The sequence below is a fragment of the Dryobates pubescens genome, chromosome 1 (genome assembly GCF_014839835.1).
Source record: "Dryobates pubescens isolate bDryPub1 chromosome 1, bDryPub1.pri, whole genome shotgun sequence".
Taxonomy (NCBI): domain Eukaryota; kingdom Metazoa; phylum Chordata; class Aves; order Piciformes; family Picidae; genus Dryobates; species Dryobates pubescens.
In genome coordinates, this window is record NC_071612.1 from 233,127 (window position 1) to 348,409 (window position 115,283).

Here is a 115,283-nt window from a genome sequence, read left to right on the forward strand (position 1 = left end):
GGTGACGCTGTTCTTCAGCTCCTTGTAACATCTTCAGTGCCATTTGGAACGTCAAGTATCGGGATCTGATCCCACACAGGAGAGCTAAAGGTAGACCAGAAGTAATTGTTGGTGATGCCTACCTGCTTCTCAAGTAATGCAGTGGAATAGTCTTGCACAAATGTGGCTTACTGAGAAAAAAAGCTTTAAATATTGGGAAATCAACAGTGTTGAGCTCAGTGTAGACTTTGGGGTGGAAGCAGAGTGGAAAATCAGGATGTTCTTCCTAAGCATTCCCTAAACTAAATAGCTACTTAATTTAAAGTGATGCTGTTTCTAAAATTGGCCTAAATCCAGTTTTTTAAACTAAATAATAAATGTGAAAAGCTCATTTCAAGTCTCCTAACATTGAAATGGGTAGCACAAAATTACTCCTGCAACACAAAATTATCTGGCTTTGCTTTGTTTAGGTGGATCTAAACCAGCATTGTCCATGGTTTGCATTTTGTTCAGAGATGGGAAAAATCTGCACCTTAGCATTCCTCTTAACAAAACCTACATTCGTTATACTCAGACTGCTTATGGTAAACATTTTGATACAACCCAAATTTAATGAGTCTGTAGAGATGATGGCAGCTGTGTTTCCATGCCAAAGCCATGATTTTCCTGTGTTTGCAGACTCGCCCATCAAAACTGACAGCATGTTGAATTGTAAGAGCTGTAGCTGGCACCTTGTGGACATCCCTCCTTATCTGATTGTCTGTTAGTTGTCCCAGGCAGGCCGGTGATCTAACCCACTTTGTGGTGAACACTGCTGAAGAATCTGGCCCCTTGGTTCTGAGTGCCATGGAACAGCACCACTCTTGCACAGAGTGGGTGAACTGCAAAGAGCTGAGACAGGAAGAGTCAGAATTGCTTTGTGTTTGCACTTATTTAATGTTCTACACCACCTTGTCTAGATAGTGTCCAGGGCTCCCTGTCAGATGTCAAGCATTCCCATATGTGGGTGCTGTCTCCTGTAGCTCCTCTCATCTTCCGTCTCCCCTACAGATTTGTACAGCATCCAGATGCTGTCCTAAAGGCAGTGAGCAGAACGCTCTCAGCAGTGAATGGTTTGGCATTTTTTTGCAGGCCTGTTCTTGATGTCTTCAACAGCACCTGCTTCTTCAAGTGGCTTGCTTTGTGTCTTGACTGCTTTGGCTCTGAGAGCCTTTCATAAAGTCTTACTATATTTTTTGGTCTTGGCTTTTCTCTCTCCTCCTCCTCCTCTCTTTTTACAATCACTTCAGGAATCCCATGCATCAGTATCAGCTTTAGAATCAAGAGGAAACTCGATGATCTCCAGAGGTCCCTTCCAACCCTTAACATCCTCTGATTCTCTGGGAAAATTAGTTTAAACCATGGATCATATTCCAGGTAACCTCTTCAAAGCAGGTCACTCTCCCTAGTTTTCCCAGCCACAACTTCACATTTTCCCTACACCAGTCAGATATTTAAAGTGTCCACATTGCATCATAGCTGGGTTGTTAGAATATCCACTACAGGGAGAAGATGGCAATGATGTAACTTCCTTTGGTGGCTCCTGCTTTCACAGTCTCACAGTATAACCAAGGTTGGAAGAGACCCCAAGGACCATCGAGTCCAACCTGTCCCAACAGACCTCACCACTAGCCCATGGCACCAAGTGCCACGTCCAATCTCCCCTTGAACACCTCCAGGGACGGCGACTCCACCACCTCCCTGGGCAGCACATCCCAATGGCGAACAACTCTCTCTGTGAAGAACTTTCTCCTCACCTTGAGTCTAAACCTCCCCTGGCACAGCTTGAGACTGTGTCCCCTTGTTCTGGTGCTGGTTGCCTGGGAACACCCAGGCAACCTTCTTTCATTTTGCAGGAGTATTTGGCTCACGTGACCAAGTCTGGCTTCCCCTCTTTCCAGATCAGGAGCATGAGGCAGGCCCAGTGTGTGTTAGCTGTGAGGATGTGTTCCTGCAGCCACTGAGTGCTGCTTGTGCCAGGGTGTCTGTGAGATGCTGCTTACTTGCCTGGATCAGATCACAGGGGCTGGAATTGGTTCAAGACCTGTCTTTGTCTTTGGGCTAGGATCCTTACATTACGCTGGTGTCTGACATGCCTCATGTCTGTCAGGAGCCAGTGTCATGCTTCAGCACCCCAGTGTAATCTGTGATCTAATCAGAATTCAGTGCTTCTTTGCTGCCCTTCAGCCTCTGCTGCATCTCATGCAAGCAAACAAAGTAACTTGGCTCCTCACTGACTCCTGTCCTTTTCTTGGTTTCCTTCTTGGGACTTCTGCAGTGGTTTCATCAAGGAGAGCAAGCTACAGATGTCCTCACGCAGGTTTAAAAGTAGCCTCAAGGCAGGCAGATAACCCAGTTTTCTCAAGGAACTTGCCCATCTATTTTTATCAGAGGTCTCTCTGTTCAACCAGATTCCTTCCTGATTACCCTGCAGAAGTGAGGAGCTCCTGCTCCTTGCTGAAGAGGGAAGTGGAATTTCTGCACCCCAATACAGATAGTCCACATATCCATTCCCTAGAACCAGAAGGATTTCCCTGCCTGCAGTTTTCATGTGATGTCTCTGTACAGCACAGACCTCACCCAGGCTTGTCCCTCTGCAGCACTTCTCCACTTAACTGCTTTGGTGATGCCTCCTGACTGGTACTTGAACAGTGCCGCTGGCTGCTGAATGTGAACTGAGTTACCAGGCAAGCAGTGACTCTACTGTTTTCAAACTTCTCTGACTAAGGAATCATTAGAAGTAGTAATAAAAGGATTTGTTGCAGCCACGTCCCTTGGAAGCAGTGGGCCCATGCTAATTACAGTGGGTTTGCAAAAAGGTCAAATCTGGTAAGTGTGTGGGTGGGAGGCACAGAACAGTAAGAGGGGAGTTGAAAACAGCTGGCAAAACCAACTTCTGTAACTGGGGCAGTGCTGTCAGGCAGGGAGCAGGGAAGCAATCCTATTTCAAGGTAGCACTCAAGGCACTTGGTGTGTCTTGATGGTGGTGAAGAGGATGAATGTCAGTGGAAAACATTTGTTTAAAAAAACAGCATTCTAGCAAAATTCTGAGATACTGTGCCATCTCTTTGCACAGGAAGTGGTGAGAACAGCTGGAGGCACTCAGAAACTGCATTTACTGCAGAAATCAGTAACTCTGTGGTTTGGACCTGTGAACAGGAAATCAGACTTTTGGTTAAGTTCCCCGGGAGCGAGGTGAGAAGGCTGCTGTGGGCTTGATCCAGATTCATCATTTTGTGTGTCACACAGGTAGATTGAACCAGGGAATCTCTACATACAGATTGTCTTTCCACTTCAGTAGCAAACCAGTTTTATGCATAAACATGTGCTGACCACCAGCATGCAGGAAGGTCGTGCCTAGGAAAGCACTCTGATGTTGTTTATTTTTGTTCAGTTTGGGTTAGGTTTATGTTTTTCACTCCACAGCAGTGTGTGCGCAAGGAATAAGGACACCCAGAGCTGACTGATGACATTTATTGAATCATTCATAACAAATGAACACTTGTGTGGGTCTGACTGGGGAGAGGAGAGAAGTCAGAACTCCTTAGGGGAAAGAAGGGATGTCTGCTTGTTTGATTCTGGAACGTCCAAGGTGATGGGATGTGCACAGCTTGTGATGGAGATGCTCTAGGATCATAGAATCAGAGTGGGCTAGGTTGGAAGGGTTGGGCAGGGACAACTTCCACTAGACCAGGTTCCTCAAGGCCCCATCCAGCCTGGTTTTGAACACCTCCATGAACCCTTTGCATTAACCCTTTGCACTCTGTAGTTTCTTTGATGTAAAGGGGTTTTATGAGCCAGTTCCAAGTCAAGCTATGAAGTCAGTCATGTACCCTGCTGCAGCTGGAACAGCTCCTAGCTGGTTAGTGCTCACCCTGGATGGATTCAGGGCACAAGAGTTCAGCTCTCAATGGATCACTTAGAATTTAAACCTTAGCCCATTTCTGTTTGAAACAAGTGGCATGTGTTGTTTTCTCTCTGTTAATTTCCTGGTCTCACTGGTGTGAGAGGGAACCTCACAGTTACTGCACTTTAGCAGCATCAGGACAGATTAAAGAGTCTGTTTGTAAACAGCAGAGTGAACACATGCAGTGACATCATTCTGGGGCCTGGGCCGGTAAGGAGCATTCTTAACTCCCTAAAGTGGAGTAGGTGAAGACTTGCAGCACTTGCCTGCCCCATTCCACAGGGTCCTTTAGTTCCTTTAAGTGTGTGACAAAGCCATTGACTGAAATGGGAATGTGAATGCACTGAAAGGTAGGTGCAGAGGTCAGCAGCAGGAAGCCAGAGGGGAGCAAACAGCATTGTGTGGTGAGCTGGCAGTTTCCTCCACCAGATGCCAATGGTACACAATGATTTGCTCATTCCTCTGTTTCACTCTCCCGCGCTGATCTCTTTCCTGGGTGCTGATGTTTTTCTTCTCCCCTGTCTTTGCTAACACTTTCTACTAAATGAAGCAACAGGCTGCCTTTGCTACAGGTGAAGGGCTCCTGGAAGCTGCAGGGGCCTGCATCCTCAGGGCTGTCAGAATTCCAGGGGCTTTTGCCAGCATGCTGGCGTTCCTCACCATATTGCTTATTTACTTCTACCTCATCATTCCAGCCTCTTCTGCTAGGATGCTGCCACTTGGACATTAGATACCTCTTGCCCGGGTGCTGCCTTTTGGGTAGCTGATTGAAGTAGGTTGGTTGTGCAGCAGGGGTGTCAGCATCCTGGTCTGACAGCCACCTTCTGCCAGGGTGCTGTCGCTTTTTCAGCTCCAGATAGCTGTCCAGGTCATCTTGTGTCTCTCCTTTCCCTGGATACTGCCTCTTCTGAGCGTCTCCATAAGATGTGTCTTCCTCAGCATCTCTTTTTCCAGGATGTTGTCTCTTCACCAGGTCACTCAGGTACTTCTTCCCAGAGTGCTGTCTTTTGGAAAGCCATTCTGGCAGAAGGGCATTTGGTTCTGTGCAAGGAAAAGAAGGTGGTTAGTAAGCCCCCACAGCTCTCACTAAGTGACCTGAAAGAGAACTTGATGGAGTTCTGTGGGGCAGGATCATGAGCTGTTGTTCATTATGCCCATTTAATTGCACAGTTAACTGTATGGTCCTGGATTTGATGACTGAATGGCATCTGTCATAACAGTTCTGGCCTATTTTTATAGTATGGCTACATTAGGAACTAGCTGCAGCCAGATGGGAAGACACAACAACGAAGTCTGACGTGTTGATTCTGGTAAATGTGTCAGACTGAGGTAAAGGGAGGGGAGCAAAAGATGCTGAGCAGCTGGCAGAAATCAGCTGCAGAAGCTGGATATGGGGAAGAGCTGGACATCATCACGGTATGCAGAAAAGACAGGGGTGAGACACAGGTTGAAGTAGAGATATGGACATTTGAAAGCCAGCCCAGAATTTCCAGCTGCTAGCCACTGCTCGTTCTGAAGCTGTCTTTAGTGTGTCAGGTCTTGGATCAGCGTGACTGACCCTCAGCACTCCCCTGAGTGGAGAGGAAGGCTTTTGCTGTGGGTACATGGAGCCATCTCCTCTTTCCCCTCTGATAGGGCTCTGTGCTCCTTGGTGGTGGCAGCACCCCTGTGTGATCTTGAGTCTGATTTGCTTCCCCTGCAGTGAGAGCAGAGTGTCTGCAGGCCAGGAGGCAGGGGAGCTGCAGCATCCCTGCTTTCCCAGCTGCAGAGCCCAGGACTGCTGGGCTGGTGGAACTGGTGGGCTGAGGCAGTGGTGCTCCCCTTTTCAAGTGACAGCACGTACAGGGTCCACAGCTGGGAAATGTCTTCCACGGCTCCTCATAGAGCTTCCCTAGGGAAGTACTTGCCAGACAGGCAAGTCTTCTGTGACAGGCTTCTGCCTTGTTACTCTGCAGCAGCTGCTTGGCAAGGGCACAGCGCTGCTGCAGGCAGGTCTCAGCAGAAAGCACATTCGAGAGCTCTATGTCAGCATACAGCAGCAGACCTCCTGTCCTTCCCCTCCTCTTAGTGTGAGTAACAGGGCGTTAGAACCTGGGAAGGATACAGCGGCTGTAACCTCAGCCAGGTCCCATGCTCATGTCACCAGAGGCTGTCCCCAGGGTTATTGATACCTTTATTCATCTCTTCAGCGTTCTTGAGGGCAGACTTGAGGCGGCTTTCGGATCTCTGCAGGATGTCACCGAGGGGGGGTTTAACCATGTTCTCGCTTTCCTCTGGAAGGGGCTGCCCCCCGTTGAGGCAAACACCAGACAAGGTTAGACAGAGGAGAAGCAGTGGCAGCTGGATCGATGGCATTGTGGGACAGGGGTTCCTGCAGCCTCCATAGGAGAGAGAACAACAGGGAGGAAGATGGAGCTGACAAACCTAGCAGCCATAGCAATATTCCACACACTGCAGAAGGAATGTGGCACTACTGTAGGGACTGAAGCCTGTGAGGGTCCTTCCTCATTTCTGTTACTAACCTCCCAGTTAATTTTATACTCTTCAAAGGATCAGTAAGTTCTTCACCATCAAAACCAGGCACTTGTTTGTTTTTCCAGCACAATAAATATTCACATTTTCAACACCTAATTTCCTGATGCACAGATAGTCCTGGAAGCCAGGGACTGCTTTGCCTTTTGCCAAGAGGCAAAATAATTTTCCTCTTGAACTCTTGGCTCTCACAGGGCACACACACATCCACCTGCACTAACAGTCTCCACCAGGCAGTTCCCTTTGCTAAGGATCCATTTAAAAGCCACACTGGGATTTGCAGCACTTCGATTCCACCTCTAACACCAGTCAGTTTTTGCTGCCTCTTTCTGTACATTTCACTTAGCCTTCCCTTTGTGCACTTGTCAGTGTAGATGGCAATGCTCCCTCGGTCAGGGAGGTTTCTTGCCCTGGGGAAGCAGCTGGTATTTTTTCAGAGACATCATCATAATCCTGTCCTTACTGCCTCTTGCCCAGGTAACGTGCTTTTCTTCTGGCTAGCACTAACATGGATTTATTTTGCAGAAAGCAGAGTTCCCTCAGTAGAACGAAATCTGTCTTTGAGGCTGGTGTAGCAGTCACTGAGCTTCATTATCCTTTCAGAACACAAATGGTTTATCTTAAGCACAATTTTACAAAGTTCTGCACATTTTTAAAAAGAATTAATTTATGATCTCTCTCTTTGGCTTCTGTCACTTCTATCAAGTCCTCGGATAACAGCCCTAAGAATATCACTCAGGCTGCTTGGTTCAGAGCAATCTCTAGAAGGAAAGTTAGAATCAGCTGAAAGGAAAATATTTGGTACGTTACCTGGTTTGTAATTTCAGAGTTTTGCTTGGTGCCTCTGCCAAGGGCTTGTTCAGTCCTTTGAAGCTGTTTGCTCCTATGCTTGGAAGTTGCCCTTTGCCTGCTGCAGACACAGGCAGCATCGAGCAGAACTGCTGCTAAGTTCTCTCTGGATGGCTGGTGGCTCCCTACTTATACTGCTCTGCCTCTGGACCCTTCATGCAAATAGCTGTGAGGTAATGCAGGTGATGTCTTGGGGGGTTTGGTGGGGTGGGTTGGTCGGTGTGTTTTATTCTTGTTTGTTTATTGATGGCAGAGATCTGCATGTGGAATATATGTTAAAGCTCTGATGGTTGTTTGCTGACTTCTGTATATCCATGCTTGACTCCCAGAAATTGCTTTCTTCGTTGCCTGAAGAGATTAAGCTGAATTTTATGTAACACAGCATAGAGAAAAGGTGTTTTTTCTGTTGACAAACAGAAGCTTGTGTATTCTACTGAGCCAGCACTGTGGAGTAAATGCAGAGCCAGGCAGTTTATTAAGCTAAGGAAGAAAAGCAATGGGAAAAAATGTAATAGCTTGTATGGAAATAACGTGAGGGGCATTGTACAGCTTTCTGTGTGTTCCTGGCATAGGTTTCTGTCAGCAGTGGCTTCACAGCATTAGATAGTCAGACACATTGCTGCTGCGTGCTTCAAAGAGCAGCAGGCTGTTGTAGCTAGAAATGAGGCTCCCAGTCTTCAGCGGAGCCGTTGAAGCTGTTCCTTCGCTCAGTGCTGGGCAGAGCAGATCGTGCGGGGCCGAGCCAAAGAGCTGGTGCTTGGCTAATCCTGCTGAGCCTAAGCTAGGGGCTGAGCCTGGAGTGCCGGTGCGGCAACTCAATCCGTGTTACTACGTGAGGGTTTCAACCGCGTTCAGCCCATGTTGGTCTGTTTTCCCATTTCCTACCACTGTCAGCAATCAAACCCACCTTTGTTCATCCTTCTCATCGCTGCCATAACAGTGCTGAAGTGACAATTTGTCCTCAGCAGCAAGGAGCAACAAAACCCAACCACCTGTCGCCGTGCTTTGAGGAAGCCTGTCTTGGGAGGACACTGGCACTGTAGCAGCTCTCAATGGGTGTTGTGCCCCAGCCTGAGACAGGGCGTTTGGGGGATAATCTCTTGCTAAATGAAGATGCTCAGCTGCTGCTCTGAGCCCATGGCAGTGCTGTTTTCCTGAGCAGAACCAGAGAACTGCCCAGCAAATTCAGCCAGTGGACAACAGCTGGGCAACTGATAGTCCCTCGTCCAAAGCAAAGGTGCCTGTAAGGGCAGTGCCTCTGTGGGTTTAGTTTAAACAATGCCCTTGGGCCTTACCAGGACTCCTAAGAGTGCTGGGAAGTGTTAATACCAGAGTTGGTTGTTAATGGAGCAGTGGCTGTCTAGAGCTAGATTTGCCCTAATGAAATGCTAATAAAATTAGCCAGATTACCTTTTTAATTTCAGTGAGATGAGCCTTTGAACTCGTCTCTCTCTGACTTGAACATTGAACTGAATTTTTAAAACTCCTCTCACACTTTGTTTCAGCTGTTTAACCATCTCTCTTCTCATCTGTGTTTTTCAAGAGCCATGCTTCAATTTCCCCTACAAAATCCTGTCAGGCTATTAAAAATAGCCTCCCCTATGAATGTATTTCATCTCAGCACTGAGGGAGCGAGACGGATTTCGCTTGTGACACAGCAGGTGACGTACAGCGCCTCTCAGCTGCCCAGACATGACAGGATAGCAAAGACTTGGGCTTTGGAGCTTTGGGTGACTGCAATTTAATAAATCTGCTTTTGCCACAATGTGCAAATCCTCAATGTGTGTAATTATGAGCTGGAAATAACTCCTAGCATGCAGTTCTCCTTCTGGTCTGAAATTAATCCAGAGAGCATAGAAGAGCTGCCTGTGTGGCTCCAGCTCAGGGCAGCAGGAGCTGATGCCTCTTTCTGACTCCTGTCATGCTTGTGGCCAGATGCACAAGGCTGTGCAGCCAGTGCCAAGTCCATCACCCACCTCTTGGTTCCTTTCTTTCTAAGCCCTCCCAGCCATCTCAAACCAAGCTGTGGCCCCTGGTTTCTCTGCACAAGCTAACAAGTGTTCTTCTGCACTGTGCTGTTTCTAGTGCAGTCAGATAATGATGCCCTGGGTTTGGGATCTGCTGCTGCATCACTTACAGTGAACCTCACTGGGAATTACATTGGCTTCACACTAGCTGCTTGGTATTTCCTGGGTGCAGCTACTCCTCAAGATCTCTTTACAGTACAACACTTTACCAACAACCTGTAATTAGAGCGGGCATTGACGGAATGGGAACTGCATTTTGAAACGTGCCTTGGGAAGAGTGAAACACAGCAGAGTTAGTGAGGGTTCTGCAGCTGGCTGCCTGCAGTGCTTTCTTGATAAGCTGCTGAAGCCAAGCCTGCCTTCTACATTTAAAAAAAGCTATTTTCATCATGTGGTGGAAGGCCTCAGTAATTCTGAGCAGCTTCTTAATCTTGCTTTGTTACATTCTTCCGTTCAGTTAATCACATTTGCTCTATGGTTTTTTACACAAACTAGCTCGAAACTCGGGGGATTTTATTTTTTTTCCCCACCTAAAGTGTATTTAGAAAGTGTTTCAGTTCTGATAAAGCATTTTCTGTCAGAACCTTTTTTCTGGAGTACATCCCCAGTCAGCTCTTGTGGATGGGATCTTCTAACCAGACCGACCACAGGCAGGACTTTCAGCCCCATAAGCTCTGTGGCTCTGTTCTCATTAATTTTATAATCATAATTTCATAGAATAAATTATTTGACTGAAACTGAATGTCAAAAATTGTTCACAGAAGAGGTATCAGCCTGTTTTTGTTCTCATAAAAATCTGCTTCTTGACACCTTTGCTCTGAGGACTCGTTTTAGAGGACAGGGACAAATCCTTACAGCTGCTGCCCTGTGCAAAGCCTCTCTGTGCATGCAAAATCAGCTGCACAGTGCAATGGTCTGGACTCCCAGCCAAGCATCTGGCCCTCTGCTCAGACTCACTTTTGTCTTACCTTGGACTGGTTTAGTAGAGCTTTAATGCTTTAAGGAAAGAAAGTTTAATTTAAGCACCTCAAAGGGTCTTTTGTTTCACAAGCAATTCCTTATCTCACAGCTGCAAGTGTCTCTTCTTAAGATGCTGGCTTGCTTTTTAGCATCTTCTTTAGGGGGGGTTGGCCACATTTTTTCTGTCTCATTTTCCCTGCAGGTGACCTTTCTATTTAAGAGATTTCAAAGTGTTAATGTCCTTTCTTCCCACTCACTGCACAATTGCTTATGACCCTGTGAGCTCAGTTCATGGGTAAGAGGGAGAATCTCTTTTCTCAGACTCTGGAGACATATTCCAAGCTGTACATTTCTGCCTGCCACAAACCCACTGAGGCCCCTGACTTGCCCAGAGCCTGGGTGAGCACAGGGTTTGGCTCCTGGCACACATGTGTCTGTGGCTGGCTCTAGAAGGACGCAGAGATGTGCAGCTCTCACATTTCACATCTGAGTGCAGCATTTCAGTGCCATTCTGATCCTCAGCCCCTTTGTCCAGCGGCTGTCTTTTGTCACAGGTGCTTCGTGTCCCCTCGAGCTTCTGTATCAGCTCTGTTCGTGAACTTGGTTTTATTTTAAACGCTCTCAAGAGCACACCAGATTTGGAAAGGGCTTCTAAATGAAGGAACTGGGAGACAAACATCTTCAGACCCCTCAGAGGTTTGTGCTCCTCCTCTCTCCAGCCTGCTGGTTGCTTGGGGTATTGGCTTGGCTCGCTCCCCAGGTGTGTGCAGGACCCATGGTGAATGCTTGCCCAGCTCAGCATATTTGCTTATAGCAGTCTGGACCTTAGCTTTAGATGTGTCACTGTGCACACAACTGTTGGTCCCTAAAAAGATGTTGAAGGCAAGTATCAGCTGTTAACCTAAATCTGATCTCTGTTTTGAAGAGTATGAACTCTGATATTTTGTCTGAACAGTCCAGTGTGGCAGCCTGGAGTTAGGCACAAAGTTCTCCTTGGCAGATTTGTGCATCTTGACACCTTCCTTGGGACACCTTGCTCTGCTCACTGCCACAGAGGGGTAACTGAACTACCTTGGTCTGCTTTAGTATGGCATCATGGTTTAGGCCCAGGCCACCTGGCTTTGTTGTGATTGATCCAAAGCCAACTCCACTGAGGCTTTCCCTTCCTTCTCAGTAGGTCAGGAGGGCAGCTCTTCTAGCATGGATTCTATTTGTTCCAGTGTGGAGCCATAGCTGTGGTGCTTCTGCTTTTTCTTAGTACAAGCACCTGCCCTGGGAAATGCTTGCTCATGATTCAGTTCTGAGGCCTTCTGGGGCAGCTGCTGGTTAAAGCCAAGTGAATGAACTGGCCTAGAGAACCTGCAGAAGCTGCCCTGGCTAGTACTGGATGTTTCTTGAAGTGTGGCCTGAAAATGGTGAGGAACAGCAGTCAAGAGCCTCTTCTGAAGGCTTTGTGACTGTCAGCTGACACTCTCCTGCTCCTCTTCCTCAAACATTCCAGAAATGGCTATGACTGTAAGCCCCCAAGTTTTATAGCTCTGCAAACACTGAAGTGTTGAAGCTAAATCTTTTTAATTCCTTGAAACTAATAGAAACTCCTGTGAGGAAACTTAATATAGGGAGAGATGAGGTCTTCTGTTTTAAGTAATGGACAGGATGACTGTTGAATGAGATGAGAACATTAATTTCTGTGCAGGGAAGCTCTTACCAGCATTACTGAGTAAATTCCAGGTGGAACGCTCGTCTCCCCTCACCAATTTGGACCCATAAAGGTCAGGAGAGGGGAGGGGCAGTATCCCACACAGCACCCAAACCCTTGCCAAAGGACTCTAAATAATGTGCTGCTCCTGTCAGCTAAATGGTTTGATACTTCCACGAGGAAGCAAGCCCAAAGCATTGTGACATGAACCCCACATCCCTGACAGGCTTTTCAATATTAAACAGCGTGTGCTGGAGTCAGAACTTGAGGAGCTTAATTGTGTGCTTGAGAGTCAGCCTGCCTCGCGGTTTGTTCCATCCGGGGTGGTGGCACTTTGGAATGCAAGCTCTCAATGGAGCTGCTGTGATGTTTCTGTATTCTGCAATCATCTCTATTTATGCAGGGCCCTTGCTGTAGTTTTCCAGCCCAGAGAACCCTGTGGTTTTGCAGGAAGTGGCCATCCTCAGGAGTGTCCCTGTGCCCTGTCTCTCCTTTCAGCCAGAGTCCAGGGTTTTCCAAGCCAAGTAAATGTCACTTAATGAAACAAGCAGGACCCTGTGCCTCCAGGCACCAAAACCCCAGGTGCCCAGCCCATTGTGGTCATCACAGCTGTTAGTGACGGCACTCCCAAGATCCTTGTTTGCTTCCAACAGGGAGTTAGTCATTGGACAAAGCAAATGTACAGCTGGGTGTAGCTGCCAAAACACTTTTTTTTTAAGCTGGAGTGTGTTTCATGATGTGGCAAGAAGAGACTGAGGGAAACTGAGTGATTGCACATTGGAATGGGCTGCCTAGGGAGGTGGTGGAGTTGCCATCACTGAAGGTGTTCAGGAGGAGACTTGATGGGGTGCTTGGTGCCATGGGTTAGTTGTTTAGGTGGGTTGGATTGGTTGATGGGTTGGACGCGGTGATCTTGAAGGTCTCTTCCAACCTGGTTTATTCTATGTATTCTAAATCTGATATGTTATGATAGAGATGGTGGACGTCCAGCTCCCATTTAAGAAGTATGACTCACATTGTCAGGTAACTTGCAAAGCCAGCTGGAGGTTTGTAAATACCAGGTCACTGCTCCCCATGGCAATTAAAGGAGTAACATGCTAATTTGTCTTCTCTGTGCAGCCCCTCCACACTTGCTGCTAACACATCCTCATAACTATAGAGAAACCATTATGTGGGTGTGAAAGGGACCAGAGAATGTGAGTGAGGGAAGAGTTAATAGGAGATGTAACTACTGCATGAGAGGTGTAGTATTTTGAAAATGCTGGTCTGGATTTTAAAGTCACCAGTCCTCAGCTTGCAGCTGGTCCTGTCCAGTTCCCTGGGAGCCACCACCACACGTGCCAGCTCCTGTTTGTTCAGCTCTCAGAGATACAGAGCTTAGAGGCTCCTGCCCGGCGGTGAGAGACCAGAGTGGGAGCACAGATGAGGAGACAGTGAAAGCAGGAGGAATTTGAACAGGCACCTGGTGTTCCTAACAGAGTTGATCTCAGGTACCAGTCATAGCAGCTGACCTGGTCGAAACAGACTGCAGTTAGCTCAGGTGCTGCTCCTTGCCCCTCTGTTGTTTGTCTGTGCTGTAAGGATGCATCTGCATTGTGTGGCTTTTACTAAGGAAGTCCTCCTGACTCTTTTCTAGGGGCTTTATTGCTCTTAGTAGTTACTAAGTTATTTGCTTTGCTCATTTTGGGAGGGCTTAAATTTGCTCACCATGTGTTATTCTTCCTGCAGTGAGATGGGTCATTTTCAGGCTCCTGGGTCCTGAGAGTCCCGTGTCACAGCGAGAGTGGTCACTGGCCGTTAGAGTGGAGGTGCCTGTACATACATCTCCATGTGCACCTACACAGAGGTGTAGAGGTACCTGCACCTGCCATACATCTGTATGTACAGCTGCAGGTGTATGGAATGACTAAGCAAGTGAGGGCATGCAGTAATCACCTCACTTGTGTTGGGGATAAGTAGGACATTTCAGCAGGTTGGTAGCTGGGGATCATCATCAAGCTAACCTGGGCTAGCTTAGGGCTGGTTTGTAGGCTTTGCTGCAGCGTTTCAGAAGAGCTTGGCAGAAAGAAGACAATCATTTTATCCTGGCAAGGATTTACTTCTCATTGTAAGAACAGGCTTACAAGAAAGCTGGTCACTTGGTGTTAGCAGCAGGATGAAGACAACTGGAGCTGCTGCTCTTCAGTTCCAGCGCAGACCGTTCGAAGGTGCAGATGCAGTGCCTTAGTCCCACTGCCTGCAGAGCCCCTGGCAAAGAGAATAGTCAGAGGCTTTTCACGTCTCTTACTTACAGCCATTACCAATGGGACCAGCAAAACTGGAAGCTATTACTTAAAATCTAAGCCTTCACTCTACCAAAGGCATGGATCAGTGGCTAGAAACATTACAGCTTGTACTCAGCTAACCACAGAAGCTACCAGAGATCTAATGCAATGCTGAGATGTGCACATCACAGAGCACAATAGGTCAGCAAGTCCCTTCTTTGGAGGATTGAGTAAATTACTTGGTTAATTTGAGGGAAGTTCATAGAGTTAGATTTAGAACTGTTCCCCTGCCATCATTCATAGCCATTTAGGTAAATCTTGATGTGCAACAGAGAGGCTTGGGAGTGAGGAAGAAGATCCCCACAAGCAGTTGCTCAAGTAAGATGATTTTCCTATTGTACTAGGAGCTACATGATGACAAAGACCTTTGTGTAACTGTCATCTTTATGACTTCCATAGCCACGGCAATAATGAGTAGACTTCTCCACTGGTGCTTAATGTGTTTATTTACTAGCAAGCAGCATGAAGTGAGAATCAGGGGGTGTTCAGCTGCCACTTTGGGACAAAGATTCTAATTAAAGCTGTTCTGTAGGCCAGGTATTGGGCATGGTGCTTTGTGGGACAGTAAAAGCACATAGGTGACCACTGAGGTACATGCTGAGAGTCGTGTTGGCTTTTGAAAGTGGCTTCTGTGATCTTCTTGTAGCTTCCTCCTCACACTGCCCAGAAGGCAGGCTCTGTGCATCCCCGAGGAAGCTGGGTGAATGGACATGGAGCACTGGAGTTGTTTGATTCCCACTCTGCAGAGAAGGCTGCTTCTCAACTCCTCTGTCACACTTCTCCCCGCAGGGCCTTTTCAGCTGAGCCAGAGTGTGAAGGAAGATGCATTTAAAAGCAGTTAGAGTATGGTTTGCAGATGCAGGCTGTGGCAGCTGAGCAGGAGGTTGGTCATTTGGTCACAATGAAGCCTGAGAACTGGGACAGCTGTATTCTATTTCTGTCTCTCCCACTGAATTGCTCTGTGACTCTTCCTGGTGCACTAAGGCAGAAGTCTAGCTGTAGTTAAAATCATAGTCAGACATTCCACAGATGGTAACTGAAATTAGGCAGACCTTTAAATACCTGAATGTTGTGTTCCCCTGTCCACCAATAAGCCATAGTGACACAGCACAGTGACTTTTGAGGCTTGTGATGTGCTGTGAAAGTCTCAGCTCAGAAGTTAAAAGTGGTGTTAATAGTTGGGGTTGGTTATTTTAGGAAGCAGGTAGCATTCACAGAGCCCAGTGGGCCTGGAGTGCAAAGTGAAATCCAGGAAATGGTAAATAGAAAAGCTATGTTTGATGGGACTCCAGCTTCAGCTGGGCTGTTGGTGCTATGAACACTTTTCTTGGTCCATAAACAGCTATGCAGCATCCTCCTGAAGGAGCCATTTCACAGGATTCTTTCTACAGACTGCTGATGATTTTAGTAAACAGTTTTGGAGTGCTCAGCCTACATGGTATGATGGAATTCTGGAATGCACTCCTGGAATGGCCAGCAATGGCCTTCATGTCCTAGAGTGTAGGACATCAGTGCTTTGTAGCTCCTGCCATGAGACAATGCAGGGTTTAGAATCACTTCAAAGGGCTAGGTGGAAGGCCATTAATAAAAGCAGTCCTTTTGGTTACATTTGCTCTGTAATGTTCTACAGGACATTTAGAGAATTCTTATAGATATGGAAGGTGTCAAAAGTAAAGCAACTAGGAAAAGTTAAAAACTACATTCTTGAAGGTTTTTTCAGCTCTGCACTCCCGTGACTGACTTGGGGCCATCAGGGAAGAGGCAGGGTTAAGACTTGGGTACCGTGACCTTTTTGTAGCTATTGTGCAAAACTGTGACCCAACATTTTGACATTTCAAAGGGCTCATCAATAACAAGCAGTTGAGAGATGGGGTTTAAAATACATCCTGGGAGACTATTTCTGAGCCCATGCTGCCCACACTGAGTGAAGCTCAAGTCTTTCTGTGTGGAGAAATGATGGAAATGCCAAGGCTTGCCTGATAAACAGGCATTGATCACTGCCTGTGCTTTGTAAGCATGGCACCTTTGTCATTTGAGTAACAAACTGTTGCTAAGCCAGCACCAGAGTAAATCTTGCTGACCTTTTACCACTTCTGCTACTGTTATTGAAAACCGAGAACTCCATCTTCATTAGAATCCCTTTCAGTGCAGGGACAGGCAGCAGATGCTGAGTAGAGTGGCTATACAGACACATGGTGGCCCAAGAAGCAGGAACGGAGCAGTTTGCTGTGCTTGAATGTGCATAGCACTGCTCAGTGCAGCCTGCAATGGGAACTGAAAACCACTGCTGCATTGATGCTAAGATAAGGACACTCTCACGTCTGAGTGTGTAAACAAAGGTCAGCAGGAACTGAAGTATTTAATGGGATGTTTGTGTGGCGAGGGACCTAGAAAGGTCATCTGGTCTAACCCCTCTGCAGTCAGCAGGGTCATTGCAGCCAGAGCAGGTTGCTCAGAGCCCCAGACAGCCTAACCTGGAATGGTTCCAAATTAATGGCCATGAATTGGCAGTTACGTGATTACATTTTCAAAGGTTTATCTCTCCCATTGAGAGACAAAGGAAGCTGCAGGTTTGCTGAAGGAGGCTTTGTCTTGGGCACTTTGGGATTTTGAAGCTCTGACGGTGTATGTAACAGAGGCAGCCTGCAGGTGCCAGGTATGTCTGACCACTGTCCCCTCTTCTTGTAAGGGCAATGTCTGACCACTGTCCCCTCTTCTTGTAAGGGCAATGTCTGACCACTGTCCCCTCTTCTTGTAAGGGCAATGTCTGACCACTGTCCCCTCTTCTTGTAAGGGCAATGTCTGACCACTGTCCCCTCTTCTTGTAAGGGCAATGTCTGACCACTGTCCCCTCTTCTTGTAAGGGCAATGTCTGACCACTGTCCCCTCTTCCTGGGTGTGAGAGTGGATGCAGAGCTGTGGTAGGTTGAGAGAAGGCTTAGCTCTCCCTCCTCCACAGAGTAAGAAACCACAGCTAACCCAGTTGAAGAGCAAAGCTATATATTTACAAGCATATATGGAAAGCAGGTTATATATAACACAATATACACAGGTATTTACAATATATACACAGAAATATACAGCAAAGAGAAATAACACAACAAAAATCCCTCCCCCGGGAGGGATCCCCTCCCTGTAACCCCCTCTCTCCCCCCCTACCTCCCTTTTTTTCCCCAAAAAGGGGTCAGAGAGAAAGAAAGGCAAGTTATTAAGGGAAAGAGTTGTTAGTAAGCTTCAAAAGCCCATGCAGGATTAGTTTTTGCTTATCTGAAGGCCAACTCCAGCAGTTCGCAGAGAGAGCAGGCAGGGAGAACAGGCTGAAACCCACACTCCCCCAACTCCCAAACCAAACTGAACTGAGGGAAAAAAAAAAAATTCCAACTGCTCCACAATCTAAAGTTGCATTTTATCCATGCACCAATGAAATTCGTTTAGAATATCAGAATGTTTTGGTTCTAGACTGAAAACATTTAGCCAGAGTGTCCCAGCACTGTTTGTCTTAAAGGCACAGCCTCAAACGGTCACAAGAGCCCAACTACATACAGCATGTGAATCAGTGTTGGCCTTCAAAGGAGCACAGATCCAGAATGAGTCTGTGACTGCAGCAGAATTCAAGTGCTGGCTGCTGGAAACCCAAGGGAACAGCTCAAGTTAAATGAGTGATGTTGTGTCACCTTGTTTGATATTGCTGGAGGTTGCTAAAGGTCTTTGGTTAATGTTTCTCTGCTTCAGAAAACATGATAATGTCCTTGATGGCATCCATGCTTCAAAGGTGCTGAGATAAATGACTTGTGAAGTGACTGCCTGTTATTTTTGTTGTGATATAAGGGAGTAAAAACCAAATGAAGATGATATCTGGTCTCAAAAGAAAGTTTCTTCCTAGTGATGCTAAAAAATAGCAGGTGTGTGAAGCTTAGAAGGCTTTGGCATAAGTTTCCTCACAAAGACATCTGGCTTAGGCAGGTTCAGTGGGATACTGCAGCCACTGCTCTGTTCTAAACTGGCACCAGCAATGTTTGATTGCCCAGCAGGACCAGTTTTCTCCCTGTGAAAACTCCCCTGATTTCAGGTTCAAGACTGAATCAGGGTTGGGGTTTAGGTAATAATTTCAGTGGAGTTACACATGGATGAATTTACTTGACTTTAAAAGACACTAAATGGCATGAAGCTATCTGGAATCCAGAGGGCTTTGCTTATGACTAGAAAATAGTCTGATAATTGCTTCTGGTCTGGAGCAAATGTTTTCTCTGGAAGACAACAGCATCTCCTCTCTTCAGTGGCCTTTCTTTTCCAGGCTGTGGCATGCTGGCAGCTCTGTACTTGCCAGTGCTGCTGTTCAGAGCCCCTCGAAGCCAGCAAGAGCTATCCTCTGCCTCACCTTTAGCAGGCAGAAATTCATGCTGTCCTTCTATTATTAAATTGTCAGCATCCAGAAGATGCTGAACCTTTTCTATCCAGATGTCCTTTTCGTTCCTGGGGAGCTGTTCTGGTTTACTTTTTGTAAACTCTCCTCTATGCAAGACAAGCAAAAGCTGTATTTGAGGCTCCTTTTATAGCTATTTTGTCCTCCAAGACCAATACTTCGGCAATGTGGCTCTCTGCAACAGATTCAGCTCTCACAAACAAGCATGAGAGTTCAGGCTTGACTTGTTCAAATGCTGATCTTTTATTCTAGCAATACTGACTCCAGCCCTGTGGCCTGTTAGCAGCAGGGACAGAGCAGAAATAACAGCTTCTGCTTCTGAAGACTCACACATCCAACTAAGGAAAAACAATCAATGACCATTTAGAGGCTTCTGACTGAACAAGATGTCTTCAAATTAAGTCTCATTGCTTCTCATATGAGACTTGAAAATAAGGACACTCTTGACTTCCTAATTTAGTCACTAAACAGAAGAGAAAGAAGGTTGATTGCATCGTTTGGCAAGGTGACAGGCCTTAGACTTCCACCAGGGAAGCATTTTTCCTTTGGGTATCTGTCACAGTGAACAAACAACCTTAGGGGATCATAAGGACTGGTGAGAAAACTGAAATACTCAGTTGGTGACCTTGTAATTAAGCAGCAGTTGATGATAATTCTAAAATTATTGTCTTAGTTCAAGTAACTCAATCTTTTTATAACTAGTTGCCAGTGGAAGGGACAGAGCACAGTTGCACAGCTGGAGGCACAGAGAGGGTAGAATTAGGGCAGCTTGGTTTAAACCAGCGTTGACTGTGTCACTGTTGAGCATAATCAGATCCAACTGGAAGTACTCAGAAAGACAGCCCTTAGTCCTCTCCCTTACTCCTCTCTCTTCCTATCCACATCATGTTCTTGCCTTCATAAATTCTAAGGACCAGCCACATGTGATTTCATTCAGAGTACTGATCAGATGGATCAAGAAGGAGGGGCCCAGAACTGGACACAGTACTCGAGGTGCGGCCTAACCAGTGCAGTGTACAGGGGCACAATGACCTCCCTGCTCCTGCTGGCCACACTGTTCCTGATACAGGCCAGGATGCCATTGGCCCTCTTAGCTGCCTGGGCACACTGCAGGCTCATGTTCAGTCTACCGTCGACCAGCACCCCCAGGTCCCTCTCAGCCTGACTGCTCTCCAGCCACTCTGACCCCAGCCTGTAGCTCTGCATGGGGTTGCTGTGGCCAATGTGTAGAGCCTGGCACTTGGATGTGTTCAGTCTCCTGCCCTTGGACTCTGCCCATCTGCCCAGCCTGTCCAGGTCCCTCTGCAGAGCCTCTCTACCCTCCAGCAGATCAACTCCTGCGCCCAGCTTGGTGTCGTCAGCAAATTTACTGATGATGGACTCGATGCCCTTGTCCAGATCATCAATAAAGATGTTAAAGAGCATGGGGCCCAGCACTGATCCCTGGGGCACACCACTGGTGACTGGCTGCCAGCTGGATGTGGCACCATTCACCACCACTCTCTGGGCTCGGCCCTCCAGCCAGTTCCTAACCCATCGCAGTGTGCTCCCATCCAAGCCATGGGCTGACAGCTTGGCCAGGAGTTTGCTATGGGGAACGGTGTCAAAGGCCTTGCTGAGGTCCAGGCAGACTACATCCACAGGCCTCCCCACATCCACCAGGTGGGTCACCTGATCATAGAAGGAGTTCAGGTTGGTCAGGCAGGACCTGCCCTTCCTAAACCCATGCTGGCTGGGCCTGATCCCTTGGCCATCCTCTAAGTGTTGTGTGATTGCACTCAGGATGACCTGCTCCATAATCTTTCCTGGCACTGAGGTCAGGCTGACAGGCCTGGAATTCCCTGGCTCATCCAACTGGCCCTTCTTGTGGATGGGCACCACATTGGCCAGCTTCCAGTCAGCTGGGATCTCTCCAGTGAGCCAGGACTGATGAAAAATCATGGAAAGGTTTTTGCATAGTTTGTATCACACAGGAGCTCGACACAAGAATCCCCAAACAGGGTAGATCTCTACCAGAAGTTACTTCTCAAGAGTTACTGCTGTATCTCAACTGCTTCACACTGACAGCTCCAAAGAGCTGCTCTCAGAGATGTTCCTGGGCTTCCAGAGCCTGGTACAACACAAGGAATGGTCTTAGTGATGGATTCTGAGTGAATGAGTTGACTTTTAGCTGTTCCTAACATTGGCACAGCTCCCTGGCAGTCAACAGAGAGCTGCTGGAGGACACACGGTGTGGCCTGGAAATGATGCCATGTGCCACAGCAGCCACAGCAGTCTGCACAGGGCTGTACCAGCATGCAAACCAGCATCACTCAGAACAAATTAGCTCTAACACTTTATCCAGACTTCATTTCTCTCCCAGAGGTAGCTGTGATCTTTCTTTATGGCTAATTTCTTGTCTTAGCTGATCAGCTGCTGCTTCTTTGTCATGGCTCTTGGACACAGACAGGAAAATGTCAGCCTTGTGGTAACTTTGTTCTGTGAAAGACACCACTGAGCAATCAGCCTGCTTCCACTTGCTTCTGCAATGGGTCAGATGCTGCTTTTAATTAAATATTCCCTTATTAATCAAGTGCTCAGTGTGTGCTGCTGTTGATAATGGTTGAGCAGGGATGGTGGGCACAGGAACTCACTTGTGTGTAGGGAGATTACAAAACACTGCCAGCCATAGCTCCTCACAGCACGCCTTTGGCTGGGCAGTGCTGCCTGAGACCAGTGCTGTGCCTCCAGCATGGCACAGCAGCTGCTGCTGTGCTTCAGTTACGCTGCTGCATGAATGCTCCTCAGCAAAAAGGCATCCAGGAGGAACATGAAGCAGCCATGGTGGAGATGTGTGACAACAGACTTTTCCTTCCTGCGCAGGTGGAATTCTCTAGTCAGCAGACTGACTCAAGATCCTCTTTGTCACAGCACCCATCCTCCTGCCCTTTGGCTGCCCTTGAAGGGCTGTTGAAACAGCTGTGTCTGGGGCCCTATCAGCCAGATAAGCAGACTGTAGTCCCAAGCATATCTCAAAGGTGAAAATGCTGTGGCTATCCTGGCAGTTGGCTTCTTTCTTTCAGTCTTACCCTGTCAAGTATGGGAGTTGTAGCAAAGTAATAAGGGGAGAGAAGTGACTTCTTAACAGGAAATGGTGGAACTATCCACTATCCACTCACATTGTGTGGTTTGATTTTCAGCAGGACTTCATCCAGTCTTTTTGCTTGGGTGTCTCATAATAGCTGCTGGTTCTGACTCGAAATAGACCATATGCACTAGAACCCTGAGAAAAATCTCTTGGACCTGCTACTGATTTGAACATCAGATGGGAGCTGCCAAGTTACTCTCATAAATATCAAAAAGTTAAATCTGGTATGGAAATAAGACCCAGAGTGATTAAGAATTGATTTGCAAAGCAAGGATTACAAAGCAGTTTGTTTTCTCACACCTGCTCTCCACTCCAGCAGCACAATAAAGCAAGGCGTAGCTGATGCTCCTTTCCCCTGGCTGAGAAGGCACTCAAGGGAATAGGATCAGCTGAGGCTTTCAAGACCACGCCACCATTTGCCCAATTATACCTAATGATAACACATTGTTCCTGCAAAATGTATTCCTTGCTAGATGACATTTCCTTTCAGTACCTCAGGTAGAACAAACTTCTTTGTTGGCAAGTCTGACTTATGAGACCAGAAGAATCTTTTCTCTTCTTGACATCCCAAGCCAGTGAGAGAAAAACCTTGTATGGAGCATGACAAAGTTTAGCTATCTCTGAAACAAAGCAATAAACAGAATGTCTGTGCAGTTTGGGCTGCACAGGTAATTCATCTTCTGTGTGCACTGCTGCTTTGTGTGCTTGCTGCTGTGATGTCAGACAGCATCCTCGGCTGTGTGGAGAAGGTGCCTGCACTACACAGCACAGAGTAAATGACAGTTGTAGTCTTGGACTGGGAGTGGGAATACAGTGCCCTCACCCCACAAAGTGAGCTGTTTGCTGGGCACAGCTGCAGTGGCATTGAGCTCAAGCCATATTTACTTCATGGTTTTTTGGCCAGAGTGGAAAGGCTCAGCAAAAGCTGGTGAAATTAAATATCCCTAAACAAAACATCCCTGGGCAGTCATGACTACATGTACAGGCTGATGAATAAGGGCAGGGTTGGATTCTGATTGCTCTCACAGCTAGTGACACTCCTGCTGTATTCAGTAGTTCTTCCCAGAGCCTGCTATGCAGTAGGAGCATTCCTGTGTACCCAGGATGCTCCTCTGACCGTTTTCCCATCTCTCCCCATAGGGTAGCTGGAGCTGGTTCTAGTGGCTTGAGTGGTTTCATCAGCTCTCTTCTTCAATTAGATGAATTTCAAGACAACCTCACATCCAGCCACTAGCTCTGCCAGTCAGGTAAGGTATTTCCTAGAGCCCAGACTGGTAGAATTTGGATCAGTGTCTGACCTAGTGGGACTCAGGGTTGCTCAGAATGAGCTCTGGCAGGACTGGGTTTGGAGGAGTGAGTGGCAGTTCTGGCTGTGCCATGCATGATTTAATTCCTACCTATTTCACTTCCAGCAGCCCTGCACACATGCCACTTTATCAGGCTTTGAGCCTACCCTGCAGTGTAAGCTGGCACCTGCAAACATCTCACAAGCCTTGCTCAGAAGCTCAGTGACAGAGTGGATTCATGTCAAACAGCAGCCCCCCTCAGTCAGAATCCCTCTTTGCTACCTACACACTCAGCTGACAGAAAGCAACAAACTGAAGAAGAGTTATTTTGGCTAATCATAGAATCATAGAAGTGTTAGGGCTGGAAGGGACCTCAAGACTCAGCCAGTCCCAACCCCCTGCCATGGGCAGGGACACCTCACACCACAGCAGGTTGCTCACAGCCACCTCCAGCCTGGCTGCAAACACCTCCAGGGTTGAGGCTGCCACCACCTCCCTGGGCAGCCTGTACCAGGCTCTCACCACCCTCCTGGGGAACAACTTCTTCCTAACATTCAATGTGAATCTCCCCACTGCTAGTTTTGCTCCATCCCCCCCAGTCCTCTCACTCCCTGACCCCCTCAGAAGTCCCTCCCCAGCTTTCTTGTAGCCCCCTTCAGATACTGGAAGGCCACCAGAAGGTCTCCTGGGAGCCTTCTCTTCTCCAGACTGAACAGCCCCAACTCCCTCAGTCTGTCCTCACAGCAGAGCAGCTTCAGCCCTCTGCTCATCCTCGTGGGCCTTCTCTGGACACCTTCCAGCCCCTCCAGATCCTTCCTGGCACAGAGGCTCCAGAACTGGACCCAGAGCTCCAGCTGTGGTCTCAGCAGAGTGGAGCAGAGGGGCAGAATCCCCTCCCTGGCCCTGCTGGCCACACTTCTCTTGCTGCAGCCCAGGCTCTGCTTGGCTCTCTGGGCTGCCAGTGCTCACCGCTGGCTCCTGTTGAGCTTCTCCTCCCCCAGCACCCCCAGGTCCTTTTCTTCAGGGCTGCTCTCCAGCCAGTCCCTGCCCAGCCTGTATCAGTGCCTGGGATTGCCCTGACCCAGCTGCAGGACCTTGCACTTGGTCTTGTTGAACTTCATGAGGTTGTCATGGGCCCAGCTCTGCAGCCTGCCCAGGTCCCTCTGGATAGATCCCTTCCCTCCAGCCTGTCCAGGTCCCTCTGGATGGATCACTCCCTCCAGCTGTCTGCTGCACCACACAGCTTGGTGTCATCAGCAGACTTGCTGAGGGTGCACTCAGTGCCACTGTCCATGGCACCAACAAAGATGTTAAACAAGACTGGTCCCAGCACTGATCCCTGAGGCCATGGACCATTGGCAGCCACCCTTTGGGTGTGGCCATGGATGGAACCCATCCTGCACCAGCTTGGAGACCAGGATGTGGTGCAGGACAGTGTCGAAGGTTTGCTCAGGTGCAGGTCAATGACATCAGTTGTTTGGCCTTCATCTACTGATGTTGTGACCTTGTCACAGAAGGCCACCAGGTTTGTCAGGCAGGATTTGCCCTTGGTGAAGCCATGCTCATTGTACCAAATCACCTTTGTTATTCTTCTGCCTCAGCAGTGCCTCCAGGAGGATCTGCTCCTACGAGGAGAGGCTGAGGGAGCTGGGGTTGCTTAGCCTGGAGAAGAGGAGACTCAGGGGTGACCTTATCACTCTCTACAACTACCTGAAGGGAGGTTGTAGACAGACAGATGTTGGTCTCTTCTCCCAGGCGGCCAGTACCAGAACAAGAGGACACAGTCTCAGGCTGCGCCAGGGGAGGTTCAGGCTGGATGTTAGGAAAAAGTTCTATACAGAAAGAGTGATTGCACATTGGAATGGGCTGCCTGGGGAGGTGGTGGAGTCACCATCACTGGAGGTGTTCAGGAGGAGACTTGATGGGGTGCTTGGTGCCGTGGGTTAGTTGTTTAGGTGGTGTTGGATTGGTTGATGGGTTGGACGCAGTGATCTTGAAGGTCTCTTCCAACCTGGTTTATTCTATGTATTCTATGTATATGTATGTATTCTTATGAGGCACAGAGGTGACACTGACTGGGTCATCCCTCTTTCCCTTCTCGAAAATGGAGGTTATGTTTCCCCCTTTCCTGGTCCCTGGGGACCTCCCCAGACTGCCAGGACTTTTGGAATATGATGGAGAGCAGCCTAGCAACCTCCTCCCCAGCTCCCTCAGCACCTGTGGGTGTATCCCACCAGGTCCCATGGACTTGAACACTTTCAGGTTCTTCAGATGGTCTTGAACCTGATCTTCACTCACCACAGGCAGTTCCTTCTTGCAGTCCCTGCCATTATTTTAATGACATTTCATCTCCATTTCCTCTTTAAAATTTGCAGCCCCACCATTATTGTTGCACTTCCTTCCAGCATTTTTCCCAGCACAGTGGGATCCTTCTTGTAAGAAGGTTCTGATTGTGTTCTCACAAAGGTTCTTGCCAGTAAATGGAGCTGGAGGACTACCCATGGTCTTGGTACTTTCCTTCTGAAGCCTGAGGCTGGCAGAAATGCAATGGAGTACACAGAGCTTGCCTGTTTGAACCCATTTTGCCTCTCCATAGGCTTCATTTGCTGCTTGAAGCTCCAGAAAGGTGACCAACCTGGCAACCTTTACTTACACTGAACAATGGAAACATGGATTTTAATCCAAATGGATGAGAACTGGGAGCTGATCACAGATTGTCTAACTCAACGTGCCACCAAATCATTCCTCCCAAGCTGTCTGACTATTGATCCCTTGTTCCAAGTAAGCAAACCCTGTGGTTAATCATAGTTGTTCTGGGACATCTCATGCCAGGGACTGGATCAATAATGTCTTTTGTGGCCTCCTGCTGCATGTTCCCATCATGCATGGGCACCTCTGCACCATCTGCTCCTCATCAGGAGTGTGGTGCCAGGAATGCTGTCAGCCACTCCACACTCATTTAGAATAGAAGAGAATAAACCAGGTTGGAAGAGACCTTCAAGATCTTTGAGTCCAACCTATCATCCAGCACCATCTGATCAACTAAACCATGGCACCAAGCACCCTATCAAGTCTCCTCCAGAACACCTCCGGTGATGGTGACTCCACCACCTCCCTGGGCAGCACATCCCAATGGGCAATCACTCTCTCTGTGTAGAACTTCTTCCTCACCTCCAGCCTAAACCTCCCCTGGTACAGCCTGAGACTGTGTCCTCTTGTTCTGGTGCTGGTTGCCTGGGAGAAGAGACCAACCTCTGCCTGTCTACAACCTCCCTTCAGGTAGTTGTAGAGAGCAGTGAGGTCTCTCCTGAGCCTCCTCTTCTCCAGGCTAAGCAACCCCAGCTCCCTCAGCCTCTCCTACAGGGCTGTGCTCCAGAGCCCTCCCCAGCTTTGTTGTCCTTCTCTGGACATGTTTAATGCATGCATGTGGCATTGTCGGTCTCCTTAAAAGAGAGGCTCTTTTCCCCTTCCACCTCATGATCCCAAACACAACTGTACCTAGCTGCTTCTGGAACTCCTTAGAGAGGAGTGCTGTTTAGCTGCAGGAAATGGCAATACCAGCTAAGGAAATCGAGCACACAGGACCCCCTCAGCTGGGACCCAAGCAGCTGTTGCCCCCTGCGTGCATACATCTTCTCACAGCATTCCCAGGACTTTTTTACTCATGTGCTGGGTGTCCTGGCTTTCCCAGAGGCAAGCTTAGCTCAGAGAAGGCAGCAGACATAGCTGTCTGCAGGTAGAAGTGAGGTTTGCTGCACTTCAGGGCAGTTCAAAAGAAGCAGTTTGGTTTGCACTTCATTTTACCCAGAGACTACTTTTTATGACTAGCTCAAACCCTGTTCCACCATAGGGCAGGGGCAGAACTCAAGTTACAAAATGCCTCTGTGCTGTTCTGTGTTTTATTACATGAACAATTTTAACTACCTTTCCCTGCAGCTATTCCATACCTATGCTACAAATGTGGGGCAAAAGGTCCTTCTTTACATTCTGTAGTTGAATGTATAAGTCAAGTGGGATTGTTGTTCTTACTTCCTGCTTCAAACAGGTCACCTTCATCTAGGCTGCTGTGTCCATTCCAAGCTGACAGTTCTTGCACCTAGCACACAATGTAGGCTGCACGCAGTCATGCTGTTGCTCTAACAGCAGCGTGACAGCTTAGAGAGCTGTTGAGGCTCATGATTTTCTCTGCCTATGTGAGCTGGATCGCGTTCTATTCACCCAGAGAGGCTGCTCTCTTGCTGTTGCATTTCCACCCACTGTATTCATTCCCCAGTTGTCTTTCTATGCCAAAAAGGGTCACGTGGAAAGGAATTTGGGTGTAAACAGAAAGTGGATTGAGATCCAAAGAGGAAATGCAAGTACCTGAAAAGTGGGGGGAATACTACAGTAACAGGAAGTTTACTGGAGGAATGCAAGGTAATGTTGGGCTGCAAAGAGTGACAATGAAAAATAGCCTAGGCTGAGAGTCTTCTCTTTAGAAAAGCAAATGTTGTTGTTGCTATTTGGAAATACAGAAATTACGTTACAGCAGGGTCCTGGGGACTTCATTCCTAGCCACAGAATGTAGCTTTAATTCTGAATGCAAATATCTCCCCTTCACCTGTGTCCACCCAGATCTAAACTCTACATCCTGTATCCATCACAAGGTCCAGCATCAGCTGCTCGCCTCAGCCCACTTTTCAGTGCCCCATGCTCTACACTTAGGGCACACAGTGTGCCTAAAGCTCTTCTGATGCAAGTCTTACTGCCCTGCCCTCTCTTATATGCACAATTAAAATGGAAGACACAAGCAAAAGCAGAAAACGAGGAGCTCTGCATTCTTGCCTTTCTTGTTTTGCCAGCCTGATTTGTGCTTCTGGGCCAGTTGTGCCTATTCAGCTCACAGCGCAGCCACAGCAACCCAGCGCTCTGGAGAAGGAAGAATGTGAGGCTGTACTTCACAGTCTGTTCCCTGACCAGCTCCTGTGGCCTGAATTCCTCAAAGGCCTGCACTTCCCACACTGCAGCTGCATTCCAACTGGTAGCTGTCTTGTAGTGGATAAAAAGTTCTTAGGTGTCTCAGCTGACTGGGGAACAAATGATGCAGAAATGCATTTGTGACCTAAGAGCAGTCAGGTTTGTCTGCTGATTTCTAACTGACCTGAATCCGTGCTTCTTGAATACATCTTTGCACTGAATGGATGTGAATAAACCTCAGTGCTACCAGCTTAGGTCCCTCTACAGCCTTCAGGTGAAGCGAGAGGCAGGAGAGCCCTTCTGAAGGCGAGAGAGCCGCAGGCAGGCAGTGAAGTCCCTCTGGTGCCCGGTGAGGACGAGCACGGCCCCGGGCGGTGCGCGCGAGAGGCCAGACTCGTGAGTTGTGCCGCAACGTCGGATTAATGGCACCGGGGTCACGATGTAGCAGTGCCCGGCGCGGGCAGCGGCGGGGGGCCGGGCAGCGGCGGGGGGGCGGGGAGCGGCGGGGGCCCGGGTAGCGGCGGGGGGGCCGGGAGAAGCGGGGGCCCGGGTAGCGGCCGGGGGGGGGCTGGGAGCGGCGGGGGGCCCGGGTAGCGGCGGGGGAGCCGGGAGAAGCGGGGGCCCGGGTAGCGGCGGGGGAGCCGGGAGAAGCGGGGGCCCGGGTAGCGGCCGGGGGAGCCGGGAGAAGCGGGGGCCCGGGCAGCGGCCAGGGGGGGCTGGGAGCGGCGGGGGCCCGGGTAGCGGCCGGGGGGGCCGGGAGAAGCGGGGGCCCGGGCAGCGGCGGGGGCCCGGGCAGCGGCGGGGGGGCCGGGAGAAGCGGGGGCCCGGGCAGCGGCGGGGGGGCTGGGAGAAGCGGGGGCCCGGGTAGCGGCGGGGGGGCTGGGAGCGGCGGGGGGCCCGGGTAGCGGCCGGGGGGGCCGGGAGAAGCGGGGGCCCGGGCAGCGGCCGGGGGGGCCGGGAGAAGCGGGGGCCCGGGTAGCGGCCGGGGGGGCCGGGAGAAGCGGGGGCCCGGGCAGCGGCCAGGGGGGGCTGGGAGCGGCGGGGGCCCGGGCAGCGGCGGGGGGGCCGGGAGAGGCGGGGGGGGCTGGGAGCGGCGGGGGCCCGGGTAGCGGCGGGGGGGCTGGGAGCGGCGGGGGGGGGCCGGGAGAAGCGGGGGCCCGGGTAGCGGCGGGGGCCCGGGCAGCGGCCAGGGGGGGCTGGGAGCGGCGGGGGCCCGGGCAGCGGCGGGGGGGCCGGGAGAAGCGGGGGCCCGGGCAGCGGCCAGGGGGGGCTGGGAGCGGCGGGGGCCCGGGCAGCGGCCGGGGGGGCCGGGAGAAGCGGGGGCCCGGGTAGCGGCCAGCGGGGGCTGGGAGAAGCGGGGGCCCGGGCGCGGTGGGCGCTGCCGCCCTCTGCCGCCGAGAGGAGGTGTAGCAGCACGGGCGAAGCTGCCGGGGTAAGCGGAATTCTCCATGAGAATCGGAGCCCCGGGCGCCCGGCAGCGGCGCCTGCAGCGGGTGCGGTGTGGGTCGGGTACAGCTGCGCGCCTGGCGTGGGCACTGCTGCGTCCTGAGCTGGTGCAGGAGAGATGCACACCCACTGTGGGGTGCACATCCCTGGGAGAGGGGCGCACAGGGGTGCACACCCCTGGGTACTTCGCCAAGGCCTGGCGTTCCCGTGGGTATCACACTACCTGAGGACCACAGACTCGCTGCTGGCGCCTCTGTAGCGCCGGTACCGTGGACTCCAAGGCAGTGGCTGGTACCTGTGTGCCAGCCCCGGGCAGCAGGAGGGCAAGAGGGGCTGCTGGGGAGCTATGCCCCATGGCAGCCCTTGCCCCCCACCCCAGTGGATGTATGGGAGTTCTGGGAGGGATAAGTCTGTGGGTGTGTCTGCGTGCAGGACTCCAGGATGCTCAGAGATTCGTGGGGTGATGAGGGAGGACCCTTTGTAGGGTTGGCTGCAGCGAGGTGGCAGGAACAGGAGGTGGCACTGCTGGGGAAAGAGTGTGGGTGGCAGATACCTTCTGCAACAGCTCTGCCTCATCGTGGGGAGAAAGCCATCCAGGATTTCATTCTCGACGCACGGCAACCCCCTCAGGAGAGGCTTGCAGGCAAGCTGTGGTTCCAGGGGGCTGCAGTGCCCTGGCATGGTCCCTGCTGGGAGCCAGGACACTGAGCATCCTGCAGACTGAGCCTCTGGAAACTCTCCCTGCCTTGGCAGTGAGGTCATGGTGGGTGCATCAGCCTGAGAAGGGCTGCATCACTCTGAGCATCCTGCACTGATTCTGTAGAGTCTGAAGTTGGCTGGAGGAAAGGCCTTTGAGAAATGAGGGCATCCTGAAACAGTGAGAGATGCGTGGGGTCTGCTGCAGCACTGAGAGCAGGAACAAGGCTGGGGAGCAGGGCTGGGCAGCAGGGTGCCAGGTGCCCAGGGAGGCAAGCAGCACAAAGCTGTGAGGAGCGACTGATGGCCAGAGGGTCATTTTGCCATGAAGAGGGACCAGGCTGGCCCTCGGGCTGGCAGTGATCTAAGCCTCCCTGGCTGGCTGCTCCCCTCGGCTGCTCCAGGGGATGTATATGGGGGACGCTTTGCACACCAGGAGCCGCAGGCCCCAGAGTGTGTGGAAGGCTCAAGCTTCCCGCGGCTCAGCAGCGTTCGGTGCAGCAGCTCCATCTGCTGAGCACGTCCAGCTTATGAGCAATGCTCTCAGGCTGCCTGCTTGGAAATGCCACATGGAAAAGGCTGCAGTTTTACTGCCAGTTGCATTAATTAGCTGTAGTAACTTCTTCACTGGACTGGAGCAGTAACAAGAGAGCAAGTACCTTGCTTTTCATCATATTACTGAGTGACACCAGTATCTAGAAAGTGCAGTGCACCCCTCTTGTTCTAACAAGCTGTAGTTTCATTGAAGGCTCCCTAGGAACAAAGCTGCAGCAGTTTAGTCACAGGAGTCAGAGAATCAAATTAGAACCTCTTTAATACCCTCCTGGGGATATGCTCTTGCTCTGATATACCCCAGGCTGGATGAAGTGTTTCTGGTATGCTGAAACTGGATGGAATGTACCTTTTAAGGACTTCTCAAGCAATAGTAACCATTCAGAGCCAGCCTTGGCATCACTATCCTTTCCTACTTGGACATGGTGGGCAGAGCCAAGAGCCTGCTTAGCAATGAAAGGTGCATTTTTTCCTGCTCCTCAGGAGGCTGTGCTGTACTTTCTGAGCCATAAGGAAGAAAAGTGAAGGAGTGAGAAATGTTTTCTGCACCTGACGGTAGTTGCTGACTGCAAAAGCTGTGGAAGCAAGAAGCAAGCCACTTGCTGGCAGAGCTCAAGGGAAGTCTGCCTACAGCACAGAAAATGATTTAATTGCTCTGCAAGGAACACTTCACATTTTGCAGCACCCTTCTGCTTTCTTGCTAGAGCTGTAGCTGGGTGGATCTCACATTCATTCCCATCTCTGCTGTGCCACAGCTCCTGAGGCTCTCCTTCTGTTGTAAAGCAACATGCTTTCACTGGGCCTTTGTTCCACAGATGCCTTGCAGGGCTTCTTAATAACACTAATTGGGACTTTATCATGTGGGTATCACATGCTTCCTAGATGTTAGCCATTGCTAAACAGGGGAGGGGAAAGGGGAGATCTTTCTGTGCACAGTTTTGGAGCTCTCTATCTCCTCTCACCCTCTCTCTCCAGGTGTGCCCAGTTAACAGGTCTCATTTTGAGGTCCCCTGTATGTTTGTGAACATCCTCTTAGCAGACTCCTGACCCCTGTCCTGCTTTCTGTGCTTCCAGGCTGAGGCCTGTTTTCAGTTATGCCCAGCAGGGTAACTCTTTCTTCCCTCTTCCTCTTTTTCCAGCAGTGAGCTTTGCAGCTCAGCACTTTTTATTCCTGCCATGGCAGCAAAGGCAGGGTTGTTGTGGCTGCTGACATCTCTGTCAGACCATGTCAATGAAGGTTAGAAGGTATGCCAAAGCAGCTGCCTGCTTTGCAGGCAAGGCTCGAGGCTCTGCTGTGTTCTGCTGCAGTTTCTTCCTGCTCTTGGGCAACTGCTGGTGTGGCTGTCCCAGTGTGTGATGGATACTGCATGCTTTAGGCAGGAAATCTGCTGGAGGGGAAAGAAAATGTGTAGAGGGATACTACTTTCATGGCACTATCATATGATAGGCACATGAAGTGAGAGTGTGCCTGAGTGAAAGCTCATCTTCCAGAGCTTTGGATCTCGGCCCATAAGGATGGCACAATGCTCGTGCTCAAGAGAGGGTTGCAGCAAATTCTGTGATCAGTCCCTTACCTTCAGTTCCCCATGGTATTTCATATCTGTCTTCGTCTCTGTCTGGTTTCTTCCCAGCAACTCCCCATTGAAAGGGCAAAAATGACACAAAAACCCTCCATCTGCAGACACAGTGGTTCATATCTGCAAGTCTGGGGACTCCCACCTTCCTTAAGGGCCTGCCTAACAAACCCAAGGGTTGCATCCTAAGAACTGGCCATGAAGTGTAAATGAGGTCTTGAGGCAGGCATGGAAAGGTGAATCTCATCAGACCACAGGCTTGGTTCCCTCCACAGCAATCCAAAAGAATAACAGAAGCACAAAGAGACCTCCCCAGCCTCAGCCCAGTGAAAGCTATTTGCTGTAGTGTTTTAGCCCAGCTTTCATCCTCCAGCATTGTGTTTGGCCCCACAGGCTGTCACAAGACTGTGCTGAATGCCACCAGCTCAGAAAAATAACTGCTGTGCTGATTTTGCATTCACTTTGTATTGGCACAAGCCACGGTGTTGGACAGAGACCAGTGAGGCCCAAAAGGTTTCCTCCAGTGCAAGGACTGAACTGATTTTAAGCTGGCATATCGATCACCTGAAACTCTAGAGCTCTGCTGCAGCGATAGCTCAGGTAAGTGTCCAGAACAGTGCTGGCTCCCGTCCAGAGCTGCCTGGATGGTGCGGGCACGGAAACAAGCAGCTGCCCGGCTTTCAGAGACACTGAGCTCCTTTGGCTTCAGTTGTTCTGAACATACAGAGAAGGTGCTGCAAAGCTCTGACATCAAAGCCATTCCTTGAATATCTATTTTTAGGTTTGCAATGTTCCCCTCTTCGAATTAGTGAATGTAAAAGAAAAGAAGAAGTCACCCAGTCCAGGATCGAATCTGTACAAATACACCGCAGGGTCCCATGAGAAAGCATATAAAGAAGGGACATAAATAATAAGCCAAAACATTAGTACCTGGTGCCTGCCAGGAGGGGTGACTGCACTCTAAGTACTTCCTTGCCTACCTGCTTCATCACTCCTGTCTGTTATCTAAACCCACAGATTTCCTGGGAACTTTTAGATCTGAGGTTCTTAAAAATGTGGTAGTCATCAGACCGAGGTGTTTAAAGCCAAATCTAATGTCGAGTGGAGCTCTAACAGCAACAGCTTGTTCCTTACCTGGGTATTTGTTATTAATAAAGAAAAAAAATACTCAAATATTTTGAATATAAATGTCAGCATGTGTGCTGCTTGTTTGTTTTGTATGTGCCCTGAAGCTAGCCAGTGAAATTCAGCTGCTCAGGCTTGCTCCCTGCTTTTGGCCAGCCTCACCTTCTGCTTTCACGTGCTGACACAAAACCCTGGTGCATGGGTATTCAGTTTTGAAAAGGAGCAGAGGTGAGAAATGGTTTAAAGAGAAATTTCAGAAGATCTCTTACTAATTCTGCCAAATATGTTGTAGGAGATGGGGAAAGAACCAAGTGCTTGTCAGCTTTCAGTACGGTGCCTTTGTTTCCTGTGTCCGGCAGTTGTTTATGGAGGGACACCAGCCTCATCTGCCTCCTGGAGAAGGCAGGCAGTGAGGAGGGAGGCTGTTGGCAGAAGGCACATCCATCACCCCCCTCCCTCTCCAGCGGTGCTCTGGCTGTGCCAGTGGTGCAGATTCGCTTCAGTCGGCACAGATTCACCATCTCCTGTTTCTTGGCACATCAGCATCCGTGTCCTCTCTGCACCCCCTGTGACAGTAACTGCTAGTGGCAGTGCTTGCATGCAGCACACAGCTCTTGTCTCTGCACCCATCCCGCGGCAGCCAGGCTCTGCTCCAGTTGCAAGACACTCTGGAGTGTGACCTGGGGGAGGCACATGGGGAAAAAAAGAGCTGTGAGGGAGGGATTGGAGTGGGAAAGATATGGGCTAGTGTTCATTCATTCCTGAGCTTGATGTGAAAATATCTAAGCAATGAGTACTGGTACTGGTCAGGCTGATCTAGTGTGGGGTGTCCCTACCCATGGCAGGGGCATTGGAACTAGATGATCCTTGTGGTCCCTTCCAACCCTGACTAAGAGCAGTGATACTAAGAAATAAAGTCAAGTTGTATAAATTCCAACGTTGTGTGTGTGTGCATAATACATTAATTGCATCAGACAAATACAGATCAAGGCAAATTATCCCTCGAATCAGCTGCCAGAAAGGGTGCATCAGGCTAAAAATACCCACACATGGTCAGCCTAGATAACTGCTGCTGAGATGAAGAGAAATGCTCTGGGCAGCTAAGCAGTGTCTTTGAGATCCTGGGCTTTGGGGTCTTCTCAGAGCACTCCATCTGGCACACTGTTACATGGAAACGATGGTGGAGTAGGAGGCAGCTGACCAAAGGAGCCCTTCTGAAAGACATACACGACAGTTGGACTGCTCTAGAAGCCAGCACAACCCTAAACTCTGTTCTGGATGGCAAACTCTAAGTCACAACCCAGTCTGCTACACGCCATGACCCCTCCAAGAGCACGGCTGTGACACAGAGAATGGCAGCCTCCGCCGGCCATCGAGGGCGGCCAGCGGGAGCTGCACGGTCACGGCTGGGGCAGTGAGAGCTCCGCCTTACGAGAGCTGAGGCCGTGGGAGCTGCTGCTCAGCTGCTGCTGGAGCTCGGGCACGGCAAGGCTGTTCCGTGTGAGGCCTCCTCTGGCAGCGGGGCCTGCAGGGCTCTGCTCAGTTCTGTGTGAGGAGAAAGACAGTAGAGTAAAAAAGCACTGCAAGAAGTGCTGGGAGAGGAGGAGGGCGAGAGAGCTGCGTCTGCAGGTCTGGGTGCCGAGGAGTCGCTCAGATTAGTGCAAGTCAAGTATTCGCTAGCGCCACGGTGGTCTCCTTGACTGCCACCTCTGGTCCGCCGGCAGCCGGCCAGGCAGCCTCCCTCGGAGGCCGTGTCCGGTGGAGGAGACTCCCCAGGCCGGGGCTCCTGAATCCCCCTGAGAAGAATGGCCGCAGCACGATGGCTGAGCCAGAGCCGCCGGCTGACCCCGCGGCCGGGGCCGGGGCTCGGTGACGCAGTTACGCTAGGGATGGGCGTGCCCTCGTCCATCGCCCCGCCTCCGTGTGCTGACGTATGCGCGTGCCCCGCCTCTCGAGGCTGCGCCGTGACGTCGCGTGCGGCCGGGGCGAGAGGTCTGGCGGCGCGCGCGGGGATGGAGCAGCCGCCGGCGTCGAGCTCGGGGCGCCCCCGCTCGGCCGGTGAGTGACCCCCGGGGCTGGCTGTCGCGGCGGCTCTGGCGTCCCGGGCCGGGATCGGGGCTGGGGCTGAGCGAACCCGCGCGGGCGCGGTGGTCCCCGCTGCGCCCATCGCGGGCGGCCTCACCCGCTTCCAGACCGGTTGTTCGGCCGCGCTTTCCCGCCCCACTCCTGCCCCGTTTCTGCGGGGCCTCGCTCCCCCGTCGCCCCGATCCAGCCCGTTAGGGCCGCATTGCTGGGACCGGCGGGTCGGGGGCGCAGGTGCAGCCGGTAGGGATGTCCGCGGCGCGGGCGGAAGGCGGCCCGAGGTGGAGAGCGCCGCCTTCTCGGCGGCTCCGGTGCTCCCGCTGCCGGCGGCCTGCGCGGGGACGCTGCCTGCGCGGCTGGAAGCCTGAACGGCTGTCGCCGCCGCGTCCGGGAGCCAGCGGTGCGCGGTGCAGAAGGGGCCGCCGGTGCGTGGGCTCCTCGTTGCGGAGGAGGTGGCTGCGTCCGGCCCTGCTCGGTTTTCCGAGCATTCCTCATCTGCTCCTTGCCGCCTTAGCTCTGGGGGGGAGCAGCGCGGAGTGTCACGGTGCTGACCGGGAGCTCGCCTGACGCCGCTGTCGGAAGGGCTTTCCGGGGACAGGCCTGGGGAGAGTGTCAGCCATGCGGCCACGGCTGCCGAGCCTCACAGGCACTGGGAGCCCCGGGGCTCAGCACGGAGCCTGTTTGCCAGCTCCCCTCGTGTGGGCGACTGGCACCGGGTGTGCGCTGCTGGCAAACGTGGCCAGCAAAGCTCTCGGGGCGGGCAGAGCCGTCGCCTTCGCTGCAAGATTTGATCAGTGAGGAAAGTTCAGGAGGCTTCTTGGTGGGCAGGTGTAAGCAGATAGAACGAAGGTATGAAGATCTGGGTGGAAGTGTAGAGGAGGAAGAGAGTAATGTGACTACAGCTGCATGAGAAATCACACGCTGGCTACAAGCCTTCAGAGCAGATGTTTCTGCGAGGTGGAAGCTCTTGGTAGCACACATCTGGGCTACAGGTGTGGCTGCTGCAGGAGTGATGTCCTGAGCTGGAGCCACTGCAAGCGTCTGAGGAGCAGTGGCACTGTCCTTGCTGTTCTCTGTGGGGCCTGTCTTAAGCAAAATTAGTGTGGGTAGCTTTGTGTTTAGTCACCAGGACAGTGCTCCTCTCAGGGTACATTCTTTGTCCATCTGAAAGCGTCCAGAGATAAGGAAAGTTTGAGGTCTGTGGGCACCCAGTCTGCAGGAGTTGCACTGCTCTGTGACCTCCACAGCCTGCCAGGGTTCTCGTGCCAGATGGACAAGTTAACTGGAGCTTTGTGTCCATTGTGTCCAGTTCAGCTGCCTGAAAAATCCATTCAGCTGATCTGGAAGTCATTCAAAACGTGGAAGCAAACTGAGGCTGGAGGAAGATCTACTTTGTGTAGGTAGAAGCTGCGTTGGAGCTGAACTGGCGCGTCAGACCTTCAGGCCATTTTAGAAAGAGAAGCGTTTCCTGCCTGTGAAGAGTTTGAGGCTACCCCTGCTGTGAACCATAGAAAAGTTTCCAGGGTTGGGTTTTTAGGCAGGTCTCTGGCATGGTTCTGCTCTCTCACAACTTAATCAATCATAGCTAAAGATCCAATGATTAAAAGCTGCACCTAATTCAGATCCAAAGCAGGAGTCATCCCAAGACTTCACTCTCTTCCTGTGTTTGCAGATGTGCCTTTTGCAGGAGCTGGGCTCTCTCTAGCAAGTCAGCTCCCATTCTCTTTGGGTGAGTGGCTTGGTGCCTGCACTGAGCAGGCTGCTGCAGCTTGCTCTGGAGTCAGGCAAACCATGTGAGGTCTTTTCTGGTCTCTCAGAGAACTGGTTTTGAGCCATCCAGAAATGATTGGCATGATAATATCTTGGTTTCTAGGAAGTTTTACATAGAGACCTGGGGGAGGAGTCTGCTCTCTGCACTTGCTTCTCCAGGGTGTTTTCCTTGTGGGACGTCTTCACAGCTGGTTTCATAGCTATTGGCTTCTAATGACAGCCAGGCTTTGGGAACTGGAGTCACTGTTCTAGCTGTTGCTCAGGTGAGCTGGTCGAGTGGCTTCCCTTCAATGGACTCCTCTTGAAGTGTTCCTTGTTCCTAAAATACAGCTGATGATGCACTGTGAAAGCTGCCTCCTGCAGTGTGCTTGGGCACTGCCTGCTGGAGTGGTGCTTACAGAGGAGGCTGTGCCCTGGCGAGGGTCAGAGTTTCTTTAGCGCTGGCAGGGGACCTGGGTTAGCTCCAGGGCAAGGGAGAGGCTGAGACACAGACTTGTTCAAGTGGTTTGTGGGCAGCCAGCTGTGGGTGGCCCTGCTTAGGCAGGGGGTTGGACCAGATGACCTCCAGTGTCCCTGCCAACCTCAACCAGTCTGTGGTGGTGTGAGCTGGCACAGTGTTTAATGGTGAATTCAGTGGCACTTCAGAAAAAGTGAAGAAACATGAGTGAAATGCAGTGTGGAGGTGGCAGGCTAGACTGTCAGCACTACTAGAAACTGAGTAATCTGCTGTGATTTAAATACCTGCATTAAAATTCTGAAGCCCCCTCAGCAGCCAAGACACTGGGGGCTGTCACAGCACAGCAAGCTGGTTCTCTGAGCTGGGATGTGAGCTCCAAAGGCTTGAAATTGTTCCTTTGGCCAAGCATGCTCAGCTGCTTGCAGAAGGAAGCAACTCCAACTCGTCTGCAGTTGGAAGCCTTGTCCAGAAGGGGCTCTCTCCATGCTTTCAGAGGCACTTCTGGGGATGCAAGGCCAGCTGCCCCTCCTCACCTGCAGGGGAGAACTCTGCACCCAGAGTACAGAGCTTGTGTCACAGGAACGTGGAGCAGCTTCCCTTGGAGCCTTGGTCTGCCATGCTCTGAGATGCGAACACAGAACAGAAGGTCTCTGCCCCAGAGAGTTTACATTTCATTAACTGAAATCCACATTAGCTGAGTTCAGAAGCATGCCAGTGTTGGCTCCTAAATGTTCATGCCCTGCAGGCCCTCTCCCAGGCTGTGCCTGGTGTGCATGCTGGACTCCATCGCCCTTAGTGCTGGTCCTGGACAGCAGCTTTGCTGGTCACACCAGCACTCCTGTGTGCATCAAGGCATATAGGCAGCTGCTGCAGGGCACTCTGTGGTGTGCCACTGTGTTTTGTGCTCTCTTTATGATCAAACAGGATCTGAATGCTTAGAAAATTCTCCTTCTTCAGAGAAAGTGTTGGCTTAAAGCACTGGAAATACAAAACACTTCAGAGACAGCTTCTGATTCTGAATGTGGCAAAGCCAGCAGAAACCCAGCACTGCACCTGGGAGCTGGATCTTTTCTCTGCAGGAGACTCAGGCTCTGTGATGCTGTTTTGTTGCTTTGCAGATATTGATGGTGCTCCTCACTCTGCCCATTCATTTTGGCAGGTCTTTCTCCTCTACAAAGAAGCTTTGTTGCCAAGATTTACTCTGAAAACAACCTATGCTACTGACTGCAGATGTCTGCAAATGTAGAAGGTGATAAACCCTATCTCCTTCCTCCCCTGCCTCTCCTGTTCCCTGTGGAAGTATCTTTAAGGGGAGACCTCCCTTGAAGACATTTGGATTACAACTGTGAGCACATCTATGCAACGTGCTGAGCTGGCCTGAGGGCCCTTGAGGTAGGTGTGCCTGCTGTGACCTACAGCAGAGGGGAGAGAGGGCATCTGGCTGTAGGGTGGGGGGAACTCCAGACATGCATCCTCAGCTCGACCTGCATCATTACTCCTGGCTTTAGCACTGGGATATCCGCCTGCACAGTGAGGCTGCAGGAGCCAGAGCATCCAGCTGCCACACTGAGGAGGGTGATGTTGGCTGAACCTGCTGCAGGAATCCTCAAACGACTGGTTTCAGAAGGGCTTCTGTTGTATGATCTCAACCCTCACTATCTCCCTGCTCATTTCTTCAGTGCCATCTGGGCCTTTACAGAGGTTGTTTTCCCAGGCATTTGACAGACTTCAAGAAATGCACCTGGGAGGTGATGGTGGTTTCTGTTTGGTTACATTGAGTTTTAGAAGCTGGAAGATCCCTGCCTTGAGTTGGAAAGCATCTTCAGGGAAGCCTGCAAAAGATGTGTACCCTGCTTGTGCGCAGTGGTCTTTGCTCAGGGGGAGCAGCAGTCTGCCTGTTGTGTACAAGGCTAGCAGAGCTGTGTGGGCTTTGCTTTGGCTGTGCAGCTTTGTCCCACCCAGGGAGCAGAAGGCCTTAGCTGTTGAGAGAGCACAGAAATGCACAGGTTGCACAGCTGCATTTTACCTGAAGGCCTGTAGCTCTTTTAATTCTAAACCTGGAATGAGGAAATGGTGGAGCTCTCTCTGTACAGGCTCAGGGGGGGCTGGCACAGGCTGATACCATCTCTTGACTTTCAGAAGCTGCTGGCACAGGTTTTCTTTGTTGTGCTGTGTGTGCTCCTGCTCCAGGGTGGTGGTAGCCTTGCCACTTAGCTGTGGGTTATAGTGAGAGCAGCCAAGCATGTCTTTGCCTTCCAGAAGAGACTCAGCAGTCATCAGCCTTTTGGCTTTTCGAAAGGAAAACTGACATGCTGCAAGTAGAGGCCTGGCAGGGTGGTCGTGCATCCATGGCTGATTCTGCTCCTTGACCTCCAGTGGCTGAGACCACGCTGGAGGGACACAGCTCTTACCTGCCTGTCTGCTTAACTGCCTGGTGATGTGCCTGGGGACAAGGGGTGGTAGCTCCCTACCCTCTGCTCTGAGTGGGCAGAGCTCAGTGCAGATGGTGGATGAGAGGAGAGCAGTGGCTGCTGTCTGCTTTGGCTTGAGTGGGGCTTTCACCCCATCCCCCCAGTGTCCTCATGGGAGCCTGAGGCAGCATGGACTGGGTATATGGACACTGAGATGGACTAGAGAGAGTGCAGCCAGCTTCCCATCCACCTGCCCACATATTTAGCCCTCACTTCCTCAGTTTGTCTGTGAGGTTTGTGGTCAGTGTGACATGAAGTCGTGGTGGGGAACCCCAGGGGTTGATACTGGGTCTAGTACTGGTTCAACCTCTTCATTAATGGCCTAGGTGGTGGAGCCACAGTGTGCCAGGTGATTGTGCTGTCGTTCAGAGGGCTTGAGAAAGCTGTAGGCAGGAGCCTGGCAAAATTCAGCTATGGGAAATGCTAAGTCCTGTGCCTGGGGCAGAACTGCCCCTGTATGGGCCACCTACAGAGCCCTGTGGGCCCAGCCATCTGGAAAGCTGGGCTTCAGAAGGTGCCCTGGGAGTTCTGATGGACACCTAAGTTGAACAAGAGCTCTGCAGGATGCCATTAACATGGGTGCTGGTTCTGCTCTGGCTATAAGCCTGCACCTCCTCCGTGGCAGGTAGGCTCCAGCCTTGTTTCAGACAAATCTGCTCCTTCTTTATGCTGCTTTGGGTAACAATTTAGTGGATTTTTTTTTTTCATGTGGACTCTGCCATGAATGTGGGAGGAAACATTCTGCTGCTGGCTGGGGCTTGGAATGCATGACTGCTTGATTCCCATTGGCAAGCAAGCTGTCCAGCCCATTTCCTCATGCCCAGGTCACTGAAATAACTCTCTTTGTGCAGTTGGATGTGGAGGTGGATGTTGAAGAGCTGGCATTGTGTGTGGCTGCTTAGCTGTGCTGTGTCCTTTCTAAAAGGCACAGTTAGGCCTATTGGAAGAGAGGGACCACATGCAGGCAGGTACTTCTGTTGCTCTGGTGCAGGAGGTGTGTGTGGGCCTTCCCTCCTTGAAACCTTCTCAAGATTAGTCAGCTGAAGTTGAATGAAGCTCACCTTGCAGTGAGAGGTTTGTTGTGTCTGTTATGAGAGGTGCTTAAAGGGAAATGTGCAGAAGTGGTGCCAGGTGCCTGATAGTGCAGAGGCAGCACCGCGGGGCTGGGCCTGCTGGTGCCCAGGGAGCTGTGTCTGCAGCCAGTGTGGGCTCCCTTCCAGTGCCTGCTGCCCTGTGGCACTGAGGCGTTGTGGCTGCCCCAGGTTGCTTCCTCAGCAGCAGGGAAGAGGCTTGGCACCATAGCCCCATGCTGCAGGACTTGTGACTGCCTGGCCTTGTTCTGAGGCACAAGGGCTGGCTTGCTGCGGTGTCTCCACAGCAGGGCACATAGGGACCCCGTGGTCCTGCTCCTTGTCTCAAGCTGTGCTGGAGCTACCTGAGCCCTGGAGGAGTGGCTGTACTGAGTCCAGTTAAGGGCATTCTGCATTTCTGCAGGCAGCTGGCAGCACATTCTTCAGGAACAGGTGCCAGTGAGGAGCTGTGGGTAAGGTGGTCTTCTCCTGGGGGTAGGTCTTCCCAGCCTCTGCCAGGTGTTGTCTGAAGGAGTCCAAGCCACGTTTAATGGGCAAACTGAGCATCTCGTTTGTAGCACTGCTGGGAGGAATTTGCTAATGCTTAATTAGGAAAAAAACCAACATTTAAACAAAGCAGCCCCAAATTATGGCCATTACTGTTACTCTAATAGGATTTGCTAAGAGCTGCACTTAATGAAAAGCTCCCCACAGTCTCTCACCTGAATAAGGTCAGGAAAGACAAATTTCTGGAGAGCAAGAGTGAAGCTGTCATGTCATGAATGTGCAGGACAGTTTGGAAGAGGCAGGGCAGTGCTGGCAGTCCCTTGGTGAGTCCCATGAGCTTCTGATAAGGATCTGTCAGGTGCAGTGCTTCGAGCAGGTGTGTTAAGGCCTGGGTGCAGTGTGGGGATAGGCAGCAGTGTTTGGGGGTTGACTTTGTGCCATTTGGGGATTTGTCTTCGTGAGCTGTTTTAATTCAAGCTTCTGCTTTGTAGCTCATTTGATGGTAACTACCAGTAGAAGGCTTTGGTATATCTCATAGCCAGAGGCCTGACACAATGTCATTTTACCCAGCCAAAGGAACACTTCTTTTGATCTGTCTTTTAGACTCAGTAAGTTGAGTCAACGCTTCTGAAAGATCACAGAATTAATGCTGGTTTTGAGTCATCAGGGGGAGTATTTCACCACTGTGTGCCAGGTTAGCTCTACTTTCTTCTTTGAGGAGTCATTGTAAATAGGATGCTTTCCCAGCTGGGGGCTAGGAGCGTGTGTTAAAGCACACAGAGCGTGGGCTGCTGGCAGCTGGTAGCTTTTTTTCCACAAACCTGCTAATTTAACTTGCTTTATCTTACAACTCCAAGCCTGGAAAAAACCTTTCTTTTAGAACTAGAGGTGCTAAATCTTGCCACTTTCTGTGCTGGCATTGTCACAGATGAATCTGCTAGGAGCTAAAATGAGAGGCTATCTCTTCTCTTTTTCATGGCTAGCATGCTTAGGAGTCTCTGCAGTGCCTGAAATAGCTGCAGCATAACCTTTTGTCTTCCCCTGGAAAGGGACTGAAGATCCCTGTGCTGCTGCTTCCTGGTTCACTGGCTGCTGGCATTTGAGTGGGCTCTGACACGCTGAAAGCGACAGCATCTCCTGGGTGAGGCTAAGAGCAGCTTTGATCTCTTCCTCTCCCGAAGGTCCTGCCGGAGTGCTCGGCGTGGCCTGGTAACGCTGCACTCTTGCAGGGGTTGGAGCATGCAATGCAGGTAATGCAAATGTTTAGCAGTGTGGCTGACCACAGAAACATTTGGAATTAAATCTGTGCCAGTGAATTATTTCTTTGAAGAGGGGGAAGCTAACAGAAATGGAGTGACTCATTCAGCTCTGGAGGTGTTGAGTTCATGTGGTGTCTGAAGGGAGGCTTTTGCTGTCAGGGTGCTCTGAACAGGCTCAGGAGCAGGTCCTGCTGCTGACGGAAGGGCCTCCACAGCTGCTCTGAAGCAGCTGAATCAAACAGCTGCATCTGCTGGCCTGAAATTGGAACGTGCTTCTGCTGCTTTGCATCCCTGCAACGGGGAAAAGCCATGAAGCAGCTTCAGACGGTTGCTTAACAACTCTGGCTAGTTTTGACAAACAGGACTTGGCACTTGGAGCTGCATTTGACACACAGCAGACCCCCACGACCACCTCTTCTCTGTTCCTTATGCATTTTCCTCAGACACTGCCTACTGCAACTCATCTTCACACTCCTGCCATCCTCTGGGCTGTGGAGCTTTTAACTCCCATGTCAGTTTGCTCTGACCTCGTGAATGTTGCCTTCAGGATGGAGCTTTGCTTCTTGTAGCACAAAGCAGAGATGTTCCTGAGGAAATGCTTCAGGTTGGCTTTTCCTTCAGTTTGTTGATGGAGATGAGTAGGTGGGAATGTGGCTTTTCTGAAGCAGATCGCTGGATCCAGGGAGAGTGTGGGCTGTTGGCCACCTCTTGGCAAACTGCACAGCTGTAAATCGCAGCCTTGTATCACTTATCCTCCAACCTACACACCTGTGGACACAGTGTGAAAGGTCTCATTTTTAATCCATCTTTTTTTGGAAAGGAAGACTTGCTGGCAGCCAAGGTTCCCTTCTGTCTAGGAGAGCCTTGGTCTGCATAAGAATCCTTTGTATATACCCACACCCATCAGATTTGGTAACTTCTGGAGCACCTGCAGCTGCATTGCTAGTGTTGTCTGTGAACTTCTCAAGTACTTCACAAAATCATTTTGAGCAAGTGTGTGTGCTGGATGTAGTTGCAAGTGTTGCCAAACCAGAAGGTTAAATCTTTCTTTGGTCTTGCTTTATCTTGCTTGGAGCAGTGGTTGTATTAGCTGGCTGGAAAGCGGCCTGCATGCAGCCCGTCCCAGGGAAGGAGCTTTCCAAGTGGCTTTGGGAGGTGGCAGCCATGGCCCTGGACACTGAGCAGATCAGAAGGTGACAGCAGTGTGGAGTCCTTTAGCTATAGTGACTTTGGTCTGACAAGAGTAAGCTTTATGTAGTCTACCTGGACCTCAGCAAGGCCTTTGACACCGTTCCCCATAGCAAACTCCTGGCCAAGCTGTCAGCCCCTGGCTTGGATGGGAGCACACTGCGATGGGTTAGGAACTGGCTGGAGGGCCGAGCCCAGAGAGTGGTGGTGAATGGTGCCACATCCAGCTGGCAGCCAGTCACCAGTGGTGTGCCCCAGGGATCAGTACTGGGCCCCATGCTCTTTAACATCTTTATTGATGATCTGGACGAGGGCATCGAGTCCATCATCAGTAAATTTGCTGACGACACCAAGCTGGGGGCAGGAGTTGATCTGCTGGAGGGTAGAGAGGCTCTGCAGAGGGACCTCGACAGGCTGGGCAGATGGGCAGAGTCCAAGGGCATGAGATTTAACACATCCAAGTGCCGGGTTCTGCACATTGGCCACAGCAACCCCATGCAGAGCTACAGGCTGGGGTCAGAGTGGCTGGAGAGCAGTCAGGCTGAGAGGGACCTGGGGGTGCTGGTCGACGGTAGACTGAACATGAGCCTGCAGTGTGCCCAGGCAGCTAAGAGGGCCAATGGCATCCTGGCCTGCATCAGGAACAGTGTGGCCAGCAGGAGCAGGGAGGTCATTCTGCCCCTGTACACTGCACTGGTTAGGCCGCACCTCGAGTCCTGTGTCCAGTTCTGGGCCCCTCAGTTTAGGAAGGAGGTTGACTTGCTGGAACGAGTCCAGAGAATAGCAACAAAGTTGGTGAGGGGTTTGGAACATAAGCCCTGTGAGGAGAGGCTGAGGGAGCTGGGGTTGCTTAGCCTGGAGAAGAGGAGACTCAGGGGTGACCTTATTACTCTCTACAACTACCTGAAGGGAGGTTGTAGACAGACGGATGTTGGTCTCTTCTCCCAGGCAAGCAGTACCAGAACAAGAGGACACAGTCTCAGGCTGCGCCGGGGAGGTTCAGGCTAGATGTTAGGAAAAAGTTCTATACAGAGAGAGTGATTGCACATTGGAATGGGCTGCCGGGGGAGGTGGTGGGGTTGCCATCACTGGAGGTGTTCAGGGGAAGACTTGACGGGGTACTTGGTGCCGTGGGTTAGTTGTTTGGGCGGTGTTGGATTGGTTGATGGGTTGGACGCGATGATCTTGAAGGTCTCTTCCAACCTGGTTTATTCTATGTATTCTATTCTATGTTTGATCCTCTGTTCCAAAGGTCTTACATAACTTTAAGGCAGCTTCTTGACCTTTCATTGTTTCCTTTTTTCCATCTTAAAACTAAGGAAGTCAGTGAAGTGTAGAAGCACTGCAATGTGAACACCATGGATGTTCAGCCCTCAGGGTAATGTAAGTTCGTAGAACATTCCAGGTGGCTAAGAAGCTCTTCAAGGCGAGGGGAGGGCTTTGGAGATAGCCAGTGAGTGCTTTCTTGAAGGAAGGCCCAGGAGCTCTGCTAAACTGTGGAACTGGTAAGGTTGCCCTCCACAGTCAGACTATTATGGAATGCCAGCTCTAGAAGCAGCAGAACAGTTTTGAAAGTAGTCTAATAAATTGACAGGTTGCAAGCTATTCCTTTCAGGGAGCTGTGGAGAGCAATGAGGTCTCGCCTCAGCGTCTTCTCCAGACTGACCACCCTCAGCTCCCTCAGCTGCTCCCCACCAGCCCACTTCTCCAGACCCTTCCCCAGGTTTGGTGCCATTCTCTGGATCTGCTCCAGCCCCTCAGTGTCCCTGTGGTGAGGGGCTCAAGACTGAACCCAGTACTTGAGGTGTGAGAAAGGGATCTATGGCTCATGAAGAGTGTGTGGTATCTGCTCGTCTGTGACTTGAATGCAGTTTTATCTCCGGGGTTCATACTTGAGCTTTCAGGAACCAGAAACTGTCCTTGTTAGTTTTCTTGATCAGCAGTATTAAATATAAAGCTGTAGGAAGGAACTGTTTCAACAGGATGTGGATGGGAGAAGAGGCTGATGTTGAAGAAGTCTCCTCCTGGTTTGTCTTTGAGCGTGGTGCCCTTGCCCGGTCTGAGCACGTGAACCGTTAAGAGGTGCAGCGGTGGCACCGGCAGGTACGCTCCGGTGTGCCCGAGCACACAGTCTGCTGCTGCTCAGCCCTCTCAAATGGCCATTTGTTCATGTGCATGAGGAAAGTGTGGGAGAAGGGGGCTCTCCCTCCTTCCTTCAACACTCCTGCTCCAGGCAAGAGGAGCATGCTCTCTTCATGCTTAATGCCTTCTGAGTGACCTCAGGGATCAGCTCCCCCTCCTTTACTTGCTGCATACTTGCCCCTAACAAGTGATCTTGACTGTGCAGATCTACGCTAGGCTTGTGAGGCTTCCAGAACAGAGGTGGTGTGTCCTCATGTCTTATATGGGCTCAGACAGTGCCAGTTTGGTCCTTGAATCTTAAAAACCTCATGGTGGTGGGTGTGCAATTCATACATAAGCACTGTTCCATGAGAACGGTGTCCTGAAGTGAGTGCTTCGTTCCTTGACACTCTGCGGTTTGTTGCTATGTTTTGGGACTCCTGAATGAAGAATTCATTTCTAGTGCATGTGGCAGCTGACTGAGTCCTTTTGCCCAAAAGAATACAGTTGGCCACCTTCATGAAATTGAGCAGCTTGGGATTCTCGCTTTGAGTTATTCTTAGCTGGTACTGCACGCGTTCCTGCAAGGGAGTGAAGTTGCTCCATCATGAAGCTTCTTAAAGCACCTTCACTGGGGTTACCCTCGGTGTTCTTTCCCTTCAGCTAGCTGGCTCACTCATATTTTGCATAGAGGAAAGCATCAGGCACGGAGGTTGGCTTGCCCAGAACCTTCGTATTTGTGAGTTCTTCCTGTTCGCTGGCACCACTTCCCTCATTCTGGCATCCCCACCTGTGCTTCTGATAGACATTATCTCTGCTGTCTTCCAGGTGGGAATCTGGCATGCAATAAAATGGTCAAAATGCTTCAGTTGTGCAGGGTCTGGTAGGGCTCTTCTGAGTGCTGCTGTGTGCTGAAGCTTGTCCCAATGTCCAAGAACCAGCTGAGGACTCCGTGTGCCCTGGGCAGTCTGGGTGGCTTAGCTGTGCCCCAAAGCAGCACGTCTGGCCAGAGACACACAGGCTGCATCTGCTCAGCTCCTGTCTTCTTAGCCTCTTGTGGTGCTCTGTCAAGCCCTCTGGCCTTACCAGGGGCTTGTCACAGCGGAACTACTCTTGAAGTAGCCTCTTTCCTCCTTGAGGAGAGAGCAGAGCCAGGATGGTGTCCTGGGCTGTGCCTAGGCCAGACTCAGACCTTCAACTCCTTCAGGCCCACTCCATGAGGGTCGTGTCCCTGACCAGGTGGCTCTGGGTGCTGTGTGGGTGCTCTGCACCGTGGAAGGTGCTGTGCAGGGCTGGTGGCTGTGGGGGACAGGGGCTGGTGCTGTTGGCTTCCGGGCAGAGGTTGCAGCAGTTGAGCCAAGTTGGCAGAGGCTTCCTTGTGAAGTGAGCTGCAGGTGCTCATTTTTCCAGGTGCTTACAGTCCTCATCTCCTGCTGGGTGACCTCCACTTGAAGGAAAGGAAGTGCTTGATCCATGCCTGGAGCATCTGAGCAGGAGGAGAAAGTCAAACCTGTGCACTAGTGTGGCCTTGCAGGCTAGAGCTGCAGCTGTGCTTGCAGTGTGTGCTGGTGGCCATAAATCCTGAGGGAAAACATTCCTTCAGGAGAACTTCTTGACTGGTTAACACTGTAGGATTAGGATTCAGTTTCAAATCACTTGGGTTATTTGGAAGACTTTAAAGCAGCCCAGCTCCCAGAGGCACTGGCACTGAGATGGGGGGAAGGAGTCACCACGGTGGCATTGTTGTGTACATGTTTCCTGCCTTTTCCAGCAGCTGCAGCTCATACCCCATTTCTTTTGCAGTTTTGCTCAGTGGAGGGACTGCTGTCAGCCATGCCAAAGGGCACGTGATGGAGGCAAGTACTGCTTTACATATTCAGTTACCTAATGTTTTTTTTGCCAGCTTCTCCTTTTGAACCGTTTTGTCTCCCAGTGCTGCTGTGAAATAACTGCATAAATGTTAGCATGTCTGGGATGTAGACTGTTCTATGTCTGCTCAGTGTGACTGTATATGGAATTGTGAGGTTTGTTTCTGATCTATTGTATTCTACAAATAAGAAATGTATTTTCTTGAACTTCATGCTATAAAGTAATCCATTTTTCCCCCTCAAAGAGAATATAAAGGTGTTAGAAGTAGGGGGGGAAATGCACAAAGCTTGAATCCTAGTGCAAGTAACTGTGCTAATTAACTCTACTGATTCTCAGTTCTTCACATTTATGCTGGCTTTTCCCCCAAAGTAGGTGCTAAGACAAATAAGTAGCTTTAAGGACCTGCACACCCTCTGGGCAATCGGCAGAGCTTTTCAGGCTGGCAGGAGCCTCCTGAAGCCGGGAGTCAGTGTAGCGTCAGAAAGCAGTCGGAGTGCCCAGGGGCAGCGTGTTGGTGAGCTTGCTGTGGGCTGATGTGTTTCAGGCTGATTTGTAAATGGGCATGAGGCCAGTTTAGGCAGGTTAATGGTTTCCAGCAGACAGCCCCTGGATCTCCAGTGAGGTGACGAGCCATGCTGTAAGGTCAGCAGTTAAGCAGGCAGGAGATCAGACAGGTGCTCATCAGAGAGGGTACTGGGCATCTTTGGGGTGAACTGCAGCTCTGCAGTGAGTCCTGACTGAAAAATGAGCACTGAGGGAATGAACTAAAATGAAGAGGCAGTTGTGGGTCAGCTCTCAGGTTCGTATTTTATATGCCAAATAGTGTTGGGCCTCTCGCATTTTAGCCACTGATGTTTGCTCACTGCACCCTTGGGTCTCTTGGATCAAAGAGAATCTAGCTTTGCCTTTCTTGCCCCAAAACTTAAACTGAGCAGAGACCTGCAGTTCAGCTTTCTGGGAAGTCTGTTATATGAGAAAAAACACTAGGAGCAAGCAAGCTCCACAGTCAGAGCACAGTGCTGGCGGTCATACAGGCAGGTGAAGTCATCCAGGAAAATGTGAAATATGTGAAAATAAAGGGGCATTGCCCTCTTTTCATTCTGCTGTGCAGTTTCTGCATGACTATGGGTAAATGTTTTTCTGGGCTGTGGTTTATCACTTTGCATGTAATATGTTATTGATTAAACTGGCCAATATATCCAGGCTCAGTGCTTAGAACATGCCCCAAGTGCAGGGATGAGATCCTGTGCGATTCCAGTGCTTTGCTTTCTGTAAGTACCAAATTTCATCTTGCCTCCAGCTGATAGCAATGACATTTGAAAAAGGGTGTGAGGCAGCTCCTCTGATATTTTTGGATGCCAATTTGGAAAGCCTTTTGGAATGTCTCTTTAACCCACTGTGTCAGCTTTTAGATGCACAGCATTGAGCGCGCTCTGGCTGTAACCCGTGCATTGTTTCTGCAGCTGGTTGCAGATACAATGAGGGCTCTCAAATCCCAAACGTGTTGCGTTTCAAGTAAAATGGTTTGGGTTTTTTAAAGCTCAGGCTGCTTTCTGCCAAGATTGAGGTAGACCTCTCTGATCTGGTTTCTGTATTTATAGAAGCCTAATCAAAGCTTTCTCCTGCAAGAAAATGATCAGCTTCCGAGCATGCGATCTCGTGGTGCTGCTGAGACCCCTTCAGATTCAGTGTCCCTTCCCTTTCCTGTGTTGCCATGGGAGTGCTCAACTGCAGTGTAGCACCAGTAGCTTCCTGAGCCCAGCTGCTAGCTGAGGTTGAACTTTCTTGGAGAAAGTCTGTTTCCTCTGCTGGAGACCGAGCTACACAGGCGTGGTGCTGCTCCCTTCCAGACTGGTTGCTTAGTCTACTTTTTAAAAGGCATTTTTGTTTGAGAGCTATGGACAAGACTCTGCCAATTGAAACCATTTCACTTCCCTGTTCTTGCTTGAAGACAGATTTTTCCCATCTAGTCTCCAGTGCCATCAGTGGATGTTGGCAGCAGTAAGCTGTTTCTTGCCATTTGGAACTGTTCTGCTTTCTTGCATATACCAAGTACTGTGAAGTTGGGTATCCTACAGGAAAATCAGGGAAGCAGAGCAGGCATTACATTTGAAGCACAAAATACCTGATATTTGTCAAGGAACAAAATCAGATCTGCCACAAGACTTAACATACTCTCCAGAAGTTTAACCTCGTGGTAGATACTACTGTGGGCTTGTTCTTAGTAAATAAACCCCCACTGGCTTCTCCTCGCTTCTCCTCCTTTTGAGCAGCTTTTTTTACCCTCCTTGCTGTCCTGTACCCTTTGTGCTGGGCTTCTCCCCCTAGGCCATGGATGACTTGTCCCATACAAGCTTTGGCTTCTGCATAGGGCCTAGATGCAACTAATCCCACTGGAGGGGTGCTTGGAGAAGCGTAGGGTTTGTGTTGGTAATGGCATGTTTTGTGCATTGGATTTTTAACCCTCTCCTGCCTGCATGGATGTGTAACACTGACTCTTTTGTTTAACATTAGATAAGCATGAGGTCACCGTGGCACAGCTGCATGTGTAGTCACTCTTGAAGCAGTTGCACACCTAGCTGGCTGACAATCTTGGCATTTGAAAGGCGAGCCTTCTAAAGACAGGGAGTGTTTCTGCATGAGCAGTCACACAGCCCTGCCGGGTGTCACCAATGGAGCCCTCTGGCACCGAACAGTTGTGTGATGACCCTGATCCTGGAGGCAGATCCCAAGATCAAGAGACCAAAAAGCAACACGAGTCTGAGCAAAAATTGTCCAAAATAACCCACAATGCTTTGGAGAACATTAATGTGATTGGCCAAGGCTTGAAGCACCTTTTCCAGCACCAGCGCCGGAGGTCGTCCGTCTCTCCGCACGATGTTCAGCAAGCGCAGGCTGAGCTGGAGCCCGAGGTGGAGCTGGAAAGCCAGGGCGTCTGTGCTGACATTGATGGTGTCTCCACCCACCCCACAGCTCTGAACCGGGTGCTGCAGCAGATCAGAGTGCCACCCAAAATGAAGAGGGGCACGAGCCTGCACAGCAGGCGGGGCAAGGCAGAGGCCCCGAAGGGCAGCCCGCAGATCAACAGGAGGTCCGCCCAGGAGATCCAGGTGGGGCGGCCCAGGTCCTCATCCACTACTGATGCTCCCACAAACCTGTCTGTGATGGAGATTGCTGCTTCTGTCTATGTAGGTGGAGAGGAGGCCACGGCAGCAGCAGTAAGTTACTCAAGTTTACCTTTGGTCTTTATCATCTCCTTATGTTTTCTTAAGATATTTGAATCTTGTTTTTAACCCCAAGTTTCTTTCAGCAAACACTAATGCTGCTGTGTTCAAAAACTTCTCCAGTGGTGAAGCAAAGAGCTCCAAAGATGAAAGCCTCAGTCATTTGCTTGTGTGGCAGGTGACTCATTTCATATGCATTTGATCAGTGAAACTAGAGCTGCTTCTGGACACATGAGGTTGGATTGGGGTCACACCACAGGCAAACAAGCACTGATGGGAGGAGCAGCACCCAGAGCAGTCCTCCTTAGCAGCTGCTGTCTGTCTCCAACAAGACCTTGTGCCTATGCAGATGCCTTTTTTTCCCCCCTCTTGTTTTGTTGTGTATTTCACAAGTGAGGAACTCCAGTTTGAGTAAATGGTGCTGTTGACGTAGGCTGATGTAGGTCAGCCTGGCTGCTGATACGGGGTCACTGCTGTCTCTTTTGGTTTGGGTAGCTTGTGGGGGTCAAACCCTTTGATAAAGTTAGGAAATGCTCAGGGTCTGACCACGACTCCTGGTCCAAGAGAGTCTTCCTAGTGTTTGGTGTTGTTGGAATAGCATGGTCCTGAAGCTTGTGGGAACTTTTCCTTATCAAATTTTTTCTCATATACTACAGTGTCTTTCATGTTGGCTAGATGATGGTTTGGGGCCAAATAAGATCTCCTTTGTCATCCAGAGGCTGCCTCACCTTGCCTCTGCAGCAGGATTGTTCCCTTGTTGTACATTGGTTTCCTTCCTGAAAGCCTGCTTTGAAATACTCCAAGTGAAAACCTTCTCAGAGTATTCAGCACTGTAACATGTGATGCATTTCCCTGGTAGTCATCTGGACATTAGCATATCTTGCATTTATAGATGTTAATTATGAAGTATTAGCATAAATTACAATATCATTCTGAGGCACTGAGTAAAGTTTCCTCTTGGGAGAAGCACTGGAGGAGTCTGCCTGGAGCTGTACTGAGGGGTTTGTTTCCTGCCACAGCTGAAACATTAGAAGTAGTGATACAGTAGTTAGGAAAAGCATTCCTGCTCCTGGGATGGGTTGGCTCTGCAGCTGAGCCAGGAGGAGACCCCTTAACAGCTTCAGACTTACTTGCCTGCTGGCTTTCTTTCACTGGAGTGAACTCCTGATCTTTGCTTCCGGAGAATTTTGGAGAAAGTTGGTAGTTTTCCAAGTTTGTACCCAAATCCAGCAGCTGCAGTTGGTGGAGCAAGATGTGGTTTCTTGGTTTGAAGTGATAGTTCCTTTACGTGGTGTCTGAGAGGGAGCCTTAGCAGGCCTGAGCCTGCTGGGTGAGCAGTGTGTAGGGACAGGGGCGAAGAACTGAAGCAGCCATTCAGCTGGGCTGATGCAGTGTTGCCACCTTCCCTGCAACCAGGGGTCTCCAGGGTGGGATGTGTGTTCCTTGGAACATGGGAAGAAAACACTTCTGTACCATCAAAAAGTAAAATAATGGTTTGAAACAACGTTGGGCTTGTCTTTCTTTCGCTCTGTAGTTGCTGTTTTTGCACGTGGTTTCTATTGCATCGGTTCAGCAGTACAGGATGTAGTGTATCAATAAAGGCTATGCTCAGAGCTGCTGCACTGGGCAAGTGCACAACCAGAGCTTGGAAACCACAGGCCTGAATGAGTTGGATCACTTGGGAGGAGTGACTGAACATGAGAGCTATTAATCTGATGGTAACTGCATTCTGCTCCAGCATCTGCTGGGTGTGAGACCAAGAGCAGGAGTCAGGGTTTAGTAGATAATGGTCTTGGGTTACTGAGGAGCAGCACCTGCAGCTGCCTGGAGAAGCAGTCCTATGAATGGTGTCTCTGCTGCTGCCAAAACAAGTGGTCATCTTGGAGGTGGATGGGGCAGTGGCTCCTACTGCTGAGTGCTATGTCCTCAGCTGCTGCATCCTGTGAAAACTTCAGAAGGGTCTCTTCAGTCTTTCCTCTCCACGTTTGAGAGAGAGGCAACTGGCATCTGAAAGGGGAAACCGAAATGCATGTGAGGAAAGGCCACCTTTGGGGGGCTACTCCATCCAGAGACCTCCATCAACAGATGACCCTCTGACTTAGTGAATCTTCAGCTGCTTTTTAATACCTGCATATTGCAGCTCATTTCTGGCAGACAGTGAAGTGTTTGCTACAGGTCTGACGTGGCAGAAGTGAGGAAATGCTGCCTGGCTGTCTTGTCACACTTTGGGAACATAATCTGGAGTATCTGATTTGGGCATTTCGGTCTGGTGGAGAAGTGTTGTGCAGCATTTATAGTGGGCCTGAGCTGCCCTCGGATTTGGGCTTTGCCAAAGAGCTGCTGTGGTGAGAAACTGAGGGATGTAGCAGGGAGAAAAGACCAAGGGTGAGCCTGTTGGACCAGTCACCTCTGGGTTGCATCTGGAGCATAGCCCCTGAGCTGTGCCTGCAATACAGACTTTTGGACGAGCAGGCTCAGGAGTGGGTAAGGTTCCCGATGTACGTAGGCACAAGTGAATCTTGGAAGTCTTTGGAAGGTGAGGGTGGCACATCTGATACACTGGGTGTGCTGAAATGTAGCCAGCTTGTAACACAGCGGCGGCAGCAGCCTCAGCTCTTCGGGAGCAGGAGGGCGGCAGGCAGCTGCCCTGGGGATGCTCACCTGGTCCTCCCCAGTGGTACTGGTTGGTGTCTGCTGCACATGTGCGGGTGGAAGCCCTTTGTGGTGGGGCTGAGGGGAGCTGTGGTGACGAACTCTCACACTTCGGCACCGGTCCCCTCTTGGGTGGCCCAGAGCAGGCTGCGGGAGTGATGCCTCACCCTCTGTAACCTGAGCCTTCCAGCTCCTCTGTCCTTACAGGGAATTGCTTCCTGGTGCCCATCTGAAAACTATGGCTGCTAGAATCCAGATCAACACTTGTTGATGGGGATCTCAGGTTTCTGTTATTTACTTTTCCATCCTTGTTCTGTGTATTTCTTAAAATCTCACTTAGCTCTCTTTTAGATCACCTTAAAAACAAGAGAAGAATCCGATGAAAAATAGCTGCACAGAAATGACCAAAGTCATAAAATCTTGCTTGATGGTTGCTTCTGTAAAGGTTTTTGTTCCTGTAATGCAAAGGTGGAAGACTTGTGTCCAGGTTTGGTCACAACCATAACAGCTTGTCAGGGCTTCACTGCAGTCCTGGCTGTGCCTCAGTTACCGTGTGTGTGCTTTCTTTACTCGTGAACCTGCGACCACTTGTAGCGTGGATGGTTCTCAAACAAGGCTTCCAGGCTAACAAGACCCTGCTGGGGCAGAGGGAAGAGCTGTTCAGCAGCAGGCATCAACTGATAAAGATACAGAATAAATAATGCATTTCTTTAATGAGAGCAGCAGTGCTGGGGAGAGATTTAAGCCTTGATATCCTCTCTTCAAGTAGAGAGAGGTACTGCTTTTAGCAGCAAGAAAGGTAGCTATGAGCTGGGATGGCACTTGAGAAGGCTCTTTGAGTTGCAAAACCAAAGAGTCAGCAGGATTGCAAATTGCTCAGAAAAAGGAATGTGTATTGCATATAAATTCAATGCTTTATTGCAAGTATTGTTATTTGAAACGGTTCCTGTTGCTGAAGAAGTCAGAGTACCATAGAACAAAGCAACTTCAGCTATCACTCCAAGCTCTCTGATACCAGTTTGCTTGCAAGGAACGTTTTTATTTCCTTGAAGTATTTTGAGGGTGTGTAAAGTTCATCCATTCTTGACTGTGCTTAGTTTCAGTCTCACTCTTGCATGTTTTTGTTGGTGAGCAAAAAACATCACAGGATCACAGAATCAACCAGGCTGGAAAAGACCTCGGAGATCATCAAGTCCAACCTAATACCTAACACCGCCTGACAACCAAACCATGGCTCCAAGTGCCACATCCAAGCCTTTTTTGAACACCTCCAGGGATGGGGACTCCACCACCTCCCTGGGCAGCACATTCCAATGTGCTTTTTCTGGGAAGAACTTTCTCCTCACCTACAGCCTGAACCTCCTCTGGCACAGCTTGAGACTGTGTCCTCCTGTTCTGGTGCTAGGTGCCTGGGAGAAGAGACCAACCTCTGCCTGGCTGCAACCTCCCTTCAGGGAGTTGGGGAGAGCAAGAAGGTCTCCCCTGAGCCGCCTCTTCTCCAGGCTGAACAACCCCAGCTCCCTCAGCCTCTCCTCATAGGCCTTGTGGAAGCACAGAACGTTGTCTGGTTGTTGTCCTGTTTTATTTCTTAACAGAACCAAGTCAAAGATGTAGCTGAAGCAGCTCTTGGGTTGGTCCTTGGCCAGGGTTTCTGACACGGTTTGTCTGTTGCTTTAGCACGGCTCTGTTCTGTGTGCTTCTGCTGTTGAATCCTTACAGCCCTGCCCAGAGATCTGACAAGCCAGGAACTTCCTTGATTGTGCGTTAAGTGGGCTCAGGACCCTTGGCTGCCTCAGACTCCTCAGCTAAAGGAAAGCCTCGAGCTGAGTATGCTGCAGCTTGCCCCAGAGCTTTACCGAGCCGGGGCTGGTGCGGAGGCGGCACTGAGCCTGCCCAGGCTGACAGCTGCGCCATCGGAAGGGAACCACGGCCTGTGGTTGCCCAGCACTCAGTTCCAGGGGCAGCTGGATGGCCTGTTGCTTGCCTCACCCTGCACTCTGTAGTTGCACTCTCATGTGCTGTCACTTTTGCTTTCTGTTATGAACAAGACTGTTGGATTAAGTCATCTCCAATGCAGTCCACCCCCTGCAGTCCATCTTCACATGAGATGAGTGCCTGTGTCAATTGTAAATGTATCTCTAATCAGCTTCAGCTGTGATCAAAGTTGTGGAGTGTCTAAAGAACATCTGGTTCCTGCTGAAGGATGGTGATGTGAGCAGGTGCTCTTAATAACCAGGAGGATAAGGGGAAACAGTGCTGGGGATTCCAAACAGTGACTTTCTCTGGGCATAAACCAACAAAACAAGCAAGAAAGGGAGAAAACTCCTTTGAGAGCTGCTTTTAAGCCAAGACTCTTGCTCTCACCTGATCTGAGCCCAGACCTGTGGACTGACATCCCAGGTAAACCTTGGACCTGCTTCAATGCTGTGGACCCCTGTGGTGATCCAGACACTTTGCCAGACCCAGTGGCCAGCCTGGGACCTGGTATACTCACCTTGCCCAGGCAGAGAGGGAGCCCACTTGCAGCAAGAACTGGAGAATACAGATGCTGGTGTTTTATTCTTTCCCTAAGAAGGACAGAAGGTTGCCAGTTCCACACCCTGTGACAGGCACTCCCTGTTGCTGTACTCGGATACCTTCCAGTCACTCCTGTCTGGGACGTGCTGGCGCAGCCATGGCTGTGCCAGAGGGATCAGCCTTGCTGTGTTGGTTCTGCTTGAAGGTACAAATCACTGGTAGGCAGCACACAGGTTAAATACAGATGAGGGCACAGCTTTAAAGCACGTGTGATGGCTTTTAATGACTTTATGAAGATAAGTGTGGTTAAAAATCAGCTACAGGTAGATTTGGAGTCACTGATTCCAGTCGTAGAATCAATAAGGTTGGAAAAGACCTCAAAGATCATCAAGTCCAACCTGTCACCCAACACCTCATGACCACTAAACCATGGCTTCATTCCTAGCAGAACTCTTGGTTTATGATTCAGTGGAATCAGTGAAGCACAATGCAGCCATTTGTTAAATCAGTTTCATTGTGGCTAAATCTTTTAATGAAGCTTAAGAAATAGAAGTAATTTATTTAAAGTATCTGGCAGGTAACATTCACTGATCAGAGCTGAGAGTCCTTTGGACCCCTGGGTTCTACCTGAGCCTGTACCTGTCATGTGTACAGCAAAACCTTCACTGTTTGTTTCATATTTGCTGTCTCAAGGTTTGCCTGGTTTGCTGCTTCAGCTCTTCATAATCTTGTTTTTGGTGCCATTTTTTAACTAAACCAGGACAGATTTCACTTCTTTGATCTTGGTGTTTGATGTTGGTGAAGATGTGCTGACTCACCTTGCCTCAGCAGGGAGCTTTTCCTTAGAAATGCTTTAAGGATTCCATAAATCCAACTGTAATTGGAAAAATGTCACTGAGCTGCAGCCTTGATCCCTCTGTGATGAGCACAGGGGCTCTGCAAGCCTCAAGGTGCAGACTGGAGCAGCTGTGATTTGGTGATGACAAACCCTGTGCAGCTGGAGTTGTGCTCAGGCAATACTCATTTTCTGATTGATGTCTTCTTGTCACTGGTAGCTCTGCCGTCGTGGTGCAGCCTGGTTTTGGCTGCAGTAGATGTTTGTCAGCTGTCATGGAGCTCTTCTGCCTCCGCCAGATGCCTGGTGGTGAACTGTGTGAGGCTGCTTTGAGTCCCCCAGCGGCCCTGGCATGCATCTCCGCCAGCATTACTGGGACTGCTCTTGTGGCAGAAGCTGCTCTCTGCTTTCCCTCCCCGTGTCCAGGTTCCTGCTGCTGAGCAGAAGTGGTGGATGTGTTGCCTTCCCAGGGCTCGCTGCTCTCTGGCAGGCTGGGAGCAGGGGCCATGTGTTGCATTGGTGACGGTGCCTCACCTGCAGGGTGCCTGTGGCTGCTCAGGCTGAGCTTTGGCTGTGCCTGCAGCAGGTGTGGCTGTGTGCAGAGGTGGGGAGTCAGCAGGCTGGGATTGCTGACTGACTGTCATTCACTGCTGCTTTCTTAGAGGCTTGTAAAAGCCTTTGGGGGCTGCTGTGCAAGTCTCACGGGCACATCAGGGACATCACCTGCTGCAAGGCTATTTGTGAAGCCTGGAGGAGCAGGAGCCCACACAACTCTCTGGAGTTTACTGCTGAAGCTTCAGACCTGTGGAGCACATCTAGACTCTTCCATACCTGCCTTTTTTTGTGGAGTCAAGCCCTGAGCCTCACCTTTCTGCATAAGGGAAAGCTGCAGACTGATTTCAGCTTCCTCTCCGCTCTGCCCATGTAAATACTGCTCTGAGCTTAATTAATGTTTGGGGCTGATCTGCATGCTCAGTTGGTCCTGCTGGAAGCTGTTATGCTTGCTTTGAACACTGGGTGCTGTATCTGAGAGACACTCTGGAAAAGGAGATGCCCTTTATCAGCCTTGGCCACATTGATAAGGTAAATGGCAGAAGTGAAAGAGAAATTCTGTAATTAATTTCCTGGTATGCTGACAAACTGGAGTACACCATCAGGGTGCAGCTGTGGAAGGCCAGGGCTCCTCAGAGCTGGAAAGACCCTAAGCAGATCTTGGGAGCTGTGTTCTCCAGCCTGCTCAGCAGGTTCCCCATGGGGAAGATACTCCTTGTTGCCTGACGTGCAGCAGTGCTTGGTGCCAGTTCTTACCAGCACGGGAGGCTAAATGGATATAGTACTGATACCTTCTGCTCTCACCTCTGTCCTCTCTTTGCCTTTATATTTCTGGAAGCCCTCCTCTACTACCATGTCCCTATTTGATCATCATTAGTCTTCCCTCTGTCTCCCCAGTGTCTTTGTTCTGACTGTATGAGCCAGACTGAGTCATCTTTCTCGTGTGCTGGGCACAGCTCTGTCATTCATGCTGTGTTTTTAAAAATACCAACAGGCAGTGTCTGTCTTCCACTCCTCATCCAGTTTCTGGCATGCCACAGATTCCTCATTAGGCTTCATTCTTCCTTTTTCAGACACTTCCTCTTTCTCCAGCCTGCTTATTTCACAGGACAGGGTCAGTGTTCAGCTGAGTCCTGATTAGATCCACCTACACTTTCCTTTTCATGCTTACAACCCTGTGACATGCCCCACGCTAAGCTTGCTGCCAGGAAGCTTAAGAGGTTAATCTCCTCAGAATATTGTTGTTAACCCAAGGGGGTGGGTTGGTTCCTTGGTGTGTCTTAGGGCTTGTTCCCTCCCCCATGTTTTATGTGTGGGTGCTGCAGAGTGTCTTTCTGGTGTGTTCTGCAAAGCCTCATGAACAGGGTTGGGACTCAGGCAGCAAGTTCCCTGGGTGAGCCATGAGACCCTGGAGCGCTTAGTGGCTCATCACTGCTGCCTTCAGAGGCACTGGAGCTCCCTGCTTCATGTGCTCACAGAATTTAATTGCAGAGAGATTCCTTCCTGTGCAGACAGCAGTGCAGCACCACCTCTCTGGTGTCCTTGCAGCACTGGCTCACGTGAAGGCCAGGGGAGAGTCTGGGGCAGCTGTCAAAGGGCTGTGATAGTCCCTTTCGGGTCCAGAGCTGTGGTGCTGTTTTTGCCTTGCTTGCGAACAGGTTGATGTTGTAAGCACAAACTCACCTTTGTATGGCGAGTACTGGATGAGCCTGGTTCTGTGTGGTGCTGAGATCCTCTGCTCCCAGTGGGAATTAAGGACATCAAGGACTTTGTGGCGTAAGGGAGAGCAAATTCTTGATAATCCCCTGCACACAAAATATTTTTAGTTCACATTATTGTTCCCTTCTCTGTTCTCTCAATGTGTTGTTGAAATAGAAGGGCAAAATGTTATCCCAGAACCACAGATTGGATTTGTTCTAACACCTCATTTGCATCCATTTGCATGTGTAATAATCCTCCTGCATGTTGTCAGGCTTTGTATAGAAACTGAGAAATGAGATTGTCATAGCATGGAGAATAATGTAATAATTAAAGTCTTACCAAGACACTTCACTTGCTCTTGTACTCGAAGCAGTCTACATTTAAATATTTTTGCATAAATGTTTTCCTGCAGAGACAGCCCACTGGGCTGGGAAATGGGAGCGCAGTGCTCCTCGGCAAGTGATGGAGCCTGCTCGCGTCTCTGCCTGCTTCACTCGGGGGAGTGTTTGGGGTGATGAGTTCCACGGGAAGCCCTGGACAAAGAGAGCGATTCTCTGGTTCCTCTGGACTTTGGTAGGGGTTTATGCACAAAATACAAGCACAGTGTCACCGAAGTAGAAGTCGTTGTACAAGTGCAGCGCCTTGGGGCGTTTACCACCGAGTTCTTTGTGTGACCTGCTGTCGGCTGGGGTTGCGCTCCCAGCACGGCAGTGGCGACACTTCATTCACTCAGAGCTTCTGTAGGGAATGCTTTGGAGCACTTGGGGGAAGCCCTCGGCTGACATCTTCTGGCTCTGCTCAGAAGGCAGAGGGACCAACCTGAATTAGTTTAGTATCAGATTGTTCGGGGAATTGGCAGATTTTTGCCTCTCTAGGCCCAAATGTTTGCAGGTTGCTGTTTGTTTGCCTTCTCGAGGGATTTGGTGTTCTGCAGCAAGATTGCTGTGGGGCAACAATCTCCTCACTTCGCTTCTGCTGTGTCCTGATGGGGTTGCCTGTGTCCTCATCCTCTCTTCAGTTTTGATGCTCAGCTTTCATAAATATGTCAAATACCTTTGGATTTTGGTTTACAGTTGAAATCTATCTTCCATTACTGCCACGTTTTGACAAATGACTATGCTTTTGGCATGAAAGTGTCTAGTCTGCAGACTCCTCAGTATTTCCCAGTGATGATGCTGACCCCGTGAGCATCAAAAAGCTACCACCAGTAAGCCTGCTTTGCCCAGCGCTGCCCAGACACAGCTGCCGGTGAGGTCCTTGGTGTCCCTGCAGGGTCCTGCCACCCAAGCCCCGCCTGTGTCAGCAGAGGGCGCTGTGACACTGAAAGGGACGGAGAGGTTCTCTCGATCCCTCCTGAGACCGAGCGGTGGCGCTGCCTCACTGGCCTGAGAGCGCTGCCCTGGCCCAGCCGCCGGGCGGCGGCATGCGGAGCGATCCGTCGCCGCGTTGGAGCGCAGAGAAAACAGAGGGCAGGTCCTGAGGCTGTGCGCTCCACGGGGAGTTTGTATCTCTCAGACTTTCTGCAGGAAGTTTCTCTACTCTTGATTATTCCAACAGGTCCTTCTCTCAGAGGTCGTCAGTAAGACACTTACTATTCAAGCACAGCTGTCAGGTACTGATTTGACCTCCAGACTGCTTTGCATAGAGCCTCATCAGAGCCCTCTGACAAGAGCCAAACATGCCTGCTCCATATGCAGAAGCAGCACCTGATCACTTGCCTCTGTCAGCATGGTCACTGGTGTGGCTTCTCAGTCTAACTGAAATCTTTGGTTTCATCTTTTTAAAACATCTCAAAAGCGGAGTGGCTGCTGCATGAGAAGGGCTTGGCTGCTCCTCCGCATTCAGAGTGGCATCCTCTGCCGACAGAAGCATCGTGCTGCTGACCTGGCCACCGTCCGGCTTGACGGTCTCCTCATTCCAGCTCCCCTTGTGGTGCTTCTGTCGCAAGAGGAGCTTTTGGCCTGGCTGTGGGGTCCTGCTGCACACAGATCAGCAGAGGCACTGCCTTTCAGTGTGTGGATCAGTTCCCATTAAAGCAGTGTCACTGGCAGTGTTAGCTGCTAGCAGCAGCTCCTGTAGCCCCATGTCTGTGGAATATGACAGTTCTCTGGGTGCCAGCCCAGCCTGCGTGGGGACAGGTCCCCAGGACTGCTGAGGTGCAGTGGGGTTATTTCAACCAAGTGGAGCCTCCCACTGAGTGAAGGGAGCCCTGCAGGGGGCCCTGCCCTTGCCTCTGCTGGGGCTGGTTGCACAGCAGCCCTGATGTTTGTGGTGCCCTTGGCTGGAGATGTTGGCACAGCTCCTCAGAAGGCCCTGGCGTCCACTGCCAGCGTTTGGGACTTGCGTAAGACGGGGGGCAGTGCACACCCTCTTGCACAAGCCTCGATTGCATCATCTTTGTGGAACAGAGAAGTGCTGCTGCTGAAAACTTCGTGTTTCAGCAGTAAAATAGGCAGATGATCTTTAACAAACCCCTTCAGCTTATTGAAAAAAACAAACCAAAAGGTCAGAGAGAACATTTCTGTTTCTTCAGGAGGTTCTTGATGTTTTAGACCCATAAAGACAGTTCTTTGGGTGGAAATAGATTAGAACTCTGGAATTACCAGGTGTGGACATTATGTGGATGAGTGACACTGGAGTGTTTGTATCAAGAGCATAAACATGCAACATTTCCTGACTATTTTCCTTCTCTTTCTTCCCTTCGGTTCACACAACAGAGTCTTTGCTGTTTGCAACCACATTTTATACTGGTTTGCACTGGAAGGTTTTGTGTTACCTCTGCTTTCCAGTGTTTGCTAAACCTTCAGATGTAATTGGCTGCTTTACACAATTCTGAATACAAAGTTCTGCATAATTCAGTGCCATTGCCCCGTGGCACTTCATGCAGTAGCTGGTCAGAATATTGCCTCACAGGTTTGAGATGTCCAGCTCCTTCACACTGGTCTCTGGCTTTCTAAGTCACATACATTATGGTCAGGTTTGGAAGTTAGAGCATCATGAGAGATGATTTTGAATGGTTAGTGTTTTACATTCCTGGGCAGAGATGGAATTCACAGCTGGTCTGGCACACCAGAGTGAGCTGCTGCAGGAGGGTGAGGCAAGGAAAGAGTGGTGGCAGCCCAGCGAAGGCAGAGTGAGGAGCAGAGGTGCCTCTGTGTCCCCTGAGGAGCAGAAGCTATTTGTTAGCTGTGCAGAGTGTGAACAGCAGTTTGGAAATGGTGAGCTTGAAGCCTGGGCTGCAGGGGCAGAGGAGAATGTTGCTCTCATGAGTTTTCCCAATCTACCCATTCCATCTCAGTTTGATGTGGATGAAACTCCAGCAAGCTGGCTCCATTCTCTTATCTGTGTCTGTCTCGCCCAGGCTCAGGGCTGTGATAGGGACAGGAGATCTGGGTGTCCATGAGCCAGTGAGGCACTGCATGTCCCAAGTGTTGGACAGAGTCCCTGGGGCTTTGGCACTGAGCCCTGAGGGTGGGAGGGCAGTCCCCCAGACCTGCCCTATCTGCTGTCAGACAGCTGGGAACAAGCAAGCTTGGATGCAACAGATAGTGACAGGCCAGAGCAGCCTTCCCTGGCTGCCCTTGTCCCAGCCTTTTGTCCTGACAGGGTGATGGAGGGAGTTTGTCTCCCATGCTGCCTTACTGTTTGACAGCTTTCCCTTCCAAACACATAGAGAACCCCAGGAGACAAGGGGGAGAGAGTTCTTTGGAGAAGCTATTTTGAACCCCAGGAAGATGCTGTCACAGGAATGCTGATGGGCCTGGTGGTCTCTCAGCAGTGAGTGGCAGCTTTCTGGGCATGGAGACAGCTCAGGATGGTATAGATTTCCTGCAGAGGGTTTGAGTGATGTGCACAGGGCTGCTGAATATAGTCACTCTGCAGAACAAGAAGTACTGACCCAGTTCAGAGCAGAATGATGCAGCTGCTGGGTGCAGAGTCCCCTGAGCATCTGGTGTGTGCTTCACTGGCACCTGAAGGCTCCTCTAGTGCTTCAGTCCCATCAACCTCCTTTGCTGTTGGCTCTACATGGTCCTTGCAAAGCTGAGGCCTGGTGAGTGGGCAGCGCACCCTGTATTTGCAAGACAAGGAGCATGTTGGAGAGCAGTGCAGGTTCTGGCAGGGAACACTTCCCTGTGCAGGACACCTTTCTGGTTTTGAAACCTCGGAGTTACCACTGACCGCTGCTGTGCCACAGCTGGGGGTTTCAGGGCTGAAGTGTGCATCCACAGATGATACTTTCGGCTGCCATCTCTGCTCAGGCTTTCTGTACCTTTCCCACCAAGAGCTACTTGAAGAACAGCACTGACCCTTCTCATAACCCTTCATCTCCCAACTGCAGAAGTCTCCTCTGTCTTTAGCCTCCAAGTCATTTGCTAACGTTCAAAATTGGCTAAAAATACTTTTTCATAACAAGGCAAATATTCTGGCCCAAGTCACCTTCATTTTTCTGCAAGACTAAGCAACCATGACTGGCAGTGAAGTAGCCTCTGCCAGCACAGTGCTGCAGGGGCTCGTTTTGTGTGGCGTTGGCGCACACCGCAGCATGCCGTAGGATCCAGACCCTTGGGTTGTGGTAGCTGCAGTGTGCCAAGGGATCCTTTTGTCCATGATGCCAAAAGGAGCCCTCCCTTCTGCATTCATGTTGCAATTCAGTGTGTGTGAGTTGTACTGTAAAAGTTGTACATGGTGTGAGTGCTGAGGGGACAGACAAACGTTATTTGAGTATGTGGGCCCTGAGCTGGGTCATAGTGCTTGGGTAATTTATGGGTAAATTAGCAAAAGGAAACAGAATTGTGTGGCTTTGGAGGTGTTCAGCATGAACCCAGGGATTTCCTGACTTCAGCAGCTGTTCTGAAGTAGCTGGAACCTGCTTTGCACTGTAGGGTACATTTTCAGACTTGAATTGGATGTGTGGTTAAGTTCACACCTTGCCTGTTTGCCATCTCCATCAGCCCAGACATCTACTGGGAGTGAAGTGTCTGTGTCTCTGCTCAGGGTGTTGCGCTCTGCCTCCGCTCCGATGAGCTTGTGGTGGGCACACAGGTCAGGTCACTTGGCTACAGGTAGTCATCCAGCACCTTTCTGGACCTTTCCACCCTGTGCTCAGAAGACTTGCAGAGCTTTCCTGGGAAGGAGGTTGGTGGGTCTGCTGACTGCAGTGTGCAGTGCTGAGACAGGTGCCCGCAGGTCCCGGCTGCATGCAGCACGTGTGGCACCTCATGGGATGTGTGCCTCGTGGGCAGCTGGGCTCTGCTTAGACTGGGTCTGTGTCATGTGGACTGAGCCTGCAGCGGTCCTGCAGTTGCCTTTTTTTTTTTCTCCTTGCAATATCAAATCCTTTTAAATTTGCTCCTGTTGTAAGGTTTTGGGGTGTGCCCAGCATGAAAAGAAACACAGAAAATTGCTGCCTGGTGCATTGATTTGTTTGCCTTCTCAAGGCTAAAGATGCCACACTCTTAACATAGCTTTCTTATGGCTGGGCATGAAAACATCGCTGTGTGCACTTCTCTGCAGAGCAGGACTTGGAGGTGTCGTCAGGACAGCAGCACTGCAGCTCGGGGTGATCCTGGTGCTCGGAGCGTGCCGGTGGTGGTTCTGGCGGTGCTGCAGCGCGCTCTTGGTGGGTTAAGCAGTAGCCAGCTGCCAGAACTTCTGCCATCCCGAGCAGACTCTTGGATCTGATTCCCCGTGCTCCCTGAGCCGCACAGTGCCAGCCTCTTGGAGGTTTGAGATTCATCAGGAAATTAGGCTGTGTAGCTGGCCCAGAATAGCTGCTGCTGCTATAGATGATTGGAGCAAACAAGCTGGATGCTGTTTGAACAGTCATCTTTTGTTTAATTAGACCTGGAATACGAAATCTTTCATGGATGGTTAGCTTAATCTCTGCCATCCGCCAGCGTCATCCATCCTGCTGACATCTCTTCTTTGGCTGCTCAAAGTCAGCATTTATGGGGGTTGGGGGAGTAATTCATGGGGGTTTAAAACTGGCACAGGAAGAAATGCAAAAGCAAGCAAGTAGAGGAAAAGTGTCAATGTTCTTATGAACGAATTCCTGTATTTTCTGTAGTGAAAAATGTTTGTCCTGGGTAAAGCATGCCTGTAGCTTTGTCTCCGACATCAAAGGAAGTTCTGAACAGCATTTCAACTTCAGAGATGTGGTTTCTTTTCATTTCATTTTGAATAACTGCTTCTGAAAAACTGACATTGTCTGAGGTTTTTGGTTTCCCTGCTTCTTTTCTAAACACCCTGGCAGGGGGCTGAGCCAATTCACTGAGCTCTGGACCTCGATCCGAACGGCACAGACTGGAGATGCTCTGGTCCGGTGCTGGTTTCCTGAGCCCATCGGCAGCACGCTGGAGCCCTATCCTGCTTGTCTGCTGGAAGCCAGCGCAGTGTCCCTCCCTCTCCAGCAGCACTGTAAGGGAGAAAAGCTTCAGCTGTGAAAGTGTCTGCAGCGCCTGGGGCTGTAGGTTGCCTGCGGATCACTGCTGCCGGGGAGCGGCCCCAGCCGCGGTCAGCGCTCCAGCGCCGGGAGGGGGGCCCCCTCCTGTGGGTCCAAGCAGGGGTTAGGGGTGCATAGGGCAGCTCTTCTGTCCCGGAGAGGGACCGGCTGGTGAAAAAAGCATCGAGGCTGGGGTGACTCTGCCCCGGAGGAACCGGCGCCGCGGCGTCCTTCCTTCGGGCGGCTGCCCAACCCTTGCTTTTTGCCGGGGGGGCCGGGCTCCCGCGCCGTGCTCGGCCCCTCGCTGCCCCCCGGGGCCGGCTCTGGCCTTCGGTGCCGAGACAGCGCTCGGCCCTCCCTGCCCGCGCCGCGGGGCTGGGGCGGGGTTGCCGGTGCCCGCCCCCCGCGGCGGGGAGCGCCCTGCCCCGCCCTTCCCGGGGCGCCCCGGACCCGAGACTCCGGTTGCAGTGCGGGAGGGATCCCGTGGGCCGTGCCCCTCCCGGCGGTGCCCGCTGCCGGCGGCCCGGGGATGTGCTGCCGCCGCTGACTGCCGCCGCCCGCCGCCTCTCTCCCTCTATGCCCCGCTGTGGACCGCGCCGTCCGGGGCCCGAGGCAGACCATGGTCCAGCGATTCAGCCTCAGGAGGCAGCTCTCGAAGGTGGGTCCCGGCGGCTGGGCCGGGCCGGGCCGGGCCGGGCCGCGGCGAGCGAGTCGGTGCGGAGGCGGCAGCGTCTCTTTTGTTCTGCGCGGAGACACAAAGGACTCTGCCCGCCCCGGCTGTCGGTGCTGTGCGGCGGGCTGCGTGTGCTAGGTGCGGGTTTTGTGCCTCTGGCACTGCGGTGCTCGGGGGGGAGGGGGGGACTTGGGGCAGCCCGCAGCACCCTTCCTCAGCTCGGTCTCAGGACTGAAGGAAGGGGTGGGCAAAAGGGAGCGAACCTCCAGCACTGCTGACATGGCTGTGCGAAACAGCTGCCTGTGACAGCCACTCGAACGCGTGCCTGGGCGGGTGGCAGGGCTAGAGTGGCCGGGGACACGAGTGAATGATCCCCTAGGTGTGGGAGTGGAGCTCGCCCTGGCTGCTACCGGGGCTCCGCAGCATTGCCAGCAGCCCGAGGCTCAGGAACAAAGGGGCTGCTGCCGGCAGGTTTTGTTGGTTAACGATTACAGGTGGTGTGATTTACTTCAAGAGGCTCCTTTAGAGGAGAGAACAGTGAGTTAGCCCACACAGGCTGACAGCTTTGTCACTGTGTCAGCCCAGAGCAGGAGTTTGTAAAGGTGAGGAAAGCTAGTCCCTGAGTAAGGCGAGGCTGTGCAGTGCAGGTAAGACACAGCCCTGCCCTAGCATCTTGCCATTCCCACGCAGCAGAGCTGGCTCTGGACATGGCAATGACAGTGGTCATTGCACACTGAAATGGTGAGCTGCATTCTCACTTTATATTTAAATTCTCCATGTGTGTGCTTGTAAAGGTTTTTACATGGATTCATCACCGTTCCGAAGTGCTGTTATCAGCATTCTAAATAGGTCAGAATTCACATCCTGCAGCCTGTCCTGGGAGAAGCTATGGCTTTGCAGTAAGTCAGTATCCTGCTTATTTATCAGTGATTTTTTTTGTGTGTCTCTCCTCATCTTACAGAAGCTGATGTGGTCCTTTTTAGGGGGTGTGAGAAAGTGGAAGATGCATCTTTTAACAGTTTACCTTGTTCTATGCCAAGAACTGTGTCTGTGAGGTGTAGAAGTCTCCACAGGCACTACACACTGTAATCTTCTGCTCAAAAAAGACTTTATTAGTTAGTAATGAACTCCATGTCTCAGCTCTGCTTGTATGAGGCAGCCAAATAGCTTTGGATGAACTCCTCTGGATAGCTCCAGTTTCATTCCTGCTTATTGAGGTGGGCAGGGTGGTTTGAAGGAAGGCTCACACTCAGAGTTTTGCTAGAGGAGAATCATTTCCAGTTTGTTCTTTCAGCACTGTCTGGTTATCTGGTGTCTGACACAATGGTGTCTTGCACTGAATTAGCTCTGCTTGTGTCAAGCCTACTTTAAACAGCTGTCCATCCTCGACAGCTTCTTAACCTCTTTAATTATAAAATAAATATAAAATAAAGCAATACTTTTTTTGTATAAAGCAATAAAATCAAGCCATACATTTGTGTGTGTGTGCAACTCTTGGTTCTTCCATGGTTGCTGACTTAGACTTCAAAGTTGGCAAACGTCTCTGCAGGACCTGAAGCACCTGCTTCCAGGACGTCGTTATGTGTTGGGAGAGGTAAGGCATTATTAAGTGATGTGCTGGGTCAAAATTCCAGTTTCCAGCCATATTTAATGGTGGAAGCTTCCAATAGGATGTGACTGTGCAGATCTGAGAGATGCAAACTGAAAAATGCTGCTGCCAGTGAAACTTGAGCAAAGAAGATGCAGGAGGTGAAAACGTAGTTTGTGATGCAGGGATGAGCCTCACACAGCTGCTTTCCCTTCCCAAGGCGGCTATGTGCTCTGCCTGGTGCTGATCTAATCCTCAAAGCTCTCCTGGTCTCTGTCCCCTGTGACTGGGCTTAATGCCTGTCTCTTTTTTCACGTGAAGGCTGTCCGATTTGGAAGCAGCGTTCTGGGGGAGCTGTGTGAGCATTTGGCTGTGCTCTGATGTATGCAGTGTTTGCATTTGGTAACACCTTTGTGTCAGGAAAGCCTTCCCAGGCTTATCCTGGGACTTCACACAGGGCCAGTCAGTATTTAGTGTTGGTGGCTTACTGCTTGGGTTCTGTGTGGGTTTGCCAGCCTAAAGGTAACTTAAAAGTTTGAGTCACAAATTATTTCCCCTTTTATTTTAAGGACTTCAAGGCAAAGTGCTTGATTCACCAAGTATCTTCTCCAGGCTAAACTCAGGCAGTTTGGTTTGTCCTGCCCCTTTCTTTTTTCCCCTCCTCCTCAAGTATCCAAAGTGTTTTCAAAGTACTCTGGCTCAAACCGCTGGATCTTGTACTGTTTGGAGAGCCCGCCATGGCTGTCACCCAGAACCTCAGGAAGGGCTGTTGCTGCTGTATTGTGTTTAGTTGGGGAATTCCCTCACTCTGGGCATGATGGTACAGAGCTGTATCCAGCTTCTGCTGGACTTGATCTGTCCAGATGCCTTAGCTGGGTTTATAAAAGGCAAACAGTAGAGACAAACTGAACTGTACTTGAGGGAATTTTCTGAGTTGAGATGCGTGCCCTTTCTTCTAGAGGTCCTGCTCTCCCAGAAGAAGTTCTGGTGAGCCAAAGAATGCTTTTGTATATGGCTGAAGTTCTGACTAGAAAGGGCCAGTTTGAATTTAAATAAAGAAAAGACCAAAAGAGGTGTTTTATGTGAGCTGAGGTGAAACGTGTCTTATTTTGGGCTGAACTGCTCTGTCCTAAGGTGCTGTATGGGCTGGTTAGCATCTGAACTGTCTCTGTTGTCGCTGATGCAGATCGAGTTTATTTACGGGGGAGGAGCTTCAGGGTATTGTGCTGAAATAGCCCTGGAATACTTTTACTTGAGCTGCAGAAGGTTCCTGCTTGCCTCTGAAGGTTATGGTGGGTGACTGCTGTTGTGCTGCCAACTCCTGGTCGCTGATACTGGTAGAGCTTCCAGCAGGTGCCTCCTCTGCTCCCTCTGTGTCACTCCTCTATTGCATCAGGTTTGGTCTCAGGCAGATGTGCCCCAGCTCGGGATGTTGTACCCCAAGTGGGTCACTTTGCTTTGGCTCTGTTTGCTACCTAGTGCTGATGGACCATTTCCTGGATGCTTCAGTCTGATGGCACCTTCAGGGGCAGAAGGACACTATCACATCCCTTGCACAGTGGTAGGCCACCCTTAGATTACCTTTCTCTGGTGGTAGATGTGATGCAGCTTGAAGCAACTTGCTGCTTCAGGGAACTGATAAAAGGTGGCTGACCTTTGCAGCAGCCACGGTGTGCTGCAGGCCTGTCCCTGGCCTGTCTCAGCAGAACTCAGGGTCGTGCCCTCCCGCGGTGTGAGCAGGGCCTTAGCTTATTGCTCTCACTGCCAGGGCAGTTACTCAGAAGCCTCCTCACACTCCAGTGGAAACATGGATTTGCTTCTGTCAGCTGTTTGGAGGGCCCTGAGACACCATTTTGGTTTTAATCTGTTCCTGCATGGATGCTTTGAAAGGGTTTAATGGACAAAAGGCTTGTCTAAGTGAAGCTGAGAGGTGGTGGGATGATGGAATAGGTCTCCAAGCGCTGCTGGCCACGTGGGTGTTGAATGAGTCCTGGCAGTGATTCGAAATGCCACAGACTGTTCTAGGCAAGACACAAATGAGCTTCTGCTGCATCTTCTTGCTCAGAGCACCCTGTGGGAAAGTGTCGTGGAGATACCACCTTCGGCTTACAACAGGAAAATGAGCTTCTGGCACTCTGTTTGAAGGAGCAGGAGCAACAGGTTTCAGGAGGAGTTTGTCCTGTCTCAGCATAACAGCTTCACGTATCCCTGACAGTGTGGAAGTAAAACAGACTCGAAGCCTTAGCAGGGTAGGGCAGCCTGCACCTGCAGAGGTGTTAGAGGTAGGACCAGGGACTCCTCTGTGGGAACCAAAGACTTGCCTGTGTCAGGGGCTGGCAAGTTGGCCATGGTGGCTCATTGCCAGAGAGACTGGTGGTGTTCAAGGCTGTAAACACAGGGCGCAGGTGGAGTACAGCTTATATCAACATGGCTTTCCCTTTAGTAATGAGATTCCACAGCTGGTGGCAGCTTGCTCTGCAGTGTCCTGTGCTTTGTAACGGGGCTTATGCTGGCGGGCAGCAATAACAACTGGAATTTCCTACCTGCAGCCATCAAAGGAAGCCTGCAAGTGTTGGCATCTTTACTCTGAGTTAGTTACCTTCAGGGATCCTTTGTAGAGATTTTGGCTTGTGTAGCATTTGCTCCTCTCCCCTCTGTTCAGCTGGGGTTGAAAAAGCTGATACCTATTGCTCTCTACTCAGTGCTGCAAGTTGCCTTCAGGAATGCCACATTTCTCTTAAATGCAGGTGCTGTAGGAATGGAATCCAGGTGAGGAAATGCACTTTTCACAGATTCATGGAGGGGAAGCTTCTCTTTGTAAACATTCTGCTTTCCCACAAAAGAGGCCTGCCAGTGCTTTGGTATAGCCCAAGGTGGAGCACAGCAGAACCATCTGGTGCTGGTCTTTGGAGAATGAAAGCATTGCTGCGTGCATTGGAACCCATGGACTTGCAGTCCACTGCGCATTAACGCGTTTACATTTGTCCATCTATGCTGGTGCAGGAAGCTTGCTTCAGGTAGCAGCCACAGTGGTGCTTACTGAGGCAGAAAATTGAGCTGGGCTCTTGCCAGCTGGCATCGCTGCAAGGAAGCATTGGTGCGAGGCCTGCTGAAGCTCTCTCCATGCTCTCCAGAAGACCATTAGTGTGTTTCCATAACTGGACATCACTGATGAGGAACATGACAGCCTCTCAAACTGTGTGGGAAGCTGCTGCTAAGAAGGGCACTGGGTAGGCAGAGGCTTTGTGGTTGGGATGTGAGCTGCCAGGTGTGGGCTCCCCACTGCCCTGTCTGGTGGCAAAGAGGCTGCTTGGTTCCTGCTTTTGTCTGGTTCTGCACTGTGGGGATCCTCGTGGGCGCCTTCAGGGCCTTGAGGCAGATGGCAGCAGGTAGAAGGTGCCTGAGGTGAGTACAGTTCCTCCGGGCTGTTAGCTTTTTCTCTGCTGCTTTTCCTTCATGAAGCAGCCCTTCCACATCCCATTTCTCACATCTCTGAAGTCAGACTAGGCTGTTGCTGTCACTAGCAAAGATCCTCAGTCAGGGAGCAGCATTCAGAGTGGATTTGGCTGCGCTTGGCCCTTGCAGCAGAGCTCTCTGGTGCTTGGGAAGGGATGGCATGTTCCTCTGGCTCAGTGTGTGGACCTCATCTAAGCTAAGGCATTATGCACCCAGCCTTGAAGGGAGAGAAGAGAGGAGAGGTTAACACTGCCACAGCAGCCCCCAGAAATTCAAGCCAGTTGGGCTTCAGGCTCACTAACAGAAGCTGTGCCATAGCCAGGCTGAGGGCAGGAATATAAACCCATCTGCTTGGAGGGAACTGCAGAACTCTGAAAGAGACCAGGAGGGAAGGTGTCTCGATTGTGTCAGGCAGCTGGCAGTGCCACGCACCAAGGTTCATGCCCTCATTTGCTGACGAGCTCTCTGCTTTTGTTTCCAGAGTGGCCTCATGTTGCCAGTCTCTGTGCTTTGGCAGTGCTGGGGCTGAGCTGTCCTGGGAGCGTGCAGTGAGCCAGCTGCTGACAGCTGCTCCTGGCATTATGTTCTGGAGGGGCTTGCATGGCACCAGTCACTTCCAGTTCTGCTGACTCCTGGAGGAGAACAGAAGTGTGTAAAGCTCCTCCTGGTGAGCCACTGTCCTGCACAGAGAAGGAACAAAAGCCTTCACTCCCAGAATCATTGCTGTTTATGAACTTAGTGGGACTGGCTGTAGTGAACTAGGGTGCTGTGCTTGAGGAATTCCCTTCTGGCCAGAGGGAGCCTGGGCCTGGCACACAGCTGTGTTTCCACAGCTCACTGTCACTTTTCCTCTTAACACCCACATCTCTTCCTGCTCCTCTGCTTTCTCTGAAGCTGTTGGGCTCTTAATGCAGAGGACTTCTGAGAGCAGGGCTCCTTTTGCAATCTGGCATCGTTACCCACCCGAAAGCCTGTGAAAGCAAACGCAGCAGGTCTTTCATGTGTGTTTCCCCTGTGAGGATCAGGCACGTTGCAGGTAGCTTCACTGAGGCCTGACTGTGCAGCACCTGTGCTGGAGCTTGATCAGAGCAAGTTACGAATTATTGAGTACTCTGTTTCAGCCAGACACAAGGGAATTGAAGTGTTACTCTCTTCAGCATTAGGAGCTTTAACCCAGTTTCTCACTGAGAAGTACCAATTCTTGTTGGAGTCCTTCCCTACAAAGGTCTGTGGAATACAGTGAGCCTTCAGATCCACACAGGCTTTCTTAAGAAACAACTGAAACGCATCTATCCTTTCCTTTTAACGCTGACAGTTTATAATCCTTAGGAGGTAATACTGTGTGGAGAGCCTTCCTCTGTGCTGTGTTCAACATCCTGATTGGGTCTCTTATTGTTCAGACAATTCGTGAAGCATGGCAAGCCTCTTACCTTTCACTCACTTCCTCAGAACAGGCCCTGCTTATGGGGTGCTGGAAGTCTGCTGCAACCTGGGCACTGCTTAGGCTTGCGGAAAAAAAGATATGAGGAAGTGTTAGAAACCAGAGAGGTTGTCTAGCACCATAAGCTGATTTGTCTTACGTGGAAAAGGACAATTGAATACATAAAGTATGTTTGAATTGGATGCATCTAATGAAGATGCAGAGTGGCAAATACTCTCTGTGCATGGTAATTCCCTGAGTGTGTGGTTCTCTTCTGTTTTGATAGAATAGAATACAATAAGCCAGGTTGGAAGAGACCTTTGAGATCATCAAGTCCAACCTATCATCCAACACCATCTGATCAACTAAACCATGGCACCAAGTCTCTTTCTGAACACCTCCAGTGATGGTGACTCCACCACCTCCCCAAGCAGCACATTCCAATGGCCAATCTCACTTTCTATGAAGAACTTCTTCCTAACATCCAGCCTAGACCTCCCCTGGCACAGCTTGAGACAGTGTCCTCTTCTTCTGGTGCTGGCTGCCTGGGAGAAGAGACCAACCCCCACCTGGCTACAACCTCCCTTCAGGGAGTTGGAGAGAGCAAGAAGGTCTCCCCTGGGCCTCCTCTTCTCCAGGCTAAGCAACCCCAGCTCCCTCAGCCTCTCCTCACAGGGCTATGCTCCAAACCCCTCCCCAACCTCATTGCCCTTCTCTGGACACCTTCCAGCAAGTCAACATCTTTCCTAAACTGAGGGGTCCAGAACTGGACACAGGACTGATTTAGAAACTGGCAGAGCCTCTTTGCTGGTTTGGGTTTTCTTCTGTGGGATTTTTGGAAATCTTCATTTCAAGAAGGAGTTCTGTAGGTGTTCTTAATGACCAGAAGCCTTGTAGCCTATAGGTGAAGAAACCATCCTGGCTCCCCCAGGGGACAGCAGACAACTGGTGTTGCAGCTGGCACTGATATCTCATGCAGTTCCAGAGAAGGAGGGAGAGTGAAAGAATTGGCTTGATAAAGAAATCTGGAGGAATCTAGCAGAATGGTGATGTGGACAGACTTTACAGTCAAATGTGATGTGTGCCAACAGAAATTAAGCTGTTAAAATCTCTGAACAAACTGGAAGTGCCACAGGGGTGCTGGGGTAGGTCAGTAGTGAGTGTCTTTGGGCGGTTCACAGGTTTGATTGAAGCCATGAACCATGGAAATGCAGGTCACAGGTTCTGTTCCTCTGTGTCTTGGTGACCTTGAGCAGGTGGCTTTCAATTGTTGTGCTTCAGCTTGGCTGCCTCTGCCAGCAACTGACCCAGCTGTGGGAGATGGCTGTTGCCCTGCTGCCGCCTCCCTTTCCTCGAGTCCACGTCCAGCTGGGGAGCTCTGTTTTGGCTGTCCTGGTTCTCACGTGCTGTTGGCACTGCGAGCTAAGGCAGCCACAGGACAGACACAGCCTTCCCAAGGCTTCCTATTCATAACATTTAGACCGGACCTACCCTCCCTTCCCACTGCTGCCAGGCTGCGAGAGGCTGCCCGATAAACACACCGCTCTCCAGTGTCTTTGTGCCACGCAGCTTCTAAAGCAGCCTTCCCTTTGAAGGGGATCTGTGTGCAGAGTGACTTTGGGATGTGCCTGCTGTAAGCCACAGACAGGCATGTGCACCTGGGTTTGCTGCTGGCTGGAGCAGCCCAGAGCCTGGAACCAGCCAAGGCCTCAGATGGGGTGCACGTGGTCCCTGTCTGCATCGTGGGAGGCAGTGACATTCAGATACAGGACTTTCTTTTTTTCTCCTTTTAACCTATAAATAACAGAGCAGTATATTTTAGCAGGGAATAATGAGGCCACAGCAGCCACCTCTCCACTGCCAGCTGCACTGCTGTTAGAGCTCCAAGGAAATGCCTTGCAGCATTCCTGTGTCCCACTGCCAGGGAAGGTTGGTGGCTTCCTCCCTGCTCTGCACTAGGCCTCACTGTTCCTCCCTCTCTGTTCCTGTCTCTCTGCTGAAAGAATTGTGGTTGGACATATCCTGCTTAAAAACAGTGAGAAACTTAGTTGGAAAGGGAGAAACAATAATGGACCAAAGATTTTGAATGCAATTGATTGTAATGTTACCAAGTGCATGCCGAGCCTGTTTTTGAATGAACCTGGGCAGTCAGAATAGCAGAACAGACATCCCAAGGAACATCCTCTCTGTCTTTTGGTATCCTAACTCCTTGACTCTTGGAAGCAGTATAAAGTCATAGGAGCCTGAGCTAATTTGCTGTGTATTCAACATATCTCAGGGGAAGAGAGGCCAAACAAGGATTCTGAACTCTCCACCACAACTGCATGCACTCTCCTTCCTTCTCTCCCTGTTCTGGCATTTTTCTCTTAGCTGTTGGGCTCAGCTGCCTTCCAGAGGATTTATCTGGACATGTGAGCCTCCCATTCTGTTTTGCAGTGATGAGGCAGTGATTTATTTTTCTTTGCCTCCTCCAGCACAAGCACCCTTCCTCTCCCCATAGCAGTATTCTGAGGTATGGTTTGTTTTGTGCTATTTGGTTCCATATTCCTGATGCACCATTTCCATAGCTATTTCAGCTTCCACTTAAATGGAGGGAACCCCAAACCAAACCTTGAGTGCCATCAGTTTTCTGTTTGTCAGTAGTGAAGCTTATCTGAAGCGTTTGAAGAGAGATTTGGCAATCTGAACGTTCAAAGTGAGTCATTAGCAGACTCAGGGGGAAGAGCCTCAGGGTCTCAGCAGAGCAGACTTGCATCTGGTGGTGTTTGTTGTCTATGGAAAGATTCAGAACTCTGCCTTGGTAGCCTGGGAAGATTCCCAGGTCTGGCTTTTGGTTTCTGGAGAAGCCCACGTGCGGGTGCTGGGCTGTGCGGTGCTGTGCGTGGTGCTGTGCACAGCCTCCCTGGCCGCGTCCCTGTGCCACATGCTGCCTGTGTGCAGGGAGGGAGGCAGCCTGCACAGATCCACTTAGTCAGAGGGCTTCAGGCAAGGGAGTAAAATGAGCACACTCCTTGTGAAGTGTGAAGTTTGATGTGAAAATTCCATTTTAAAGTAATTTCTCTTACTCTGCTGTGTGGTTTCCACAGTGGTTCTTTGGGATTAGACAGACTCCTGTCCTCCTGAGTGTGGCTCTCGCTCGTGTTGTGGTTGAGTCGCCCGCTGGCACGGGCTGGGTTGGGTTTCTAACCTTCTGTGCAAGTTTGGTGTCTACATGGGTGGAAATAGGACAGTGGAAGGGATGACTGAATGCTGCCCTCAGTGCATGTAACTCCAGAAGCTGTTGTGTTCAGTCTCTGTGGGCAGCCTGGTCTGTGAGCCCCTTTGGGCTGCTGGTGGTGTCTGTGCCCATGCTGAGCCATAACTGGCCATGTGGTTATGCCCACAGCTGTGTGGGGCTGGATTTCCAGAACTCATGGTCGCTGCCGGGCTAGCAGCTTGGCTTTCCCTGCCCCACAGCTGAGGACCTGTTCCTGCTGCCCGGGTTTTGAAGGAGAAGGTGCCTCTGCCTCTGCAGGGTAGGGAACCCCCAAGGCTGGTGAGTGAGCCTGGGCAAAACTGGGGCAAGGAGGCCCACGTGCCAGCTCATGTACAGCCCAGGGCTGGCAGCTAGGGAGCTCTGACCAGGCTGGTATGTGAGGAACACTCAGTGAAGTGTCTTGAGCTTCCCAGTCCCGGTGCTCTTTTGCATGCTGGCCTTTTGCTGGATGTTCAGGCTAGATGTTAAGAAAAAGTTCTGTACAGAGAGAGTGATTGCCCATTGGAATGGGCTGCCTGGGGAGGTGGTGGGGTCGCCATCACTGGAGGTGTTCAGGAGACTTGATGGGGAGCTTGGTGCCGTGGGTTAGTTGTTTAGGTGGTGTTGGATTGGTTGATGGGTTGGACGCGGTGATCTTGAAGGTCTCTTCCAACCTGGTTTATTCTGTGTATTCTATGTGGCACTTTGTCCAAGGCTGTGCTGTACTTTCTGGATAGCAACCCCACGGTCCTGTCACAGTTCATCTGATGGACAGTTTTACACTTGGACACTCCCCTCAAGGTTCATTCCCCTTTTACCTGTTCATGTCCTGGCCCTTCATGAGCGGGTTTCATTGACAGTGTTTGTTTCAAGGTGGTTTTGTTGATCTAACCATCTGGAAGAGACCTTTGTGTTTATTGGCCATGGGGTCTGTGGTGACAGGTTGGACTTGATGATCTGTGAGGTCTCTTCTGACCTTGGTGATTCTGTGATTGATTTCTAAATGGTTGTAGCAGTGTAGAGGGAAAACTGACGTTATTGAACATCAGGGTTCAGAGAGAAAAAAAAACATTTCAAGTACAGAGATTTGTTAACCTTCTTCCATGGCATAAGCACACTCCAGGAGGACAGGTTAGCACTGTGCTGGTCTGGTGTCCACCTGCAAAGCTGCTTCAATTTTGTGAGCCCGTTTCCTTCACAGGCACTCAGCCCCATGGGGTGGTGGTGGTGATTCATCACTGGTAAACAGTGATCCAGTGGTGGATTCATGTAGATACAGAATTACATGTGCTGAAGAATTTAAAATGCATCCCAGAAGCTGGGGAATCCCAGAATCACTGTGTGCCCTTAACCTTTGTTTGAATGCTGCAGCTGATGTAGTGCTGTAACCCAGGAATCCTGCTGGAATCTGACATCAAGGAGGAGAATGTGGGTGATAATGTGGGTAGTGAGGCAGGGGCAGAGCCCTTTGTGCCCTCAGACTGAAAGTGGTTGTGAGCTGGCAGGGGAGAAGGGGCAAACACTTGAGAAAGGACATAGCTGCTCCTCCAGCAGCCAGTAGCCGTTGGGAGCTTCGTGTGGTGTGTGCAAGGAGGCAGGTCTCTGAGTGTCTCTGATGGAGAGGAGACCTCTCCTGGGCTCTGTGAGGCGCAGGCAGGGCGCACAGCCTGCAGGGCCTGTGCCGAGTTGAAGGCTGCGATGGACACGCGGTGCTTTTGAGCTGGCCCAGGGCACCAGCTGCTGCCCAGCCACCTGCTTCAGGTTACTCAGGGTGGCCAGACTAGAGCTTGTCTGAGTAAACCTGACTGCTGGATTCAGCGAGTGCTCTGCTCCAGGAGGCAATTGCCTGGAAGATTCAAGAGCTGGTGTGCTGGGAGTGGTGCTGATGCGGTGGCAGCCAGGGCCGTGTCTCGGCAGGAGGCTTGCTGACACTGCTGCAAACCTTCTTTCTATTCATTTCATTGCTGGAGAATTAGCAAACAGCATTTGTGGCACAGTTTATGGAAAGGGAAGTAAATTGCATTAGATACTTCACTGTACCATGGAGAAACAACATTGAATTATTCAAGTGGCTCAGTGGATATTTTGGCTGAAACTCCAGCTGCCAGTGAAGAAATTAATTCTATTTTTAACAGCATGAGGCACTCTCCTGCAATTACTCAGCAGAGCTGCTTCTGAGAGCGTTTTCATGCACTGCTTTGGACTGTCTCCTGGGCGAGGTGTGTGTGAGCTCCTGCGTATACTCTTTGTTGTCTTGCAACAGAGCCGAGCTGAGCTGGCTGCAGCTAAGCATTGGTGATTTTCATTACAGATGTGTGGGGAAACTCCAGGTGGAAAGCAGAAGACAGCTAGGGACTTTTAGCAACGTTTCATTCCTGCTTTGATCCCAGGTTTTTGAACAGGGTGGATGGTTAAGCAGTAGGAGTTGGTACAGTGTGAAGTCAGGACTGGCCAGTGCGTCACTGTCCATGCAGGGCCTCCTCCCATCAGGTGGATGCTGAAGGTTATGTACATTGGACGTGGCACTTGGTGCCATGGTCTAGTCATGAGGTCTGTGGTGACAGGTTGGACTTGATCTTTTGAGGTCTCTTCCAACCTTGTGATACTGTGATTCTGTGATAGCTGGGAAGCAGGATGGTGCCTGGGACGAAATTAGACTAGACTAGAATAGAATAGAATAGAATAGAATAAACCAGGCTGGAAGAGACCTTCGAGATCATCATGTCCAACCTGTCATCCAACACCCTCTAATCAACTAAACCATGGCACCAAGCACCCCATCCAGTCTCTTCCTAAACACCTCCAGTGATGACAACTCCACCACCTCCCTGGGCAGCACATTCCAATGGGTAATCACTCTCTCCATGAAGAATTTCTTCCTAACATCCAGCCTAAATCTCCCCTGGTGCAGCTTGAGACTGTGTCCTCTTCCCATGCGCCTGTCCTCTTTTAACTGCCAAACATCAGTCCAAACAAGCTGTGTAGGTACCTGGCAGGTCAGTGAGCAGTTCTGGGAGCAGCTGTGAGCAGGAGGTGATCCAGAGCTGGGCACGGCATGGGCAGGTGCTGCCTGCAGGGAGCCTCCATCCCTCAGCTGCTGTTTGGTTTCTAAGCTCCTGATTAAAAGTAATGGGGGGGGTCATCTTCTCTCTGAGCTGATTCCCGTAGCAACAGATTTGACCCCAGTGCCAGTTCCATGTTTGTTCCTGTGCCGTGGAGCAGCCATGGACTGCAGTGGGGCGTTACAGAGTTCACTGGGCAGGAACTGGTGTCCCAGTCGGCCTGGTGGTGGCCTGGCACAACTTGGTGCAGCTGTGAGCATTACTTTCCAGTGGTCTGGAGAGATGTGGGCTCACTGTGACACTGGTGGGACCTTATCATCCATCTGGGTAGTCAGCAGTACTAAATAGGAGGCAGAGCCTGTGTGGTAGTGGAGAGCAAGAATGAACTCTGGTGTTTCTGCCGGAGAGTGGAAGGAGGAGCCTGAGAGATGTTGGTTTCAGGCCTGTCTCTTTTTAGCAGTTTCTCCAAGTGTTTGCACAGGTCTTGCACCGTGTTCACTTCTGCGTCTTTATGGAAGGCCTTTGCTCAGGTTGCTGCTGGGCAGTGCTGTGGAGCAAATGCAGAGGCTGGGTGGCTGGGGATTGTTGGCAGATGGTATTGGGGGCTGAATCCTGCTGGGCCACCCTGACAGCATGTAGGAGAGCACATTTCTCCTAAAGCAGCAGCATCATAGACTTGTCAGACTGCTGCTAAGTAGACAGTTCTTACAAATCCAGAGAGTGTTCTGATGTAAATTATCTGTGTTTGTGGCCTGGAAAATTGAGCAAGAAATGGTGTGTTGTTGTACAATCATAGAATCAATAAGGTTGGAAAAGTCCTCATAGATCATCGAGTCCAACCTACTGCCTAATACCTAACACCAGCTGACAACTAAACCATGGCTCCAAGTGCCACATCCAATCCCTTTGAGCACAGTGACTCCACCACCGCCCTGGGCAGCACATTCCACTGGCCAGTTACTCTTTCTGTGAAGAACCTTCTCTTCTCTCTCTCACCTGTACACACAGCTTTCTTAATCATCTTGATCACCTAAGCTTTATTTCTAACACCTTTCAAAAATACTGAGTTTCTTCTGATGATGTCAAAAGCAGTGCAAAATCAAACAGATCTGTGACTCTCCTACAGTTTTGATAGGAAAAGTGGAGGATTTGCCTAGTTCTCCACTCTCAGCTATTCTCCCATTAAATAGTAGGATGTCCTGTATATTGATACAACCACCAGGAGAGGACTGAGGTGCTGTAGATGCAAGCTTGTAATATGAGAAGACAATTTGAGTGGAAGCACAGAATTATGACCTGAGGAATTGCAAGCTGGAAATTCTGCCTGCCTTACTCACTCTCCTGCTCCTACAAGTATAGGAGCCTGAAGCAATCACCTGAATGTGGTTCTGAATGATGATCAGCTTCCCGTTAAAGAAAGTAATTTCTGTAGTGATAAGATTTACCATAATTTAAGGTTTCAGCAGCTAGGGGCCTCTCTTCAGACCAAGCAGATAAGGGGTGGGTCTTAGCTAGTAAAACCAAAATCTTAGAAAGTACCTTCTTGTTTCAAACAGAATGACTTGGCATCTACCACTGCTCTCCTTCAGTGAGTGTGGTACCACCAACCAGGCTGATTAGCAAGTAACAGGATAGAACAGAATAAATAAGTGGTGAGTAAATTAACATCTCCTTTCTTCCTGAGGATGGAACTGCTATGAGTAGATGATGAACACAGCTGCCTGCAGAGCAGTAAGCTATGAAGGAACTTCTTTTGCTTCTCCATCCCCAGGAGAATCGCAACCCAAGAGTTTCCAGAACGTGTGGGATGTCCTTGCTGAGCCTACTCGAGGCATAAAATAAAAGCCTTATCTGGATGTGTCTTCCCCAGAGGACTTCTTCCCACCCTGGGTCTTGCTTGGTATCTCTTTTGCACATTGTGCTTTGTGGATCATGCTTGGCAAAGGAGGTTAGGAGAAAGCAGGTAGCAGCCTTCCCAGAAAGACCCTTTCTGTCCTGCCAGGGAGGGACAGACAAGGTTCATCACACCGTTTAGCCATGTTTCCAGTCCAACAGTGGCTTTTACTTCCTCTGGTCATCCTGGCCATAACAGGGGACCCTAAATCCATGCAGGGCACCAGCCAGGTGAGGAGTGCTCTGTTTGGCTCACCTGGGACTGCATGGTGCACAAGGTGTCCATGCTGTCTTCTGCAGGGCAGGATTTGTCTTGCCTTGCCATAGGAGTCTGAGTAATCTCCTGGGGCAGGCTGCAGAGGGAAAGGTTTTGAAGTTGCATCTTGCCTGGAGTGCTGGAGGAGGTGTGAAGCTGCCCTTCAACCCTGCAGTCTTCCTGTGGGGTGAAGCCGGAGCTGTTTTTCTGTGCGACTGGTTTGTGGACACAGAAACACTTGAAGGTGTCCAGAGAAGGGCAACAAGGCTGGGGAGAGGCCTTGAGCACAGCCCTGTGAGGAGAGGCTGAGGGAGCTGGGGTTGCTTAGCCTGGAGAAGAGAAGGCTCAGGGGTGACCTCATTGCCCTCTACAACTACCTGAAAGGTGATTGTAGACAGGAGGGGGTTGGTCTCTTCTCCCAGGCAACCAGCACCAGAACAAGGGGACACAGTCTCAAGCTGCGCCAGGGGAGGTTTAGACTCGAGGTGAGGAGAAAGTTCTTCACCGAGCGAGTCGTTCGTCATTGGGATGTGCTGCCCAGGGAGGTGGTGGAGTCGCCGTCCCTGGAGGTGTTCAAGGGGAGATTGGACGTGGCACTTGGTGCCATGGGCTAGTGGTGAGGTCTGTTGGGACAGGTTGGACTTGATGGTCCTTGGGGTCTCTTCCAACCTTTGTGATACTGTTTGTTTGTTTTGAAATAAACTTCCGGCCCGTTGCCAGCAGACGTCTTTTGCCTTTTGCCTTTGTTACTCTCCAGAAAACAAGACTCACTTCAGAAGTGTTCCTTACGGGGTCAGGGATGAAGTATTTTTAGCAGGCTCAGTCACTTGCGCGGCGCGCTGCCGCCCGGCGTGTTCCGAGCCGCAGCTGCCGTCTGGAGCAGGCGGCGCAGGGTGCTGGTGCCCGTGACGAGCTCCTGCCGCGCCAGGGCAGAGCGGAGCCCGGCGGGGCCGGAGTGCATCGGCCGTGAGCCTGCTGTGCAGCATGCTGGGCCGGCGCAGCACTGGGGTTAGCCTGCATGCCGCCCTCGCCGCTCGCCCCCGCAACCCTGCGTCCTGCAGCCTGCTCCCGACGTGGGGTCGGCGGGGCCGCCTTGCTAGGCAGAGGCCTGACTCGTCTTGCGACGCTGCAGGGGTGGGATCCGGTGTCTTCTGGCCGCCCTCTCATGAGGCTGGAGTAGAAGTTGAGTCTGCTGGTGCTCTGCAGTGAGTAATGCTGGCGACGCAGGGCTCTGTGTTGGAATGAGTAAAGCTGCTCGCACTGCTGAGGTGCTGCTTGTCTCTGAAGTGTTTGATCTGCTTCTGCTGTGGGGGTGAAGATTCTGTGTGAAGATTCCCTGTGAACACAGAGTCTGTGGTTTGAACAGCTTAGTGATGAGACAGGGTTGCTAACACCACCAGCCTGTGTCTTTTGGGCTTACCCTTAGGGTTTCTCCAGTTATGGCAAGGGATTTCTTCCAGGGAGCTTTGAGGTCAAGCTTTCTCAGGATAGCTCTCCACAAAGTGTTCTGGAATCTGTCCCAGAGAGTCCAGAATGTGGAGAATCTGCTTTGCACCGAGGTAGTGAACGGCAGAGGAAGCATGGCTGGAGTCTGCTGTTGGGAATGTTTCAGGACAGAGAGGCAGTGCTAGGAGCCCTCCTGTTCTTCAAGGAGGCAACATGCTGCTTGGGCAGTCTGCCCACATGCCCTGGTTTCACAAGAGACATTCTGGATGACTTTAAAATCAGCTGCTTCGTTAAGAAGGCAATGGTGAGCCCACAGCAGTTCCTTCCCTCATCCAGAGGAGATGTGCTGGAGCCTGGAGGTGCTGGTTCCACCGCCTGGTTCCTCCATGGTGCTGTGCCTCGCAACCTTCCTGCCGTGTGCTGGCACTGGGGAAAGAGCTTTGTTGGCAGCAGGTTGTGCTTTGCTTTGGGAGCTGCTGGCTGGTGGGGCAGAACCTTCTCCAACCAAGGTTACGGGCGGTCAGGCTGGGCCGGGCGCTGCCATCGCGGCAGCCACGCGTGGCCGGGGAGCTGGGGGAGCTCAGAGAGCTGGGAGCCAGAGAATGGCATCCTGTGTTTGGCCTGCATACATTCACTGCTGAGCACAGAGCTGCATTGTTGGGACAAAGAAAAGTGAAAATACTAAAAGCTTTCAAACTATTTTCTTTTGGGGTGCTCCTTTTGTTTGTGGAGCTCTGCTGAGCGGCCAGACCCATGTGTAGAGCTGCTGGCAGAATGTAAAGGTGAGTTGAGAGCCAGAAAGAGCAGAAAGAAGGTCTTGGCTTGTGTGGATTTTGCTTTCTGCAGCTTACAGAAGGGGTTATGTTCTTAGATGAGGTGTTGTGAAAGCTAGGCTAAGATGCCTGGAGAGCTGGTACACAGACAAGAGCTGACTGATGTCTCTGAAAGGAGAGAGTTTATTCAGTCTGTTTCAGGGGTTGTTGTGTGTTCCATTTCCATGACTAATACTGCAGTTTAAAGTTCAGTATTCTAGTGTTGTCAGTTTAGCTGCAAGTGTCTGGGTCTTCAGTGCTTCTCCAGCAAAGCCAGGGAAGATCAGCTTCTGCCTGTTCCTATTGCTGCAGTTCAGGGGCATGTGTGTAGCAGAAAGGATGTTGTCTGTGTTCTGTAAGCTGCCCATGGGAAAACCAGCACAGAGCTGTGGACTGTGACAACTCTTCAAAAGATCACCTGCAAGCAACAATTCTGGTGATGCGTTTTTAATATTACTATGGCATTCAACTTCCACCAGGGCCAGGCAGGAGTACTGGCCCAGGACAGTGACTTACTGTTCAGGATGATTTGTCATTGGTTCACGTGAGGGAGCTGAGCAGCAAAGTGTTAAATTAGCAGGATATTGCGAGCTGGAGGCTCTGTTGTTATCACTGACCCGGAGAAGGGAGCTGGTAAAATAGTCCTTTCTCTTCACCACTGGGGTTGTGCCCTAAGCAATGTCATTGCCAGGCAGATTCCCTCTACTCTGAAGCATCTTAAGAGACGATCATAATCTAAATGAAACCTTAAAAAAACAACCCAAGCAAAACACCACAATGGGAAGGCAGCATGGGAAAGGGAGGTGCCAGAGAGAGAATCCCTGCTAAAGGCTTGGCATTTTGGAGAAGAGGGGTGAAGTGACTGGGGTGGGGTGAATGACTGGAGCAGAAGAGAAGGTCTCAGGCCAGTGGGGATGGGGCTCTGGGTGAACAGGGCATGAGAAGCACCTGGGGCATTCATGATGTCTCTGCTGCCCAGATCCTGGTTCTTGGGCTGAGGACACACTCTGGTGAGTGGAGCTGGGGTTTAGCCTTGACACAAGAAGTGCAGAATTTCAGAGGGGAGCAGCAGCAGCAGCTCAAGGAGCAAAACTGGGCTGAGGATGAAGCCTGTCAATGAGGACACAATACAGTAGGGTGAGGGGATACTTCTCATCATTTTTGAGTGTAAGAGTGAAGGTAGAGCTGCTCTCAAGGCTAGTGCTAGGTAAGAGCTTCTGGAAGAAGGGTGTTGCCTAAAGGACAGATGCAGGAGCAAGCCATTTCAAGATCTCCAAATGCAGAAAGCAACACCCAGAGTGGATGTAATGTGGGAAACAAACCAGTGAAAAAAGGTTAAGTGGTGTCTTCCTGAGCAGTCCCTAGTATTGAAGCATTTTTAATCAAAGTGAAGTGCAAAAGCAAATGCTCCCTGCTTTATGAAGAGCGGGATGCCAATAATCAGTAATGCACCAGTTTGGAATTCAGGTGATGTCTGCTGCAGCCCCTGGACTGGTGTTCACTGGGAAGGGAAAGGGGTGCTGATTTGGGGAAGCCTGACAGAGAAGACAAATACAACCTGGAAATACTCAAACACAATTGCTAGTATCTGTGGTGGCCACCTGCCTCTAGCCCGTGGGAAGGGACAGAGTTTCCTGCTTTCTGTTGGGGAGCAGAGCTCGAACCCACCCGCAGAGCGTTTGATCGGTACATGGCGCTCTGCCCACGCACAGTGCTCTGCTGTGATGTCATCTCATGCTCTGCTGGCAGGGTCACCATGAGCAAAGATTGCTAGAGCTCGTGTCTTGTGGACTGATCAGTCACTGGAGTCATTCACATTGTTGCTGTGTTCCTTAAAGAAAGGAATAAATGAGGGCTGCTGTGTGCCAGCCACAGCCTTCGGCAGCCTCCTGCACACCATCAGCCCAGGGCGCATGGGGACCGAACCTTTACCCTGTTCAGCACTGACTCTGAAACCTGCAAGAGTAACATTTCCTTTTGTCTGAATTTGTCCATGGCCCTCTTCATAGTCTGCATTCATGCCTCATGCCTTGGCTGTGTGCTCTCGAGAAGGTGCTCACAGCTTGTTTGTGACTGGTGGGGAATCTGCTTTCCCTGCAGCCGCTCTCCTGTGGTGCTAGGAGTTCTGCCTATGTAACTGCAGAGTTTGCTTCAGAGATCATGTGCCAGTCTGAGAGATGGGCTGGCTGGCTGTTGTATGCTGCTCTCTGTGTGTCCATCAGCTTTTCTGGGTTCAGGATTTCTACAGAAGCTCTGCAAGTTCCAAATACAGCTTGAGATTTTCAGTTACGCTGCAGCTTGTCTGCTTTCGTGGCAAAGAGCGTCAGGAGCAGACAACAAAAGAAAGCCCTCCTGCTTTCTGGAGCTGGCTGTGCGTGTGGAGCTCCTTTACAAATCAAGAAGCATGTTCTGAGATTCTCTTTGACTTTTTGCTGAGAGCTCTCAAACCTGGTGTGTCCAGGCCATTTTAATGGGTGTGAGACCTCAGGTGTCTTACTGGGCTAACAGATGAGCCTGTGCCAGCTGAGCTGTGGTCACCCATCTCATCATCTGCTTGTTGCACGCTTAGAGCTCACTGGAAAGTGAGAACAAAAGGTTCTAGAGACTTTCTAGGCTCAGGCAGGTGTGTCCTGCCTTGCAGTGGCAGTGGCCAAGACAGCTCCTCAGCTCAGCCTGTCAATGTGGGCTCTGGCGATGCTTTAGATAAGGTCAGTCACTGAATGGTAACAACTAAACCACCAAGACAGTTGCTAAGGATGGGAAGGTGCTTTTCCTGCTGTTTGGGTTGGAAAAGAAAGTGTCGAGTTTGGTAGCTCAAAAAAACCCCTTTGACTGTGTGAAAACCAGAACCAATCAGTTTGATTTGTAGATGCAAATAACGATGAAAGCTAACAAGAGATTTTTAAGGAGCTGAAAGTGATTTCAGCCTCAGCTCTTTGCCTTCCAGGTTGCAATTGGGGGAAAACAGTGTCAGGAGTAAAATGAAATCAATGTGGGTGTAGTCTCTACCAGTTGGCATTCTGCTGCTGGTGCTAGCAGCGTTGAGAAACGGAGCACCGAACCTGCTTGGCAATTGCCCATTTCGTCACCCTGCCATTTGCAGCTTTATTGGTGAACTTCATCCTTTCTGCAGACTGGGCATTTTGCTTTGGTTGTGGCTGCTGCTGAGCCACAGTGATCTTGCAGCATATGCTGAAAGCCTGCATTTTGTATTTTACCATGTCAGGAAGAAGGAAGATAGTTCTTCATGTGCAGATTTCTAGCAGGTGAACCAAGTTATTGCTTATTAAAAAAAGAGACTGAAACTGTTTGAAGCCCTCACTCGCTCACTGACCAGCTGGGCTGCGTCTCCAGCTGTGTCTGGAATGGGAACTGGTCCTCAAAGGCTCAAGTGTTACATTTGGTGCCATTTGAGCAAAAGCAGAGCTGTGCTTACAGCAGAGCAGCCCCACTTGTGCCCCTATGCTGCCTGTGTGCAGGGAGTGCAGCCCCAGGCGGGGCCCTGGGAACCACTGGAGTCCCGGCACAAGTCGGTTCCCATGGCTAGGGGCTAACATGCTGGGAAGGGAAGCCACTTCCTAGCCCTTTGCCAGGGCTGCCCCTGGGCAGCCTGCAGCTCCCTGCTGGTTTGTGTTCCTCTGGAGATGAGGTGCTGAGAGCCCTCCAATGGTCCTGTGGGAGAGCACTTGGTGTCCTGGGAAGTGGCATGAGGGACCCTGAGTATGGGCAGTGCCAAAGGGCTGACCCAGGCACTGGCTGGCCAGACCACACCTTGGTCAGTGTGGCTCCAGGTCTCCAGCTGCTTTTCTTGGAGGAGCTGTTTGGCCTCCTCAGGAATGCAGCAGCAGGTGTTTAAGCATAAAGCAGGGGAGCACAGAGCTTGGAGCTAGCCTGGATCAACCTCCACTGACAACAAGGACACAGTGAGAGCTGGGGACAGCTAGTGTGTGAAGAGGAAGGAAGAAGCCATTTCCATTCAAGACAAGCAAACTTCTGGCTTGATCTGTTACCAGCAAGCTGGAGTTTTTGTTTGCATCAAGATCTGCTTCAGTGGGCTCTTGCAGTTCTGTGTGTTCTTGGGATGGAAGGCTTTGAAGCTGCATTCTGCATTTGAAAGTGGAGCTTAATCAGTACTAAGAAATCAGTGTAAAGTGGGGGTTTGAACACGGCATGAGCAGCAGGAAGAGCCAGGCTCAGCAAAAACCATCTCAGGTGCCCCACACTGGTTATAAAGATTGAGGAACCCTCTGCTAAAGAGGCCGAATTTCAGTCACGTATGCAGATCTGCTCTGGTAGCAGGTTGGCAGGCAGCAGCCAGACTTCTCTGGTGCTTACTGTGGGAAAGCTGATTTGAGGGAACACTAATTGGGAGAATGCCCTTAGCAAACGCTCTTGATGGTCGGTGGCCTCCTGAAGGATGTGCCTGGTCCTGCCCAGGTTGCTCTCTGCCCTGGCTCCTGGGGCCATCTGCTGGCTAACCGCAGCGCTGGCTGTGGGGTGGCTATGGCAGGACCAGTTCCAAGCTCCAGCAACACAGGGAGGCTCTTCCTCGAGGGTCAGGGTTGGTACTGTGTGCTGGACTGGTTATGAAAAGCACCCCCAGGAGAGCTGCACTTCACCCTGGGGCTGCAGCATGCAGTCTTTAAGGACAGACACTGCTCTCTCTCATTTTCAAGTGCTTGTACCAACATTTGGAATGCTTCTGGAATCTTTGGGGTTTTCTGATCAGTGACACCAGGATGAGAAACTGCTCCCAGTAGAAAGGAAGGAAAGTCTTACACAGAGCATCCTTTGGGTGAAATCTGAAGAACAGACACATTCAAAACTGTCACAGTGGGTGTGTGCACAGGAGGGGAACTCCAGTCCCGTGCAGGGACTTTCAAGTCTAGGAGCTTAAATTAGGTCGATGTTAGATAATGCCTGAGCTTAAGGCACTTGTGGTCCAAGTGGTGCCTTACTCCATGAGGCTGTTGCAGCTTTTACAGTCACACAGGGGTTGTAGTTTCCACGTGCCAGCAGGTCCCTGGGCACTGAGCACTGTTCGGGGGTTAATGTGGATCAAGCCCAGATAGCTGTGATTAGATCTTGCAGCTCTGCAGAAACCTACTAATCACCACCTAATTAACCAGAAAGTCTTGTGCAAGATGCCCCTTATCACTGAGGGCATTGATCTGGGAGTAGCCTTTGACTATTAACTCTTCACTGGCTACAGGGAGTTCTAGGCAGTAAAGGCAAACCTTGTGGCTTTGGCTTTTCAGCAGTCTGTGTTTGTTTTAAGGCTTTATGGTAACATGTTGTTTAACTTTTCTGCCTGCTCACTATTTTAGTACTTGTACAGCCTTTAAACATGCCTTGGTGAGTTCAGAGGATGCCAGCCTCAGTACTCAACGTTGCCCTTACTACTTCTGTGGAAATGACGAATCCCGAGTTAACTGCAACCAGTTTCTGTCTGGACAGAACATAGAAGGGAACATCCAGTTCAGGTTTGTGGTGTTAGTAAGATGTGTGAGGTAGTCCCTGAAGATCCATGCTTCCAGGGAGCCTCTTCTTTGTGTAAGAGTCAAACTGCTGGAGCATCCTGCTGCCTGTCTGAGCAGGCAGCTTTGGAGCTGAGGTGGCCTTTAAGTGCACTTGAAAGCAGCAGTTTTGTGCTCCTGGTATCAAATGCAGCCCCTTGGGATTTCTCGAGGGGGGATTTCCTAATTTGCCTAGAAGAAAGCTGAGCCTGTTCCATTTCAAGCAGATCAGGAGAATTATGAATTCCTTGGGCTTTAGGAAGAATGTTCTCTTTCTGAAGTCCTGCAAATGCAGTGACCAGTGTTGAGTAACTCTGGCAATGTTTGCTCGTTTTGATGAGCTTTGCTTTTAGTCCCTGTGCTCCATGCTAAGTTGCTGACACGTCCCTCGTGAGCTGAACTGGCAGAAGAGCTGTATGAGACAGCACAGCTCAGTAATGTGAAAGCTGTGACAGCATTTGCAGTGATCTGACCATTTTACAATTGCAAGTGCATCCAACAGTGCAAGCACTGCATGGCTCCCGTGCCCTGAGAAATACTCCTGTTGTGTTTAGCTTGGGTGTGAAAAAGTGCTTACAGTGTTCCACCACAGTCAGGCACAAAAGGGGCATGCTGAAGAAACTGGTATCCCTTAAAAAGCTCTCTCACACAGACACATGTGTGCATGCCTCAGCTGCTGGGTGCAGTACTTGTGTGAAATGTGCTGGCTGCCAAGTCAGTCCTTCTGTCTTATGGGGTTCTTGAGCAAATGTTCTTTTGCTTCAACCCTTCCTTCCTTCCTTCTCATACATGCCTTTGTGCACACACTACCCTTCCTTCATGACTCTGCTTGCATACCTACCTGCACGCCCTTGCTTTCCGCTTGCTCATCTCCTCCTGACCAGTTCATTGTCTGGAAGCCATCACATGCAGTGTTTCCCGTGGACTGTGCTTGCTCCCATGCCAGCTTCTCACCCCCAGCTACATCTGCTCCTTTATCCTACACAACTCTGAGATCCCACTTTCCATGGAGGGGAGGGCCCAGGCTGCAGAGATTCTCTCTCTGAAGTTTTAGTCTCAGAGCTGTTGGGAGTAACACAGTGACAGAAGCAGGTTCCTCAGCTGGCTTTTCATGATTAGCACTCAGGATTTGTGAGCTGTACACCTTTGAGGACAGTAAGGGGTGGAATTTTTTCCCTGACATAACTACCTCACTCTTCCCTCTTAATAAATACACTTGCAAGTGTGAAAAATTCCCAGATGTGTAACGAGACAGCAGAGGTACTGCAGGAGCCCTGCTGCACCTGGAAGCTGATGAGTCCTGCCTGAGCCCCGTTTTTGGTCAGACCTGTCTCACACCTGCAGTTGGCTTGAGCATGTTGGTCCTGCGTTTGTGTCTGGAGCTGGATCAGCCCATCACTGTGAGACCCTTCTAGCCTGTCCTGGCCTTTGGGATTGGTTTTGTCCATTTGATGCAGAAGAGAAGAAATTCTCTGGACATGGGAGAAGGCTGAGTGTCATGTGTTGTTGTTGTTTTCCATCTGTTATTGCAGTCATGCAGTCTCTAGGTATTTCATATTTGCAATCTGATGTGCCAGCACTGTACCACCTCATCATTTGGCTCACCCCACTTGCTTGGCTTTCTGGCTCTCCTCCCCCTTTCCTGTTATCCTTCCCCTGGAGAACCCAATTCAAAAGGTATGAAGCAGATCTTGATTCCATGAGCCCTGCAGTTTCCCTGTATCCTAAAAGACAGAGTGAAAGGGGCTGACGCTCCCATTTACTCTCCTCTTATTGCCATGCTGTGTGCAAGCACTAGGTCAGCCTCTCAGTAATCCTCCCTGAATCACTAAGAAGCAGGACCTGTGGAAGTGCCAAGCCTGTGTTTGAACAGGTATTCCAAATCCAGGGTCTTCATTAATGACCAGTTTCAGTGCTGTATTAAACCCCCAACAACCCAAACAAGAAGGACTTTGCCAAGACTACTGAAGCTTCTGGTTTGCACTTGCTGAATTCAAGCTCCACCTCTCTTTCTCCACCTTTCCTAGCTCTGTGTTAGATGTGGTGATCCAGTTTCTGCTGCAGAAGACTACCAGAGTGAGCTGAGATGGACATGTGGGTTCAGCCCAAGACCAGCATGTAAGGGTTTGAACACTGCTGTGGTTCAGTTGTAGCTCATGTTCAGGGTTGCTCCTATGAGTTGTGCAGCTTAGAAATCCAGGCCTTAATGCATTAGATGCAGTAATGTCTCTGCTTCACAGGACACAGCTGCATCACCTCCTCACATCAGCTGGGTACTGAGAATTGGGCTTTGCTCTCGGAGTGCTGGCAGCACCTGGGGTGGCTGGAAATGCTGCCCAGACCCTCGGGTCAGTCACAGAATCACAGCATGATGGGGATTGGAAGGGGCCTCCAGAGATCATGCAGTCCAACCCCCCTGCCAGAGCAGGGTCAGCTATGGCAGGTCACACAGGAACATGTCCAGATAGGTTCTGAAAGACTTCGGTGAGAGAGTTGTGGGGTTAGAGCAGGGCTGCGAGTAGGGACCCTGGGTGCCCATCCCTGTCCAGAGCCTCTGCCCCTTTTGTCTGCTGAGGACTTGGAGCCAAATCAAATCAAGGATGTCCTCCTGTGGTGGTGGTCCAGTTTTCTGGTAATTAGAGTTGGTTTAGACCCCTCTGCCATTTCAGCTTCAGCATTTTGTCTTCCTGTAACTGTTACTTTCGGGTCCTCCTTTTGCCAGAGTCACTGCTGCAGAGTGTGCTGTTGGGGGTTGCTATGAGGAGCTTGCTAATGCTGGCTTCTCTTCCCATCACTTGGACATGCATCTCAGGTGTTCACCTGTGAAATACTGCAGATGAGGGAGCAGGCCTGGACATTGCCTTTTCTCCTCAGGCTGAGCACCACTTTAGGGAGCAGCACAGCAAGGGAATGATCACACCTCTTCAGTTTGTTCCCCAGCTGCTCACGCTCCTCTCTCTTCATATTTCTCATTACTTAATATTTGGCAGCACTCAGGTTTCCCCAGATCCAGGGATCCAGCCCCTGCTGTGTATTTTTCCCAGATGTTTTGATTCTAAGGAGTCTGGGAAAGAGTTCTCCTCTTGGTGCAGGGGTCATATGAGCATCTAATCTCTAGAAGTTTTTAAGCTGCATCAAAGCTCATTTGCCCTCCCCCCCCATCCCCGTCCTCTCTCCAGCATTACAAAGGAACTTCAGGAAGGAAGAGCAGTAGAACACAAACAAGCTGCCTGTCGCTGCTGGGCTCTCGCTGGTGGAGCCCCGGGGGCTCGCCCTGAGCAGCGAGAGGCTGTGCAGAGCATGGGTGCTCGGCCCCGTCCCTTGCCTGCACTCCAGCGCCGGCCCGGTTGATGAGGCTCCTGTTCTCGCGGGGGATTCCTGGGAGCATCGGTGTGTCCCCGCGTGGCCGAGGCTTGGTCCCATCGTCTGGCGTCTGCCGTGCTCAGCACCACCACCTGTGGTACCAGGCTTCGGAGAACTGCAGCAAGGGCAGCAGGCTGAGAGCTGCTGGGGCTCGCCGCTGGGCTGCAGCTTGTGTGAGTGGTGTGTGCATGGAAGAGCAGCGGTCCGTGGCTACAGATCATGTTCCTGTTTCCTCCTGCGTACAGAGGCCTGTGTTTACCAGCAGGGACGATCAGGGCCGTGTGGCTGTGCTTTGACAGTGAAGAAGACATGCCCTCTCCAGGGAGGAGTGAAACACCTTCCTCCTAATGGAGGTGATACTCAGCCTGGTAGGTTGGCTTGGGTTTATTGCTCTACAAAGCTTGTGAGGGCTGTCTGGTTGTACTGGATAATGAGCACTTTCTGATGGATTTTCATGGATCTGTTTGCTGTGGTACGTGGTGAAGTGATCTGTCTGAACAGTAGCAGAGTCTCTCTGCATCCATCCAGGTGGTACCCAACATAAACTGCTTCCTGCATAAGGCTCCTGACTGCAGAAGAAATTTCACCTCTGTTCAGTGGGGTAAAAGGTCTTAGCCATCTGGAGGTCCTGTTTTTCAGTGGTGAAATCTGCCATAAGAATGTGAAGCATGACCTTGCTCTTGGTGGTTTTAATTTGTCACTGTATTAGGTTGGAAACCCGGATCTGGAGTGTGTCCTGAGCTTGCACAAGTACAGAAATTGCTTCAGTTTCTGTATTTAGCTTTGGTGGGTGTTTGCAGTGGAGATTTCTCACTGGTCTCTTGCAGCAGAGTGCTGCCTTTTGGCCTGGTTCTGGCTTCTTGTTGCTCTGGAGCAAAGCCGACAAAGCCAGAAGTGGCCTGGCAGACACACAGCGTTGTGCAACACAGGCAGCACTCTGCTTTGCAGCTCTCCTCCTGCCCCAGGTGCCTGGCTGGTGCCAGAGCTGAAGATGAGGGATGTAGGGCAGTGACTAACACCAGCGTCTCTTGTAAAAGCCTTCTTTACAACAGCATTGCTGGATGGAGGCCTCCATGCCCTTGTTAGAGCAGGGCTCTTGTGGTCAGAGAATCTTAGTGCCTGGTATCCCTGAGAATAACCTCCGACAAATGGCACCACAGAGACCAGGGGAGTTAGATTTCCTGTTATTCCTGGGGTTTGTGACCATGCTGTGGCCCTGCAGTGCACTTGGACAGCAGGTACTATGGGCAGTGCTGCTGTTCTGGGCCTGTTTCTGCTCTGGCTATCACAGCTGTGCTTCCTGGCATCTCTACCTATCCTGCAGACCAGAACAAGGACTGGCCTGGAGGCATTTCAGCCTTGGGAGCACCTTGAGTGCTCTGAATTCGTGGTTCTAAGATCTCAAACTGAGATGTGTGTGGCTTGGTTTTGTGGCCATCAGACCCTGTCCTGGATGAGTGATGTTTGCCACAAACAGGCAATATTGCTGAGACAGAGGAGAAGAGAGTGTGGGGAGAGGCAGCTGTGAGGTGAGGGTGAGTCTGAAGGAGCAGGGCTTGATGGCAGAAGGAGCTGTGGATCGGAGCTGTGGATCAGAGCTGTCCCAAACACGACGATGAGGCTTTGCTTTACCCTTCTAAGTACGGCAGTGGAACGCCTGCTCGCAGACAAGGAGGTTCTGAGGGGCCTGCCTAGGAGCTGGGGGTTTCTTCTTATACCAGTGCAGCTGTGGTTAAAGAGCTGTTGCTGGCTCTATTTTGTCCTCCTATGACAATTACTGTCTAATTAGTTTGAGCCTTCCAGGAGATCACATTAATCTTGTGAAAAATGATGCAGTGATTTTTAAATAGCAGTGTTTCAGTAGCGCTATAAATAGAGCGTGCAGTGGATGGCTGGGTTGATGTCCTGCTGTGCCTCCTTGAATCGCTGTTTGTGATTCTGCTTGAGCCTGGCACCCAGGGGCTGTCGTGTGTTGAGGAGCTCCTGTCGCCGCCGTCCCATCGCCTGCTGCCCTGCGCGCTGCCTGCGGCTCAAAACCAGCACCGTGTGGAGAGGGAATGGAGAGCCCTGCAGCTTTAAATCCCGCGGCCCCGGCCCTTCCCCGCGCCTGAAGCAGCAGCTCCAGCCCTGGAGAGGAGCAGAGCCCCTGGGAGCTCTGGCAGAGCTGTCGGCTCGCAGCAGCTGCTCCGACCCGGCACACAGCGATGCTGGGTTCGGCGCCGGTGCTGCCCGGGCTGTGCAGGGAGCGGCCGGGCGCAGGGCCGGGACCGGGTAGGCGGCAGGCAGCGCCGGGGCCAGGGCTGCAGATGGCCCCGCCGAGATGTTCATGTGGTGCTGCTGTGCCTGCGTGTGCTGCGAGAGGGACTTCTGCGAGCCCACCAAGGTGAGAGCAGCATGGAGAGCGCTGGAACAGCAGCGCTGATTTTGTCTGGCTGCTTTAGATAAACCTGCAGCGGGACTTGACCTCGTTTTGTGGCATCAGCTTTGGAAATGCTGCGTCTTCCTCCAGGCACTGCTGCCGAGTCTCTCTGCTTGGTTTTTGTGTAGCTTTTCTGCACTTTGGAAGCTCTGAAGTAGGCAAAAGGCTCCTGTTTGAGTGAGTGTTGCAATCTATAAACAAGATCAAAAGCGGTGCTGCTTCTGGGGGGTTGCTGGGTTTTGTTGCGCTGGGGCTTGGCTTGTAGGATTAAATGAAGGATAAAGGAAGGGTCTAGTAAATGCAGCCCCCTGCCAGAGAGGTGTTTGGACTGGTAGTTTGTGAAATGTTCTGCAGGTTTAGCTGTTAAAAATGTATTCTCAGTCCACAGTAAACAACCTGCAGAATCGTATTTTCCCCTATGGGGGGAAAAAGGAGAAGAGAGCGTTCTGCTTCCCATGGAGCCAGTGACCTTCAGAAATGAACAAGAGCTTTGGTTTGGTTTAACTCTGCAAGCAGGCACTGCCCTTGCATGCCTCTCTGGTAGCAGCAAGCTGTTTCCCCCCACACTTAGTGAGCGTGGAGGAGAGACAGCAAGGGCTTTGACACTGACCACTGCTGCAGAACAGAAGATGCTTCTGTTGGAGTCACTGCAGTTAGCTCTCCAGTGCATTGTGGCTCCAGTGTTTGGAGAAGAAAGAAATAAAGATGCAGAGTTTTGTTTTGCCCTTTGCCGAGGGCCTGAGGCCGCACAGTGCTACCCTGGTGTTCGAAGCGCTCGTGCCTAAGCACGTTCCTTTGGGAACCTCTGCATCCCCCAGACAGGGACGTCCGGGTTTGTCACTGCACCCATCGGTCTTCATAACAGAGTGACACACGGGTGGCTTTGGGAGCAGCTCTGTTAGAGCCGCAGAGCTGGAGTGGCACAGGCTGCTGAGGTAGGGGGCAGCAAGGCAGCAGGGGTTTGGTTATAGTCCACGTCCCAGGCTGCTAGATCTGTCTGCTTCGCTTCTCAGCATGTGTAACAGCAGGCTGGGGCATCGCTGCTGGGAGCTGGAGAGAGCATAGGATGCCATGTTCTGTGCTCTCCAGATCAGGTGTGGGCAGTCTTGCTGCCAGGGCAGCCTGAGAAGCTTCCCAGTCTGTGCTGTGGAGATGCTGCTGCAGTCAGGTTTGTCTCTAGTTCTGGGTGAGGCCCCTGGGGTTTTATGAGAATACTGAAAACAGTGATTCCAGTATTTAGTTAATCCAGTGTTTGCTGTGGGTTTCTAGACAAGTGCCCTGTTGCCTTTCTCTGCTGGATATTCATCATCCCTGGGTCTCTCCTTCCTTCTTGATGTCTCATTGCTTACTGTTTCCTTCTCCCTGGCCTCTGAAACATGTGCCAGGTGTCTGCAGCCCTGGGGAGCATGTGTCCCGGTGCTGTAGGGACTGGCCTTGCTTACACTGCTTCTCCTTGTCCTTGGCAAGTAGTTGGCCACTTAGAGCAGTCCTGTAGGTTTAGCTGGTGCTTGATGCAGGAGCAGCCTGCAGCCCTTGGAGGTGAACAGGAGAGGAGTGTGGGGCCAGCTCTGTTGCATAGCTGTTTGGCAACTCTAATGTTAGCTGATGGACAGTGTGTGAGATACTGGACAGACTTTAAAGAAGGAAACAATATGTCAAGAAATGGTGTGCAGGGATGACAAAGAAATGTCTTCACAGGAAAGATGAATCCTGCTGTTTTAAAATACTTAGCTTTTGCATAAGCTGCTGATGGGATCAGCTGCCCCCAGGCTGGCTTTTGCAGTCACACTCTGTGATGTACCTGCAGAAAACACTGCAACTAAAAATAAATCAAAAGAAATGTAGATGTGCAGTTGCTGTGCTCATGTGCAGGAGCCCTTCAGACCAAACACTTGGAGAGGACTTGCATGTTAAACTTCAGCAGAGAAACCTCTCCTGAAAAGGGGGGACCCTTGCTCCTGTGTGTGGCTGTTCTGTGCAGTGATCAGACAGAGATGTTTGCTCCCCCAGACTCCAGCCCCGGTGTGCTCCATCCCTTTGCGACCCGAAGTGAAACTGTTCTTTACTTGTCTGTAAGATGCAGTAATCATCTGGATTTATCTGGCAGCAGCTTGAAGCATTAAAAAGCCCCAAAGTGCCCTCTGGGAAGTGTTAACAAAATTTTTGTCTTTAAGGTAATGAGATGTGATTGGGACATAGCAGGAGAAACACAGAGTTAAAACCCAGCCAACCTCCTAAAAACCTGCCAACACTGTCCTTGTGCAGAGCCACTTCCAGATGAAAGCTTGGATAAACTTTGCTCCCAAATCCACCCTCCCCTCCCAGTTCCTAGACTTACATTTCCTGTCCTTGTTGTAACTTCTGGCCTGATTGGCAGCCCCTCTTGATTAAAATTCTGCAACTGCTTGTCATCTTTTTCACCTCAAAGCCCAAGTTCCTGCAAGCCTGAGTTCAGTTCTTGCCTACTGGTCCACTGGGAATGCTGCATTAGTTCCCCTGGGCTTGCCTTACCCACTCTGGGGGTGTTCACTCGGCCAGCACCGCTGATGTTCTCGACCAGTCTCTGTAGCTTTGGAAAGCTGTTGCTGAGATGGGCTCACCAAGCCTTACTCTGCTGCATGCAGAGGTGTATTTTCTCCAGACTTCAAGGGCTGGAGGTCAGGAAGGTCTCTGGTGGCACTTGGAGGTCTAAACAGCATTAAAAGGGCCACAGACGGCTCCAGGGAGCTGTGGCAGGGTGCTGAGCGAGTCCTTTCTGTCTTCACGGTGTAAATAAGCACTGGTGGGCAGAGCTGGTGCCTGGTCCTCCGTGTCTCCATCCATCTGAGGAGACAGCTCAGCTGATCTCCTGTGTCAGCCTGCTGCTCCTGGCTGATGGGCCACGGGTGGGAAGGGTGTAAGTCAGCTTTGTAGCTCAGATACCTCTTAATCAGCTAGAAAGGGACAGCATTTGCTTGCCCAGAGGCATGGTGCTGCAGGCAGGTGGGTTCAAGCAGGAAAGGTGCAGAGCCTGCCAAGCTGCCCATGCCAGCTGCAGGGATTGCCCATGGCCAGTGGTTTTGCTGCACTAACAGAGCCTCTCCTGGGGCTCCCCTGTGGAAGGGGTTGTGCTGTCTGTGACAGATGCCACTTGCAGTGCTTCCTGACACAGCAAGTCCCATGTCACGTGGCAGCAGCGCCTTGCACCATTCCTCCCCACCCCCGTGGCTGCTGGAGCTGAAATATTTGTCTCCTTTGGGGATTTCTGCTGCTGACAGGTAGCAGGGAAATGCAGCTGGCTGCTGTGTAGCTGAACTCTTTCTGGCATGTGGAGCAGTGTGTGAAGTCACCTCTCCATTTCATATTGAATGAGGTGACAGCGCTCTGGGAGAGTCCCTCTGCAGCTGGCTTTACCAGTTAGCAAGTGACAGGTGAGGGTTTGTACCCAGGGCCACAGCCCAAGGCATGCACTGCTGCCACCTTCAGCAGGCCCAGGTCATTTTGCCCCCCTGTGGTGTGTGGGTAGCCTCATGGGCAGCCAGGCTTGGGAGCTTCCTATGGACAAAAGCATCTCCAGGTTCCTTATCACTGACTGGGTCCCAGGCCAGTCTGAACCTCAGCCTAGAGGGAGGCATTGTCCTTTCTGTACCCTGCTGTGCCAGTGCTGAGTCAGGCAGCGCCCTGGCACCCCCACCAGAGAAAGGGAGCCCTCCATTGCCCACCAGGCTCCAGCACATGCTGAGCCACTGGTCTGTGCCAGCTGCCTACTACCTAGCTACCACAGTTATAATCTAACTAATGATCTATACTATGAAAAATACACAGCAAGGCTTCCCTGAGCTGTCCATCTGTTTGTTGTGTTCCTCAGCCAGTTCTGGGTTTGATTTGGATTCAGGAGTGTCATGGGGACAGCTCAGAACAGTTGCTGGCAAAGCTGACCAGCAGTGTCTGTGGGTATGAGATGGAGCCCATTCAAATGCAAAGGAAATCAATAATTCTGTGTCCAGCTGGAGGTGTATGGAGGCCTGGGGGGAGTCAGCAGCAGGTACCTATGCCGAGCTCCACTGCACACAGGGTGTGTTCTGGGAGTGTACGCGAGCACCCGGGCCCTTGCTACGTGGCTTGGATCAGAGATGTCACTCCAGGTACTCCTGTGGTGTCACTCAAGGGGTGGGCATGTGCTGTCCAGCAGGATGGGTGCTCTGAGGGTGCTGGGTGAGCTGAGCTGAGTCTTGCAGGGTCCAGTGGAGCAGGGACTGGGGTTAGATGTGTACTGGTGGATGCTGCTGATGTGGGGAGACGCAAAGGATGCTCTTGTTTCTCCCCTCTACTTTTTGTTCCCCATAAGGTGTTAAGAGAGCTCATTTACTAATGAACTGTCTTGTACCTGCCATGGCAGCCTGCAGGTCTCTGCTGCTGTGTGTGCCCGAGGCAGGAGACCATCTGCCCACCTGATGGCCGGGTTGGCACCGGGTGCCAAGGCTGCTGCCCACGGGGCTCCTCCCAGCGGCATGCTAACGATGCTGCTAATGAGGGCTGTTTCCAAACAGGAAGCCTGAAGCCTCTGACTGTGTGTGTCTCCAGGGTTTGTCTGCCTGTGTCACTGGACTGCCTTCAGCACACTGGGCAAAAGGAAACAGCAGCTCCTGCATTTTGTGGCAGTGAGCATTTGCTGCCCCTGGGGTGCTGGGTCACTGGGAGCAGGATTAACCTGGGCACCCGGGGCACAGAGAGCTGCCTTCCGGGCCTGCTCTCCCCACCTGTCAGCATTTGCAGCTCCCCTCTCTCACCCTGTCCTGTAAGTTTTTATTCCCAGTACTGCGACACTTTTCAGTCACATTTCCAAAGCTGTGGACCAGGGAGGGGGACGCAGGAGCTGAGCAGTCTCCTTACAGGAGGCTTGCTCTGAGCCCTGCTGTTTGCTCAAGCCAGCTCCCTGCTTGCATAAGAAAAGAGCTGTGGGCTCTGCGAGTGCCTGCACTGCCTGCAGCTCCTGTGCTGGCTGTGGAGGGGTGAGGCACCTGTGCAGGAGCCTTGTCGTTAGTGTTCAGCTGTGCCAAAAGGCAACATCAGAGGCTCTTGTGGCGTTGCTGCAGAGGAAGTGCATGGACTGACTTCTGCAGGAGGGAAAGTGTTCAAAGTGCCAGCAATTTGGTGAGATCTGGAGGAGGAGAAAGCAGAAGGTCTTGATGTGATTTCATTTGATTTATGGGCAGTGCCAAAGCCATCAATACACTGGGAAATGGCATTGCAAGGGAGAGTGGCTAATGGAATTGCAATCCCTGTGTGCAGAGAAGCGGTGGCCATTGCAGGGCTTCATTTGCCAGTAGCTTTTCAGGACAGATTGCCAGTCATCCTCAATCAATAATGTCACTGGCATTTCCCAGGGACCTGCTTTGTGCTGACTGTTCTCTTTCTAAAGCCTTGGATAAAGCACTCCAATTATCCCAGCTCTGATCCAGGGCAGCACTTTTCACAGCCATCCACTTTTGTACTGGAGAAACCTTCCTCATCGCTCCAGAACTGCCCCTACAGCTGGGCCCCCTGAAGTGAGCCTCTGCTTCATTTTCTGCCACAGCTGTGGGAGGGTAACCTGGGGACACAGGCTGATGCCAACTGTCTTAAAAAGGGAGGAGATTTTCTTCCTCTCACAAAACTTGGGAAGGTGTTTGTGTTTGGGGAGAAACTGTGACTGAGCTGGTAGGTGGTGGTTCCAATAAAACGATCTGGGCTGCTGCCCCTGCTTACATCAAGCCTGCTGGGTGCCGGGAGGAGAGCCACGTTCCATCGAGGCTGTTAGCTCTGTGCATGAAGTACGAATCGCACCCTGTGCACTCCACCTTACCGGGCTGCTGGCTGCCTCTGCAGAGGCCAGGGCACCCCTGGCCTTGTGAGGTTTCCAATCAACCTGGTGGCCGTGGAAACGATGGCAGCAGGTTTCAGTTGTAGACATTACCGTTCAGAACTCCCCCAGGCCTCGGTCACCGCAGCGGCTGTTGGTGGTGTGAGGAGCCGGGTGGCGTGACCGGGCGGTGTGCGTGGGGATTGTAACGGACTGAATCTTGGGGAGCGAGAGGGGACAGAGGACGAGCTCCCCGTCCTGCAGCAGCCGCTGCCCGCTGGGCCGGGGCGCTACGGGACAGGCGCTTCTCCCTCGCTCCGCTGCCGAGGGCTGACCGCAGCGGGCCCCGGCTCCCCGCAGCATCCCGCGGTCCGGCCGCTCCCCCGCTCAGAGCCCCTCTGCGGCGCCGGGAGCCCCCGGCTGCCGGTGGCCACTGTCTGCCGGGCGCTCCGCGGTTGCCCGGCCGGCGGAGGCCGTTCCCGGCGTGGGGCCCCGGAAGTCCTCCCTCCCGGCGCGGGGCGCCCTGCGCGGGTGCGGGGCCGCTCTGGCCGGGGCGGGGCGGGCCCAGGTGGGGCGCGGCGGCGCGGGCGCTGTCGGAGCCATGCGGGCGGCCGGCGGGAGCCATGCACGGGGAGCGGGCGCTGCTGTCCGGCCGGGGCAAGGTACGGTGGGGAGGGCAGGGGTGCACCGGCCCGGGGCTGAGCGTCGTTTGGTTCCGCAGCGGCTCGGCCCTGGGCGGCGGGAGGAGCGGGGTGGGCCGCCCGGCCCTGCCCGCTGCCAGCCGGCGTGTGCCTGGGTACCCGCGCGGTCCGGCTGCGCTGCCGTAGCCTGGAACTGATCTTTGCGGAGCGCGGGACCGGCACTTCGCAGCTCGCTGCCGGTCTGCCTGCTCGCAGGGTGCATCGCGGCGGCCCCGCAGGACGGGCTGTCAGAGCCCCGAGGAACGCTTGGTTCGCTCTGGAGCGCGGACTTGCTTCTCGGGTTTCTTATTTGCTTTTCTACAAACAGGACTGGGAGTACCTTGGGTTTGCTGTGGGCTTGATCTGCGGCCCTTGCTCTTTCACTGTCACCACCCATCTCTTCAGTCGCTGGCTGACTTGGGTGCCCTGTCTTGCTTTGCACGCGAGTTTTTGGTTGTTTGAGACCATAAAGGAGGTTTCAGTATGAGAGGTTTGCTTTTTTCTCAGCCTTTATTAGATGTCTGTAGAGCACATGAAGCTCAGACTGTTGTTCCTGTGCCCTGGCCAGCTGAAAATGGGCGTTTCTGCAGAGTTACTCTGGTCAAGTTGGCTGGCACCAGTAAGAAAAAGTTTTCTGTTAGTGAAGCTTACACTTGTCTCTCTCCTTGCCTAGATCGAGCGATTGGAAGTCAGCAGCCTAGCGCAGACGTCCAGCGCAGTGGCCTCAAGCACTGATGGTAGCATCAATGCAGACTCTGTTGATGGGACCCCCGACCCTCAGCGTACAAAAGTGGCTATCACACACTTGCAGCAGAAGATCCTGAAGCTGACCGAGCAGATCAAGATCGAGCAAACAGCCCGCGATGACAACGTGGCGGAATACCTGAAACTGGCCAACAATGCAGACAAGCAGCAGACTGCCCGCATCAAGCAGGTGTTTGAGAAGAAGAACCAAAAGTCAGCCCAGACCATCTTGCAGCTGCAGAAGAAGCTGGAACATTACCATCGGAAGCTGCGAGAGATTGAACAGAACGGGATCCCTCGGCAGACAAAGGATGTCTTCAGGGACATGCACCAGGGCTTGAAGGATGTTGGAGCAAAAGTCACAGGCTTTAGCGAGGGAGTCGTAGACAGCGTGAAAGGCGGGCTGTCCAGTTTCTCCCAAGCCACACATTCAGCAGCAGGCGCTGTGGTTTCCAAACCCCGGGAGATTGCCTCCCTCATAAGGAACAAGTTTGGGAGTGCAGACAACATTGCTAATCTGAAAGACTCCTTGGAAGAAGGCCAGGAAGATGGGGCCGGAGGCAAGGCTCTAGGCGTTATTCAGAACTTTCAGTCGAGCCCAAAGTATGGCAGTGAAGAGGATTGCTCCAGTGCCACATCGGGCTCCGTGGGAGCCAACAGCACTACAGGAGGCCCTGTGGGAGCTTCCAGCTCCAAAACAAACACTCTGGATATGCAGAGCTCAGGGTTTGATGCAATACTGCATGAAATTCAAGAAATCCGAGAGACACAGGCAAGGTTGGAAGAGTCGTTTGAGGACCTCAAGGTTCGCTACCAGAGGGATTACTCCCTGGTAATGCAGACCCTGCAGGAGGAGCGCTACAGGTGGGTGCCTTTGGCTGGTCTGGGTGCTGAGTGCTGCAGGGCAGCAGAGACTTGGGTAGTGCTACTCAGTGGGCTCCTCCCAGCTGTGGGAGGCTGGGAAATTCTGAGTTTTCTCAGGATTTCACCCTCCCAGCTTTGTCTTCTGTAAATATTGTTATCTTGCTGCTCACCTCCCTTTCCATGCAAGAAAGAAACAGCGAGGAAAGAGGTTACTCCCTAGTGTCCTCAAGATAAGACGTCAGACAGGTTTAGAAAGCTATCTCAAAAGACCAGGAGCAAGTTGACTCAGTTACTATTATCCAGGCAGTGCTTTGTACCGAAAAAATCCTGCCGAGTTGTGGGTCAAGGCAAGAGATGGGGGACCTGTGGATAGTATCCTGACTCTGCCTTCTCCAGCACTCAGATCCCTATCTACCAGAGACAGGAATACTCAGCTTCCTTAGGGCTCTCCAGAAACACAGGATCTTGCCCATGTGCCAGAACTTGGCTATCCTCTTCCTTTCTCCAAGCAGCCTTGCAGTGGAGGGTTCAGTATTATGAAGTTAAATTAAGTGTCATAGTGAAGTGCTGAAGGAATGTCATTCCTCCCCCTTCCATGCTGGATGGGAGAGAGCTCTTGTGCCCTTTGCTTCCAGCAGAAGGTCTTTGAGTCTTCCCCAATCTGGGGTCTTGTCCCCAGGCCCTGGAGGGAAGAGCTCTACAGTTGTTCAGGACACTGCAGGCTAAATCAACAGGATTCTGAAACTGGGTCTTAAGTAACCAATATAAGAGTCCCAACTTCTCATTCTGGTGGAGCAGAGCAGGCTTTTGTAACGAGCTTGCTTTGGGCCAAGCTGCAAAGTGCAACCAGCAGAGCTGCAGGGTGTGGGGACAGGCTCTCTGAGCTGCCCTGTGCCACTTGTTGTATTGGTTTGCACAGTGTGACATGGAGCTGCCCTGCAGCTCTTTAGACAGGCTGGTGCCAGATGATTGGGAGAATATTTGAAAAGGCTCAGCCTGCTGGATCCCACAGTGACAGCCAGCTCTGTGTGTGCTGTGCAGAGCTCAGCCTGCTGGATCCCACAGTGACAGCCAGCTCTGTGTGTGCTGTGCAGAGCTCAGCCTGCTGGATCCCACAGTGACAGCCAGCTCTGTGTGTGCTGTGCAGAGCTCAGCCTGCTGGATCCCACAGTGACAGCCAGCTCTGTGTGTGCTGTGCAGAGCTCAGCCTGCTGGATCCCACAGTGACAGCCAGCTCTGTGTGTGCTGTGCAGAGCTCAGCCTGCTGGATCCCACAGTGACAGCCAGCTCTGTGTGTGCTGTGCAGAGCTCAGCCTGCTGGATCCCACAGTGACAGCCAGCTCTGTGTGTGCTGTGCAGAGCTCAGCCTGCTGGATCCCACAGTGACAGCCAGCTCTGTGTGTGCTGTGCAGAGCTCAGCCTGCTGGATCCCACAGTGACAGCCAGCTCTGTGTGTGCTGTGCAGAGCTCAGCCTGCTGGATCCCACAGTGACAGCCAGCTCTGTGTGTGCTGTGCAGAGCTGGTGCACATAAAGCCACACCAGCACTGCTCTCCAATTCTGCTTTGCAGCAATCCCTGATCTGCTGCCCAGCACAGCAGCTTTGGTTCATGGCACCTTATTGCCATGGAGTCACATAATAAAATGATGTGGAGTCTGATCTTGTGCTCCCCAGCAGAGAGGGATCCTGTTTGTTGCTGTGTGGGTTGTTGTTTCGCACATACAGCAGTGGCCATTCATGGTGGAAGGCTGTGTGCAAGCATGGTACAGCTGAAGGACTGTCTTGACAGTGCAGTAGAGGACCTTGGGGACCCACAGATGTTGTCAGCTACGGTGGCTTCTTACTGCCTAAAACTCTTACATCAGGTTCACATAGGTCCTCGGGCTAGTGCAGTGTGATGTCATACCTTGAGGGGAGCCCAGAGCATGACCACTAACCAAGGCAGCCTGGAGTGAAAAGCTTCTGGGAAAATCTGTGTTTGACTTAGAAATGCTTAAAAAGATAGAAATTTAGAGCTGCTGTCTGGAGTGGTGATGCACGTTCATTAAAGGTGTGACCTACAAAGGACCAGTTAAACCACTGTGTGCCCTTGTCTGTGCAGGCTCTCAGAAGGAAGCAGCAACTGCAGGATCCACAAGGAGCTCCCAGGGTAATCACAGTGAGATTAATATCTTACTGTGCAGATCCTGATTCTGGGTTGATAGCTTCTGCAAGCTAAAGTAGCATGAAGATAAAAGCCAACATCCCTCTGGGGGCTGGAGGGTTGTGTGATGTGTCCACGGGCAGAGAGGATGCCGTGCATTGGTGCAGAGGGCTGGTGCTTGTTCCTCCAGTTGGGCACCCATCTCTCTTAAGTCGAACGTGAGATGGGAACGGAGGGTGTGGTTTGGAGCTGAAGCTTCAAATTCATTCATTGTAACTGGCTTTAAAAGCTCTAAGTAGCTCATAACTGCTCCTGGAAGCTTTCAGAAACAAACCTTGAGTTCAGTTAGAGCTTAGAAAAGAAGTCTTTTGGAGAGGCTTGCTCACAGGGCAGCACAGGGTGTTGGTGCTGTGCTGGGAAGCTGGAACAAAGCAGGTGCTGTGCCGCCCTGTGTCCCGCTCCTCATCTGTTTCCTCTCTCTTGGCTGCTCTGTGTATTGCAGCTTCTGGGCTTTTTTCCCCTTGCCTGTTCCTGCAGTTTCTGTTTCTCAGCTGTGGTTTACCTCACAAGTTTTCTGTGACCTCCTCAGCCTGCTCCTTCCCTGTCCTGGCTTCCAGACCTTGCCTTCCAGCTGCTGGTTTGGGAGCTGGCTGTGGGGAAGGACCTGCTGGTGCGGTCGCTCCAGTTCCCTGCCCTGGTGCTGCCGGGTACCCAGCTGACCCAGCCCAGTGGCAGGGTGGGCCGTGCTGTGCCACCCTGCCCTCCTGCCAGCAGCACGTGCCAGCAGCAGTGGCTCCTGCAGGGCTGAGTCATGGAGGAAGGAAGGTTCCGGCAGCACCTTGGCCCTGCTGTCCCTGCGGCAGTGGAGGGGGCGCTGGGGTGGCTGCCGCTTATCTCATCGGGTGGAAGGTGCTGGTTGTTTACTGATAGGAGCAGGGACTTGCTGTGCTCTTGAGACTGAACTCAAGTTCCTGCTGTGTGTTTCCATCTCTCCTGTCCCTTTAGGAACCTGTTTGTGCACAGTGAAGTCATGAGCTCATGAATGTGGATCGTGGCCAGCCCCAGGGCTTGGGTTTCTGCTCTAGCCTGGCATCCTTGGAAAGGGCACTCAGGCCTCCATGATGCTGCCAGGAGAAATCCACCAGCTGCAGTGCTGGGCACTGCTGCTGTCATTGATTTGCTTTTGCTGTAGTCTCAGTTGCTGGACTTCAGTCTGCTCTCAAGGCTTATTTTAAAACAGGTCAAATGGGATAAGTCTTTGGGGTCCAGGAGGGTTGAAGAGGTCTTTCCAGAGTGTGGCTGGGCAGCAGAGGCAGCATGTAGGGCCAGGTGACTGCTGACCCAGACAGGAAAGCACTGAAACCTCCCTGCACAGCTAGCTGTCATCTTCCACAGCAGAGGTTGGGAGCTGGAAGCTCAGCGTGATGTGTTGGGAGCAGCTCCTGCTCCCTTGAGGGCCAGCTCTGCCCCTGTGTATGGACCAGGTAGTGGACCTGGGGTGTACTGCAAACAGGTACTGCTTTGGGCTGCTGCTCTGCTGCTGAGAGCTGTGTTCAGAGCGTAGCAAATGTGTTTGGATGACAAATAAAGATCAGATGAAGTCTTGGAAAAGAACCATCCTGAGAGATGCTGAAAGATAGGTATTAAACTCCACTCACAGTGTACTGTGAAGAGCTTTTAGCATCAGCCTGGTCAGATTCTTTACTCAGCAGAGCTCCTGCTGAGTGCAGATGAAGTGGCTTCTTCACCACCTCTCCCCTCACACACACTGCAGACCTTTATTTTGCAGCTGTTACTTTAAATGCCTTAAAACTCTTTCAAAACCCAGGTGGCCATAACTGTGTTTCTTAGGCTTTTCCAAATCAGTTCCCTGGTTCCAAGGAGCGACTCCCAGAAGTTGTAGGGAACCTGACATGGCTCTCTGAATGAAGTGTGCCCGTGCCCTGTGCTTCAGCTGAGCACCTGGCAGTTTGGTGGGGGTCTTCTACAGGACCATCTCCAAGATACTTGAGACATCCAGCACTGGTCTATTACACATGTTTCTGTTCTCCTCTTGTTAATCTAGAGGCCAGTAATTTAAAGGAGAATTTTCATATTTTTGTGAGTAAAAAAATAATTCTGGACTCCAGTGAGGAATTTTCCATACCTGAAATCCAGTGGGATTTGGTCAGTTGAGGCCCTGCTACGTTCAGACAAGTTCTGAGTCTGCTGCATAGGCAGAGCCTGCATTTTTCTGTCAGTGTGAGCATCATCTCGACCCTCTGCACAGGTGTCCTGTCCCTGTTACTTTTGTGGTAGCTCAGAGCTAAATGTGAGCCTTTCTTCCCTAGGCAAACACTGGCTTCGGGCCCTGGAAGTCGCATGAACCCCCCTCAGCTTTTCCAGTTTGAACGCCAGGAGAAAACAGCAGGGAAAAGGCATTTTGTAAATTGCAGATAATGGGCCAAGGAGTGAGAAGGAGATGACTGGAGGAAGTGTAATTTCAAAAATAGGTCTGGGTAGGTTGTGAGGTTTTTTTGGTTGGTTTTGGGTTTTAAATAACCCAATTCCAGACGTTGCCTGACAGGCGACTTTCCACAGGCGCAGCCGGCTCTGGGTGCGACCTGGAAAGGCTCTGGGGCCAAGCAGGGAGCTGCAGCCTGGGTGAAGAACAAGGAACTCAGGGCAGGGGGAAGGGACCCAACCCTTCTGTTAATCATGTTGTGCTTAAAGTCTCAGCTATACAGATCTGCAGAGTTTCCTTATGTTTCCTGTAGATTGAGGTAGTTGTGGAGTTACTAAAGTACAATTGTTCCTCCTTGGAGAACAGGATTTAAGCTGCCTGGCGACAGCCATTCTCTGCAGGGTGTTTATGTGGGAGGAGGTTAAAAGACACAATCATGGCATTTCCAGAAGCGCCTGAGTCCCTTTTGGTGTAACAAACCCACTGCAGAATTTTGTAAGATAGTCACAGGCTGAACATTTCAAGTAATTGATGCTGCCTGTGGGACTTGGAGCGGGTTTGCTCAGGAATTCTTGGTTCTTGGCCAATTGGGGCTTTTAAGCTGGGTGGGAACAAATGGCAGTGCTAATGATCTGGGCTCCTTCGTTAGCCAGGCTTCACAGGGCTGTTCCTTTGCTTGCAGCTGGGTGTCCTTGGGAAATCGGTTCTCTCGTGTCCTGTCTCAGCTGCACAGCTCTGGTGGCACCGTGCTGGGCCAAGCCATGCCCGCTGCAGGCTGGCTTTAGCCTCAGTGCTGCCTGACCACAGGTGTTTCCTTGCTGGGAATTGTGCTGTGGCTGACTCCTCAGTTTAAAGCAGTGTTGTACTGGGAAGGTAAAGCAAAGTTCTCTCCACACCTGAGAAGTAAAAACAGCACCTCAGGACTGTTTTTGAAGGCTAGCTTTTGCCTGTTGAGATTTAGCATCTGAAGCACCAAAGAGCTCTGGTTTCCCAGGGCAGAATCAGGACTTGTGACTTAGCTTCAGAACTTGCAATGATTTTTTCTAGATAAGTATTGTTTTTTGCTTTTATGCATGCATGTGTGTTCATTAAATACAGAATGGAACTGAGCTTAAAGCAAGGCATTAATCTTCGTGTTGAATTCTTTGGAAGTGCCTCAGTCACTGGTAGCAAGGTCAGATGATAAGATGTGTGTGGTCAGCTTCCTCCACGCTGTTGCCATGAGTCAGTGGGATCGGAGCAGAAACGCCTCATGACAGCTGTGCCTATCCCTTAGCCTCCATCAGAGCTGTTGTTTGTGATTAGCCCAGAGTCAGGAGCAAGCAGGGAGCGTGGTGGAAGAGGCTGGCAGCGATGGTGCCCAGCTCCTGCTCCCGCCGCCTCGGTGTGTATTTACCTTTGGCAGCAGTAAACGTACTTGTCTGCCTCTAAACGGTACTGAAGCTTGAGCTGCTGGTAAATTTGGGCTTGGAATTCCAAAGCCAAGGTGTTATGTACTGATGCAGAGTGTCCCTGGTGTGTTTTCAGAGTGCTCAGGTAACACGGGGGGGCTGGCCCTGGGGTCAGTGTGAGGCTCCCTCGCTCAGGCACAGACCCCTGTCTCAGAGCCGCCCCAACACTGTGCTTTTGGGCAGGCCTCTTCCTCACCACTGTTCCCAGTCCATGCACCAGGAGCAAACTGAAAAACAAACCTGCAGGTTAATGATTCGTGCGCCCTCCTTACGAATGATGTGATCTTTGCTACTTCAGTTGCATCATCCATGGGAGATAAAGGAAGTCAAAGATTCCCATGTGACCTGAGATGTAGAGATCAGACAGGACCATCCTGCTCTCTGAGGTGTTGGTCACTCTTCAGTGCTGTGCCATTTCCGTGCCCGTGACTGGTCCCAGTGTAGATGAAAATGCTGAGGAGCTTATGGTATTGGAAGGGAACTGTTTGGTTTGCACCAGAGCTTGGGGAATAACTCACTCTGTTCTCTTACATGGCAGTGTGACACCCTGGGGCAGGGGCAGGGTTGACATTACCTTGCCTGCTAGGAAGGATTTCCCTCACTCCCAGTGAGAGGGCCCTGCCTTCTGTCCTGTGCTTTTGTGATGAGTGAGACAGCCGTGCTGCTTTGCAGCACAGTCTGATGGTGGTGGTCTCCTTCTGCTGCCCTTTGGCTGCCCGGCACTCACTTAAAGCTGCTGCACCATGTTTGTCCTTGCTAGATGTGAGAGACTGGAGGAGCAGCTGAACGACCTGACTGAGCTCCACCAGAACGAGATCCTCAATTTGAAACAGGAGCTGGCCAGCATGGAGGAGAAGATTGCCTACCAGTCCTACGAGCGAGCCCGGGACATCCAGGTGGGTGACAGTGCCACGGAGGTGCCAGCCCTGCCCCCCGGCCTCCAGGACACTTCTGTCAGTGGTGTTCAGGCTGAGTGCTCAAAGCTGTGCTGCCAAACTGCATGTGGATAAGTTCTGAAAGGGTCTTCATTCCACCTCTGACCTTGGGTGTCTCTCCAAGGAACTTCTCCTGCAGAGCAGGGCCATGCCCCAGCAAGCAGGTTTATCGGCAGAGGGGCTGCTGCCTGCACCAGAGCAGAGCTCTTCGGCAAGCTGTGGCAGAGTGGGAGCCTGTGTCCCCTTGTGTGCAGGGTTCTAGAGAGGACTAGGAACTACTAGGCCATGACCTGAGCTCTGTTTTTACAGCAGTAAATGGACCCTGGGGTGTGTCTGTGTCACTAATTTTAGAGCAGTGGTCCCCAATGGCTCCATGTGTCCACTGCACTGAGCCAGGAAACCATTCCCCCTGTTGGGTTTGCCCAAATAAGGAACTGTTCTGAAAAGAGAAGTTTCTTTCACTATGTAAAAGACCTAAGATGTGGAAACAGAGCTTATGAAGTTGGAGAGCCTTCTGCAGAGCCAAAGATCTGGGACATGATCTGAGCAGCCGCCGAGCCTTCTGGAGAAAGGACCATTCAGAAAGGGGTCTCAGGTCTGTTTTGAACACTTGTGCTGGCTTGAGCAGACATCTCAGTTGTGGTCACTGACAGCAGATATTTATAGTTTGAGCAGAGAACTGTAGGTTCTCCCTCTTTCCTCCCCTGAGGTGCTTCAGCCAGATGATCTCTGGAGAAGGAGCAGGTTATGCTTTTGGCACGCGTACAGATCCAGCCGGGGGGATGTCCTTCCAGGGCACTTCTGCTTGGAGGAGCCTGAGCAGTCTTGCCCCATACTTTCAGGGACCATCGCTGCAGAGAAGGCCTCATGTTTCACTGACCTCCACAGACATGATGCAACAACAGAGAAATGTGACAGGTGGCTGTGACCCTTAATTGAAGGGTGGAATAGATCAGTGTCTGTGGACAGTGGTGCCATGGCCCCCGACAGTAAACAGGAGGTGTCCCACAGGACAGTGTTACTGTGCTCAGGCTTTGTTCTCCTCGCTAGTTGAACAGGGCAGGAAGACATGACATTAAAAACTTAAAGTTGGGATTTCTCAGTAGCTTCTTTCTTTTAATCTCCATTTTGTGATGCAGCACTTTTGGGAAAAACTTACAAATTAGGAGGGACTGCTCCTCAGCAGTGCTGGGAAGAGGGGAAAGTGTGGAGTTTCTTGCATGTAAAGCTAGTTCAGAGCATGGGCTGATGCTGCAGAGGGTCCTGGTTCCCCTTTCAGTGGCCAGTCTGACAGAGACTGCTCCTTGCTGCAGACTTCTAGATGGTACTCAAAGCTGGCCTCAGTGTCCAGGGAAGGCAACTCTGAGGGAGGGATTAGTGGGAAAATTCTATCTCCAGGAGCAGAAATGTCTCATTGCATTGTGGGACAAGCACAGCACAAGCCACTGCAAGGAAAGTGATGGAAATGGGGGAGTCTGGGGAGAGGAGAAAGGGTGCTGAATGGACACAGCACACTTGTCCCCTTGGCCATCTCCTGAAACCCAGGCTGGAGGGAGCAGCTCTGGGTAGCCCTCCCTCCCTGGACATAGGCTGGGAGCTGGCAGCATCCTTCCTCCTGCAGGGTCTGGGTGGCAAGGTCTCAGGTGGGCATTGCACCACCTGCAGGGACAGGCAGCTGACAGTGCAGGGTGGCACTGATGGGTGTTCCAGCAGAGCCTGCAGTTTCTGCCAGCCTCCCTGGTGTGACTGAGGGGAGGCGGTGTGCCACACACTGTGAAGTGGCACAGCTTCCTCTGCTGCAGGATGTGCAGTGACCCATAGCCTGCAGGAGGTGTGTCAGCTGTGAGGAGCATGGCTCTTCCCTGGCCTGGTTGGTAGGGTAGGAGTTGTGGGCTGGCTGTCCCGCTCCGGGGCGGGCTGGTGGGATGCTGGCAGCCCAGCGCTGTGTTCTTGCCGACAGGAAGCCCTGGAGGCCTGCCAGACTCGCATCTCCAAGATGGAGCTGCAGCAGCAGCAGCAGCAGGTGGTGCAGCTGGAGGGGCTGGAGAACGCCACAGCCAGGAACCTGCTGGGGAAGTTCATCAACATCCTCCTGGCCGTCATGGCTGTCCTCCTGGTCTTCGTCTCCACCGTGGCCAACTGCGTGGTGCCACTGATGAAGACTCGCAACAGGACGTTCAGCACTTTATTCCTGGTGGTTTTCATTGCCTTTCTGTGGAAGCACTGGGACGCCCTCACCGGCTACTTGGAACGCTTTTTGTCCCCTCCCAGATGATGGTGGCAGGAGCTGGCCGTGCCGCCCGCCCGCCGGCGCGCCGGGCGAGAGCCTGGGCGGGCCGTGGCGGGAGCCAGTGGATCTGTTTACATTAGAGCAACGATTTCTCTGCCAGATGCATTGCAATAGTATTTTTTAGATTTTATTCAAGAACTCTTTTTGGTGAGAATCCTGGATAATTTTTATGTAGCATGGTTCTCTTTGGATGCAAATCTCGAGGTTCTTTGAAGCGTACAAAAGAAACAAACAACACACAGAGATGTGGAGCACGCCAAGGGGCACTTCAGATGTGGCTTCAGCTGCTGCGCTAGGGCCTGGCAGCAGGAGGAGAGCCTGGGGAGCTTACCGTGGGCCGGGCTCAGCCGGCGCTCAGCCTCCAGCAGCGGTACCGCAGCGACCCCGCAACACTAAACTCGTACTGTGAAGTCTGCTCACATTCCATGGCCGGCTGCAGGCGCTCGGAGTGCTTCCCTGCCTTCACAAGAGCCAGGCAGCAGTGTGTGGATCTCCTGCCCAGCTCCACGTCCGGGCTGGCCGCGGGCGCTGGCCTGGCTGGCGGCAGCACTGCCGGGCCCCGGCCTCGCCCAGCAGCTGCCCAGGGGCCTCCTGCCACAGGCAGTAACTGCACAGCCGTGCTGCAGTGTAGCGGAGGAGTCCTTCAAACACGTCTCTCCAGGCAGGAGCCCTTGGTCGCACTTTGAAGGGTTTTTTTATATATGTATATTCACAGAGTAAAAGAATCCAAACGGCATACTTGAAGAGTGTAATACTCCAACTCTCAGTGCTTCCTTATGTTTCTAATAGGATTTTTTATTATAATTATTATAATTATTATTATTGGGGTTTTGTGGAAGGGGATGGGAGGGTCATTGCTTTTTTTTTTTGGCCTTTTTTTTCCCTTTTAAATAAAGAAGTGATGTTTTTAAATGAAGAAATGCGTGACTAATTGTGACCCGTCTTGTCCTGATCCAGTTCTGAGAAGGACAGCAAGAAGTTTCTAGTGCCAGCCTGTCTGGAGCACAGCAGTGGTCATAGGCTGTGCTCTGTCGTCCTGAGCATGCAGATGCAGCATCATGGAAACCATCTGTCTTCTCCACACGTTCTTGTCGTGCAGGGCGCTTTTCTCTTCTCCAGATGTGAAGGAAAGTGTGTTTCTAGTTCTCATTTGCACCTCATCTCTCATTCCTGGCCTCAGGATAAGAATAAGGAATTTCTCTTCATCCCTTCCTAAGGAAAAGACATGTTCTTTGAAGGAAAGAGACACTGCACCAAGAGTCCACTCAGAAGAAAGGTTGTCTCAGAAGTCTCTCTGATTCAATTTTTAAATAAACCCCTAAAAAGTGAAACCAAAGTTTTGGTCCTGTCAGGCTCTGGTAAGACCATTTGTGTGTCTGTCCAGCAACTGCATTCACTCTGCTGGTTTCTAACTGGTGGCTCTTTCACTGTAACAAAGCCAAGACTCAGCCTGCTTCTCCATGAAATCCAAAAGGTCTCCAGGATTCTCTTTCAAACCATTTATGCTGTTGGTTAGATCTTTCTGTTTTCCTTCCTCCCAGGCTTAGGTTTCATCTAGGAGCCAAATGTTACCCAAGTGACCTAAAGCAGTTGAAGTCACAGCCATGGGGCATGTATCTCGTGTGTCTTACACAGCAGCCCAGGGCTTCATGCTGCAGTTCGGGTTCTGGGTGCTGAGAAATTCCCTCAGACAAAGGTGACAGCCTGGAGCTGTGTGACCGCCAGCAGGGACGAGCTGCTGCCCTCCCACCACCCTTCTTCAAGGGTTCTGCCTGTCCTAATGCAGCCACAGCAAACTCAGGTACCCCCTGCCCAGGGATCCCAGCACAGCTCTCCCTGCCCCCACCTGCACTGATCCACTCCTCTCCTACTTCAGACACAAGTTGCCAAAAGTGACAGTGCTTTCTGCAGGACTGCAGGCAGAGCAAACACTGCATCAGCATTCCCTCCCTAGGCCCTTCTGGCTCCAGTGAAGCTGTACTGCTCAGCACCCTGCTCTGGCTGGTGGCACTGGATGGGTAACAATGGCTTCCTGTTAGCCAGAGCAGGTGTGAAGAGCAGTGAGCTCTGCTCTGGCACGTCACTAAAAAGCTTGCTTGCCTTTATTTCTGAGTCCTGGCCTTTGCAGCTCTGTGTTTCTCACAATTGCTCGTGGTAGTTTTTTGTGTGGTCAGAGCAGGAAGGAGCTGAAAGCGAACGGATCTGGATGCTCAGTGTCGCTGGGCCAGCGTGTTTGAGGGAAGTGTTTGTCCCTCCTCTTCTTTAGAGCCTAATTCCATTCCATGTCTCAAGTCTCATCTTCAGTGAATGCCATTTGCTCATCTGCCAGAAGGCACAGGCTTAACAGAAACTTGGATCTCGAACCTGTTTGGTGAAGGCCATGTTCCTGTGGTTCTGGATGATGTCTGTCTCGTTCTCTCTCCACAGTTTCCTCCATTCCAGAGAGCTGTCTGCAGTAGTGCTGTGTATGATGCTGCATCCACTTCTCATAGCCTCACACAGCTGCCATGTGTTTTGCCTTTTGCATTAGCAGAACGCTTTGGGCTTTTCCTCCC

The 115,283-nt window shown here is 51.3% G+C and overlaps 2 protein-coding genes across 6 annotated transcripts; one reads left to right on the forward strand and one right to left on the reverse strand.

The window, feature by feature from the left end:
• Positions 1-4,136: 4,136 nt before the first annotated feature.
• Positions 4,137-6,280, reverse strand: TRH (thyrotropin releasing hormone). The gene is made up of 2 exons (XM_009904051.2): positions 6,097-6,280; positions 4,137-4,966 (listed from the first exon to the last, which is right to left on the reverse strand). The coding sequence occupies exons 1-2, from the start codon at positions 6,278-6,280 to the stop codon at positions 4,380-4,382; spliced, it is 771 nt and encodes a 256-aa protein (XP_009902353.1). The 3' UTR covers positions 4,137-4,379.
• Positions 6,281-50,573: 44,293 nt separating this feature from the next.
• Positions 50,574-113,279, forward strand: TMCC1 (transmembrane and coiled-coil domain family 1). 5 transcript variants are annotated; one of them, XM_009904050.2, is made up of 4 exons: positions 50,574-51,513; positions 102,532-103,466; positions 110,264-110,399; positions 112,399-113,279. In XM_009904050.2, the coding sequence occupies exons 1-4, from the start codon at positions 50,968-50,970 to the stop codon at positions 112,711-112,713; spliced, it is 1,932 nt and encodes a 643-aa protein (XP_009902352.1). In that variant the 5' UTR covers positions 50,574-50,967; the 3' UTR covers positions 112,714-113,279. The 5 variants fall into 5 exon arrangements, with proteins under 5 accessions (XP_009902352.1, XP_054035768.1, XP_054035778.1 ...); XM_054179793.1 differs by lacking the exon at positions 50,574-51,513 and adding an exon at positions 66,793-66,876; XM_054179803.1 differs by lacking the exon at positions 50,574-51,513 and adding an exon at positions 93,221-93,306.
• Positions 113,280-115,283: the final 2,004 nt, after the last annotated feature.

Bases quoted from the DNA above. Each gene is read 5' to 3' on its own strand.
- TRH (XM_009904051.2), bottom strand. From the start codon at position 6,280: ATGCCATCGATCCAGCTGCCACTGCTTCTCCTCTGTCTAACCTTGTCT. The intron at 4,967-6,096 runs GTATCAATAACC...TTCCTTGCACAG, and splicing joins CGCTGAAGAGATGAATAAAG to AACCAAATGCCCTTCTGCCA.
- TMCC1 (XM_009904050.2), top strand. From the start codon at position 50,968: ATGGAGCCCTCTGGCACCGAACAGTTGTGTGATGACCCTGATCCTGGA. The intron at 51,514-102,531 runs GTAAGTTACTCA...CTCCTTGCCTAG, and splicing joins AGGAGGCCACGGCAGCAGCA to ATCGAGCGATTGGAAGTCAG. The intron at 110,400-112,398 runs GTGGGTGACAGT...TCTTGCCGACAG, and splicing joins AGCGAGCCCGGGACATCCAG to GAAGCCCTGGAGGCCTGCCA.